Here is a 144,179-nt window from a genome sequence, read left to right as displayed (position 1 = left end):
TGACTCATACTTGATAATGTACAGTTTACGTATAAAAAATATTTATCATGTGAATACATGAGAAAGGACCCTGCCTGCCAGATGTGTTGACATTGCTAAATTGGTTACACATGGATCCCCCCCTTCTAACTCTGATTTACTTAATGGCTGTGTTTTGCTTACTTTTCTCTCTCATCTTGCTTCTATTTTCTCTTTAATCTATGGAAAAAATGCCCCTAGGATTTTGTCATGACACTCTCTAAATGGACTTGGGTTAATGTATCTATGATAGCATAGGGAACTCCAAAAGTGTATTTATGCTTATATGTTTACATGAGTACACAGCAAAAGATTTACTGTATTAAGTTTCCAATAATAAATGAGAGCAATTAGCTCTCTGTGAGTTCAGCTCACTGGTGGGGGAAAAAAAAGTTAAAAGAGGGTGTATGTTAAAAAGGTACCATCTTTCTTAAAATAAAAAAGTGCCATTTCTAAGCTGAGTTACCTTAAATTCTTGCAAAAGGTTCCCTGAGTATTTAATACTTTCTCTTTGAAAATAGAAACCAATATATATATATATATCAAGTTAAGGGACGTAGGGATGAACCTATCTCAATTTTGGCTTCTCTCAGTTTCTCATTTCCCCACTCTTAAGTTCAGTTAACATTTCCACATCAGTCTGTGATTTTTAAAATATAAAAATCCTCTTGAAAAATTCACCGGCATTAGAGTACAAACTCTTCTTAATATACACATTTCTGTATGAAATTTTGCATAACAGAAACATTTTTGCAAAGGCAATTTCCCCAAATACAATGCACACTTGTATGTTAGGTAAGTTCATATTTAAATGAGAGTTGAATCAATTTTCTTCCCCATCTCTAGCTGTCAATCATATGCTGTAAAATGAGGAAAGATTTAGACTCCCCCATACAACCAAACAGGTGATATGCACTGTCAAAAGAACTGATGTATTAATGCAGCTGGTACCATGTTCACATGGCATCATGGACCATATTAGACTACAGGAACCATCTGATTCAGCATCCTGTTCTCACAATGGCCAATCAGATACCTGTGGGAAGCTCACATGTACCCATCCCTTCTGAAGTCCCCAACAACTGGTATTCAGAAGCACACTGCCCTCAACAGTGGAGGTAGGGCATTACTGTCAGGGTTAATAGTTATTGACAGCCTTACCCTTGGGACCTAGGGACCCAGGTGGCGCTGTGGTTAAACCACTGAGCCTAGGGGTTGCTGATCAGAAGGTTGGCGGTTCGAATCCCTGTGACGGGGTGAGCTCCCATTGCTTGGTCCCAGCTCCTGCCAACCTAGCAGTTCGAAAGCACGTCAAAATGCAAGTAGATAAATAGGAACCGTTACAGCGGGAAGGTAAACAGCGTTTCCATGTGCTGCTCTGGTTTGCCAGAAGCGGCTTTGTCATGCTGGCCACATGACCTGGAAGCTATATGCCGGCTCCCTCGGCCAATAATGCGAGATGAGCGCGCAACCCCAGAGTCGGTCACGACTGGACCTAATGGTCAGGGGTCCCTTTACCTTTACCTTTACCCTCCCATGAATTTTTGTCTAATCCTCATTTAAGGTCATCCATGTTGGTGACCATTATTGTCTCTTATGGGAGTGCATTCTACAGCTTAGCTTTGTGCTACCAGTGGAAGCACTCCTTTTTGTCCAATCTGAATCTTCCAACATTCAGCTTCATTGAATGTCTGAGGGTAGTAACGTCTTAAGGGTATCCAGCGACGTGGTGCAAGAATCCTCCGGCGCCCCCCCCCCCACGGCAGCAGTAGCGCACAGCTGAGGGGCGGAGATGGAGGATGGCGGAGCCTTGATGGTGCGCACCACCTTGCAAGGGGCTGGCCTGGGCACAGAGCCCACCTCCCACAGCCTTGGCCTCCCGCCCTGGACCGGCCCCTCCTTGGTGCTTCCCTCCAGTGGCCACTCCGGGATGCGGTGGTGGCTCGCGGCCATTGAGCTTCCTCCATGAAGCAGAATCAGCGAGACTCCTGCCTAGAGTGGCAGCAGGCGTGTGGTGCCACTCTAGGCAGGAGTCTCGCTGATTCTGCTTCATGGAGGAAGCTCAATGGCCGCGCGCTACTGTCGCCGTGGGGGGGGGGCACCGGCAGCAGCAGCTCCCAGACACCAGCTGTTCGGCGTCCCTTCCGTGCCCCTGGTGGCCAGGCGCCCTGGCGCCTTGCGCCACCCAGCCCGGGCCTAGAGACGGCCCTGTCTGAGGGAGAAAGTTCTCTCTGTCCATCTTCTCCGCTCTGTGCATGCTTTCATCCACCTCTCATCATGTGCCCTCTTTCCTTTTCTCAACCCTAAAAAAGCCCCAGTTGTCGCCTTTCCTCAGAGGGCAGCTGCTCCATCCTCTGGGTCATTTTGGTTGTCCTTTTTGAACCTTTGCCAGATCCACAATATCCTTTTTGAGGTGAGCTGACCAGAACTGTATACAGTATTCAAAGTGTGGGCACAGCATAAATTTGTATGACAGCATTATGCTATCAGCAGTTTTATTTTCAATTCCTTTCCTAATGATTCCTCTCATGAAGTTCACCTTTCTCACACCTGTCATGCACTGAGTCGACATGTTCATCAAGTTATCCACTTCAACCCCAAGGTCTCATTCCTGCTCAGTCACCGCCAGTTCAGACCCCATCAGCAGTTTTAATTTCAATTCCTTTCCTAATGATTTCTCTCATAACACGGATCCAATTGACACACAACCATCAAGGGCTTTGTAAATTAATACAAGGACATTAGATCTAAATTGGTAGTAGATGGGCAGCCATAATTGTTATCTACACTGGAGTTGTGTAGCTTTTACTCAGTTACAGATCAGGTTTGCTAAACCAACTTTGAAAGGGACTTAGGAGCCCAGGCCACGAGCTCTGCAGATATTATTGCTTCATGAGAAGAACTCTGGATGAGAAATGAAGTGCTCTGTACTTTGATAGTTTCAAGATGTCTCCCTGAGGTTAAAATGTTGCTCAGTCGCACGGTATCGATGGGGTTAATTGGTGCTCTTGCCCTGTTCAACTGAGCGATTGGCCATGACTTTTGTCAAATTGCTGGTTGGTTCTTTCTGGGTTTAAATCACACTCAATCATTTAATGCCACAGACTGGGTTAAATTAAAAACTTTGTATCAGTAAATGGCTTTAACGGGTCATCAGCTTGCCCAGAAAAATCTAACATTAAAGCCAGAAATTATTTTCAAGTTTCCAAGACACAAATATCTGGTATTTAAGGTTTAATTTAATAAGAAACTATTAGCATACATGAAAGCCGAAACTCATCACATCTATGGTCCCACTCCAGCCTTTGTGGGAGATTGGGGGGTTTTTTTGCACCAAAAAACATCATTAGTTATAATCTCTAATTAAGGATTTGCCTCTATTACTGTGCTTCCTATCTCCCAGAAAACAGTGAACCACAGACAGAAAATGGGGAACCAATTTGAAAAATGCCAAAAAAAAGACATCTAACTTTGCCCACAGGAATGATGGAAACATTGTGGAGGGTAAACAAAGTAAGGTAACCATTATTCCATCTAGAGGCAGGCGCTATTCAGTGACCACTGAAAAGTCCTAATGTTTGAGAAAAGTCTTCATGGTGAAGGCAAATATTTAGCACAGTTTGCTGAAACTTTACAAAACTATGATGGTTTCAGTTGGATGGATGCTGGAATAAGGGTGGGGCAGACACAACAAACAAACTGAAACTGAGCTAGCCTTCAAAGTTCACACTTTTTTGAATTTTGCAATACAGTTTTCCAACCAAAAATAAAGTCCATAAAGATGCCCATAAAAACATCATTTGAAACAATAACAAAACTGATTGGATTTCTTTTTCTAAATTCATATGACAAATGAATTTTCATATGACAAAGGCCTGTCTTAAACAAAAAAAAGTTTTCAAAAGGTGTCTGAAAGAGAGAAGCATAACAAAATTGAAGATGTATATTATTCTAGTTACAGGTAGGTAGCAGTGTTGGTCTGACGTAGTCGAAACAAAATAAAAAAAAATTCCTTCCAGCAGCACCTTAAAGACCAACTAAGTTTTTTATTTTGTATGAGCTTTTGTGTGCATGCACACTTCTTCAGATACACTGAACTAGAAGTCTCCAGATGCTTATATGTAGAGAAAGGGTGGGCATAGCTGCCAAGTTTTCCCTTTTCTCGCGAGGAAGCCTATTCAGCATAAGGGAATTTCCCTTTAAAAAAGGGAGAACTTGGCAGCTATGAGGGTGGGGAGGGGTATGGGTGATTGACTGACTGATAGCTGTTGATAGTCATTTACAGTCATCAACAGCTATCAGTCAGTCAATCACCCATACCCCTCCCCACCCTTTCTCTACATATAAGCGTCTGGGGACTTCTATTTCAGTGTATATTATCCTGTTTATTTTCATATTTCTCTTTTCCTCTCTCTGTTGCCTTCACTGTGCAGAAGGTACTAGATTGTAAGATCCTTCTGTCTGCAAAGTACCACATATAATAAAGACACTATATTCATCATCACCACCATCATCAAAAATTGTCCCTGACTCCAGTCTGTGTAGAATGCCATGTACAGTGGTACCTCTGGTTAAGAACTCAATTCGTTCCGGAGGTCCGTTCTTAACTTGAAACTGTTCTTAACCTGAGGCACCACTTTAGCTAATGGGGCCTCCCGCTGCCGCCACGCCACTGCCGCACGATTTCTGTTCTTATCCTGAAGCAAAGTTCTTAACCTGAGGTACAATTTCTGGGTTAGAAGAGTCTGTAACCTGAAGCGTCTGTAACCCGAGGTACCACTGTAACTGAAAAATTTACAGGAATGAATTCCACAGTCCCAAATATTCCGAAGGAAATTAGTGAAATGTGTTACGAAATGAAGTTTCAACTAAACTCTAGTGAATTCTAGGTACTCAGTGTCTCTGGTTAGTCATGAACACACTTACTGGATTCAAAATCCCATAGAAATCAGGAGAATTTATTCCCGAGTAAGGATTTTGTTGCATGGCCTCAAGGTGCTAATGTGCAGTAGTTATACTGAAGCCTGCTGGGTTACTTTGGAATAAATCATTTGAGTATCAGAGCCACGCTCTCTGGTAGCATAACTGAAACCAAAATGGAAGCCAATCCCATAATGGCTGCAGTCTAAGCTTTCAGTGGGGGGGGGGAAACATCCACAAAAAGTGACTTGTTGACTTGTTTGTGGATATACACTAACCTAGACAGCATCTTAAAAAGCAGAGACACCACCTTGCCGACAAAGGTCCGTATAGTTAAAGCAATGGTTTTCCCAGTAGTGATGTATGGAAGTGAGAGCTGGACCATAAAGAAGGCTGATCGCCGAAGAATTGATGCTTTTGAATTATGGTGCTGGAGGAGACTCTTGAGAGTCCCATGGACTGCAAGAAGATCAAACCTATCCATTCTTAAGGAAATCAGCCCTGAGTGCTCCCTGGAAGGACAGATCATGAAGCTGAGGCTCCAATACTTTGGCCACCTCATGAGAAGAGAAGAATCCTTGGAAAAGACCCTGATGTTGGGAAAGATTGAGGGCACTAGATGAAGGGGACGTCAGAGGACAAGATGGTTGGACAGTGTTCTCGAAGCTACGAACATGAGTTTGACCAAACTGCGGGAGGCAGTGCAAGACAGGAGTGCCTGGCGTGCTCTGGTCCATGGGGTCACGAAGAGTCGGACACGACTAAACGACTAAACAACAACAACAACATACACTAACAATAAAATCACGCTTTAATGTATTTTGGAACATGTTGTAAAAAGGTGGTTTTTCTATGATGGAGTAGAGAGTGATCCTTCTGCAATTACAGTGGAACCTCGGTTTATGAACACCTCGGTTTATGAATTTTCAGTTTATGAACACCGCGGACCCATCTGGAACGGATTAATTCTCTTTCCATTACTTTTAATGGGAAAGTTCACTTCAGTTTATGAACGCTTCAGTTTATGAACAGACTTCCGGAACCAATTACACCCATGTTTCAGTTTATGAACGCTTCAGTTTAAGTACTTCGCGGACCCGTCTGGAACGGATTAATCCACTTTCCATTACTTTCAATGGAAAAGTTCGCTTCAGTTTATGAACGGTTACTCCGCGGACCGTCTGGAACGGATTAATCCACTTTCCATTAATTTCAATGGGAAAGTTCGCTTCAGTTTATGAACGCTTCAGTTTATGAACAGACTTCCGGAACCAATTGTGTTCATAAACCGAGGTACCACTGTATACAAAATTGTGTGCCAAAAGAAAAAGATGCTGTTGGGTGAGATGGTATGAAAGTATTTCTTCCTGTTTCACCAGACCTAGATATATTTAGTCTGGACCTTTAAAGTTAGATCTCCCTTGACATGTTTTCCCTTAAGCTGAATCCTCCCTCATATGCCTTCCTTTGCCATATCTGACCCAAGGCTCTTATTTGGGTTACCTATGCATCAAGAATAAAATGTGTTCCTTATTTTTGGAGCTGGACTAGCCAGTACGGAATTGTTGTTGCTACAACAACTGTCGACTCGTGGGGAGTGAACTGGATGACGCACTTGTAAAAATGCAGTCAAGAGGCTGACGTTATGAACAGAAGCATTTACCCCGACAGTATATTTATTTTCATAAAAGTTTGAGAAGAGGAACCCATTTCGTCAAATGTGTGTGTCTATTTTTAAATTATAGGCGTGTAAGAAAGCAAACAAAATTGATAGGGGGTGGGGGGTAGAGGAAGTTACTACTTGCAGATGTCCCTCCACACTTCCATAACTCAAACATTGCTTTGTTTGCTCACGCTGAAATCTTGCAGACACCCTTTTTCATAACATGGAACTTGTAGACTGGTACTTTTGAGAAATAAACATCTACCATAGCTGAGCATATTTGTGGGGAACAGCCATGAAGTGACCCGTTTTTGCACTTGGTTGCTTTGCTGATGATCAGTGGATGTTTCTTCCCTAGGCATCTGGAAGATGGTTATTTAGATGGCCCATTAAAGTTGGAGGTTACTCCCAACAAGGGCAGACTTCCCAGCCCGGGTAGGATGGAGAATGATCAATGTTCTGAAGGTTTGTATGCGTGTGTGCAAAGAATGAAAAATAAAAAGATTGGTTTTGGAGATGCAATTTCACCAAAAAGACACACAGATTTGAGATTTGCAGCTGGCTAGAAGACACAGTCTTGGGTGAAGCAACAGGGGTGATATCAGGTGGATGCTGTTTGCAATTGAGGGAAGGGAGGTTTTTGTTTTTTAACAGACTAGTGTATCCTGTCTGCTCCCCCTTGCTCAACTGGTGTATTGTACACACACACCTCATAAAAAGGAGACAGATTTTGGGACTAAAATAGCTACACATTTTTTTACACTTAAAAGATCTGCCAGCAGGTAACAACTTCTATGTGAACTGAATCCAAACATATCTGAAGAAGTGTGCATGCACACGAAAGCTCATACCAATGACAAACTTAGTTGGTCTCTAAGGTGCTACTGGAAGGAATTTTTTTATTTTGTTTCGACTACGGCAGACCAACACGGCTACCTACCTGTAACTGAATCCAAACAGTGCTGGATCTTATAAATCCGAAACATGCAAACATTTTACCCATGCTTCAAGTTTTTGGGTGAACACCCTTGGCTCAGAGTGCCCAGGTAATTTCTGCTCCCTACTTTCCCCTGAAAGAGGCCTAACTGACTGACTGAAACATTGGACCAGAGCACTCCATGCTGCAAATTTTTGTTGCTACTCCCATTTTTGTCTATTGGATTAAACCATTATTTTAAACCAGAAACCAGCAGAGTTGAATTGATGTCAGAAAGTAGTAAATTGATGTGGTTAGAAAAAAATAGCCACGGCAGTCAAAATGGTATCAAAGTGATACATGTCTGTAGTATAGGAATGTTCTAAGGGCTGTGTTATTCTTCCGAATGTAAGGGCATCACTTAAGAAAGGAATGTAATTTGTATTATCAATATAGTTTAATATAATAAAATACATAGCCACTATGTCCATGACTCAGAAGGTACAATTCCATGCTCTGTTCTAATGAAAGGCCCACATAAGAAGATCTATTATTTCTTGGATATATAAAGCTCTTGTTAATTGCTTTCAATTTCCCCTCTTTGTTGAAAAGTTTTATTCTGCTGAGAAAGTATTAGTCTCTCTAGAAAAAGCTGGAAAATATGTATGCCTTTAAAATTCTTTTAAAAACCCACAGAGCCAAGTAATGGAAGATTCGTCTCAACCACAAATTATAGTTAGATTCCTTACTCAGCATATTCTGATTGTTTCATGGGGTCAGTGAATATTTGGAGACTGCGATTCATTGTTAGAACACGTGCATACACAAACAGATCTTAGGCCACTTGGCCTGAGGGAATAATTGTACAACCGCTTTAGGATGTATTGGTCTAGACACACTCTGAGTACAGCGGCATCTCAGTTTATGAACTTAATCCATTCCGGAAGTCCGTTCTTAAACCAAATCCATTCTTAAACTGAGGTGCGCATTCCCTAATGAGGCCTCCTGCCGCCAGTGCCCTTCCACCGTTCATTTTCCATTCGTAGACTGAGGTAAAGTTCACAAACCGGAGCACTACTTCCAGTTTTGCGGAGTTCGTAAACTGAATAGTTTGTAAGCAGGACTGTTCGTAAACCGGGGTACCACTGTATAGGCGGTCATGTAATTGTGCTGAAATCCAATACTGTATCACATTCTATTGATCGGAGAAGCAATACAGTGTTGTGTAGTGGTTAGAATGTTGGACTAGGACCTGGGAGACCAGGGTTCAAATCCTGTGACCTTGGGCCTGTTGCTGCGTCTCAGACTAACTCGTCTCACAGGGTTGCTGTGGGGATTAAACGAGGGGGGAGGTAACCATCGCATTGGACTCCTCGAAAAGAAGGTAAGGTAGAAAAATAATGTAGGTTATGTAAATGCATATGAAGTGTTGAAAATATAAGGGGGCAAGGTTTCCTAATACCACAGAAGCAGCTGAACAGATAATTTCAGTTTAGTCCCCAAAATGGGACCTGGAACAAAAAAAGTTGCAGTGCATCCTCCCTCCAGCAGGAGTGCTGTTCTAGTTTGCCATTCCATCCATCCCCACCCACCCCAACTGATGCTCAACATTCTATGGCTACTTAGCATGCTCCGTGCTCATTGGGTTGTTTGCCTTCAGTTCCATCAGAACTCGCCACCTGAGTTTGCTCTTGGAAGGAGTGACTAATGGTCAAACAACCTGTTACATTAAAATATACCGCCATGCTTCACCCACCATCACTCTGCAGACCCACTGCCACCAGTCACATGAATGAAGCTCACGAAGCACTGATTTTTAGCATTTCTAGCCTTGCTCTTCAGCTGAAAAGGCTACCGATAACAGGTTAAATGGTGGCACTTCTTTGCAAGTTTGTTTGCATTTCAGTTGGCTAAATATATTTTTGTTAAAGCTCAAAGTACTTTAAAATTTAAACCAGGGTTGCCAGAGGTAAGTCCCACTCAGTTCAATGGTGCTTACTTCCAGGAAACTATGAAAAGAGTTTTTCAGTCATGCTGACACCAGTAAAATAGATGTTGTGCTATGTACTTGCTGCTCTTTGATGTGAGATGGATCAACACAGTAGTTTGCATGTTGGGTTTCTACTTATGGGTGTGGCCACGGGGACTCTCATGAGCTCCGGCCGCACTAGGGAGTGGAGGAACCAAGAACAGCTAATCTCCCAACATGGCAGATGGATTTCCCTTCTTCCAATCTCTCCTTCTTCTGCAGCCGGATGGAATGGCTCCTTCCCTCCCCTTTAAATCATACTTACCAGGCCCTACTCCACCTCCTGTGATCATAACCGCTCACAGTATTGCTCCATAAATCACCTTAAAGCCAACTATCTGAACTCAGCTGGCTTGTGGATTGAAGTGGCAGTTTATATTGGCAATGAATCTGGGTTATTTCCCCCAGTTCCATTTATATAGCTGTTCAAAATAAAGCAGAGTTATTGTAAGAGATTGCATTGTATTGAGAAAATAAACTAGCTAAAAATGTCAGGAGTTGTGGTCTTTCAACACTGCAAATTTTGAACTATTTTTTAACCTTGGGGGCAAACCCAAATCACTGTCAACTGAATAATGTTCACTGAAACTTTGTTGTAAGGATCTGAAAAGTGTCTGGTAATTATGATGATGATGTCCAATGCTTCATCTTATCCCCCCAAGCCTAAATGCTGAATGGAATAATATTGTTATCCACAAATGCTGTTAAGTGTGTCAGTTTGTTATACAGTATATGGTTCCAGAATAATATCAATATTTCAGCACTGTATTTTACAGATTAATAAATTAATGTGTCTGCGTCATTGTCCATTCCCAATAGTCCCTTTGTCACCTTGACTAAGGCTGTTGTCCTACATGCAGTTACTGGATGCAAGCCCCAATGAACTCAGTAGGGCTTACCTCTGAGTAGAAATGCATAGGATTATGGTGTTGGGCTACACAACCATGGGAGTAAGCCTCACTGAATTCAATGGGACTTATTTTTGTGCAAATGTTGATAGGATTTGCCTGTACAAAGTAGAATCCCGACAGGTCTCTGAAGGTAGGCGTGACCTTGGTTGTTTGTTGCCTCTTATGGAGTTCTACGGTATATGACAAAATAAGCTGAGCGCAATTGGCAACATAGTTGGGGGAGGGCCTAAATGTTCCCTCCTCAAATTGGGGGCGATAGGGACAGGAAGTTGGTAACATCAGGAGGGATGGATGAATCGTGTCAACTGCAGTTTCTGTCTCTATTCTTTCATTTTTAATAAGTTCAGTTCTCCACGTTTCGACACCAGTTTGCAATACTGATCTGGCCCACTGAACCACCCCCCCCCCTCAAGCAAATGTTTCTGCTCATCCTTCAAGACTCCAACAATTTAGACAGGGATGGCAAAAAGAAAATAAAGAAGACACAGTGCTGGGGTGAGCACTTCTCTATTCAACCCAGCACCCTGACTGGGGGAAGCAAATTGCCGCATCTCTGATAATCAGATCAATGATTCAATGAGCTGTGAGGAGACAATAATATTAGCATGGATCAGCTGAGGGTGGAGGGAGGTGTGTGGGGGACTTAAGAGTGAGCTTTCATGGGAAGGTGGGCTTCCATGCCCACTCCTGGCACACACACACCCCAAGGATTATCCAAGCAATTATCCCGAAGGCTAATAAAATTAACCACTCCTGGTTCTGGATAGTATGATAGTTCTGCAGTATTCTCAGCGATGTTTCACTCAAGCCATTCTGCCACTAGATGAAACGCCGTCTTGTCAACATCCCTGCCATTTCACTTCCACACTTCCATGGCTCCTTCCCAGCCCTGTTTTGGTTTTCAGATCTAGATGTTCTGCTGTCCAGCAGGAAATTCTCCAACTATGGTGTTGTTTAAAACTCACAAGCCCAAAATCAACATGGTAAATAAACTGGAATTACATCTGTCTGGAATTATAGTTCTTTTTTTTTCCTTTTTCCTTTTGTAATGTGTCTCACATGAAACTACTTTTCAATCCAATTAATAATTGAGAAGGATTTAACATAAACGGAGAAGATAAACAAAGACGGATAATTCTATTAGTGATCGCAAAATACAAACCTGATAGGAGAACTTGGGATCTTCTTGGGGAAGAGGGAGGTAGCTTGTCCCCTGATTCCAGAACTAGCATGACCCTGGTCCCAGCCCTAGTAAGACGTTGCCCAGAACACATCAGCCGTTATGGCTGTGATGGAGAACTTGTAACACTCCAGATGTTTTTGGGCTCCAACTTTGATCAGTCCCAGCCAACCTGGCCAAACATCAGGGATAATGGTAGTTGTAGTCCAACAACATCTGGGGAGGAGTGCAAGTTTCCCTCCCCATCTCTACTGTAAATGGCAAGGAGAGTATACTGTAAGCGGCATGTTTTGCATGCAGAAGATTCCAGGTTCAGTCCTCAGCATTTCCAGGAAGGAATCGGAAATACTTCTGTCTGAAAGCTTGGGTACTTGCTACCAGTCAGAGTAGACCAGGCATGTCCAAAGTCTGTTTCGGGGGCCTAATCCGGTCGGTTTATTTCCTGGAGTAAAATCCTTAAAAAACCCTCAACCAATCCTAAAAAAAGCTCAACAACTTCAGATCTGGCCCTCTTTGAAAAAAGTTTGGACACCACTGGAGTAGACAACAGCAGTGGCCTGGCTTCTATATGGCAGCTTCATCTGTTCACAGCGAATCTGCATATTTGTGGAAGCTGCCTAATGCTACATTATACCAATGGTCCCATCCAGCTTAGTATTGTCTAAGCCAGGGTTTCCCAAACTTGGGTCTCCAGCTGTTTTTGGAATATAACTCCCACCATCCCTATCTAGCAGGACCAGTGGTTGGGGATGATGGGAATTGTAGTCCAAAAACGGCTGGAGATCCAAGTTTGGGAAACCCCGGTCTAAGCTGGTCTTTCTGGGGAAAGTTTGCTTCTCTTTAAAAAAAGGGGCACACTCTCCCTGAAAATCAGCTTGAGAGTGGAGTACCTCCACTTGTGTTCTGTCACCAGCTATCCACAGATCACATCTTCCAGAGACACACTTACATAACAGAGAATATATATATATCACTGCATCCAGACTTAACAGAGCACCATCTACTTGAGTCATTGGATAAAAAGGGGAACATTGGTCCTTTACATTTAGTAATTGTGTCAAAGAAGTCATTTCAACAGCTGCAGTTTTCCATGTGCCTCTTTGCCAAATTTGTGCACGCCAAATACTCCTCCATTACAGAAGCCTCTGTCTAAGGAGGATGAATTTGTCCATCACAGTTTTTCCTTAGTTTCTCATTTCCCCCCATTCTGAAGCTGAATTCTCCACATTTCCATATGAGTTAGTGATTTTTTTTAAAAAAAATGCGGCAGTTTACCAGCATTTTATTGTCTATTTCTTCTAATATATACATTTTTGAAAAGCATTCCCCCCTTATATAATGAATTTCTACACCATTTTCATCCACACTTTACACCAGTATATACATTTTTGCACCCACTACTTGGCTGGGGAACCGTATTGAAAAATTCAGAGAAGTGCGAATTTTGAAACAGGACTGTGTTTCAGTTCATATATTGTAGAGCCTGCCTGCCCATGAAGCTGGGTGAGGGAGCTGCCGCAAGTGGCATCCCCCCCCCACAAGGGATGTCACCTTTGTCCCACTGGGCATTTCACCTCAGGTGCCAAAATGCCTCAGACTGCTCTTAACGTATTGCTTCAGAAAATTTGAATGGGATAAAGGTAAAGGTAAAGGGACCCCTATCCATTAGGTCCAGTCGCAGGTGACTCTGGGGTTGTGGCACTCATCTGGCGTTATTGGCCGAGGGAGCCGACGTACAGCTTGCAGGTCATGTGGCCAGCATGACAAAGCCGCTTCTGGCAAACCAGAGCAGCACACGGAAACGCTGTTTACCTTCCCGCTGTAGCGGTACCTATTTATCTACTTGCACTTTGACATGCTTTCGAACTCCTAGGTTGGCAGGAGCTGGGACCGAGCAACGGGAGTTCACCCCGCCGCGGGGATTCGAACCGCTGACCTTCTGATCAGCAAGCCCTAGGCTCAGTGGTTTAACCCACAGCGCCACCCACATTCCGCATCGTGAACTGGATAGAGTCTCCTTTAAATGCAAACTACCGAATTCCTCTCCCGGTCCTACCCCTGTGCTCTTTACACCATCTTCCACAGGTTCCCTTTGCAGCTAGTGTGCAGTTCTTTCCTCACATCCCCTGCCTTTGTGCTGCTCCTCAGGGATTGGTGCTCTTCCAGAAGGGTGTTTAATATGGAATCAGTGTGCCTTGCGTTTCTGATAGGGTCCATGCAACATCATTGCTGTCAATTTTTCCCTTTTTAAAAGGGGAATTCTCTTAATCCAAATAGGGTTCCATGCGAGAAAAGGGAAAAGTTGACAGCTATGTGCAACATTGTTGACATCAAAATGCCAGTAGATACCCCCAGGGCCGGATTTAGGTTTGGTGAGGCCCTAAGCTACTGAAGGTAATGGGGCCCTTTATATGTCCAGCTGTCCTTTGTCAACAACAAATTGTTGCTGTTTTTTGTGTTGAATATATGTTATATGGTAATTGATGGACTTAATAGGTATCTAAAGCCATTTGCACATAACAAAGTATGTATTTTATCAAAGTAATTGTTACAACCAGTCCATGCAGAATGTAGGCACCCTATATATAGAAACGAGGAAACCAGTGATATTTTAGGGAGCAGGCTAGCAGACGGGGCCCATTACTTACATCATAGGAGCCTACACAACACAAAACACTGTTGCTGTGTGTAGGTTTTATCTTATTTGTTTTTTATCTTATATTTTGGAAATATACATCAAGTTGTTGCTTTTTCCTTTAATTTTTTTGGGGCCCCCCAAGAGAGTGGGGCCATAGGCTTATATGTAAATCCGGCACTGGCTATCTCCTTTGTTCCAAATGTAATTAAGATCTACCCTTTTGGATAAGTTAAAAACACACACACACAAAAACACCCATTTATGATAGTGTCCTGTTTGCAAATTAAGCTCTTTCCATCTTGAAGCAACCAGGACTGATCAGCTTTGAGCAAAGCTGAGCCGAGAAGCAATGCCTTGAAACTTTGACATCCCGCTTCTAAAAGAACCTCAAGAAATAAGCCATGACTCAATTTGTCTTCTTGAAAATGTGGTTGAAAAACCAAGGGTGCCATAATTAAGTGCTACTTGCCAATGTTTTCCAGTTTGGGGTAGTTAAATGCACATATAAAACATATTGTCCCCTGTTGTTGGCTTTTTACTTTTTATGATCCTCCATCTATAGTAAACCCTAGACTTCAGGATGTAATTTTGTTCAGGAAACCACAATAAGGTCTTGGAATAATTGAAACGAAACACAAAGATTGAAAGTTAGATTTTGGGGTGGGTGAAGGATGAAAATTCTATGTAAAAATAACTTGTTAAGGGCAGTCATCGTAATGACCCATTTCTTTATGAAGACAAATTCTAGCAAGCAAATGGGCATTTATGGTACACACACACACACACACACACACACACACACACACACACACACACGACTGCATACAATTTGACTTAGGCATGGATTCTCCCCACAGCAGGCTTAATTCTCAACCAGAAAAAGAAAACATTTTGCTATGATAGTTTACAATCTCTTGCAGCGGCAAACAGTCCAACTTGAAAAGAAGATTGAGTTTAGTTCCCTCTTCCACCTCCTATGTTAAAGCACCCCCTAAACAAAACAGCCAGCTCAAAGACAATATTGGACACTGCTGAAAATATTAAATACTAAATATATTAAGTATATTAAATACTTAGAATTAGAGTTGATTTTGTTCTGATACATAAAGGCAAGGGAATGCTGGAGGAGAACAGAGGCAGTTTGCTCAGTGGGCTTTATGGCTAGGATTTGGAATGTTATGCAGAATCTTGTACTTTGGTGCTTTCCATGATATTTCATTATAAAGACCTCCCTTAATTTGAGTGTTTATTTTTGCTGGACTGTTCCAGATGACCTGTTTACTGAACATGTGTCCTGATTTGCTTGCACAAATCTCACACAGAGGTTAAATCATGTCTGGTCTTCATTGAGCATTTGTTCCAATTTGTTTTCAGGGAGGTTACACAGCAATGAAGATTTGTGCTAATTTGCTCGTGGGGTGTTTACACATCTTCTCATTAGTCATTCACCCCACATCTTTAAATGCCAATTTAAAACCCTGTCACTTTCAAAACCTCAAAATATCTGGGCTTTTTAAAAAGTGGATTTGTTGGACAAGTGTGACACAGAGCAGGAGAGGCTGTGCATGATGTGGACTGTTGTCTGGGTGCAATGGTGGAGTAGATAAAGGCCAAGAACCTGAGCTGTAACCCTGGAGGAACTGTGGGTTGGTGATCCTCATATCAGGAAGGAAGGTTGGTTAGTTGCCTGTTCAGGATGGGGTTGCCCTGCCTCTGAAGGAACAGGTTCAGAGTTTGGGGGTGCTCCTGGATCCATCTTGTTGCTATAGGCTCAGGTGACCTCAATGGCTATGCATCTTGGGTAAACTGGTCAAAGTTTTCTACAGTCAATATTGAGATAGAAGAAGAAGAAGAAGAAGAAGAAGAAGAAGAAGAAGAAGAAGAAGAAGAAGAAGAAGAAGAAGAGACTTCTGTTGTTTCAGTGTATCTGAAGAAGTGGGCATGCACACGAAAGCTCATACCAATGAAAAACTTAGTTGGTCTCTAAGGTGCTACTCTGGGGACCCAGGTGACACTGTGGGTTAAACCACAGAGTCTAGGGCTTGCTGATCAGAAGGTCGGCCGTTCGAATCCCTGCAACGGGGTGAGCTCCTGTTGCTCGGTCCCAGCTCCTGCCCACCTAGCAGTTCGAAAGCATATCAAAGTGCAAGTAGATAAATAGGGACCGCTCCAGCGGGAAGGTAAACGGCGTTTCTGTGCGCTGCTCTGGTTTGCCAGAAGCAGCTTTGTCATGCTGGCCACATGACCTGGAAGCTGTCTGCGGACAAACACTGGCTGCCTCGGCCTATAGAGCGAGATGAGCGCTGCAACCCCAGAGTCGGACACGACTGGACCTGATGGTCAGGGGCCCCTTTACCTTTACCTTTAAGGTGCTACTGGAAGGAATTCCCCCCCCCCGACTACGTCAGACCAACACGGCTACCTATCTGTAAGAAGAGGAAGAGTTTGGATTTGATATCCTGCTTTATCACTACCCAAAGGTGTCTCAAAGCTGCTAACATTCTCCTTTCCCTCAAACCATGGCACCTATTAGCTCTTTTATTTTGATTTAGTGCAATACACACCTATCTGTCACTCCTTAAGTTGGGGAAGGGCCATATCACACCTGCTTTGCATGCAGAAGGTCCCTGGTCCAATCCCTGGCATGTCAAGGTAGGGCTGAAAGAGAACTTGTGCTGGAGAACTGCTGCCAGTCAGTGTAGACAGCACTGTGCTAGATGGACCAAGGATCTGACTGCATATAAACCAGCTTCCTGTGTTACACCCCATTCACCACCCCTTCTGGCCACACTGAGTTTGTTTTCGCAGACCAGGTTAGGGTTCAACTAAGGTTGGAAAACTCTTGGGTGCCATTTCCCCCTCTAGAAACATAGCTGAGTTCAAAGCAGCAGCAGCTTAGCAGTACAAACATTATGACAGATTATGCAAAATATGTCAATTATTGGAAAAATAATTGACTTGATGATAATAATCCCGGTTTGGGAATGGAGCAAACCGAATACTCTGAGGTTGTCCTTTCCAGTTAGAAGAGGTTTCTATGACTGAGCTAGATCCAATGGATGCTAAAATATTCTCTGTGCTTGAATGTTGAAAGAAGGAATCTTCTATATTGTGGGGAGCTTTTCAGATCCTATTTGTTCATGATAGTAACATGGTGAGGTGTAAGAGCTGCCTAGGGCTGAAAACTATGAGCCTTGCAGTATCTGGTTCAAATCTCACCTGACTAAGCCACCATTTCCCTTGCCTCAGTCTGCCATCTGTAGTATGGGCTTAATAAAGCTAGCTTCCCCTACAGGGATCTTACTAAGGCCTGATTTGAATATAAGTTTTATCATACCACAGGGGTGTGGAGCCTTTTTCTGTATGAACCCCATAACACCCTGTGGGCAAATGTCTGGGGGCTGTTATGCCATTTGGTGGGCAGGGCCAAACCAAATATTTCTGCAGTCAAATAATAATAATGATAAGAATTTTATTATTTGTATCATGCCCATTTGACTTGGTTGTCCCAGACACTCTGGATGGCTTCCAACAAATATAAAAACAAGACAATGCATCAAACATTTTAAACTTCCCTATACAGAGTTGCCTTCAGATGTCTTCTAAATGCTGTTGTTTAGTCGTTTAGTCATGTCCGACTCTTCGTGACCCCATGGACCAGAGCACGCCAGGCACTCCTGTCTTCCACTGCCTCCCGCAGCTTGGTCAAACTCATGTTGGTAGCTTCGAGAACACTGTCCAACCATCTCGTCCTCTGTCATCCCCTTCTCCTTGTGCCCTCAATCTTTCCCAACATCAGGTGCTATATGGTCCTGGCTGCTGTTCCCAGTCACCAGTGTAGCTGCTGCATTCTGGATTAGTTGTAGTTTCCGAGTCACCTTCAAAGGTAGCCCCATGTAGAGCACATTGCAGTAGTCCAAGATTTCTACATGCTATAGTTTTGCAAGGAAGGCAATTCAGTCCTATGAATCCCCACCTAAAGTCTAAAATGGTACAGATGAGACATATGTTTAGCACCTCATTGAGGGCTAGGCCTGATAACACCATGTAGAGAGGCAACTGCTCCTGGAAAACAAAAGTAAGGATGGCTTACAAAGTGCTACAAAGCCATGTCCCAAGAGCCTCTAACATTATGCAACGTGTGAGCGCTGGTTCTGAGTCTATGGGAACAATGAGATACAGAAGCATCCAAGAAATGATGTCATTGATGGTGACCTTTCAACAGACACAAGGCATTTCATAAGTGTTGATACATGCCATATGCACCAGTACACAGAGAGTGAGTGTTTGGAGGGGGGGCTCCTATTATTGTTTTCCTAATTGGAATTAAGCCTGAAATCCCAAGCACAGTTACAAGAGAGAAAGTCCCACTGAACTATGTAGGGCTTACATCTGAGTAAACACGCTTTGGACCATTCTCTAAACTAAATACACAGCCGTTCTAGAGTTTCCCATGCAGCTTCAATTCCTACAAGTAAAACAAGGCCTCCTTTTGAAATCTTTTGTTTAATTAAGAAAACAACTAAGGCATCACGGAGCAGTGGAAATGCAATGACTTCACCGAGTTAAAAAAAGAGGAAGAAGCAACCGTTGCTAATATATTATAACTTCTTGGGGCTGCCCCTGCCCTGTTCGGTTCCCATAAAACATGTACCAATACGTGTAACTACAAAGGGTTTTGCTCAAAGTACAGATGTGATCCATCCGGCACAGCACAGGTGCAGGGAACTACTGGGAAGCAAAACAGAGAACTTGATCCTCCACTCATGGAGGAGGCTGGGGAGGGGGATGAGACGACCCAACAACAAACTGCTGTTCAGCCACCGACTTTCTCATAATTACTCAGACAAAGGCAGAACAAAGGAAGAGAACGCATTTGTAGTGGGTAAGACTCATCTGTGGCTGTTCAGAAATTGATGGCCGAGCTGCCAGAGTTAGTGTCCACAAAGAGGGGTTTTTCAGTTTCTTCTGTGTTTGGGAGCATAGCAACCCATTTTGCCCCTCCGCAGGACCCGTGCAAATAAAAATCTAGATATGAAGATCATCCTGCATAATCTAAAAACTGATAGACTCTACAGCCCAACAATTAGGGGTGGGGGAGAAATTTGATTCAGTTCGGATCTAAAGATGAACCTACTTAATTCACACTTTTTAATATATATATATATAAAACAATATCCAATTCCAAACACAACTATTCTTCAAAATTTGTACTTTTCTGAATTTTTCAGTGCATTCATCCAGCCAAGTTATGGGTAGCACATTTTAAAGGCAAATCATCACTTTTCGGTGAAGTGTAAGGACAATTTTGCACTCATACTGCAGCCAATGAGGCCCACTTGAAACGGCTCAACCAACAAATCATAAGACAATTTGTATCTTTGGCCATTTTTTTTCTTCGTTGGCCAAATATGTTGTGTTCATGGGCTATGTCTCTCCAAACCCCAACATAGCTACTTATCCAGATAGTGTGAGAAGAAATAAATAAAACAAACATTTGGGCTACCACTATTCTGGAAGTACTACCACAGCCACTGTAAGATTAAACATTGCATTAAAGAAATGGAGAGTGTTGTAGTTTCTTTACTAGCACACCTGCTTCAAAAGCCAACACGGGACAGGTTATTGCAGGGTAAATGAATGCAGGCGGTAGAGGGGGGCATTTAGCATTGTGGAGAGAGATTAGGCAGTGGTTCTTGGTGTGAGGCTTGAGGTATTACAAATACACCATCCTGTCACATTGTTCACATGTAAAACATTGGACAATGGTGGTGGATTGTATTATTGCCTCATATATGAGAAGAAGGCAGAGTGCTAGAATGTACGGAGGTACCATTGATCAACGGTAGAGCCCATACTTTGAACTGATGAGGTCTCCAGTTCAGACCTCTTTATCTCCAGTTAAAGGGTCCCATATGTGATATGAATGGCACATGTAGGATTGCTCACCTCCTCTCTGCCGACCATAGCTGAATTAAATTTCAAAATAATTTTGAAAGACACTTTATGTTTGGATTCCACATAATGGGGGTCGAAAATATGCTAATGATCCTTAGTGATGCCACCAGGGCAGGACTTGGGGGGGGGGCTGAAGTCCAGGGCCTCATCTAGCAGAATGAACAAGAGGACACCCCCAAAAAACACACACACCAAGGTTGGCTCACCATATTTTAAAGTAAGTGTGGTAATGCACATGAACTATTTAAATAGCCCCTCCCCACTTATGACCATTAAGTCCTCCCTGCACCTCTGATGACCCTGCTGTTTTGTGACATCCTGCAGAGGTTGCTTAGTAGAGCTGGGCATTTACATTTTGCTACATAAAAGCACAAGTGACAATAGTGTCCAATACATGGAAATTCCAGCAGGATGGAATTATTTGCGGCCCTTGATCTGAATTTATCACCCGCCATCTTTATTAGATGAAAGTGATTTCCTGGGAGCTCCTGCATATCAAGCAACACTTCTGTATAAAATGTGAGAACAGCTGCATTTAAGTTATCCTTTTCCTAAGGCACTGGGGGTGGGGGTGGGGGTGGGGAGAACAATAATTTACAAGCTCTCCTGGTTCTGAATTATGTTAACCAGCTGCATAACTTTTATGGACGTTACAGCCTCCCCCTACTTCAGCTCATGTAATATTTGTGGGTAATTATCAGGAAAAAGGCCATTACTGAAGACATCTAAGGCAGTTATTTCCAGCCCCAAACAATATAACTTTTGGTTCATGGGATCCTACTTAATTGCTAGAGCAATAGGGAGCTGCTTGTTTGGATTGTTGCAATGCTTTGTGTGTGTGTGATTGCCTTAGAAAATGGCCTGGGAACTTTGGTTGGTCCTGAATAGACTTAAGTGCAGAACTGTTAGATTGGAGCAGGCAGTTCAACCATATTATGCCAGGACTTCGCTGGATGTCTTTAAAAGAGCATTAGACACATCAATGGCCATCAATGGCTACTAGCCACAATGGCTTTATGCCCCCTCCAGTACTGGCTTCAAGTCTGTTTCCAGAGCTGTGTGGTTCATTTGGCTTCCCATGTGCTCCCTAAGCTATCCTGCCACCCTTTGGTGCAGGATGCTGTCCCATTGCCAGTGTTGAAGTAAGACTCAACTGCCAACCTGGTTGACTTCTGGATGGGGGGTACCATCTTTTCCTTTGCCTCTTAGAAGCCTTTGAAGAGGGATTGTGCAAATTCATGGAGGACAGAGCCATGAATGGATTTGAGCCATGGAGCTCACATCTCAAGAGGCTATATATACCCTTGAATACCGAACGCTGGGGGCAAAGGAGGAGTGTTTGTGGACCTTCTAGAAACATCTCCTGGCCTCTGTAGAAAACAGAATGCTGGATTAGATTGGGACCCCCCCCCCCCGCAACCTTCCCTTGATCCAGTATGGCTCATCTTCATAGTCTTAAACGCATTGTAGTTTGCAAATCTACATCTTCAGCATGTGATTTTTTGGAATTACAGTAGCTTTCCCTGGTGTCATATCTTTCCCTGGTGACACATCTCAGAGGCAAGACATAATCTGCTTTTCTTCTCTTTCGTCTTGCCTCTGAGATGTGTCACTAAGGAAAGAGATGACACCAGGGAAAGCTACTGTAATACAAAAATCACATGCAGAAGATGTCTCTGCAGTTAGTTTCATGGGGAAGCTTCTGAGAAATGTGTCAGACTGACCTATCATCCTGGGACAAAAGACACCAATTGTTTAGTCAGAATTTAAATCATTTGTGGAGTCTGCAACCACGAGTGTATCAAAATCTGGCACCCGTGTTCATCCAGCAAAGCAGGAAAAAAAAATGAAGAGTGAAATAAATCTTGAAAGCTCACTCTGAAGGGACACCTATGTTACACATCTTAAAACTTTTGAGACATAGCATATGGTAGACAGTATTCCCTTGCTTCTCCCATCATTGTTGCTGCACCATGAATGAGCTAACTGTTCAGTGGAACATCCATGATGTCACAGCCATGGAAAGCAGCATAAGAAGCTGCCTTACACTGACAGAACATTGGTCCTTCTGGTTCAGTTTTGTCTACACTGCCTAGGTTTCGGAAAGGTAATCTCTCCTATCCCCACCTGGAGATGCCAGGGATTCAGTCTGAGTAGTTTAGTCATCAGTTGCTCTTCACAGGGAACTCTGAGAACTGTAGCTCTGTGAGGGGATTAGTGGCCTCCTAATACCTCTGAGCACCTTTCACATACTGCAATTCCCATAATTCTTTGGGCAAAGCCATAGAATCATAGAATCATAGAGTGAAGAGACCACAAGGGCCATCCAGTCCAACCCCCTGCCAAGCAGGAAACACCATCAAAGCATTCCTGACATATGCCTGTCAAGCCTCTGCTTAAAGACCTCCAAAGAAGGAGACTCCACCACACTCCTTGGTAGCAAATTCCACTGCCGAACAGCTCTTACTGTCAGGAAGTTCTTCCTAATGTTTAGGTGGAATCTTCTTTCTTGTAGTTTGAATCCGTTGCTCCGTGTCCGCTTCTCTGGAGCAGCAGAAAACAACCTTTCTCCCTCCTTTATATGACATCCTTTTATATATTTGAACATGGTTATCATATCACCCCTTAACCTTCTCTTCTCCAGGCTAAACATACCCAGCTCCCTAAGCCGTTCCTCATAAGGCATCGTTTCCAGGCCTTTGACCATTTTGGTTGCCCTCTTCTGGACACGTTCCAGCTTATCAGTATCCTTCTTGAACTGTGGTGCCCAGAACTGGACACAATACTCCAGGTGAGGTCTGACCAGAGCAGAATACAGTGGTACTATTACTTCCCTTGATCTAGATGCTATACTCCTATTGATGCAGCCCAGAATTGCATTGGCTTTTTTAGCTGCTGCATCACACTGCTGACTCATGTCAAGTTTGTGGTCAACCAAAACTCCTAGATCCTTTTCACATGTACTGCTCTCAAGCCAGGTGTCTCCCATCCTGTATTTGTGCCTTTCATTTTTTTTGCCCAAGTGTAGTACTTTACATTTCTCCTTGTTAAAATTCATCTTGTTTGCTTTGGCCCAGTTGTCTAATCTGTTAAGGTCATTCTGAAGTGTGATCCTGTCCTCTGGGGTGTTAGCCACCCCTCCCAATTTGGTGTCATCTGCAAACTTGCTCAGGATTCCCTCAAGCCATGGCTCTTTAAAATGGTGACCATAGCACTTTAAGTGTATGGTGTGAATGTGGCCCTCTACTTAAAAGCAGGCCTCCACAACCGCTCTAGAGCAGCTTCTCTCTTCCCGTGCCAGCCTAGATTGCTGGAAAGTTAATAAAATATTGATTCGTTGAGGAATCTGACAACACTTACTAGCAAAAAATAAATATTTCACCACCATATTGACTTCACTATTAAGACCCCATATTAACTCCATCAGAAAATACCCTTAACCACTCCTAAAACAATTAACTTCCTTTTGTTGTCTTAAAAAGGACCTCTAGTTGATGCTTTGATCTCAGGTAAAGGTAAAGGGAACCCTGACCATTAGGCCCAGTCGTGACCGACTCTGGGGTTGTGGTTCTCATCTCGCGTTATTGGTCGAGGGAGCCAGCGTGCAGCTTCCAGGTCATGTGTCCAGCATGACAAAGCTGCTTCTGGCGAACCAGAGCAGCACACGGAAACGTGTTGATCTCAGGACATACCTGCAACAGTGGACATATAAATTAGCAAAATTCCCAACACCCGAACAGCTGCTTCTCTTTTTTGGGGTCAGCCTGGATTTCTGGAATCTTCTCAATGTAGTCAATCACTTCTCCAAATGCTACTTACTGAGCATGTTCAAACAGGTCTAGTAAGAGAAGTGGGGTGGGGAGGACAATTCTGCTATACTGCATGTATGGATTCCTTGTGAAGGGGCCCCAATGGGCATTGTTTCCAAAGAGTGGAGGAGATGCTCTGTCTTACAACCTTTGCCCCGCCTAATACCTTGATTTTTCTATTTCTTTGCTCACTGCTCTCAAAGAACTTGGACTTTTCAAGTGTTTGCTCCAAAAGCCTTGAAAGCGCAATTTTTAAATTTATTTTTGCTCAGCGGGTTTCCAAAAGACTCTACAAACGTGAAAGGGAAGAAGGAAGTTGTATCTCGTTCAATTCTACCTAGGTGGCAAGAAATCTGTTATGTATTTCATGCTCAATAAAAAAAGAGCAAACCTCACAAGATTTCTGTGTATTATATGAGGACCGCCATCTGTCCTCTATTTAATTAGGGCTGCACTAGTTATACGGTGAAGTATTAAAGGCGATCTGGCTCGACTTAAGAAAATTCTTTGTATTTACATGAGGCACAGCAATGTTACTGGAGAAATGTTAACAACACAGAGAAACTGGGAAGGCCTCAAACAAACAAAGACAACATCAATAATTAAAACCAAAAAGTGGCTGCATGTTGCAGACAGGAGAAGCCGTTGGGATAAAATGTAGTTTGGGTCCATTCTGAAACTTTGCTGAACCTTAAAAAGGTATGGCATGGGATATTTAAGCAACGAGAAAGTTTACTCTTAAACACTCCCCCAGTACTGAGTCTCAGCCAAGAGTTTGGGGAGGGGGAGGAAGGAAGCAACCTACTACTTGTGATGGTCTGTAAACTCCAATTATCACTATTTACTCCAGGCCATTTTTTATTTTTATTTTGTCAAAGTCCCTGGTAAATCGCTGTCCCTAATTTGTCTCCACTTTTGCCTTTCGAGAATGCCTTGTTAAAGTTTTATTAGTTGCGAGTTATAACTTGGTCAGACTTTCCTCCAAAGATTCTCTAGAATAAAATCTCAGAATGAGGAGTGATCTTGTCTCCTGTGTAAACAGCATGCTTTCCCCTACCTTTGGGGCAAATTGAATCCTTCCCAAACACAGAATATAAGGGTTCATCTTGACAGCCTGTCAGAATGGAGAAGAGGACCCCAGTTAATGCTGCCATATGAACTTAGGAGCAAATGGATCTTCTGTTGCTCCAGAACAGGCTCTCTTAACTTAGTGCCCTCCAGATGTTTTAAGACCATAACACCCATCAGCTTAGCATGGCCAATGGTCAGCAGTGTTTCAAAATATCTGGAAGGAACCAAGTTGGGGAAGGCAGCTCCAGAGGGCAAAAGTCATAACACCAGGTTCAAATGCGAGGAAAGTGGATTTTGAAGAAACGTTAGGAAGAACCTAAATGTTGTGTGACAGTGGAACAGACTGCCTTGGAAGGTAATAAACTCTCCTTCATCAGAGTTTTGTTTTGTTTTCTTTTGTTTTGTTTCTTTAAAGCAGAGGCTGGATAGTCACCTTGCAGGCTGGCAGGCTGCATGGACAAGGGTTGGACATGATGGCCTTTGAGGGACCTTTCAACTCCATGATTCTATGGAGGCAGGTCCCAAACACTGCAAAGCACTCCCATTCTTGCTTGAATTGTCCCACCCTTTCACATGCACAGCCCTATCTTAGGTTCTGTTTCTTGGGCACACTTCCTATTTTCATGTTTCATGTCCAATAACATCTGGGTGGCACTACATTGGCCACCCCAATTCAGGAACTATGGAGTCCTCTCTGTGACCCCTCTCACTTCTAGGCTTCCTGTTCCTTGATCAGCCATCTCATGGACAAGTCATCTCATGATTGTCAGCAATAATCAAGAGAGATCTGGACAAAAAGCACTGGTGGGCCAGATATAGCTGCCTTGCATACTTTACCTACCATAACGTGGTTGGTCTTGTTGTTCTCAAATTGTACCAGACATACATTTCACCACTTAGTCAGCAAAACAAAGAAACAAACACAAAACTGCCCCCAGAGTTGGGTTGGCTTCCATATCTTTTAAGTTGCTAAGGCTTTAGCTGCTTAGGTTTCCCAGTCTGTTCAACACTCTAAGCACACTTGTTCACTTAATTCTGGGAGACTGGATGGCTCAGGGGATTTGTAATAGGATATGGCGCACTTCCTTTCTAAGTTGCTGCCTTGCATTTGACCTCAGGTTGTTAATGATGGAAAACTATTACCAGTAATGGCTGTGTAGTGTTTTTACATAGGAGCACATGCCTGGTGGTCTAAGTCTTGTTCCCTGTGGACAGGTAAATGCACATTACATCACATAACAGCCACAACCACTGAAATTAACTAGCAGTCTTAACAGGCACTGAAGGCTAAATGAGAATTTGAAACACCTGCTCATCTATCCATCTGATGGCCAACTATGTCCCCAAAACTTGTATAGATCAAGGAGCAAAAAAGAAATGCAGACAACTTCACAAATGATAAAGCCACAAATACCTCCGGAATACTGGTTTGCCCTCCATTTGCATGTATAATAAGCTTCTGGAAGCAGTGGTCACAACAGAGTCTCAATGTAATGTAATGTAATGTAAATTAATGTAGATAACAACTCTCCAGAGGGCTGCAAGGTACACGGTATAGAAAATATATTGCTATCTCCATAGGTAAATATGGAAACCCATATTTTCCTGCATTCGGGTAAGCCCTTGGACCACCTTATTAAAAAGGTAAAGGTAAAGGACCCCTGACAGTTAAGTCCAGCCGCAGACGACTCTGGGGTTGCAGCGCTCATCTCCCTTTACAAGCCGAGGGAGCCGGCGTTTGTCTGCAGACAGTTTTTCCAGAACATGTGGCCAGCATGACTAAGCCACTTCTGGCGAAGCCAGAGCAGCGCACGGAAACTCCATTTACCTTCCCGCCGCAGCGGTACCTTATTTATCTACTTGCACTTCGTGCTTTCGAACTGCTAGGTTGGCAGGAGCAGGGACCGAGCAACGGGAGCTCACCCCGTCGCGGGGATTCGAACCGCCGACCTTCTGATCGGCAAGCCCAAGAGGCTCAGTGGTTTAGACCACAGCACCACCCACACCCTGGACCATCTCATTAACAACTTCTAAAAAGTGTTTTGAAAGTGTGCAGTTTTTTTTAATGTATTGGGATGGAATGAAGTTGCTGATCTACTAATGTATAAAGGACATATGCCAGATCAATACTGTTTTGTTCACTGCTATGTGCCATACTCCTGAAAATAGGTGCAACCATCCTGTCACTTTCATAGTAATAGTCAAACAGGAAGAAGTACATATGCTCACTCCATACCCTAGGAACCAATAGCAAAAACAGCAACCAATGCCGCTCCGATGGAACTGGACAGCCCTCTGCCTCCATAGAATTAACACATCACTTACCATCCCTCTACTGGAGAGGGGGCCTGAAATTGGCACTACCCTTCATATGTGGTGGACCTGTACAAAGATGACCAGCCTCTGGAGGGATATATTTGCCACCCAGTTCTCCATCTCTGGACACGATACACCGCTCAGCCCAGTCACAGCCCTCCTGTCAAGAAGAGTAGTAGAAGAAGAGTTTGGATTTGATATCCCGCTTTATCACTACCCAAAGGAGTCTCAAAGTGGCTATCCCACACAACAGACACCCTGTGAGGTAGGTGGGGCTGAGAGACTTCAGAGAAGTGTGACTAGCCCAAGGTCACCCAGCAGCTGCATGTGGAGGAGCGGAGACGCGAACCCGGTTCCCCAGATTAGGAGTCTACCGCTCTTAACCACTACACCACACTGGCTCTCAATCACTGAAATAGACAATATACCCACCCATATTAAAATGCTCCTCTCTGAGCAATTGGTGGCAGCCAGATCAGAATGAGCATCACATTGAAAGGATGCAGCAGGCCTCCCATATGGCAAGTAGCTAAATAGAGTCTGGCAGGCAGCCCTGATAGAAAAACTAACTCACTATGCCTGGCTTGGAAGGGGCACCACAAAAAAAAAACCTTGGTCCCATGCTGTATGCAGGGCTGTAGCTAGGGGGTGGTGAGGTGGGCCCCCGCCAGGGGCGCAGGTGATGAAGGGGCATAAAATCAGCTAAAAATATATCCATAAATATAAATATTGATTATTGCGTCATAAGAAATGTTTTTAAATAGAGGGCGGATTGAATGGGTGGAAGGGCGGGGGGTTGGAGGAGATGCAGAAAGAAGAGCTAATTTGTTTGTGGCTAGGGGGCGCAATCTGGATGGTTCTGCCAGGGGCGCAAGATCACCTAGCTCTGGCTATATGGCAGCCATTTATTGATTTTATCAATCACCAACAGGACTTAGGCCCCACCCCCACCCCATGCAACTTTTTGGCGAGGTCTCATCCTCGGAAGAGGGCTGAAAAAGGCTACATGACAAGCTCACTGCAAATGTTATGTAACTATTTTTATGCTAAAAGTTTATTAACAATATTTTAACCCACCCACAACAAGAGCAACCAATTACAATAAAGATTGCAATGCACTTTGCAGATTAAAAAGCTTTGTCTAAAAAATGGCCAGTACCTTTATTTTTTTTTGCAAGTCTGAAGGCTGTGGCATGTGGTGTAAAGTAAAACAAGAAAGGGTGATGAGATTCATTTTGGAAGTGGCAGGGAAGCCAGCAAAGAGAACTGAGAGACTGTAATGGCAAAGACTCTGTACTTTTATTTTCAATCCAATATGCTGATCTCAAGGCAAAGGATGCCAAAGGAGTCCTAAGAGCCTGGGAGGAAGAAAAAAAAAAAGCCAAATCAGCAAGAAGAGCTGAAAGAAATGTATGACAAAAATCACAGAAAATTGGCAGCGTTCAGAAACAATAAATTGGTTTGTGTGTTAGTGATTGTATTTGCCTTGAGTCTTTAAAAGGAGCTGTCAGATATGAGTCATACTCCGTAGGCATGCCAAAGTCCTCCTCTCAGTCGGGAGACAGCTGAGCAAATGATTTAACAGCCTATCTTCCACTGCATTAGTTCCTCTCCCCCCCCCTGCTAACATCTGGTTGCATTAATAGGTCGTAGCATCCAACCCCATTGCATGACATTTTCACATGCAACAATGGGCTCCTTTACTACCTGTGGGATTCAAAGTTAAGAGATTCAACAAGAGTCCATTTCCAATGCAATAATAAAGGTATGAGCTAGATAATGGCATCTGACTGAACGTAAAGCCAAGATACTCTTGGAAATAGGTTTGCAAAGGAGAAGGGGTAACCTATGAAAAAGGCATCCCTGTTTCCTCATGAGTAACATCAACTTGTACATGGAACAAAGTACAATATCAAAAGACATCAAAAATAAAATACATGTAGACACCACATAAAGTGTACAATTTATATATCCATATACAAGTATACAATCCATATATCAGTATACAATTTTGCATTTGCTTTTGCTAAATCAACTAGAATTTAAAACATTAAAAGTGAAATAGGGGAGGTGCATGCCCAATAGAATCTATATCCTTAGAACAAGATTCTCTCTCACAATGGTCTAAAATGGATTCCAACTGGTTTTTCCTATAACTGGAGATCCTTTACCACAAAAGATAGCACCTTTGGGCTAAGATCAAGGGTACCAGCAGCCTTTACATGCATGCATGGGTACATAAGGCGATCTATAGGGTGCTTGTACGTTTGCCACCCTGGGCTCCTTCAGGAAGATATAAATTCTATAAATAGTAAAAAATAAGAAGTTGTCGCAGCAGTATGGGACAAGGTCACCTAGAAGAACACCCCTCTCTGCTTGTCCTGAACACCTGGCCTACTTGGCAGCAAGGCAGTATGCCCAGTCCAAAGTCCAAAGTCCAGGGGTCAATCCACACAAGCAAAGTCCAAAGGTCAAGAGACGCAGTACAGCAGGCACCCCCAAATTTGGCCCTCCAGATGTTTTGGGACTAGAATTCCCATCCTCCCTGACCACTGGTCCTGCTAGCTAGTAGGGTTGCCAGACTCAATAGAGGACAGGACTTCTGTGCCTTCAATTGCCCTGCTCTCTTTTGAGTCTGGAAACCTTAAAGAGAAACCAGCAGAGCCTTTGTTTAATTTCCAAGCAAAGGGTCTGCTGGTTTCTCTTTAAGGTTTCCAGACTCAAAAGAGAGCAGGGCAATTGAAGGCACAGAAGTCCTGTCCTCTATTGAGTCTGGCAACCCTACTAGCTAGGGATGATAGGAGTTGTAGTCCCCAAACATCTGGAGGGCCGAGTTTGGGGATGTCTGCAGTACAGGGTCAACCCAAGAAGCCAAGTTTGAAGTCCAGCAGTCAGGATACAGTCCAGAGTCAAACACAAAGCACAATCCCATAGAGGTCCAGGAGCATCCAAGCCAAGATCCATCAACGTGGGCAGTTGAGCAGAAACAGCATCTCATCGCTGCTTCCCTTTTTCTACTTTGCATGCTGATTGCAGCTTCTGGACTTGATGAGGCATGCGTGCCCCACCTGTCGTGAGCCTACACCAGCTGAGGAATCACACACCTCCTCCCAGAGCTAGCAAGCCTCACCTGGCCAGCTAGGGAGCTGGGCTGTGGGTCCTTACTTGCCTCAGCCTCCTTGCTCCCTCAGAGTCTGCTGTGTTTGTGGAAACAGCGACCCCTCTGGCTCTGGTGATGGGTCCTGCTGCTCTGGTTCTTGTGCAGTGACCCCGCATCCCCTTGCCATCCTCCGTCACCCTGTGAGTACTTCCTTCCCCATCCCCTGCTTGCCCCAGTGTGTCCCAGTCCCGTCTATACCCTTCGCCGGGATCCTCTTCCTCCTTCCCGCTATCCTGCCAGTTCACAACATCACTCCAGTAATGTACAAAATGGGCTTCTATCTGTTGGCTTTCCCACATCCTAAAAACCCATGGAAGGATGTTCCTTCTTTGCTTTGGTGCAGCACTGGTGCAAATTCTGGCAAAGCGGAACTGACTTTGATCCTGCTTCAAACCATCTCTTTGTGGGACTGGTGGGGACACTTTAGCAGAGAGAGAGAAATAAGTTGGTTCGTGCTCCAGGATGAGAGTCTGCTGTTGTGGATATTGTTCCTCCCACCCCCTGGCTTGTAGGATTTCCTCCCTCTTTTTTACCTCCAGGCTCTGGTTATTACAATGTGGGGTTAATTGAGCGTGTTGTTTTCTGGCTGGTAGGTTGTGGTGGGAGAGAGGAGGAGTTTCTGCCGCAGGGAGAGAACCTGTTGGTGGAACAGAAGGGCAGTTTGTACCTGCTGGCTTGTTGGGTGGTTTCTCTGTTTCTTGCCAGAGGGTTAAGTGGCATTCCTAAGGTATATTCAGTGTGCTTGATGGGTTGTTTGGGGCTTTGCTATTGTTTCGATTGGTTGGTTGTGCTTTTATTGCATATTTTTCTTGCATTAATATGCTGTTGACCATGGGGGTGAGACTTTGGTATATAAATAAACCCTTGAAGTTGATGGTTCTTGCACATTTGGGATCGTATTACTAGTGTTACCTGGAGGAGCACTCTTGTGCTATAGTACAGCAAAAGTGGACACCCCAACCACGCCAGGAACATTAGTGGTATAAAAAGTTACAGGAATTCAGCGGGTAGTTGTGGGACATGTGGTAGATGGAAATGAAGCCAAATGTCCACCCCGGAACTTTTGCAGGCACTACGGTAGCAATAAACCCTGATACTGCCATGAACAAAAATCATACTGATTACATAATAAAAAGGACCCTTGGAGGACCCCTACTGCAGTTCATCTTCCATGAAAAGTGATGTTTTTCATCCCACCGTCCACTGTGGTGAAATTACAGCATTACATTGTTAAAGGTAAAGGTAAAGGGACCCCTGACCATTAGGTCCAGTCGTGACCGACTCTGGGGTTGCACGCTCACCTCGCATTATTGGCCGAGGGAGCAGGCGTACAGCTTCCAGGTCATGTGGCCAGCATGATAAAGCCGCTTCTGGCGAACCAGAGCAGCGCACGGAAACGCCGTTTACCTTCCCGCTGTAGCGGTACCTATTTATCTACTTGCACTTTGACGTGCTTTCGAACTGCTAGGTGGGCAGGAGCTGGGACCGAGCAACGGGCGCTCACCTTGTCGCAGGGATTCGAACCGCCGACCTTCTGATCAGCAAGCCCTAGGCTCTGTGGTTTAACCCACAGCGCCACCTGCGTTACCACCCCATTAATTTCAATGGAAAGAAAACACAATGCAAAAGGGGGAGAAACGTAATCAGTTACAGTGGTGCCTCGACTTACAAATTTAATCCGTTCCGAAGGCACCTTCGTAAGTTGAAAAATTCACAAGTCGAAAAACGCCGTTGGAAACGCGATTTTCCATAGGAATGCATTGGAAACGGAAAAATTTGTAAGTCGAAGCAACCCTATCTAAAAATTCGTAAGTCAAAAAATCCCTATCTAAAACCGCTGTGGTTTTTCCCCAGTTGTCGAGACATTCGTAAGCGCGCGGCCATTATCCCCATTCGCAAGTCGAAAAATTCGGTTGTCGAGTCGTTCGTAAGTCGAGGTACCACTGTACCTATCATCTATGGACTGAAAGCAGCAACAGCAAATACCGACTGTATTCCTTGGTAATTTCTACTCCCGTTTCAATTTTTATCAAAATTCTCTGTACCCATCAGTGGCCATGGACTATGGCACTTCTTCCATGAAATCCAGCTACTTATTATTATTATTTTGAGTGTAAAGAAATCAGTCAAGGTGACTGTTCCAACCTGTATTAAATGAGTATGTTTTTTATTTGATTTTCCCCTTACCCAGTGTTCGTATGGAGGCTCTCAGACCCCACCCTTCATTGCACAATGCCCCTTTCTTCCTTTGCATTTATCGGTTACAGTTCATGCTGCTTCAAAGCAGTAAAACAAAAACACACACAAACAAAAACATCCTCTATTCCCAGAATTTTATTAATTTTTTTATTATTTAAATATACTATACATGTTCAATCTTTTTTTTAATAAAAAAACACCATACAATAACCTTCTTTTCATCTTGTCTCATATTTATGACGGAGACAGAAAAATACTTAGAGCACGTCTACCTGGGAACTTTTCCGGCACAAGCCTCTTTGAAATGAATGAGAATCCCACCGGTGCTCAGATTCATTTCAATGAGGTTTGTGCACAAGAAGTTCCTTTGCGGATCATGCCGGTGTTCTGGTGGAATGGTATTACTCTGGGAAACCCAGCTGCAGCAGAGTCCTGCAACAGAGGGCACCAAAGCACGTCAGCTGAACAAAGGCTTTCGGCAGCTTTGGGGGCGGGGGAGAAAAAATTCCCCAGGAACCAGCAAAAGTGGTTAAAAGCTTCCACTGAAAGAGGTATTCCCAAAATTTTGCTTAAAGCAAAATGCGAAGTGCATTTGGTGGGTCTTCCTCAAGTGAACGCTACCCGGAGGATTTCAAAGAAAACCCCAGAGGAATTTCAATAAGAATAAGCAGAATTTATCAGGGAGTGAATTTTACTTTCAGCGCACCCCAGGATTCTCTGAAAGCAAACTAAAAATCAAATATGGATGTTTGCTCCTCAGGTGAAACACCAGCGGGATTTCGAGGTGGGAGGGGTAGAACAAATAAATTTCTATAAGGCTATGAAAACAACAACAACAACCAGCTACTCCCACCCCAAATAATACACATATCCATACTCTTGTCTTTCTGCGTGGTGGGGTGGGGACTATTGCTCCCAAGCTTCTGCAAGCAGCAGTATATCTTTTTTCTTTCCGAAATGCTATAATTATGAATGTTTACACATACCCCTCCCCCCCAGACCCCAAAGCAACGTTAATGGTTCTGTGACATGAGAACCTTGTTTGTACCCTAGATGCTGTTCAGAAGAGTGGTCATTCAATCCTTTATTTGCCAAACAAACATTTAATTTTTGTTGTGGGTGGTCCACGGTGCCTTGTCAGATGCAATTATCACTTTGAAAACAAAACAAAAGCAAATGTAACGCAAGGGAAGTGCTCTCCTGATATGACAGCGAGCATTTCGTTATTCACTCTGAGGTTACCAGATATTTACCTCCAGCATCTCAAAAACCCCACTGCCGGTAGCTTCACATATTTTTAAATTTTCCATCCACAAACGAAATTAAGGGTGTGCATTAGCCCCCAGGGTAGTCAATGTGGTGCCCTGCATAAGTTGGTGGACCTCAGCATCAGCAAGGCCCAGTGGCGATGTGAGCTGTAGTCCAGCAAGATATGGAGCACACCATGTTAGCCGCATGTCCAAAGGCTGCATCGTTGGCTCAGGCCACATCAGACTGGGATTGCCATGTGTTTCACTGGGGGGGGGGGTTGTGTAGAAGAACTCCCTAGTGCAGGCATCCCCAAACTGCGGCCCTACAGATGTTTTGGCCTACAGCTCCCATGATCCCTAGCTAACAGGACCGGTGTTTGGGGAAGATGGGAATTGTAGTCCAAAACACCTGGAGGGCCGAAGTTTGGGGATGCCTGCCCTAGTGTATCCCATGTATAAGGGAAGTGCTTTTTAAAAGGGGGACTTCAGGAAATACAGCCTGAACATTTCATACTTCGAGGAGAACGCTGTAGGCACATTCCATGCTAGCACACGTCTACGGTCCAAAAAGGAAGGAACTGGCATTGGGCTCAATTGAATGTTCTGGGCCTTTTGGCCAAAGGATTCTGAGTAACTCGCAACCAGGTGCAAGGGAAAGCCGGATGAGGATACGTTTGATGCACTCTCCTTCCATGGCCCATATTGCATGGCTCAAGTGACGCATTGCACATATGCCAAAAATGGGGTGAAGGGCAGCCAGGCAGTGTTTTCCCTATACCAATCCCTTCCACACTATAATGGATTGTGCATATAGGTTTCCCCCTCATGGCGGTTTAACAGGGACTCGGGTAAGTAGCTAATAGATAACAACAGATTGCAAAATCATCAGCCTTTGTAGAGGTTATACATTAGTTTGTTTGTTTTTTTAAAAGGGACACAATTAACAAATCTCTGTATCAAAATCTATTTCCAAACAAAATGAGAAACCAAACTGACTTCTTTCGTGACAAGAAATATCAAAGTCACAGCATCGACATAGTCCCTTAAAGCATTTTGAACAAAATCAAAGTATTAACAAAACTACTTCTGTTTCCCGCTACAGACACTGCAAAGAAGACATACGCATTTATTCATTTATTTAGTGGAATACAATGTGAAGAGAGTGGTACATGTTGGCTTGATGTACAGTATTCTACTTAACTTGCTCTAACAAAATGAATCTCTTTATGGTTATAGTGATGAACTATCCACAGCTTTCTAACGTTAAAGGAAAAAAAAAAGTAAAACAAAAAAAATCATATAGGTGTTTTTTCCCCAGATTGAACAAAGTTGATAATTATGTTTAACTGAAGATCGCATTTACTCAGTGTAAGCTGTGAAAATAGGAGCACTTCATTTTAAAAATGTGCCCAATATTGCATTTCAGAGCCATTGTATATAATGCGATAAATGAAGAACATTTAAGATGTTGCTTTTAGACTGGCTCTTCAGAAGTTATATACACATATGAATAATAGTGGCTGCAATCCTCAAGTCACTTACTTCAGAGTAGATCTGTTCACTTTAGTGTAATTATTCTAGTCAGTGTTAAAGTGGGCGAGAATGGCAGTGAGGGGTTATGAAACGTCTACCACAAGAGGGCAAACAGCTTTATTCAGAATCATAGAGTTGGAAGGGAACTTGTAGGCCACACAGCCCATTCCCTGCTAAATGCAGGAAATCCTGGGCTCTAGAGTTAGAATCATAGAGTTGGAGGGGACCTTGTATGCCATGTTGCCCAATCCGGAGCTGAAGCATCCCCAACAGCTTAAAGACCTCCAGTCTCACGTCTAGTCTACACAAACAGCAGATCACATGGTCAAACTGTTTCCAGGCTATACTGCCTCAGCCCACTCTTTGAATGGAAAAGTCCCTACACATTTAAACAAAAAAACCATCGGGAAGAATGCTAGAAAGGAATCTGGTATCTCCCTGGTATCTTCATTTCTCTACACTGAGTATATACAGTATATGTTGATGCCCTCCCTAAGGGCAAAGTCCAGGAATAGTTTTATCACATGGTCTGCTCTTTGTATAAGCTATCAGTGAGTCAGAGGCACTTTGCAGGGAGGGGGTTCCAGATATCACTATTTCTCCAAGTTGGTTTGAGAAAGGACTATGCAGTTCTTCTGTGTTAGGTTCCAGTCAGATAAAAGACACAAGGGCCTGTCACCGGCTCTCGGCACATTGCCATGTGCATGGTGAGCAAAGCAAAGCTGGCTTGGGGTGCCTTATATGTTATTGGTTCTTTTCAGTGAAACAAAGAAAGGGATAAAATTAAAATGGCATAAAGCTGACAGAATGCTCTCGCCCGCTCCTATCTCAGAGGTACAGCTAACTCTCCAAACTATCACAGTGTTGACACGAGAGAGGCAAGGGGCAACTACTCGGTCTTGCTGATCAGTCCCTGGTGTTTCTAGGGCCCGCTGCTGCCCGTTTTGCACAAAAAGTTGACCGCCCCACTTACATGTTCCGTCATTTTGCACTCAGCCATTGTTCCTCAGGTTTTCAAAAGCAAGGGGATGAGATCACAAGAGTTGATGCACAATGCTCTCATCAGATAGCAAATGAACATCCAACCCAACCCCATATATCTCCAGCTAAGGACATATTCCCTGTTGTTTCCAAATGACTGTAATAGGGGCTACCACTAACTTTTGCTATTTCACACCAGTGGTATGTATGCTGTATCCAAAGCCAGTATGAGGATGAAGAGCTGTAGGCCAGCTTCCAAATGTTACATAGGAGCAGTATGGGCCCACTCCTTGTTGGAATGTTAGTATCTTTCCCACAGAGAGAGATATGAAGCACCTGCATCTCTCCAGAGGACCACAGGCAAGTTTTCATTACACTAGCAGAGCCATTCACTCTTACATCATCTCCCTCAGGTCCTATGTAACATCTGAAGCTGCCCTATGTTAAAAAAGGGAAGATTATTCAGATTGAGGCTGCATTTTTTTCAACACCACTTCCACCCGGGCTTTTCTGAAATGGTTTGACTGCAGTCAAAAGATTTGGCTCTTTTCTGTCTTACTTTTTTTTCCAGGGGGAGGAGGAGAAGGCAAATTTGTTCTGTCAGATGTTAGCAGCTCCATAGACTTAATTCAGCTTTAGTCTGAAAACATATGATCACACCAATATATGATGCAGTTGGATGCATTTACGGTCTGTTCCGCAAAACCTGCTGAAGAGCTCTGCTTAAATTTCAGCATCTTTGGGAGCAGGCATTTAACTGAAATAAGTTGGAGAGAAATGCACACCTGGGTACCAGTTCAACTCAGCCCATTTCAAAACAGCAGCAAGACACATCAGATGATGCAGGATGAGAACCTTTGTTCCTGTGGCAGGGAAAGACTCAGTGATGCTGACAAAAACCACACACACAAACACACAGGTCACGTTGCAGTTCCTATGCATATCTGATCCTATTGATTTTAAGTGCAAAATTAAAAAAAGAAAAAAAGAAACCCAGTTTCAAGAGGAAAAACAAACAAACAAACAAACAAACAAACAAGATCAAACAAAAACCACAGCCCTAGCCTTATCTATTCTCTGCTATTGGACACTTGTGTGAGCTTTTTGACATCTGACTTGGTCAATCTTGTACAAAACACAGGGAAGGAAAAAGGACAACGCAACTGAGAAAATCCTTCAAACGAACAAACAAAAAAGAGAGAAGAAAGATATTTAACATCCTATTAAATAAATAACTTAGGGAGAAGTACAAAAGCATGGCATAAGCATACAAGGCGGGGGAACCATACTATTTATTTTGTTAGAACAGTTTTACTCTAATGTGCTTATATTTCTTAATCCTATTCATTTCTTTCACAAGACCATTCCAGAATCTTCTTTATCACTGCATATGAGGATCCACGAATTTCCAGTAAATGCTTCTGTGCCTAACTGTCCATGGGATCATTAGGCCTGAATGAGCAATGAAGGTCTTTGATATGAGTTAGTATTCCATAAATAACTTTCCCCCAACATCATTCCATACATTGTCTCATGTCCTTCAAGTTCTATCGCGGAGAAAAATAATAATATTAATAATAATAATAATTTTGTTCACACTGGAAAGAGCTCCCATCCCATTTGATTCAGCTTGTGTCTTGATTATAAGATATGACACAGAACTAATTAGAAGTACTTCACGTGCCAGCAGAGAGCACAAAACCTTCAAAGGCTTCCCCCCTCTTTTCAATCAAGCAGACGTCTGCACTGTTTCTGCCTTTCCTCTTCAAGAGGATTACCAAGTATTCCTGACAAATGATCTTTGGTTCAACTGCTATCAATAGAACAGGCCCTTCATCTGTTGCTCGACAACCATGGGGAGAAAATGAGCGGTTGTATTTTTCCTCCTGGTTCTCTGTCCTTTCCTCGTGGCTCCCTTTCCGTTCAAGGCCACAAACATTTGCCTTCCGTTGTTTCTCCAAAACAGAGATGCGTACGTATTGTATCCGTTTTCTTCTATTCTCTCCTTTAGTTTGCAGTCATTGTTAAACTCCCTCTGTTTCACACGGAAGAAAGAAACACATGTACAGAGAGAAGGTTAGAATGCAAAGTGATGCAAGAAAGAAAGAATTGGTAAACTTTGGGCACATCTGCACTGTACATTCAAAGCACTATTATACCACTTTAACAATCATAGAAAATCATGTAAACTGTAGATTGTGCAGGGCAGGCTTCCTCAACCTCGGCTCTCCAGATGTTTTTGGCCTACAACTCCCATGATCCCTAGCTAGCAGGACCAGTGGTCAGGGATGATGGGAATTGTAGTCTCAAAACGTCTGGAGGGCCGAGGTTGAGGAAGCCTGGTGTAGGGTCAAAGAGCTGCAGTTCCTAGCACTCTTGCCAAACTGCAATTCCCAGGTTTCTCCATAACTGTTAATGCTTTAAATGCTTGATGTGGATATGAACTTGCATATACTTTTTGGGGTGTGTGTGTGTGTGTTAATTTTTACACGACTTCTTTCACAGGGTTGTGCCCCACACTGCAGCATTCATGCCTAGAAGGGAAAAAACTTCAGATTGCAGCTGGGCTCATGTGGGAAGCAATTGCACCATTCATTCACCCAGCCACCTACCCAGTTGATTTCTTCCCATGTCAAATATTAGAGGAGTGTGGCATGGGATCTGATCACGCTGAAGCAGTACCCAACCCATCAAAGAGAGTGTGATGAGCACAAACTCTTAGGATAGTAGAGAAGATTCAGGCCACATTTGCATTGGGCACATTCAGGCATCTATCAGAACAGCCAAATTCCACAAGCCACACCACACTTGGTGTCTAGCTCGACTCACACGTTCTTAGCTCCACTGCTGTTCTTAAAGGAGAGGGGCTGTAGCTCTGGGGTATAGCACTGGCTTTGCTTACAGGTCCCAGGTCCAATCCCAGCATTTCCAGGTAGGGCTGAGGGAGCCTCCTCTCTGAAATCCCGGAAAGCCACAGCCAGTCAGAGCAGACAATACTGAGCTAATGATCTGAATACGGACCAATGATATGACTCTGTATAAGGCAGTCAGTATGAGGTAGTTTCCTGTGTGGTGGGTATTTCTTTCTTTCTTTTTTTGAAAAAGAAAGAAGCATAGGAAAGTAAATTTAATCTAATTCATTTAAAATGCCTTCCTCCTGCTTTCCAAGGAAACTAAAATAATAATAATAATAATAATAATAATAATAATTGTAATGGTGCTGTTGCGCCTTGAGTAAAGACGCCTGAGTCTGCTCTGTCTTTAAGAGTTTTACAGTGCAGAGATAGCAGAAAATATGACCTCTCAGTCACTCGCAGAATCCGGGAGTGGACGTTTCCTGTTGCGTGCCTTGCATAAGAGTTTGGGCACCCCGAAACGCCTCCTCCCGACCTTATGTTTGGTGGCATGCCTTAATTCGGGCGCCGGAAGGGGCGGCCTGTTCCCCTCCACCTGTGGGTCAGGGCGTTGCAATGGCTCTCTAGCATAGCTGGGCCCCGATGCCTCCAACTCACTAACTTCCTGATTTCCCCCACCTGACCCGCTGCTGCTGCTCTCACTGGGCGAAGTGCTAGTCAACAGGAGAGGCGGAGGCTCCCTGTACAGAGCTCCCCTGATGATGATGATGATAATAATAATAATAATAATAATAATAATAATAATAATAATAATAATAATATATTATTATTATTATTATTATTATTATTATTATTATTATTATTATTTATACCCCACCCATCTGACTGGGTTTCCCCAGCCACTCTGGGTGGCTTCCAACAGAAAAATAAAATAAAATAATCGATTAAACATTAAAAGCCTCCCTAAACAGGGCTGCCTTCAGATGTCTTCTAAAAATCTGCTAGCTGTTTTTCTCTCTGACCTCTGATGGGAGGGCATTCCACAGGGCGGGCGCCACTACCGAGAAGGCCCTCTGCCTGGTTCCCTGTAACTTGGCTTCTCACATGAGGGAACCACCAGAAGGCCCTCGGTATTGGACCTCAGTGTCCGGGCAGAATGATGGGGGTGGAGACGCTCTTTCAGGTGTACTGGACCGAGGCTGTTTAGGGCTTTTAGGGCCTAATCAGTGATACATACTGTGGTACCTCAGTTTACGAACTTAATCCATTCCTGAAGTCCGTTCTTAAACCAAATCCGTTCTTAAACTGAGGTGTGCTTTCCCTCCCGCCACCAGTGCCCTTCCACCATTCGGATTTCATTCGTAGACAGAGGTAAAGTTCGCAAACCGGAACACTACTTCTAGTTTTGCGGAGTTTGTACACACCAAACTTTGTAAACAGGACTTCGTAAGCAGGACTGTTCGTAAACCGAGGTAACACTGTATGTGACTCAAACAAGAGGATAGGGATTGGCAAATTAGAGAATTTTGGTTTCTCTTTGTTTTCATTTTCCCACTCTTAAATTCTCCACATCAGTTTGTGATTTTGTTTTTTAAAAAGTTCTCGTAACAGTTCATCAGATTTATAGTGTGAATTTCTCCTAATATGCACACATTTGTATGCATTTTTTGCCTAATACACATTTTTTGAATATTATTTCCCCCTTATAGAATGCATTTTTGCATGCTATTTGCACTAATATGTGCACTTTTATGCAAGCTTTACCCAAGTGTGTGTATATTTTCATAGATGCTACTTGCCAAGAGAACTGCATTGCAAAATTCAGGGAAATGCAAATTTCAAAGTGTGGCTGTATATGTGTGAAGTGAATAGTCTCTCTTCCCCATCCCTGCATGAGCATAGCTCCATGGAGTTTCTGTTGAGCATCAAGTCTATGAACTGATTTCGCCTTTGCTCTGCACTAGCACATGTTCTGCACATGCCTCATATCTTATTGGAAAAACTAGGCTGGAAATTTTTGAGAGCTTTTAGGAAAAATTTATTGAGGCTATTTTTCATATCCATCTGCTTATAAAAGCAAAACTTCTATGCCAGTCTGAATCCAGGCATAGGAGGTCTTGTTGGGAATAAAAGTTCTAACTAGAACGTTTTGGAAAAGTTATAAAATAACCTGTTAATCATGGGTTTGGTGCAAAGGTACAAAACGTTCTGCGTACCAGAGCCAATAGGGAACTTTCACTCTCTACCCACTGGTATTTTGATCTCAATTCCAGACAACCAAATCTGGATCATGAGCATGTGGGTCCCATTGTTCTGATTATATGGCGGCCTCTGGAAAAATATGCAATTTTAAAATACCTATTTTGCAGGCAGGCATTCCTTCTTTGACTTAACGGGAGGAGGAAAGATCAATCTCGAACAACTTAATTTTAAAAAAATTAACATTGAATATTTTGTGAATTTTAGATGTTTGGAGTTGAGACTGCAATCCTAATCACATTTACCTGGGAGTAAGCCTCCATGAACTGAGTAAGATTTACTTCTGATGAGACATTGTCAGGATTGCGCTGTGACATAGGAAGTCAACAGGTGGGCATGAATATGTTATGGATCAACGTCTAGCTTGGAGAACTGCGGCTTGATTAAACCAATCCATTAAATCATTTTTAACAAGCCGAAAAGGCACACCTGATTTGTTGGGCAACAATAGAAATTATTTTTAAAATAGAAGTATTTTTAGAAATTGCAAGCAGCAGGCATTGTCTCCCCCCCCTTTTTTTTGCAAACTGAGCGAGCTGATCTCAAATCCCACTTCTCTAATTAACTGCTGCAGTTCTGCTTTCACATTACGCGATGTTACAACACTGTTGCGAGAGACATATCATGGCAAGTTTGTTTGGCAAAAATGGTGAAAAGAAAACGGAACACACACCTGAAAATTACTTAAAAGCTTTTGATTTTTTTATTTAAAAAAATAATGCAGCTGGGCTTCAGTTTTATTCAAGATTTCATAACATGGCTTTCAAACTGTGTAGCTACTGAATGGCAGGTGTTTATTTTCATAGGCAGCAATGAAGTTTAAATAGCATGATATTTCAGGGGCTATTTAATCCAGGAAGCAAATATAAGCATTTCTTGAAATAATTAACACCCAGCTTCCTAGGCGAAACGAGCTGATGAGAGAATTCTCTAGCTGCTTGTTTGAGTCATGAGTGGAGCATTGCCGACCCAAGACTGAAGAGGTAGTTTTACCTTGAAAGGAGGGACAATAGCTCAGTGGTAGAACACATGATTGGCAGGCAGACGTTTCCAGGTTCTATCCCTGGCATCACCAGTTAAAGGGATCAAATAATAATAATAATAATAATAATAATAATAATAATAATAATAATAATAATTTATACCCCACTCATATGGCTGGGTTGCCCCAGCCACCATGGGTGGCTTCCGACATACATAATAACATAACAAAACTTCCTGACACAGGGCTGCCTTCAGATGTCTTCTAAAAGGTATATAGTTATTTATCTCCTTGACATCTGATGGGGGGATATTCCACAGGGAGGGCGCCACTGCTGAGAAGAAAAATAGTTTGACCTGGTAGGAGGTGGCTTCATAATTAGGGAAAGAGCCATAGCTCAGTAGAAGGGCCCATGTTTTGGATGCCAAAGGGCCCCTTTCCACTCCCTGCCATCAACAAAGACTTAATGCATTTTCCATTAGTTCCCTGGGAAGAAGGATTGACGGTTAAGCCCTTAGCTGCCAAGTATCCCGTTTTTCGCGGGAAACCCCCGGATTTTAATCCGTTTCCCGCTGTTCTCCCAAATGGAGAAAAATCCCAGAAATCCCCCGGATTTCCTACCTGCCAGGGAGCCTCCATTTTGGGTGCCGCTCTTCCCATGTGTGGGCACCGGAAATTGGGCAGAGCGGCACCGGAAGTTGCTTCTACACATACCCTGCTCAATTTCTGGTGCCCACACATGGGAAGAGCGGCCCCAGAAGTTGCTTCTACGCAACTTCCGGTGCTGCACCACTGCTGATCTGGGAGGGGAGCAGGATTCTCCTATCAACTCTCAGCACCCTTAACAAATCACAGCTTCCATAAGTCTTTTGGGTAAGCCATGATGGTTTAAAGCGGTTTCAAAGAGCTTTAGAATGTATGGTGTGAAGTGATAAAGCAGCTTCCTATAGTTCAGGAATTAGGCAGAGTGAATATGGAATATCAAAAACTGCCTTAAACCATTGCTCTATGTAGCTCAGTAATGTCTACACTGACTGGCAGTGGCCCTCTAGGGTTTCAGGCAGGGGAAATCTCCCGGTCTTACATTGAGATTGAACCTGGGACCTTCTTCATGCAAAGCAGTTGCTCTACCATTGAGCTATGGTCCTGTATCATTTAGCATCTGGCACAACCTAGCAATGTTCGTTGCATTAAAGCATTAAAGAGGCAATATGGTTAAAACAGTTGGGCATGAGAGAAAAGTGGAAGAAACCAGATGGGGATTCCAACAAATTATGGGGCTTGGCCAGAAAGCCACAAATATCTATTTATGACATCTTCTTGGGCTGAGTTGTAGATCATCAGAAAATGATAGATCTAATGATCCTGGAAAAGGGGAGGAACTCTCAAACCACTCACTATGTTTGAAACTATTTCAATGGTGGCTAAAAATAGAGCAAAAGGGTTGCTTTCAAAACTATACAGAGGATTAATAGATGGGGGGAATTTAATAGGACTGCAAAAGGTTTGGGAAGAAGATTGAGGTGAGATGCTAAGAGGATCAAGGCTGGATATTTATATTTTTTTAAACCAATATTCTTCAACCTTGAGTGTCCAGATGTTTTGTGACCACAACTTCCAACTTCCCTGACCATTGGTACATTGGCTTAGGTTGATGGGAATTGTAGTCCAATAATATCTGGAGACCAAAGGTTGAAGAACAGTGCTCTAAACCTTCAGTTAACATGGCCTCGAATCAAATGCCATAATCTATGCTAAAACTTGTTCATAGATGATATATTACTCCTGTATATATATATATATCTAGAAGTAAAAATCAACTGCTTCTGAGAACTAGTTAGCAGACTCTCTTTCAGCCCAATTCCAAAAACATGCGTGTTCAACAGTCCTGCTCAGCACAATGGGACCAGCGTAGGAACAGTATACAACAGATTAAATAAATAAAGGCAGAGAAAACATACTTACCGAACCATAGACTTTTCCATTCTTGTTCATGGCTAGATAATAGTTGCTGCTAATGGATTTAACTGCTACAACTCCAATTTCTACTGATGTTATCTCCAATATGCCTACAATCCAAGGAGAAAAGGAAAACGAGAATGGTTCAGGTCTAGGATTTGGAATCTCATCATTAAAGCAGGGAGAGAGAGGTTGGGGGGGGAGGGCGGATGTTTTGGATAACTATGATAAAGAGCTAGAATTAAAATGGATCTTTTCAAACCTCACTCAAATCCTGTTAATATCCAGAGCGACTGACAAACCCGCTTCAGAAACTTTCACGGCAAGAATATACACAAATGTTGTTTCAATTACCGTGTTTCCTTTCCTATTCCTCTATTTGAAACTCCATAAATATTGAAATAGCTCAACCCTTCTTAGTGTAGATTTTCACTGAAATTTATCAAAAGAGACATAGGAACCACAGCATTAAATTAAATCTATAGCATATGGCAATAGAACGGCAGAGTCATCCCAAAACACAGAAACAGTGGTAAGCACTTTATTCCTTTTAGGACATTAAGATAAAACTAAATCTCCCAGCCATATAAAGCTGATCCATCCACTCTTGGCAAGCGTGTTTGACATTCTGGGGTATAGTTAGGCTAACTCTGATGCCACACATTGTCTTGCTCAGTCAGATAACAGAAAAACCACTCCAGTCTGTTCATAATAAAATATGTTTAGCTTCCCTCACTCGCCCCAAACCACTATGGGCAGAGCTTCACAGGGATGGGCTGTATGTACATGTCCAGCGCTTCCAAATACACACTTTAAAAAGCAGATTAGCTTTATTGGCCATATACACACATACACAAAACATATCAACACTAATCTACATACCTCTTTGGTCTTATAGTAGCTGTCTGAAATCTTGCATATTCATTTATTTTTAAAACGTTTATACTACTTGATATAACCAAAATCTCTAAATGCTGGCGGCATTTTTAAAAAGAGATGCATGGGTACAGATTTCAGAGACCTTTGTGCTGTCCTAGACACTGTGTGTGAATTAGGACAAGCACAGTGGCATGTCATATACGAGACCCTTCCTAAATCAGATTGTGCCCTTGCATCAATTTCAAAGCCAAGTTCCCTATATAGTCAAGTCTTTTGTTAAGGGTGGAGGAAGGGCGGAGTGCGAATGCGAGGGTGAAAATAAATCCGATCAGTGCTGACTTCTCCAGTTAGAATCAAATGGAACTCAATCTTCAGACATGGACTCCAGAGCCACCATTTGTTGGAAACGCTACAGTTATGTGGTTCAATGGTCATGGGGTGTGGAGCCCATCACATGTTAAACGCCGTACAGACAGACTGGTGCCGCCTGGTAGCTGACTCATGGAGATCACAGATGGCATGGCAGTCTCAAAAAGAAAGGGGCAAAAAAATTTCTGTCCATCTTAATCTATTTTTGTTAAATAGGAAGGAGAAAATGGTCAGCCTGATTATGTGCACTCTGCTGCAATCCGCCGTTGGCAAATGGTAGGGACGGCCTAGCTGTTTCCCACTGTCGCTTCAGCTGGCATCTTTTCCCTGTCGTGATTGATATGCTTTTGGTCCTTCGCTTGTTAGACAGAAATGGGGAAGAACACAAGCTATTATTTCATAAGGACATATTTGTTTGTTGTGGGTTCTGTTGCAATGCTAGGTTGGATTAATTCCTCACAGCATTAGCATTTTCAAGGAATTTTATTAGTTTATGCTCAAATGGTTTCAAATTGAATTATATATTTTTATCATATTATAGTTGTAAGGATTGCAACACATTAAAACAAACTGCAGTTGGATCGACTAATAAAGTATCATTTTTCAAATGTTTGTGAAACTTCTGGGTGCCGTAGAGTGGGAAAGCAGATTGTTTAAATCTGAAACTGGCAAGTGTTGAGGATTGGAATGGTCCAGCCATGTATTTTGCTTTGATACAGCCGCTTGGCCCATGCAGTGCATTTTAGTACAATATATCATAATGCAACACTTTTCTAGAAACACTTGGTCACATCTTCACATTTATCCTTTCTACCCATATTTAGGTAACCTAGAAGAATCTCATCAGAAGTGAAGTTATCACATTTACACTGTAAGCCACAGGAATGGAATTTGAATGTGTTCCACTATGCTTGTTTAAAGCAAACCAGTAATGATGCTGTCATAGTCTTGGTGCACCAGCAACACTGCAAACCCTTTATGGCCTGAGTTCACAATTCCCCAGAGTAAACAAAACAAAACAAAAGGTAAAGGGACCCCTGACCATTCGGTCCAGTCGCGGACGACCCTGGGGTTGCGGTGCTCATCTCGCTTTACTGGCCGAGGGAGCCAGCGTACAGCTTCCAGGTCATGTATGCCGAACCAGAGCAGCGCACGGAAACGCCGTTTACCTTCCCACCAAAGCGGTACCTATTTATCTACTTGCACTTCGTGCTTTCGAACTGCTAGGTTGGCAGGAGTAGGGACTGAGCAACGGGAGCTCACCCCATCGCGGGGATTCGAACTGCCGACCTTCTGATCGGCAAGCCCTAGGCTCTGTGGTTTAACCCACAGCGCCACCCGCGTCCCTTTAGAGTAAATAAAAGGCAGAGTTTTAATGAGCTATGAAAACAAATCCACAGTAAACTGAAATCTTGGGTGAATGCAATTAGGACTAGCAATCTACTAAACCAGGAATGGAGAACCTGAAGGCCAGCGGGTGTTGTTGGACTACAACTCAAACCATTGACCAGGTTGACTGGGGCTAATAGGAGCTGAAATCCAACAACACCCAGAAGACCACAGGTCTAAACTCACCTGCACCCAGCTAGTCCCCTCTACCTGCCACTGTCTTCCTTTTCCAACTGTCCATTGACAAACTCCCTCCACACTCCCTTCAAATTTCTCCTCCTGCTTACCTTAACACTCCAAGTTATCTCCACCCTGTTCTACTCCAAACACAAGCCCCGACCTTGGGGGTTTCATTGCATTAACTGTGTTGGTTTGTGGTCTAGACCTGCAAGGTGCACACTATTTACTGTTCAGCTACACTGCATTTCTAGCTTAATTGGCAAAAAGTGAGATGGATCAGGATTGTGGGCACTGTGGCTTCTGAGGCCAACTCTCAAGGAGTGGTAAAATTCAAAGGTTAGGTATTAGCATGGGAGAGCTGGACTCAAATCCCTGCCTATAACCCCGTAGGTTGCATTAGCCCGGTCAATATTCTTGGGAGTAACTGGAAAAGGTTGTTGCGAAGGTAGCAGAGATAAAAGTAGAGTGAACAGAAGCGTGGCTCCATTTCCCTTTTGTAATGCCATACCTTCAACAAACAGGCATAACAAAGGCTTACAGAATGTGGCAAACACTTTCTAACTGAAGAGCCATGCTTCGAAGCTCTTCACTTACCGTGGTACCTCGACTTACGAATGACTCGACGTACGAATGTTTCGAGTTACGAACAAAGTTCCGTCCGCCATTTTGGATGCAGTTTGGATGCATTTTGGATGCAGATTTTTTTCGACTTACGATTTTTTTAAATTCTCCCCCCCCCATTGGCTTCGACTTACGAATTTTTCGACTTACGAAGGTCCGTTTGGAACGGATTAAATTAGTAAGTCGAGGTACCACTGTACTCTCCTGAAGAGTGCGCACTCTCAGTCTTACAGTCTTCACTGGTTCTTAGAACCTTCACTAGAATTTCTGGGCTTACGTGAGTGACATCTATATGGCTCAACCTGACAACCGTTGATATTTTCTGTTCAGTTTTACAATACCGCAACATACATGAAATCCTAAAGCCTCTAGAATCTGTTAGTCAAATCACTCTTCCCGGAGAACTTGTAATTCTTCGCTAAGGCAGACCATACCTTAAACAGAACATCAATATTCTTTCAAGAGGTTATAAAACTTGCTTTCCTATTTAGGATGCTAGTTGGATCTGTAAAGGAACCATCAGTCTATCTAGCATAATGCAGATACGACTCAAGAAAGAAAGAAAGATTCCAAGCAACAGTTGCCCTGGGACTGCAAAACCAAAGAAAGGAAAGCTGTATTCATCAGCCAGAGATGTAAGGCCTGCTGCCCTGTGTATGTATGTGCAAATCTTGGCTGTTGATTTTTTGTACTATTGCAACTTGTTGCAAGCCACCATAAAAAGGCATTAGAATGAAAGACAGGATATAAATCATGAAAAGCAGCAAACAACTACATGCCTGTCATGCCTGAGTGTTTGAGCCATTTGCCTGCATGTTAAAGGAAAGTCAGGATCTGGGCCTTATCTTGTCAGTTTCCAAGCCTGGAGGGCTGGGTTGAAGAAGCATGTCTAAAAAAAGCACAAACTATAACAGAAAGCATGTGAGGACACTGTTCTGTAAAAATGGAACATAAAAGCACATCATTAGACTGCAACAATGTTGTATAAGCTGTGGGCTTGGAAGACAGCTCTTAAATAGTTTCACAATTTCCCACAAAGTTCCTTATTGATTTTTTAAGTTGCCAGATTACTATTTCTCTAATAGCGCTGGAGATATTGATGCCTGAAGTAACGATATCCACTTAAAACTTTCTCTCTCTTAGTAATAAGGCTGCAAAAGCAGGTGTGGGGAACTTCAGGGCTCCCAAATGATGTTGAACTACAACATCTATCAGCCTCAGCAATCACAGCCAATGGGTAGGGATTATGGGAGTTGTAGTTCAGCAACATCTAGTTTCCCCAAACCCACAATAAAAGCTCCTAAGTCCAAACTACAAATGACATTTGTCCTTCAGTTTTTCTTTCACAAGATCAGAACCCTGATGTGGGTGATAGGGGGCATTAACCCTTTGTAGCCTCCTCCCGACCCCGTCAATTCAAATGGCAGATGCAGGAGTGAACCTACCTCCTAAGTCATGGCCCTGATCCAGATTGCCATTTTCCGAAGGAAAAAGCTTGCACTCAAGAGAAAACCACGCAATTAATGTCACATATAGTTTGGTCCCAAATAGCTCTCTGAAAATAGCACAAAATATCAGATGTACAAGGCATTTCTGCTTCTTGCCTCTCGGCAGATCCAGAGCTCAGCTGTTCTACATATTGTGCAGAATAAAGTACTTGCCAGAGGTGATGAAATTCTGGGATCTACCATTTTAGGTTGCATGTGTGTCTGTCTGTCTTATTCTTTTCATAAAAACACACTTCCTGCACACAATAAACTCGCAGATTGGGCAGAGCGCTATGCTGTCAGTCTGGTTTGTTAGCTGGCTACATATGGATAATTTTGTTGTTGGAGAATAATAATTAGGGTCATAATTGAAAAGTGTGTGATGTAGTGGTATACCCAAACATTCTCCTACCATAGGATCTCCCATCTCATTCTGTGTAATTTATAAACTGGCTCTCAATGGGAATAATAGGACCCAATGCAAAATATTAAAAATACTGGCTGGAATTCAATGTAGCACAAAGTGTGGTATGCACACAGGGAACAAGGTCTCCGTGTGCAACAAGGCTGCCTCCTTGCATGCACCCTGTGACCCCCTAAACCTTTTCTGTTCTGCCTTTAAGGGGGTTGGAAGTGCCGCTGTGTGAATGGACCTCGTTCTGCACATGCAACAACTGAGTTGAATCCCATGCATAGTTGTTCAAAACAACACTGTGCTTGCTTAACCCAAACAACAAAACATTTGAAAAGTTTCACTTCTGGAAAATATTCAAGCCAAGTGAAAGTAACAGTGCAGAGTACAAATCCAGGGGCACTTGGGTTCAAACCCCCTTTCAGCCATGAATCTTAGTCACTAGATCTCTGTCCAGCTATTTGCCAGAATTCTTGCTTGCTGGGAGGTTTCTCAGAGCATTCCATTGGACTTGCCTTAAAAAAACAACACCTTTGTGAAAGGGCCTTCCCGCACTTATCATTTATAGTGGTATAGCTGCTGGGCTTTTAAAAAGAGCCTCATGATTTTCTGGCATGCTGCCGCACGACGTCACCATTATTCAACTAATATTTAGGAATGACATACCGTATATTCCGGCGTACAAGACGACTGGGCGTATAAGACGACCCCCAACTTTTCCAGTTAAAATATAGAGTTTGGGATATACTCACTGTATAAGAAATACGACCCAGCGTATAAGATGACCCCCGACTTTTGAGAAGATTTTCCTGGGTTAAAAAGTAGTCTTATACACAGGAATATACTGTACTACTCCCACCTCCACTTTTTCTTTATTTGTAAAAATTTTTTACAGCTTTTGTGAAAGATCAGTAAGGTCTGCCTAATATTTTCATTCGTGTGGCATGTGTGCAAGCATCATCCCAGCTTCTGAGTGAAGGGGCTGAGGCTGGTGGGTGTGTCATGGGAGACACCATTTCCCTCTGACCGGTGCAAGCTGACACTTTGTGAGCTCAGTTCAGAGGAGAGATTTGGTAGATAAGAGACAGTGGTACTGGGCCAAAGTGCTTCCCCGTGACAGCAGTCATTAGCTACAGACAAAATGTCATCACAATAAGGTAGTTCACCATAGCTGAGGTGTACACAGAGTTTCCCTTCTAATCTACAGGATTAGAATTTGAGAATGCTAGGCATCATTCACACACACACACACACACACACACACACACACACACACACACCACAAATGCCCTCTTGCATGTTCTCATTCTCTGACATTTGCTGGCTGGAGGAATACGAGGGTAAATTGGCTCCCAGTACGTTTCCGAGCACAATTCAAAGTGTTGGTGCGGAGCTTTAAAGCCCTAAACGGCCTCGGTCCAGTATACCTGAAGGAGCATCTCCTCCCCCATCGTGCTGCTCGGACACTGAGGTCCAGCGCTGAGGGCCTTCTGACGGTTCCCTCGCTACGAGAAGCCAAGTTACAGGGAACCAGGCAGAGGGCCTTCTCGGTAGTGGCACCCACCCTGTGGAATGCCCTCCCACCAGAGGTCAAAGAGAACAACAATTACCAGACCTTTAGAAGGTATCTCAAGGCAGCCCTGTTTAGGGAAGCTTTTAATGTTTGATGGATTTCTGTATTTTAATATTTTGTTTGAAGCTGCCCAGAGTGGCTGGGGGAACCCGGCCAGATGGGCGGGGTATAAATAAATTATTATTATTATTATTATTATTATTATTATTATTATTAAATAAGGGGTGTGACTACAGCCTATTCACTTTCCTCGGTTTAGGAACAACTTGCTTCTAGTATGGAAATGAAAGCCCTTTACTCACTCTGTAATCACAGTGACATGTGACCAAAGGAACAGACCATCAGCTACAATCCGGGTTCAACAGCAACTGTATATGGTAAGTGCAGAAAGGTCCCTAGTTGCGTGAAGATCTGATACACAACCCAGCGTCAGATTTGGGGCCTTGCATGTGTACCCCTGCCCTGAATTTAACCTTTCAACTCTTACCTTAACATATCATCATAATTATTATTATTATCATTATTTACTGGGGTGTATGGGGTGTTAGGGGAGGGGTAGTGGGGGCCGCATCATGCTCCTTCTGAGGTGGTTTGCTTAACTTTGGTCCTACCCTGCGCTCAGTTTTCACCCGTGGTTCCTAGAAACTGCCAGCATGCAACAGCGGCCACATCCTGGGAAATGGCTTCGACTGGCTGCCTAAATGAAGCAAGAGTCGCCAATTGTTCTCAAATCCTCAGTGACTTAGCAACTTCCCCTGTAGGCTCTGGTGGATTGAGCAGGCTAATAGGGGTTGCTCCACCTTCTTAGTTTTCCTACATCTGTGAAGCTGCAACCAAGGAAGAAGGAGGGGGGTTATCTTGCCATTTGACCCGTGCAAGTGTGGTTGCATTAAGCTGGTGTTCCTGATTGATTTTAGTGATTGTGAAGGCTCACAGTCTCTAAGGCTCTGAGGTTCCCCAGGAAGGTTCAGATAATGAAAGCTGGAAACAACCGTTTTAATGATAAAAAGCATTTACCTCTGCTAGATGTGTAAAACAGAAGACGACATCGGCAACAAGCAAAAAAGCCATAAAACAATGTTACCGATTCTCGTCAGTAGTTGCTCAATTCGTGTTTGCTCCCTCTGGAATTTTGGGAACACACACTTGTGGTCTCTCTATAATTGTTTTAAGACAGATAGCACACTGATGGTTTTTCTTTTGCAGTCGGAACTCTGTAAACTGCAACAATTATGGTAAATCTCACTTGACCACATCCACTGTAAAAGCATGGTTCTCAGTGCCCGAATCATTCCCAACTCATTATAATTAGAAACATTCCAAATATCAACATGAGATATGCCCTGTGGACATTGCATGTGCTCGCTTTATAGGTCCCTGAAGTCTGGAGCATGTTCCCCAGAGGAGCCAAATATACTTACCTTAAAATCAACTGCCCTTTTATAGTTAAAGCAAGTACTCATTACACAAAATGACAAGGGAGAAAAAGAATGGCTGGTCATCTTGCCCCACAAGGGGGGATCATTAGCAAGAGCCCTATGTGGTTGTGAACATTGTTTCCTAACTTCTTTGCACTCACATTCTTTTAAAAAATAGTGACAAGCAAACTGAATGCATTCAAAGAAAATCACAGGCAACTGTGGAAAGAGTCAAAGGTTGGTGATGAAACAGCAATTTGCTATAACAGGAAATTACTACATAGGCTAGGACTACTGGTCTATCAACTGAATGTTCAGGAAATCTACATATTATAGCATTCAAGGAAGATCAGTTCCCAGATCCAGGAACAATTTGTTCATGGGTGGTACCAGGACCCTGGGAGCCCTTTGGTAAGAGTCCCTCAACTGGGAGTGGGGGGTTCAAAAAGAGCTTTACAGGTCCTTGGTGGGTCCACATACCCCGGTCTACCTAGGTCCTTCTCCTAATACATCCTCTTCTTAAAGGGTAAAGGGACCCCTGACCATTAGGTCCAGTCGTGACCGACTCTGGGATTGCGGCACTCATCTCGCGTTATTGGCCAAGGGAACCAGCGTACAGCTTCCAGGTCATGTGGCCAGCATGACAAAGCCGCTTTTGATGAACCAGAGCAGCACAAGGAAACACCGTTTACCTTCCCGCTGTTTATCCACTTGCATTTTGACGTGCTTTTGAACTGCTAGGTTGGCAGGAGCTGGGACCGAACAACGGGAGCTCACCCCGTCACGGGGATTCGAACCGCTGACCTTCTGAGTGACATTAAAAAAGAACCACAGTTCCAGAACCTCTCCAGTCCTGCTTAGAATCCAGGTTCTTAATCCCAGACTGATTATGTGATTGGCCATGCTATCTGGGGCTTCAACTTCTGGAAAGTACCCCGTTGATGAATCCTGATCTCTATAAAACAATGTGTCACACTGCATTTTAATAATTTTGTCTGACAGGCAGAAGTAATTAAAATACATTTGCTATTTTTCTCCTTACTAATACCGGTTGGACAGGATGCCCTTCCAAAATCACGAGTGCTTGGAGGATGTTATTCAGCAGATCCTAGATTTATCCATGACAAGAACGGGAACCAAGTTCACATAAAAAAATCCAGTTTTGTGTGGTGACATATTCCCCCCCCCCGCTAAACAGATTTTCCTATAAAAAAAGAAAACAAACAACTATCAAACAACTATCGATTGTGGATAGAATAAATGTTCTCTTGGAATATTTTGAAAGCATGAACAATTTCTCAACTTTTTAGTAGATCACATTATTAACAGTTTGTTTTCATAGGTGATCCCACTTCCTAATTTAAACCAATATTTGAAAATGTTACAGAGCCCAAGGGAAAATGGTTATGCATTCATAATTCGAATACTGGTGAAACTTGCAAATAACTGGTTTCATTTTTAGCTCAGTTCCCATTTCAGATATTTGCAAAATTGGGAATGCATTAGATATTATGGAACAGGCTTTCTACTCTGCAGCATCAATTGAATACCATCAGGTTATGAAATGAGCTTGGAAACTTGTCCTAAAATGAACCAAGAATTGTCCTTTGTGCCCCACTTTGGCACTGCTAACACAGCAGTTCAACTTCACCCCTGAAGGAACACTCCATTGTCTCTTGAGACAGATGGATGCAAACAACATTAAAGGAAATTCAGAACTTACCCAAAGAAGAGAGGATGATTGATCAGAGTGCTTGTTTAGGTTTATATTGGAAAGAAAACACAGTGTTGTCTGGCATGTAGCAAAAGATACACTTGTTTCCAACAGGATCGTGCACAGTAGTTATGCCAGTAAGTGACTTTTGACTTCTAAAGAGTCATAATTACGCCCACTAGTCTGCCCACTGAGGATTGCAAGAGTGTGGAGAAATTTATCCACAGCTATCCTTAATGCTCTGCTAGATCAGGGATAGTAGCCCTCCAGAAGTTGTTAGACTCCAAATCCCATCAGCCATAGTCAGCAAAGCCAATGGTCAGGGATGATGTGAGCTGCAGTCTAGGAACATCTGGAGGACCAGAGGTTAGAGGCCGCCCATCCTTGCTCTAGAGACTTCAGACCAAAGTTTGCATGTCAGGATAGCCTGAAAGCACTGTGTTCTTCTGTTTGTTGGCTTTTGGTAGCTGAGGTTAAGCTAGTATTCAATATATGTGTTAAGTATTACTCTCTCCCTTGCAAGTGGCTTGCTTTGTAGTTTTTAAATGCATCGTTAGCTTTTGGGTATGAAGCAAAAGGGAGCTTCAAAAGCAAATAAGAAACAGAACCAAAGATACTTGACGGATATATTTGTTTTGTTCGCCTTCACAGCAGGAAAGTAGCAGGAGCATATTCTGGGCCCAAAATTAGATGCACCCTTTTCTCAATAGTGTTGCTGCATACTCTTCACAGTCACTCTCATGGGTGGGCTCGTTTGAGTAAGCAAGTGAATATTTCTTAAGTGACTCGGTCCAGTAGCGTTAGTCATTCCAGCATGGAATGACTGTCGGATGAAGAAGAATGAGCACTGCTTCCAGCTGAAACAAATCGACAAATCTGCATCGGTTTACTTTTCAACTAATTCTCCATGCCATGTTTGGTACTTCTTGTTTGCTTTCTTCAGCAATAAATACTAAGACCTGCCACTGCACTTTAGGGCAAGTAAGATCAGACCATGTTAAATTAGGCAGCCAGTAGCTTTGCCACCTCATGAGTTTATGGGTCATGAATACACAACGGCACATCTGCACTACAACTGGTATATATTGTCATAGCCTCCCCACGGTGCAATAAGCTTAGGAATTATAGTCTGACGAGGATGCGGGGAATTCTCTCTTGAAGGTCCCCAACTCCTTCACAGAACTACTTTCCTTGGTTTAGCAGTAGACAGCCCTTTTTTGGTGTATGCTGGGAGGTGTCCCATTAAGTCTAGTCAAAAGCACAAGAATGTGCCATCTAGTCTGACCTGCTGGGAGCCCGAGGGCCCCGTTCCTGCCTCTCTCCACCTGGCTCAGGGTGGGGCCTGACAGGCTTCATAAGAATTGCTACTGCTGCTGCTGTCACCGAGCAAGGACTGGGGTATTTTGGGGGGAAATTTGTCGGGAGTTTTTGCCGTTATTGAAATTACTTTTTCCTATCTTTATTTTTATGTGGAAATTGTTCAGTTTGGTTATGTAGTTTTTTATGTGTTTTATTTATTTTTATGAGTACTTTGCTATGTTTATAACTAGGTAAATCTTTTCATATTGTAAGCCGCCTTGAGCATTGTTTTAACTGTGGAAAGGTGGCATACAAATAAAATGATGATGATGATGATGATGATGATGATGATCTAGTGTACAGGACTGCATGTATGCAGTCCCAAATTGCCTGGGTATGCTCCAAGTCTTCTGAGCCAGGAATCAGCACAGAATGGGACAGCCAGTTCCCAGGTGTGTGGTTCTTATCCAGATGTGACGCATACTCCTGCCATGTATGCTGCACTCATACTACATGTATGCTGCTTTGTTCCTTATCGGCAGCTCTGAGTTTGAGAGTTCAATAAGATGGAAAGTGATTTACATCTATAGACATGTCCCCCGCAATCTACTTATGGATTTTTGAATTTTTCCCTATGGAGCAACATTCACAAATTGTTCCAACTTTCAATGGTTCTCCTTCCTTTTTTATCAGCTCACTTAAAACCCCTAGGGATTGCAAACATAAACATGCCTAACCCCAATGTATATTTTATTTGCATCACTGGCTGTAAAATTCCTGAAGCCCCTTCTATGAACCATTTGGTCGGTGAGCTAGGCCAACTTAATGGTAATCCAAATAGGAGTCTGACTAGAAACCCACTTCCCCTCCCTTCCCTTTGGAGCAACTGGGTGACAAGCACCACTGATAAAGCAGCTGTTGTGTTAAGAAGTCAAAAGACAGGCACAGGTTTGAGAGGGTGCAGGTTCCCTGTAGCAGAGCTAATTCAGGGAGGGCTTCTTATCAGTTCTCTTAGATCGCTACATACTTAGTCAAAACTATGTTATCTTACCAGATGGTCACCTACCAGTTAAATATTTCAGGAGCTCAAGGCAACGCTAAAAACTGAGGTCTTTGGGTTATTGGAACTTGCATTATTAATCCTCCGGCTGCGCCCCACTTAAAAGTTAACGATGCAAAATCATTCCAGTCCTCTGAATCACTTTTAGTGTATCCTTTGTCTATTGCTGCCTGTTGCTGCAAGACAGCCCTCTTTGCTGCCTTCTTTCCCTTGACCCACACAAGGCGCAGATCTCTCCCACCACTTATATTAGATTGTGTTCTAGCATTTACAAGGCCTGGATTATCACTCAGTATTGCCCAATTTGCTATCACTTTCTCAAAATGATGCCAAGTGTCCGGTTATGAAGTCAGTCCACTACTCTCTTTTGCCTCTCTCTGTCCAAATTCATCTGCTTGACTGACTGGTCATCCAAAAAATGGTGATCAGACATGAAACCATTTAGAAATGACTGAACTGAAACACTCCATTTTTGTTGAGATGGGGTTTCATCCCCTGGTGCACTATTGATACCTTCTTGAAACTGCTAGGAAGTGTGGCTGTATGAGAATGACTTTAGCTCAGAGGTACAGCACCTGCTTTTCACACAAAAGGCCCCATATTCAATCCTTAGGATCTCCAGCTAGAGCTGGAAATGCTTTCTGTCTGAAACCCTGGCAAACCACTGTCAGTTAGTGAGATAATACGAAGCAAGATGGAGTGTAAGGCAGGTAGCTTCCTAGGGTCTTATGTCTTGGGGGAAGGGCTGCAGTTCAATGGCTGTCAGGCTTCAGGAAATCAGCTCCCCCCCCCCCCCGGCAGTAGATAAGCAGAACAAAGGGAAAGGAGTATTCTTACCAGTTAGAAACTTTAATGATCACAGCAAGAGAACAAAGAATCTATTCATAGGAATGAAGGTGCTCCCAGTTAAGGGTTTCACACACTTCCTCCCTAGTCACCCAGGTCACTACTGCGTCTTGTAACCTGATCTCATAACCACTCTGCTTTCTGTGCTGCGACCTTATCTGCTCTTTTACCTTGGGCTGAGCAGATGAACACTTTCCAGAGACAGTGAGCCTGTTAACCCTCTCTCTTCTAGTGTTTCTTCTCCTAGCTGTTCCCCATCCAGTACTTCCCAGCTTCTGCCTTCTGAACTATGTCCCTCTGCAAACCACTGTTCCAAATCTATACTGTCCTCCTCCTCCTGGGAAGATTCAGGATCCCTCAACACGGTCCCCGATAGTGGCAGAGCATCTGCTTTGCTGGTCCAACGTCCCAGTATCTCCAGGTAGGCCTGCAAGAGAACCATTTCTGAAATCCTGGAAAGTCTCTGCCTGTCACTGCAGACAACACTAAATTAGATGCACCAAGGCTGTGGCTCAGTAGAAGGCAGCTTCCTTTATTTGGATAGGACACACCTTCCAATAAAGTAAATATCCTTTATCTCAGTCAGAATAAGAGCGTAATGATTTTCTACATGTCATGGAGACATAGTGGACTTGGTTGTAGTTTTTATTGACTTCCTCTTCACCTTTGATGAGAACTCTGCACCCCAATGGCAACTTGCTGTGGTTCAAAAAAAAAAACTGCTCGTTGCTACGCTTTGGTTAACAAGGTGCCTTTCCGAGCTCCCTATGCAATTGTAATAAAAACAACCCAAGACCGCTGACTCTTGGACACATATGTAAACAATTGTGCACTATACTGCATGCACCTGACATATGTCTTTCTCAGTATTTTCATCTTTTATACCCGACCGCTTGCCTGGATCATGTGGCTTGTCTCCCCGGAGCAAATGCTTTAACATTCACTCTGATGTAATAACAATAAGTACCATTCCCCTAAACATTCTTTCAACACATTATTAAAAAAAAAAACACACCAAAAAAACCAGAACCGAAAACAGGACGGCAAAGTTTCAAGTCTTGTTGGGAAATCTGGAAGGCCTGTCTGAAGAGCACAATTGTTTTGTGCCCCCTTCAGATCTTATTATGCACTAGTCTACTTTACCAGCTTGCTTTCCAATAGCCTCATATGATAGGCAGTCATTGCGTTCTCATGATCTGATTGCGCAAGCCTGTTGCCGCATGTCTTTTATTATTATTATTATTAAATTTTTATTCAATTTTCTTTTTCTATCATTACATACATCTCATATCCATAACATTTATATTACATTCCCTCTCCCCTCCCCTCCTGGGCTTCCCCCAACTTCCACTTCTGATTTGTTTTCCCCTTATTACACACTGCTGTTTCTTAAAAGATGCACTATATTATTTCACTATATAGTAAAATGCGGGCTAGACAATGCTACCATTCAGTGGATTTGTAACTGGCTTACTGACCGAACCCAAAGGGTGTTCATCAATGGCTCCTCTTCATCCTGGAGAGAAGTGACTAGTGGGGTGCCACAGGGTTCTGTCTTGGGCCCAGTCTTATTCAACATCTTTATAATCGACTTGGATGATGGGCTTGAGGGCATCCGGAGCAAGTTTGCAGATGACACCAAATTGGGAGGGGTGGCTAATACCCCAGAGGACAGGATCACACTTCAAAATGACCTTAAACAGATTGGAGAACTGGGCCAAGTCAAACAAGATGAATTTTAACAAAAAAAAATGAAAGGCACAAATACAGGATGGGTGACACCTGGCTTGAGAGCAGTACATGTGAAAAGGATCTAGGAGTCTTGGTAGACCACAAACTTGACATGAGTCAGCAGTGTGATGCAGCAGCTAAAAAAGCCAATGCAATTCTGGGCTGCATCAATAGGAGTATAGCATCTAGATCAAGGGAAGTAATAGTACCACTGTATTCTGCTCTGGTCAGACCTCACCTGGAGTACTGTGTCCAGTTCTGGGCACCACAGTTCAAGAGGGAAACTGACAAGCTGGAATGTGTCCAGAAGAGGGCAACCAAAATGGTCAAAGGCCTGGAAACGATGCCTTATGAGGAATGGCTTAGGGAGCTGGGCATGTTTAGCCTGGAGAAGAGAAGGTTAAGGGGTGATATGATAGCCATGTTCAAATATATAAAAGTAATGTCATATAGAGGAGGGAGAAATGTTGTTTTCTGCTGCTCCAGAGAAGCGGACACGGAGCAATGGATTCAAACTACAAGAAAGAAGATTTCACCTAAACATTAGGAAGAACTTCCTGACAGTAAGAGCTGTTTGACAGTGGAATTTGCTGCCAAGGAGTGTGGTGGAGTCTCCTTCTTTGGACGTCTTTAAGCAGAGGCTTGATGGCCATATGTAAGGAATGCTTTGATGGTGTTTCCTGCTTGGCAGGGGGTTGGACTGGATGGCCCTTGTGGTCTCTTCCAACTCTATGATTTTGTGATTCTGTGATTCTTTATCTTCTACATATTTTTTGTTAGTAAAGGTTTGAACGTTTATTTAAATCCTGCCATCAAGTCAATAGTCTTCCTTTGTTTCTGCAAGCATACTATAAATGGTTCCCATTCTCTTTCCAAGTCACTGCTGTCTTTTTGCCAATTCTGCACAGTTCATCAGTATTTCTTGCCATTGCTCTTTAGTTGGCATTTCTCCAGTCTTCCAATTTTGTGTTATCAAAATTTTCGCCGCTGTAGTAGCTTACAGGAATAGGGTCCTCTTCTCTTTCGGTAGATCTTGGCCTAAAATACCTAGCAAGAAAGCTTCTGGTTGTTTAGCAAATGTTATTTTCTTCAATTTTCTTCAATTCATTATATATCATTTCCCAGTACATTTTTACCTTTTTGCAATCCCACCACATATGATAAAACGTACCTTCTGCCTCACATCTCCAACACTCTTTCTTTTCATTTTCATACATTTTTGCCAATTTAACCAGTGATATATACCATCTATACATCATTTTCATATAATTCTCTCTCAGTAATATACAATCCGTGAATTTCAAATTTACTTTCCACAGTTTTATCCAATCTTCAAATTGTATATTGTGACCTATGTCTTATGCCCATTTGATCATTACCGATTTTACTTCTTCATCTTTAGATTCCCGTTCCAAAAGGATATGATATGCCTTTTTTAATAGTTTCAGATTTTCTTCTATCACTTACCATAGAATATTGTGATTGTAATAATTTTATCGCCTGTTTTGCTGTTTCTTTATTTGGTGCTCTTATTAATTCTTTTTCCTTTTCTGCCATTTTATTTAAGATTTCTTTCTTTTTCTTCTCTCTTATCTTCTTTTTAATTGAATTTATTTGGTGAATAGGCCTCTCATCACCGCCTTGCTTGCGTCCCAGACTATTTGGAGTTTCATTATTTGGTTTCATTATTCACATTTTGTTCAAAATATTCTCTTATTGTCTTTTTTTATGTCTTTTCCAGAAAAAAACTTTGTCATCCAATATTTCTTTCAGTGGAGACTGAATGAAGAAATGTTGCCGCATGTCTTGGCTATCCACAATAATTCTACTTCCTCCTTTCATAAATAAGGTGAAGATCTTCTTCCTAATATGGAACCTTTTCACACAGATGTAAAGCATTTACATGGAAAACAGAGCCCAGTTCTATCCATGCTTACTTTGAGTAGCATAGAACTTAACTATGAACTTAATTTAGCTTAGTTGTATAGACTCAGTGAAAAAATGTAATCCAACGTGCTTTACCAAATGTAGCTCTCCCCAAATTCTGCTTTTCTTTCAGCAGTCGGTAGCAGTAATGCTTCTGAATACTAGTTGCTGGAAACTGCAGTAGAAGACTATTGACTCTTGTGTTTGGGTCCTGCCTTGAGGGTTTCCCACAGGCATCTGGCTGGCTATGGAGAGAACAGGATGCTGGACCAGATGGGCTTGGAGCCTGATACAGAAGAGTTTTTCTTCTGTTCATTATCAGCTATGATGGGACACTGCCATACTGGAATCTCTGAGTCAAAATATCTCCATTGAATACTTCAGAGTAAACATTATCTTCTTGGATACAGAAGTGAGTGGTTTCACCCCAAGTCACTTTAAATCTATTTCAGCGCAAGATCCCTATTATGTCAACACTATGATTTGGAGAATATGATTTGTACGGAACGGATTTGGCTCTCCAGCAAATTTAGGGTGAACAATACATTTTGTGCTGAAAGTCCCTGGCTAATGCCACGGGGACATTTTCAGTTCCAAACTCAAGTTCTGTTTACTTATTTAGGTTTTTAGCCTGCTGTATGCTAGCAGGCTTTACAGAAGTGTTTGGAACAGAACAGAAAAAGTCCAACTGCACACAATGAACCAGGCTTCTAATTTCAAACTTTAAAAACATTTCTATATGTGTGGTTTCATAGTGTTTCTGCCATTCTGGTGAAAGGTGGTAAAAAAGTGATTTTAAATAAATATGAATGGTGGGTGGGTGCCTGGTTGGCACTGACCCGTGACAGGTCCTTTTCAGTGATGGCCCCCCATTCATGGAACTTTCTTTTTGGTGAAGTGTGTCTGTCTCCCACATTACTGACTTTCAGGAGGAAAATCAAAACATTCCTGTTTACTGAGGCAATTGATGGCCGAAAAATACAGTTCCTGGCAACCCTGGAAACATCAGTTGAGAAAATATTTGAAATGGTTTTTATAATGCTTTTTTTTAAAAAAAATTGCACTGATGTATTTGCTGCCCTGGGCTCCTTCAGGAGCAAGAGCAGGATATAAATTGAATAAATAATACAACCTATTTACTGCAAACAAAATTGTCCTCATTCATAAATCTTTGCCATGCAGTTGAAAACAAGCCTTTTGTTTGTCCTCTGCTATATACCTTAAATTTTTAGTTACTTTCTCCAGAAATAGCTATTGTTCAGAACTGACTGGGTTTTGGCCGGCCCTCTGAGTTCAGTGGGATTTACTTCTAGGTAAGCTTGCTTAGGACTGGGTAATTTGGACATTTATTGAAAGATACTGAGCTGAGTATATTCCAGAATCACACAAGATCACGGAAGTTAATAGGTTCTTTGCAAGCCACTTTAGTGAGAGGAAGGAAAGGCCCTAAATCCAATAATATATGTGCATAGTTTAGCTCTCCCAAGACAACTTAGCTTGGACAAGAGACTGGTTAAGGGGGCGCTATAAACCATGCAGACTGTGACAGCTGGTTCCTACATGTGGATTATGTTACCATGCACACAATCTTGAACCTTTCATCTCAAGCCATTGCAAAAGGTGAAAGCTTGTCGGGGCTCATTCTTTAATTAAGCCTGACTTAAAATTCACCTAAGTTAGACTAACATAGATAGGAAGTCAGGTTCTGTTAGGTGTGCCACCTTTCACTTTACCACACATCTGGGAAATATTCAGTTCAAGATCATAACCTTGAAGTTTGGCATTAACTGCCTAAAACGAACAAAACATTAAGATATCACCAACAACTTGCCTTTGACTGGGAAAATTAGAAGCATATTTAGGATGTAAACACTGGTGTGCCACTAATATTGCTGGTAATGATTAAAGGCTGTGAACTTTTATTATAGGAGAATAGAGCAAAGCTGACATTCTTAGTTTCTTTCTTTTTGTTAAAGCAAGATAAGGAAATCCTAAAAGTGTGGGGGGCGGGGGCTTAATAATGAAATGCTCATGGGGGGGGATGCAGTTATGAGGAGTTACGAGGAGTTCTTGAACAGAAGGGCATTAAAAAAGAAAAACATATATTCCAGTTATAAAAAATGAGTGAAAGTGGAGTGGCGTAACCAATCTGTGGTGGAAAAAAAAAGAAATGGAAGAAAAAACGACTTAGGTTTATAGAATTACGAAAGTTGATAAAATTATACTTGACCTGGTTCACATATTATGCTAAGCCAAACCTTGGCTTAGTTTTAATAAGGAACATGCAGGTTTCTGGAGCATAAGATTGTGATTCTGGCTAATATCTTTTTGGTCCTGCTGCTGCTGTACCACCTGTGCATAGCTGCCAAGTCTCCTGTTTTTCGTGGGTAACCCCCGTATTTAAACCCATTCCCCGCTGTTATCCCGAATAGAAAAAAATCCCGTAAATCTCCCGGATTTCCTACCTGCCAGGGAGGCTCCTTCTGCGCATGTCTGGACATGCGTAGAAGCGACTTCCGGTGCCGCGCCGCTGCTGATCACGGATTTTTCTTACCTGTGGCTGAGTCACGAGTTGGCTTTGTGTCACATCTGAACCCAGGCTCGTGGTTTGTCTTGCTCCAGAAAAAACCCACAAGCTGTAGCCAAGGTTTGCTGTTGGTTTACTGCTCCTGGTTTGTCTGTGGGAGGCAAACCACGAGGCTAGGCTCTGACATAATGCTAAGCCAAAACCATGGAACAGCTTTGGGTACTGCGGCAGCAGCATGGCCATGGGAGGAGTGCAGCACTTGTGATCTTCACTCTGCATAACCGCCATGTTTGCTCATTCCTGTTAACCCATGGTGTGTGAACTGAGAGAAAAGATATTTTGAAATCTTCTTTTCACATTCCTAGAGGGCATACCTGCCAAGTTGCTGTCAGAGAAATAAGGGACCGGGCCAGAAATAGCAGACCGGAAGTAGCACTGCTGCCATTTTGGAACTGGGCGGAGCATGCTCAGAAGTGACTTTTGATGCTGCTTTGCCCAGTTCCAAAATGGCTGCCGCGCCAGAAGTCGCACTGCAGCCATTTTGGAACTGGGCAGAGCAGCATCAAAAGTCGCTTCTGAGCATGCTCCGCCCAGTTCCAAAATGGCCGCCGCGCCAGAATAAACAGGGAAAAAACAAAACAATCAGTTTTTCCAGCTAGGAACAGGGGAGTTTGCACAGGTTGAAAATATGTGTGAGAGGGATACACGGATCGTCCCCAACCCTGCCAGTGCTGCCTATGCTGACTGTGGCTGCTTCTGGCCATCCATTTGGCAACAACATGAAAGGGCCCTATGCTCTTAGGGGTAGTGTGCACATGAAGCTTTGTACAGTAGGCCAGTTTCTACGTGCACTCACACACCGCTTTCTGTCCTTACCACTGGGACTAGCAAGAAGCGTGATCAGAGTGCAAGGAATGAGTCAACTAAGGCATCGTCAAAGGGGTGTGGTCTGGCGAGAGCCCCAAAGGGCCAGAAGGAGAGCCTCCAATTCCCAGAGTGGTTTGATAACCAATCCTTCTTCACAGAGATGTCTGGGCATGCCACTCTGTGAGGGGGATAGGATCCTTTGTGGGGAATCGCAACTGTTTAGAGCAGTATGATACGTACGGCTTTAAATGTATGGTGCAGATGGGACCTTAGCTAGGTCCATTAATTTCAGTGAGTCTGCTTTGAGTAAAACCTAGCTGAATACCACCCTTTGTTTTAATTTAAACCCAGTGCTCTCCATACAGCTGACCCAATGGTGACATTTCAAAGTAGTCATCAAGCAGCAGTTCTTTTCAGAGACTGGATGCCCTTACGTACCCTGGTCTCGAAAAGTTTACGATTCAGAAGGGAGAGACTCTTGAGTTTTTAACTGCCTGGATTTGACAGCGCTGTGTTCATCCCCCAGTACATATGCATTTTATATTTGTTTCCACATAAAAAGAACCTCATGGACCTCCTGGCTTCTCTCCTCTGGAAGAGGGCAATCGAGGCCCTGCTTGCGGAAAATAAGAGGTATTTGGGATGGTACTTTTAAAAGTTATTTATGAACTGCCCGTGTGTGGAAGTTTGGCAACAGGGAGAAGACAGTATTATATTCTACAGATGAGCAATTCCAAAAGAAAGTAATTTTTCAGTCTCCTCGTTGTTCCCACAGACATGCCTCAGACAGATACTTTCAGTGCAAATGGTCTATTTCAGTGGAGCCTCTTGGTGAATAAAAGCAAGGATTTCTACTTTTGAATAGGGATGTGCCATACAGTCCTGTTCTTTAAATCAAGGCCGGATCCACACGGAAGACTCTCCAGCCTGCAAGTCAGCACCGTACTGGTATATCTTGCAAATACAATTACCACAACTGGTTCCCATTCATACTGCAGAACGCAACAATGCACCTCCCGTATTTAGAATGTGATTCCATGTTATGAGGCAACTGGAAGTGCAATAAAAAGTGGGAGGGTGTTCATTCGTACTTTTTTTAAAGCCAGCTCGTGCTAATAAAAGAGTTGCACACACTTACACACATGGTTTTATGTGTCTGCTTATGTACAGTGGTACCTCAGTTTATGAGGGACCCAGGTGGCGCTGTGGGTTAAACCACAGAGTCTAGGGCTTGCTGATCAGAAGGTTGGCGGTTTGAATCCTTGCAACGGGGTGAGCTCCCATTGTCGGTCCCAGCTCCTGCCCACCTAGCAGTTCGAAAGCACATCAAAGTGCAAGTAGATAAATAGGGACCACTCCAGTGGGAAGGTAAATGGCGTTTCCGTGAGCTTTTCTGGTTCGCCAGAAGCAGCTTTGTCATGCTGGCCACATGTCCCGGAAGCTTTCTGTGGACAAACAGCGGCTCCCTCGGCCTATAGAGCGAGATGAGCTCCGCAACCCCAGAGTCGGACATGACTGGACCTGATGTTCAGGGGCCCCTTTACCTTTTTACCTCAGTTTAAGTACACAATTGGTTCCAGAAGTCTGTACTTAACCTGAAGCGTACTTAACCTGAAGCGTACTTAACCTTAAGCGAACTTTCCCATTGAAAGTAATGGAAAGTGGATTAATCCATTCCAGACGGGTCCACGGAATACTCAACCTGAAGCGTACTTAACCCGAAGTATGAGTTTATTTGGTTCTGGAAGTCCGTACTTAACCTGAAGTGAACTTTCCTATTGAAAGTAATGGAAAGTGGATTAATCCATTCCAGATGGGTCTGCGGATCCAGCACCAGAGTTAAATATATGCATATAATATTGTATGTGTAATGATGAAGATAAAATGTGAGAACTGTTCCAAAAAAATTAGCACAATCAGGGGTTGGGGGTGGTAAGTTTGCTTAGGACTGCAGTCAGAAATTAGAAAATATATATGTGGAAGCCTGACATGAGTCTTTCAGAAAATTCTATCCCTGGTAAATGCTCAGCACCACATATAAAGCGTTTTAATAATAATAATAATAATAATAATAATAATAATAATAATTTATACCCCGCCCATCTGGCTGGGTTTCCCCAGCCACTCTGGGCGGCTTCCAACAGAAGTATTAAAATACAATAATCTATTAAACATTAAAAGCTTCCCTAAACAGGGCTGCCTTCAGATGTAAAAATGAATTTACACAATCAAATGAGGAAAACCAATTTTCCTGTGAGATCAAACTTAAAAACACACAATTAGAACTCTGCTGGAGGAAACGAAAGACCTATTTGGTCCAGCGTCTCGCTCCTCACATAGATCAATGAGGTGCTCATTGGAAGCCCACAGTATTCAGAGGCACGATGCCTTTGATCCTGAATGTAGCATACAGCCATTCCTGGGAGCATCAGAGCAAGAAGCACCAGCAAGCATGTACCCCTTTATCATCATGCCTGAAGACAGTTCCATCAGAAAGCTCCCCATCCTGCTAGCTACCAGCTGCCTTTACTGAGGCTGCCAGAGGGAGAATAAGAAGCAGCCCTTCTTCCACTGCATTTGGATCCAGTTCCATGACCTGCTCAATTTCTGCCTGTCACGCGGATGTGAAGGGCTTTGGAGATGAAGCCAAGATGGTCTAAACCGTGCCTGACGGTCTAACCATGCTGTTCAAATTCCAAAATCTTCCCAGCGTTAGAACAACAACAACAACAACAAAATCCACAGACTGGGGCACTGGTCCATCTGAGGTGGGGACGGGAGCCAAAATGGGAAGGTATAATAAGGGTTTGGAACAACTTTGGTGGATGGACACAGAAGCGTGCATCACAAGTGGATGTAGGAAAGGAAGATACGTAACTGAGGGGTCTGGACCAGAAGCATTGCAAGTGAAATGTAAGGGGAATCATTTGGAAACACAATGTTTCTGCTATTAATTTGAAGCATATTTATCCTACTATGAAAATTGTTTTCTTTTGTTAGCTGTCTTGGGGGGGGGGGTTGTTGTCCTGAAAACTCTACAATTTTATGATTCCATAGTTAAGTATTTAAGTACTTACAGTATGTACATTAATATAATGGCTGATGACCAGCGATAGCTTTACCCTCTGAGAGTTTGTCTGATCCTTTTTTTAAAGCCATCTAAATTGATGGCATTCGCCACATCTTGCATAGTTTAACTATGCATTGTGTGGATAGTCTAACACTCAGCTTCATCGGATGAGCTAATTCTAGCATCCTGAAAAAGAGAAACTTCTTTCTACCCACTTTCACCACACCCTGCATAAGTTTACGCACCCATTTCATGTTCCCATTTGCTCACCATTTTTTTTTAATGAAAAAGCCCCAAACTTAATCTTGGATGTTATTAGTAAAAAGACAATGTATTTCATCATGGCTATCAAAAGGTTTAACTATGCAGCCATTCATGTTAGCTCCCAAATAGTTTCGCCAAGACAACTCACAAGCATCAGAAACTAGATATACTTCTTTGGCTGGTGCCCTGTTCCACGGCAAAATATACAAGCTATGCATCCTCTTAACTTGGAAGTGTGCCAATAATGTGATGTCATTGCGCTGTTCCAAGTTCATTTCTCCTATGAGATCATTGGATGCACCCACACAATCCATTGGAGAATGCCTGTTTTGTCAGAGTTTTGTCAAAAGGTCCTTGCAGGGACAACGCAGGGCTTAGCATGAGAAACAAACAAAGCAATGCTATATATAAGCTCTCCCTCTGCCCATGTTAAATCCTGCATTGGGCTCAATGCCTACATACAGAAACTGCCAAATCACAAGCAGAATGTTTTTTTTTTGGGGTGGTGGTGGTGGTGGTTGAGGACCACTTTATACATTGCTCATCAGATGAGTTGCCACGTGAAAAATAAAATAAAAGCAGAAGTATCCATGTTTCGGTAGTCTAAGGAAATGGCCAAGGTTTACCGGACACAGAACAACTGATACACCTGTTCCTTGAAATGAGGTGAGCCAAAGCCTCGTTTCCCAGAAATAACAAATTCCCAGCCCGCCCACCCTCCAGCTTTGGCCAGAAGCTTAAAACACATTCCATATGCCTCTCTGATCATGTTGTTTTGCTCTAGGGCTGCAGAGACAGGAAAGGAGAGTGCAAGATGTTGAAGCTGTGGAACAGAGGGCCAGCACTGTCGCATGGAGGTAAAGTTCAGCCACAACCTCCTCTTCTCACCCTTGTTTCAGCAGTTTCTGTGGGGTATCATCACTTGAACTGCCAGATGCCACGATGGATATTGACTGAGGCCCTGTATTATTATCCTGCTGTTACGCTAGCACTCCCCTTTCTTATTGGTAGGAAACGGGAACGATTGTGCTGTGGAAGATGGGAAGAGGAGATATTTGCCAGGTCGACAAAAGCATCTGTCCAACGTGTTTAGTTTCTTAAGCCTTTGATGTGCTTAGAATTTCAGGAAAACCCTTTCCCCCTCGTTGAGGTACAAGTTCAAAGAACTACAAGGAGGTTAAATGTAACCAAAGCTTCCTAGTCGCTTTGAACTGCTGCAACACCAAAGAAGCGTCAGTATAACTTTATTTATCAGAAATGCCTCCACATCTGAGTCAAAGCCATGTAGCCTATTAATTTTAGTGAGTGGTGTAATGATTAGTATATTCCGTTTCATCTAGGACACTCTGAAAGAGCTGCTTAGACCTCCTTTCCCTCCCTCAGGTGCGGAGACAGAGATAATATAAAAAAGTTTGATGGGCATGTGGGAGGTGTTTGAACCCAGGATATGCCCCCCATTCACTTTTTAAGTCCAATAAGACGTTTCCAAAGTTTATAGCTGGAATGTTGTGAATAAAGGGAATCCAGTGATTCCCCCCTAGTGATTATTAAAACTGAAATTTAAAATATGAGGGAGGGGGGAAAGCAAGTTGTAAGATAGGGTAGGAATTCTCTATAGCCTTCCAATCCCTGTGGCCTATCTGGCCCTCAGGAGTCCCTCTAAAGGCCACCCTTACTCTCTAGACACACACCTGCCCAGCTTCACACCCTCCCAGAGGGTTTTCACCTGGCTGCAAAGTGTCAAATCCTGATAGTGAAGTTATTACAGTCTTACTCAAAGCAGGGGACAAAGTTCCCATGGAAAATATTAGAGGGTCATGGTTAGTTAACCAACCATACTTGCACTGGGCACTCACACCTTTCCCAGCCAAGCAAATACTACAGCCAATTCCACTTAAGTCCAAGGAAACCTTTTAAGTCCAACAGTGGGATATAAATGCTTTGTTTATAACAACAACAACAACAACAACAACAACAACAACAACAACAACAACAACAACAACAACAACAACTGGGATATAAATGGTAGTTCCCAGCTCCATCAACTTTTGCATACAGAAGCCGGCTGTAGAACTGAATGCCAAGACTCACTCTTGAGACTGGGTACACGATTACTTCTGGTGGTCCCACCCCTGGACACCTATACATTGCAGTCTGCATGAAGAAGGACTATGCATGAGACACAACACGTCAGTTGCATGTTTGTAGCTGAAGGACAACTTAGGAATTCAAGAGTTGGTCAATAAAGGCCATCGTTTAACTTGTGCTGAACTCTGTCAATAGCAATGTAATTTTAAGAACTAAATGTAAGTCAGAGATGAAGCTCAGCTACGGTCCAAACACATTGGGCCAGATCAAACTAAATAAATGCGCTAGTGGGAGCCACTAGCGCAATGAGACATTCTCCCCTCCCCTCCCCACACTTGCACCCCCCAACAGCTTGGTAGGGGCAGGAGAACTCCCAGAATAGTGCATGGGGTGGGGAGGAGGGGGGTATTGTTCTGTCTGGCAAGCAGGAATGTTTCCACTGATGGAACAATAAGTTTCATCCAAGCAATGTTGAATTCCTCCCAGCTTCTCATTTGCAATTAATGGGAGGTATTCAACCAAGCTTTGCTCAGAGTAGACCTACTGAAATTAATGAACATGACTGAATTAGGGCCATTAATTTACTCGGAGTAAAACTTGGTTGACTCTATCAATAATTTTGGGGGGAAGATTTTTCAGTATGGGTACCCAAGGACAAAAACCTCTGCTTTGGATCTTGAACTTGAGTCACAGGTTCTGCTTGTTGCAAAACAATATTCTGAGCTCCCTGCACAAATTATAAATGGCTGTCCACAGGCCAGACAACTAACTCTAAGGCAAGAGCTGTGATCACAAGTATGTCACACACCATAAGCATAATGATCACCCGCTGACAGATTAAAGTGCCTCTGCTCTCAAGTGCTTTTGAGCATTTGACACCTTCTCTATCTGTCAGAGTTATGTGAGCTGCCAGGTACTACATCAACTGAAAAGGTTAACTCTAATGCAATAGATTTTTGTGTGTGTCTAAGCGGGGAAGGGGAAGGGGAAGGAGAAATTTATGATGATAGGAGTCACGGTGTGTGGGGCCACACTACCCAGCACAGGATTATGACAAGCTCTCCTGGCAACTTCCTCTTCAGCAGCGGGGGGGGGGGGGGGAGGAGGGGGGGAGCTGGGAAAAATAACTTCTACAGTTTCATGGAATTCAGTAGGGAAGTGGGTGATGGGACATCTTTCTTCACAAAACCCCCCTGCTCTAAAAGACAGCTGTTTCTTGAGCTCCAACTGATTAATGTGTTCCTAAATATTTTCCTAGAGTGTGGCAAAAGCAAGGCAAGATCATATATTTTTTTTTTAAAAAAATTAAAAGTACTGCAAGAAATAGGATAACATGAATTTTTCGCAATCCTTGCATGCCGCAGCACCACTTTTACACCTCGTAGAAGACAGTGTTGCAAAGTCATGTTATAAATGCAAAGAAAGATTTGAAGGATTGTATCCAGTGTTAGTCTGACTCAGAGTGGACTCACTGAATTTAATGGATGTGGCCAATTTCAGTGGGTCTACTCAGAGTGCAACTTAAAGGTAAAGGTAAAGGGACCCCTGACCATTAGGTCCAGTCGTGACCAACTCTGGGGTTGCATGCTCATCTCGCATTATTGCCCGAGGGAGCCGGCGTACAGCTTCCAGGTCATGTGGCCAGCATGACAAAGCCGCTTCTGGCAAACCAGAGCAGCACATGGAAATGCTGTTTACCTTCCCGCTGTAGCGGTTCCTATTTATCTACTTGCATTTTGACATGCTTTCGAACTGCTAGGTTGGCAGGAGCTGGGACCGAGCAACAGGAGCTCACCCCGTCACAGGGATTCGAACCGCCGACCTTCTGATCAGCAAGCCCTAGGCTCAGTGGTTTAACCACAGCGCCACCTGGGTCCTGTGCAACTTAGTTTGATACAAAAGGCAAGAGGCACACCAGTTGCTTCACCCACTCTTGCCCCTGGCCCTGCCCCACTACTAGCATGTGGGGCGCAGAAGGTTGCCCACAAAGGAATGTGGCCCTTTGGCTGGAAAAAGTTCCTCACCTTTGTATGCAACGAATAAGCTGCTTGCAGCAGAGAAACACAGTAAATCGCCTTGTACTGAGCTGGATTTGCTGGAGCTAGAATTATTTGCTCCAACTGGCAGAGGCACACCACAACTCAACTCAAGGCAGAGGTATTTTCTAGTCGCTGTATCTGAGATCCATTCAACTGGAGATACAAGGGATTGGATCTGGGACTTCCTGCAATAAGGAAACCTGCTGCATATCTGTGGCCTTCATGGTAATTAAAACAAACTCTCTTTTTACTAACCTTTTGGAACTTGGTCCTTTTGGAACAAATGTGCTGGGAGCTAATTGTACGTGATAAAACCTGGTCAATAGTGTGTGTTCTGCAGAATATGCACTCTGCTGGCACTCCGGCTGCATTCAGATGGCACTTTATTCCATCTTCATGGAATACCTGTTCATTTTCACATTTTATGTGATTTTTCACATTGTGTAAAAGCCACTTCTGGAAACCTAGTGAAATCTAGTCGAAACTTAGCTCTCATTTTCCTGTTGTTTCCAGGAAAAAAAATGTTTGCAACTCATCTTAACTTAGAAAAGCAGTATTCTTTTCTGTCATTTAAAATGTAGCACGGTCTGACAATATATAGGTGGAAAAGCCACAGGTCATAGCTGCCAAGTTCTCCCTTTTTTAAAGGGAAATTCCCTTATGCTGAATAGGCTTCCTCGCGAGAAAAGGGAAAACTTGGCAGCTATGCCACAGGTCCATAATGCAAACAGCTACTGTGGTGTAAAATGAAGCTTGGAAACCAAGACAGATGCCCTATTGTTATAACCAGCAAAACCAATGCAATAAACCCATGTCTGAATGCAGTCTCAGTCGGAACTCTGTTGGGCATGGAGAATGTGTGTAAGCAAAGTTGACTCATCCCCCAAGCCCTGGAAAATTCCAGCCTAGAGGAATTATTGCAACTTTAGATTGCTATCAATAACTCAGGTGAGATAGTATAATACTTGGGGAGGGACCACATCTTAGTGCCTAAGCACTAAGATTCCATGTTCAGCCCTCTTACTCTTCTAACTAAAAGCATAATGCAGCAGCACATGAGACTCTGGAGAGCAACCACAGGACTTGCCACACATACAGGTGAAACTCGGAAAATTAGAATATCGTCGAAAAGTGCATTTATTTCAGTAATGCAACTTCTTATTTTTTTATTTTTATTTTTATTTTTACAAATGCTTCCTTTTGGAAATTCCACAGTAATAAAACAAATAGTTACAATAATACAAAAACAAAAACAAACATCACTATTACATTTAATTAATTACATTCCATTTATAATTGACCCGCCTAACAACAAATAATTACAATTACAACAAATAAAGGCTTGACATATCTTGCTTTGCATGTCATGCATCTATCTCATATATTGGTTTCACCTTTTAAATTGTGCTACTGAAATAAATGCACTTTTCAATGATATTCTAATTTTCCAAGTTTCACCTGTAGTCTGACCTAGCAGCAGACAGCTTCCTATGTTCTTACACTCTTTGAATGGATTCGACAATTACTTTTTAATCCCAACAGGATTTCTGGGATGATTGAGACTGTGCTCAGGTGCAAACTATGTCGTTGATTACTGAGACAGGGTCATGTGAAGTCTTTGAATGTTCAAATGCAGAACACTCATGCTGCAATGAAGGTGGCAATGAATAAGACTTCAGTAGTCATTTTTGGTGAGCATTGCTACACACTTTTTGAAGGTCAAAAGGAAGAACCTCTCCACTTTGTCACTCCCATCCAAAATTCTTTGATTTCATATTCCAACCCCCCCACCAATTAATCCAATTTTTGCCCCCCTCCCCCATGCTGATAAAAGTCTGGTCTGCATACTTTGGCCCAGCACTAATTATCTTAGTGATGGATCAATATAAGATAAGCACTTAAATTGTTGACAGATTTGCTCTAATGACCTGAATGATTCCAGTATTTATCGTGTGGAGTTGAGTTAAATAATAGGTGGATTATGACCAAGAAATTCTGTGTCAAGGTTGATCCTGCTTTATCTATCCATCTATCACTTTGAGATACAATTCATTATAGAGATTGGAGTGAGAAAGACCCAAGAAATGTGTGATATATGAGTAAAAAAGGGGTTTTTCTAGTGACCAGGTCTCAATATATCAGCAAAACCTACATAATCCAAGTGGGGTCCAAGAGGAAAGTAACAGCTTTTGCTGAGATAAGGAAACAAACATTTCTGATTTGTCAAGGGCAAGTTGAGGGTCATGTTGAAAATACTACCCAAAATGGAATGCTTTGAGTCTTACACGTTATCTGCACTATACATTTTAAGCAGTATCATCCCACTTTAAACCATCATGGCTTCTCCCAAAGAATCACAGCTAAGGGCTCCCCCAGGTGACATGTTTATTGAGCATTCATCTTGCTTGCAGAAGGCTTACATGGTGGTTAAACTAAGACCCCATCTGCACCATACATTTAAATCAGTTATCATGCCACATTAAACAATCATGGCTCCCCCATATTGCCAACAGTCAGCCGCTCTTCCCAGGGAACTCGGGGAATTGTAGGTCTCTGGGAGGAATATGAGTCTCCTAACAACGATCAGCACCCTTTACAAACTACAGTTCCCAAGATTCTTTGTGGGACTATGGTATTTAAAGTGATATGATGCTGCTTTAAATGTATAGTGCAGATGGGTATAGTGCAGATGGGTATAGTGCAAATGTATAGTGCAGATGGGTCCTGATACAGTGGACCCTCTAGTTATGTACTGCTCTGGATACATAACTTTTGGGTTACGAACGCGGCAAACCCGGAAGTGTATACTTCCGGTTTTCACGGCACGCGCATGCGCAGAAGCGCTCCACATGCCGCGTGTGTGCGCAGAAGCGGTGCCTCTGACTAAGGACCTTTCAGGTTGTGGACGGACAAATTTAATTTGTATCCGGAGGGTCAACTGTATTTGTATTTTGTGGGTCTGGACTACTTGTGATCAGCTAAGGTCTACTCACCAATCATGGGCTCGAGGACTGTGTTTTTCATACCTGCTTGGGACTGCCCTCTAGTTTTGGTTGGACTACAACTCCCATAATCCCTGGCCAATAATTATGCTGGGTGAGGCTGAAGGAGTTGGAAGTCTACCAGCATTTGGAAGGCTGCAGGTTCACAATCCCAGATCTAAATCAACAAGCAGCAACTGCAGGTTGTCAGGCAGTAGTTGCGTAAGTGCAAAGCTAAAAATGTAAAACATGAATGTGAGAAACGTGTATTATACTTTTGGGGAAACTGGATCGGGTGATGCTCCCTGTTGAATGTGTACGCAGTGGCAAATTTGGCTTGCCTTGCGTAATGTGTGAAACAGCTCTTTTGAAGTTATTGAGTGTAGCAAATATATTTTTCAGCATTCAACAGCAGGATTAGAATTAGCAGCAGATCCCAACCACGGAGCCCTGTTAAAAAAAACAAACCCTGAATCCTTAGCTGAAAAAATTCCCATCTGCTGAAACATTTGTTTTTTATTTGGGCACCTCCCTATTTTGAATTGCACTTGGCACAATAATTTATCAGCAACTGTCTCACTCAGCAGCTCTCACTCATTCTTTTGGGACCTAAATACTTACGAAGAGAGCAGGGGAACGTTTAGCAAGCAGTGAAGTTGGCAAAAGCTGACTGACAAGTACATACCACCTACTTTGAAACACTCCAAATCTAGCAATGGAATGCCCTCCTGCAACTAGCTCTTGCAGACCTCTGCTTCACCACATGATGCATTTAAAACACATTTAAAATGACAGTTCCTCAGTTTCTTGGGGAAGAGGTGTCATGCACTTTGATTGTTTGGTGTGGATGTGACCCAGGATTAGTATTTCTGTAAAATGCATGTGCTGTATGTGAGATTCTCAGTTGAAACGAGAACACATCGCCAGGGGCATAGCAGGGGGGCTATGGGGGTGGTCTGCCCCGGGTGCCACCCTGGAGGGGGGTGACACTCGGGGTGACACTCGTGCGGCAGCCTATATGCCCGCCGTGCGTGAGCGGCAGCCCGTAAGGCCACTGTGCGCCAGCGCCAGCCCATACGTACAGTGCATGTGCCGGCAGCCCGTACACACGGCAGCTGTAAGTTTCCTCCACCCCTGCACATCGCCAGGCCAGGCCAAAGTTACTAAGTCTACATGAAAACAAATAATATCTGCTTGACGGATGGAACCATCTCCCCTTTCCCTCCTCTGTTCTGGGATGACGTGGTGGTGGAAACGGGGTTCTTCTAACCTCCCTGAACCAATGGGGTGGGGTGCATAAAAAGGTAAGTGGGGAAAGTCCCATTGCACAAGCTTCTGGTAGCGGTACTTGTTAGTGGATTACAGACTCATATGTCCAATAAGCAATAAGGTAGAAATAAAGTTTATTTGCCCCTATGAGGAAATTCTTTCGTAAAATGAAGAGCTGTCATTGACTAGAAGATATATTTAGCTGGCACATAAAACATTCCTCTAATGAGGGGTGTGTGTGATGGAAATCATACAAATTTGAAAAAAGTTAAAAACTTTCTGGAAACAGTAGAGAAGATACTTGAAATGCTTAAAACAAATCAATTCATGTTCCATAAACAAACGTTCCGGCATATAGCTGTTTGTCAACCTTCTTCAGCACGGGTGTACTTGTCAAATCCAAAGTATGAAACAGTGGCATCCTAGTGTTCAGTACACAGAGTACACTTACAGTCACCTTCGCCCTGAATTGAGTCCAGGCAAACAGCTTCTTTCAAGCTGCCATGATTTCAGAAATTGTGCCAGTCACATGCCCAACTTGTAAGTTCCATGCAAACTGCTCCTCTACACATGCAATGAGAGCCAACAAGCAGCCACCCTTGCTCCCAACTTGTGGGGGGCTGCCAAGTTTATAAACCCATTTGCTTAAACTGGCTGTGCTCCCTCACCCCCACAAATGTGATCCCAATTTATATGCCTTTTTCCTTAATAAATAAGTATGTTCTTATATTGGGATGCGGGTGGCGCTGTGATCTAAACCACTGGGCCTCTTGGGCTTGCTGATCAGAAGGTCGGCGGTTCGAATCCCCGTGATGGGGTGAGCTCCTGTTGCTCGGTCCCAGCTCCTGCCAACCTAGCAGTTCGAAAGCACGCCAAAAAAAGAAAAGAAAAAGAAAAAAGGGTGCAAGTAGATAAATAGGTACCACTCTGGTAGGAAGGTAAATGGTGTTTCCATGCAATACTCTGGTTTCAGTGTTCCGTTGTGCCAGAAGCGGCTTAGTCATGCTGGCCACATGACCCGGAAAAACTGTCTGCGGACAAATGCCGGCTCCCTTGGCCTGTAAAGCGAGATGAGCGCTGCAACCCCAGAGTCGTCTGCGACTGGACGTAACTGTCAGGGGTCCTTTACCTTTTTATGTTCTTATATAATAAAGTGAAGTAGTAAGCTTGTGGTTTTGAGTGTTGCTATTCTTTACCTATTTATCTGGGAATTGGAACACATGAAGCTGCCATAATAGTCAAGTTATTGGTGCATCTAGCTCAATATTGTCTACACTGACTGGCAACAGTGGGTCTTACCCAGTCTTACTCAGAGACACCAGGGATAACTCAATGGGACTTCAATTCCTAGTAGATTTGTATAGGACTGAGACACTGCTCTGTGAATATATTACTTTGTGGACGTCCTAAGGCTAAACATGTCGATTGGACACCTGAAAAAGCCAGGGCATATTTCTGGGGGAAAGAAGAACCCATAAAGGACTGGTGCACATAGCCAAGACTTCCAATTAGTTTTTGCTTCGGACACTGAGCTCCAACTAGCCCAATACCAGGGTGTTCAGCTGAGCCAATTTCCCGCTTAGTCCAACAGACTGATTGAAGCTGCCCTGCTCCATTCCATGCTAAGCCCTACTAAAACTTTATTGCTTCCTGTGCTTCTGGAACATTAATTAGTTTACATTTTCAAAGCTTTTTGCAAATGTAAAGTGCACATGTTTGATATAATTAGCCTGTTGAATGGATGTGCCTTGCCAGAAAGTCACACATTCTTAAGCACTTGACAGTGAGATCTTCCAAAGAAGGTTATAAATTGAGAGACGTTAGAAAAAAAATATTACAGTGCAAGGGAAAGGTGTTGTTTTTTTTTTGCACAGATGAGCAAATGATGACAAGGTCCCCTCCTTTAACGTGCATATTTTGAGTCATTATAAAGTTTGCATATCCATTCCCCCATACCACTGCTGAACTATCAACGCACAACTTTGAAATAACAATCTGAATCTTTTAAAAAAGCATTAGAAATGTATGGAGAAACATTGGGAAAGATCTTTCACTGATTCCAAATCCTCACAGGTTGTACAGAGGCTAATTCCCCAAATTGCGCATCATGAAAAGAGTCACTAGGGGCATATGGTCTATTCAGAGCAGGAACTGCCCTAGGCGCAAAGAGAGAAATGCTTCAATTTCCTGAGATTTGCAGTTTAGATAACGCTCTTATGATTTGTTTAAAAAATCAGTTTGGCTCCAAAAGTTCAGCCCTTTGAGAATATGATGCGCTGTGCGCCAAGGAGTGTACAGAGAAGGACCCTGAATTTTCTGGAAGTGTAGTAAGAAGACCTTCCACTTTTGACTGTCTTTCAGTGGCTGTATGAAGCATATATGCTTATATATGTTTTCTGAGTTGAGTTTTTATTCAGTGTTTTGAATTGTTTTCTGAGTTTTTATCTAGTGGCTTGCATGAATCATAAATCAAAATGCTGAAAATTAAATTTAATATGTCACATAAAACGTATTAGTTTTTAACTCGTTATAGGCATTGTTTATTCTCAAAAGTGATAAGATTGAAAAAAGAACAAGGTTTGAGGGAGCCAGGAAAAAGAAATATGGCGTAAGGAGAAGAAGAAATAAGATAAGGCGGTGTAGCTCAATTGTTGCTTTCAAATGTGTACCTCCTTTGACACTGTTTTACACCTGGTTCTTTCCTTTAAAAAAAAATGCCCTGGTATAAGCATGGCCAAGGACTGCAGAAGCCTTTGTGTGGGTGTTGGTATTCAGCAGCTTACATGTTGTTTATTAGCAGAATCAGCTCTTAAAATGCTGATCTGGAGTATTTTAAACTGCAGCAATCGCCAAGCCTATTTCAATTACTTCGGAAGAAATGCTTTTTCCAGGAATAGCCTGAGATGTACACTCGGTTTAAATCCATGCAAGCCCAGGACAGTAAGATTAATTATTCAATCAGCTTAACTACCTAGTTCTTTTCTTACACAACACATTAAAATGTTATAAACATCACTTTTGGCACAGAGGATTTCAGAATGAGAACCAAGTTGGACAGCACAGCACAACATTTGGCGACTGACCATCTTGGATTTTGCATGCAGTATTAATGTATAAACAAATGCAGACATTTACTGGCACCTGACATCAGCAAAACGTGTAGCTTTCCCCCCCTCCCCAACCCCCTGCAACATCCTGCTGGCCTCTGCTATACATTTCTAAGCACATTTTGACAGCAAGAAATGTCTTGCTTTGTATCTTCACACTTTAACATGCATTTTCGTTTCTAACTTTAAAATGAAATCCATTATTATTATTATTATTATTATTATTATTATTATTATTATTATTATTATTATTATTTTGTCAAGAAATGCTTTGGGGGAAAGATTTTAATTGCATGTGCCTTGGCACTCTTGGCCCACAAGCTATTTCAGGAAATCTACTAGGGCACCCTCTGTACTATAAATGTAAAGCAGTCTCAAACCATAGCCAGGGCCTTCCTCAAGGAACCCTGGGAACTGTAGTTTGGCAAAGGTGCTGAGAGTTATTAGGAAAATGCTGTTCACCTCACAGAGCTACAATTCCCAGAAGGTTCTGGGAAGAGGGACTGATGGTTAAAACACTGTAGCTTTGTGAGGAGAATTATAATTACCGGGATTCTTTGGGGAAAGGCATGGTGGTTTAAAGTGGTATGATACTGCTTTAAATGTAGAGTGAAGATGGGACCGATGCAAAATTGCATATTAACTATATCCGCTGTTTCCAGGCAGTAACAACTGCACAGTGGCAGCCATGGCAGGTATCTTTAGGAGATGAGAGTTTATCCTATGGGGAAATGTGGCAACAGGACACACACACACACCCGCCAAGGTAGGTGACCTCTGAGGCTTGGGATTCCTTTAGTAATTAGTTAAATTTATTTAAGAACATATAATATAGGCAGAGTTGGGCTGAGTGGAAGAAAAGAACTTGCAGGTACACAGGCAACTCCAAGCTAAGGATGTAAGGACTTAGGCATAAGGATGGGGGAAGCATTTGCTGCAGTTTGCATTTATAGGTGAACCTTCTTAACTGGCATGTTCCAAAGCAACATGTGAACCGAAACACGGCCATCCTTTGAAATGGACACTTTTCTGAATTTTGCAATGCGAAATAACATAGAAAAACGCATGCGGAAAAAGGCATACGAAAAAACATAATGTAAGATAAAATTGCTTCGCAGAAATGTTTAGATTGAACAAAACTGCATACAAAGATGCGTCTATTGGGAGAAATTCACACTAAAGAGTTGTTGAATTTTCACGAGGCCTTAAAAATATCACAAGCTGATGTGGAAATGTAGAGAACTGTATTTAAGATTGGGGGGGAAATGAAAAACCAAGGGAAACCAGAATGAACAGATTCACCCGCCCCTACATAGGATGTTGTCTTACAGTAGGTTACACTATTTGACTGTCTAGTCTAGAGCTATCTGCTGTGACTTACAATGAACCCTAGGCCTTAGGCCAGTGATGGGCAACCTTTTGAGCTTGGTGTGTCAAAATTCGCCAAAGAACCGAGCATAACTCAGGTGGTGTGTCACTTCAAGGAAAAAACCATAATTTCACGATATTTATAGTTTAAATAACAGAAATGTATAATTGTAATATATAACTGTATTTAATAAACCAAAAACTAATTATGTAACCAAACCAAACCAAAAACCCCTTAGTTATCACAAAGTGCCCAGAGTTGTTGAGCTTTTTGGGGGGAGCTGCTGACCAAAGTTTTGGAGGTTTTTTGGGTGTGTGTGTGTGCAAAAGTTGCTTTGCTTTTTTTTGGGGGGGGTGCCCCAAAGCTGCTTTGCTTTTTGGGGGGGAAGAGAACAGAAATAAATGACGAATAATACATTCGCTGGAACTAACACACAGCACCGACATAGTCTGCCAAAGCGCCAAAAAAACCAGCACAGAACGGGTTAAAGAATGAACGCTGTTACACCCAATCATAGTCTGCCAAAGCGCAAAAAAAAACCCAGCACAGAAAGGGTTAAAAACCAATCTCTGGCTACCAGCACCAACAACAAAAAAGGATCCTGGTTTTAACAGTGGAGACAAGCTGTAGTCTGGCCCCCCACATGGTCTGAGGGATGGTGGACTGGCCCACGGCTGGAAAAGGTTGCTGACCCCTGATCTAAACCAATAGCTAAAGGGGGCATTACAAAGGGGAGGAAGGGCACCCCCACCCTGTAATTTGCACACTGCCCATCACCCATATTGCTTTGTTGAAGATGGCATGGAGGTTTGTTCTTATTCATGCCCAAAGCGATGTAAAGAGTAATCCATATTCCTAGAGGTACCATGTAATCATCCTGAGCAGTAGCTCACTTCCCGTAAGAGTCCTTAGTTTACTTTAATTGTTGGTACATGTGCAAAGCAGAGTAACTTTCTTTCCAGTGTTGTCAAATCAGTGGATTCTGATCCTGTAGCTAAGCTATTTAAACATGTAAAGAGTATTGGCACAATGCACTCATTGGGCTAGTGTTAAGACAGAAAGAAAAGCAGAAGGGTGCCTTTCCCAACCTGGGGTTGGACCACAACCTCATTCAGCATGGCCAATGGTCAGGGATGATGGCAGTTGCAGTGCAAAATATCTGGAGGGCATCAGGTTTAGGAAGCCTGCATTACATCAATAAGAAAGGGAAAGGGAATCCTTCAGTGTCTGAACGTTTCAGAAGAGCTCTAATTTTTCAAGCATCTGCCAAAGTGGTTTGAAACAGCTGCACTAATACGCTCAGCTCGTCGATGTATATATACTAGTCTAGGGAACCTTTTTCCATCCATTCCTCATAGCAGGCTGAAAAATGAATGTTTCAAATTCCTAAGGGCTATCCCTCAAGTTTGAAGAGATAGCAACACTTTCCCACCCCCACCCCCTCTCCCCACTAAAAATGTTCGTTCTCCCAAGTATCAGCATCAAGTGGCTGGGTTAGAGTTTTCAGTTTTCTTCCTTCATACCCATCTTTCCTGGCTGAATGCAAATGGAGGAGAAAGTATAGGCCAGCCATAGGCAACCTTGGCTCTCCAGATGTTTTGGAACTACAACTCCCATGATTCCTGACCACTGGCCCTATTAGCTAGGGATCATGGGAGTTGTAGTTCCAAAACATCTGGAGAGCCAAGGTTGCCTATGCCTGGTATAGGCCAAAGAGGAAAGCAACAGAATAATGGGATGAATGATAAGGTGGAGTGGGCAGGAATACATAGAAAAAATGCCAAAGGGTAGAGATGAAAGTGGTGGTTTGGGTTTAGATATTTTATAGCATTTCTTATATAATTAATCCCATACTTTGCTGATAGAGAGGACCTGAGTATATCTACTGTACATGACATGACTTTATCCTTGCCTCCCTCAAAGAGACCAGTAGGGTTTCCCTTCATTTTTTTAATGGAGTTGTACATGGAGTGTTGAAGCTGAGCTGGTGAAACTTGGTTTCAAATCCCCATCTCTCCATGAGGCTCACAGGGAGGCCTTGGATTTTTATCCTAACCAACTTCACATGGCTGTTGTGAAGGCAAAATAGGGTGGGTTATCTATGTTGTTTTCAGTTCCTAGGCTGAAGGGTCTATGTTCCTCTTAAAATCACAAGTATCTGTCCTTAACTTCCTTAAACACGATTTACCATTTGACAGGGAGGAAAGACTGATAAACTTTTTAAATTACCAATCTCAGCAAGTGAGATTGCAGAGGATCTCTGCCAAACCTCTCTCCAAGGAATCTGAAGTGGTAGTCAGCATATCGTTTTGGTTTACATACGCCTTAGTCATTCACCTGTGATCAGTTCAGATGCAGCCTAAGAAAATTCTCAATCCTGCCTCTTTCAGGCTAGGTTCCCCAACAAGGGCGGGGTGGGGGTGGGGAGACATTGCTGAGGAAATATGTAGCGAATTATTTGTTAAAGTCTTTAAGTTTACATTTACTGTTTCACACTACACAATTAATTTATGTTTACTATTGTGTCGACAGCCTTCTATGACAGTTATCATGAAGACCTCCCACTGTAATAAAGTCCGCTAAGGAAACAGCATACCCTTCAACAAGACATGGCCCAAATCTGAAACATCATCTTCCAGGTAAATGTGGACTGGGAAAAGTGCTTTTTCAGGGTGAGAGCTTGGCCCCCAATCACATGAGAGCAAGGTGCCCAAAATGGCAGCCATGTTCCCACAGGAAAAAAACAATATGTCCCTTATTTTTGCAGGGCAGTTGATGTGTATGAAGCACATCATGATGACATTAGCATGATGCCACATTATTTCCTCTCTAGATGATGCACAAAGAGGATGAAGGAGATGCACGCCTGCCATTGATGGTACCTTAAATCAGGCATAGGCAACCTTGGCTCTCCAGATGTTTTGGAACTACAACCCCCAAGATCCCCGACCACTGGCCCTGTTAGCTAGGGATCATGGGAGTTGTAGTTCCAAAACATCTGGAAAGCCAAGGTTGCCTATGCCTGCCTTAAATTGACCTTTATGCTTGAGTTTCTTAACAAGTGTGAATTGGCCAGAAAAGAAGGCTGACATCTTCTCTTCTTTCAAATCCTAATAGCTTCAGCAGTAAAGGAAGGTACATGGCTCAGGGATAGAGTCAATGTTTTGCATACAGAAGGTCCCAGGTTCAGCCTCCAGTACTTCCTATTGGGGATGGGAAAGACCCCTCTCAGAAACCCTGAAGAACTGCAGCCCGTTTGTAGAAAATCTCAGGCCTGGAGGCCAGATGTGGTCCTCCAGACCTCTCCACCTGGTATTTGGAACACTCCCTGGTCCACACCCCTCATTTTCCCTGCTTTGAAACCTGATAATTACAATTGTTCATCCAGGTGGAGGACACAGAGTGGAGTACTTGAGTATGCTGAAACTAGCTAACTGTACAAAGGTAAAAAATTACAATGGTTGCTCAGTCCACATTTGTCTCTGGCATGTGGCTCCATCCCCTATTCTAGGCAATACTAAGCTAGGTGGACCAGTGGTCTAATTCCTCTTCCTTATATTCCTAGCTGTAGTTTATTTATTTTTTCACATATAGAAATTTACATTTTCTACAGTTTGGCCTGACGACCTGGCCCCTGAGAATACTCCTTCCAAGAAAGGAAAGGGAGAGAGAGAGAAAGGAGGAAGACAGAGGGAGAAAAGGGGAAGGGGCTGTCGAAAGGGACATAGTGAAAGAAACGGTGCCCAGCATTCCCCTTGCCAGGAAAAATGAGAAAAGCAGCAGCTCAGCGAGTCTCCCTTGTGGTCTCAGAGCCCCTGGAAAGCAACTGGCAAAGGGGATAACCAGGGGGATGGAAGACCTGTATGCCAGGAGGTGCAAAAGTCAGTGGGGGAGGGCTTTGTACAGTCAGAGGCAGAACTTCAGCAGCTCCCCCCCCCCCCACCGCCAAAGATATTGCTGCAGGTTAAGGAAAAGGCTGGCTGATTTCTCCTTCCACTAATGACACCTCCCCAATTGTTTATATAGCTTTCCGAGAGTGTCAGCTGATGCAGATAGCACTGGAAACCTTCAGGCATAATTAACTCCTGTAGTCTCTTAATGCAGCTTCACCTATAATCCACAGTTATATTCTACAGAAGAGTGTAACGGCTCTTCCAATCCAAGATTGCAACATTTCATGGATTAGTCAATGATTAAAGCCAGACGCGAAGATGGATTCTTAAAGGGAAAAAACAAAAAGCCCAACCAGCCATGTGGTGTACATTATCTGCATACATCAGTTGTAATGGCGAACACTCTAGCCATGACATATTTTTAAAAGTCAGTTTGCTGAGAATATCCCCTGTTGATACATCTGTCAGGAAAAGTGATGAACAGATAAAACGGCACACACTGGCCCCAGGAAATATTATATTAGAAAGATCTGTCACAATAGGAAAACACATCTATCAAGGTTTCTATTCATTTGCCTATTTTAAACGCTCCTGAAACAGAGGTATTGATGGATCATAGGTAGAAGGTGTTTATAGAAAGAATGCTTTTATTAAATTTTGCTAAAATGTGTTCTTTGTGCTTTACATACTCAAAGAGCCACATCACATACTAAAACAAAGATACGTTTTGATATTGAATAAGATTCTGGATCATTCATATCTCCCCTTTCAAAAAAAGGGAGAAAGAAATGGCACTCTTTAATGGATACGTTGCTATCGGTGATTAAAAGTTAATTCATGCAAGTGCCAGATATTAAATGCATTATGCTACTGTTTTTGAGTGGAGTAACAGTATAGAGCATGGAATATACTTGCACAACAAAATTAGTACAATATTACCGTATATCTGTCCTCTCCTGGAATAAAAATCTGTCTGTTGCTCATTTCCATACATTTAAGTAGTGCAGATAATTGTAAATACTGTTATTTGCTTAAAATGTGGTTGTTGCTTTTTAAGAGTGATGGTGGTTTGTAAATTCCAGGAGCTTTATCATGACCTAAGGTGGATTTGTGTGGTACAAACAAGTTGTGCTTGGTGATTGCCCCAAACCCATGAGCATCTGGCTAAGGATCCACAGTAGCAATATTTGGGTTCCGATAGGTTAAATGCTTAGATTAGGGTTTCAGAACACCAGATTTAATATTTTGGTCTGACATCCTATTTCTGTTGCATAGTCCTGGATGGAAGACTTCTAAAGGTTTCTGAGAACTTCTAGAGGTAAAACAATGAATGAAATACGTATACAATAATGCAAACTTTGTGATCAGAACACTGTGTAGCTCAGAGCTTCTGTCCATGTTTCACGAACTTCTAGATCTGTTTCTTTAAGATGTATTACACAGAGTTGGATCTCATGAGCATGCGTGAGGCTTGCATGTGAATATTATCCAATGTTTAAGATTTCAAATCCCTAAAACATTATAAAATACAAAGAACTGCTCACAAAATATCAACAATCATAAAAGTAATACCGGTAGCAGACCCCAAACTTCTCTCCCTCCCTCCCTCCCTCCCACCATCATCTTAACAGCTCTTGAGTGATTAGCAAGCTAGGGATTTCTTGTACTGTGTATCCATTATTTTATATCTGTCTATCATCTATCTAGGGGACGCGGGTGGCACTGTGGTCTAAACCACTGAGCCTCTTGGGCTTGCCGATCAGAAGGTCATCGTTTCGAACCCCCGCGACGGGGTGAGCTCCCGTTGCTTGGTCCCAGCTCCTGCCAACCTAGCAATTCGAAGGCACGCCAAAAAATGCAAGTAGATAAATAGGTACCACTTTGGCAGGAAGGTAAACTGCATTTCCGTGTGCTGCTCTGGTTCCGCCAGAAGCAGCTTAGTCATGCTGGCCACATGACCCAGAAAAACTGTCTGCGGACGAATGCCGGCTCCTTCGGCCTGTAAAGAGAGATGAGCGGCACAACCCCAGAGTCGTTTGCGACTGGACTTAACTGTCAGGGGTCCTTTACCTTTACCATCTATCTACTGGTGTTGCAGATAGGGGTCCCAAATATGAAGCAAAGTTACAAAAACATTTGAAGTTGTTGCAACCCTATACCAACTTTCTTGGCAGTGATTCCTACTGAACTCAGTGAGGCCTGCTTTTAAATCAGGCATAGGCAACCTTGGCTCTCCAGATGTTTTGGAAATACAACTCCCATGATCCCTGACCACTGGGCCCTGTTAGCTAGGGATCATGGGAGTTGTAGTCCCAAAACATCTGGAGAGCCAAGGATGCCTATGCCTGTTTTAAATCATCTGCTTGGTAAGCTGTTCCAAAATTGCATATCATTCCTGGAGCATTAAATGGTGAACTGTATGATTGTACAGTGGTACCTCTGGTTAAGAACTTAATTGGTTCCGGAGGTCCGTTCTTAACCTAAAACTGTTCTTAACCTGAGGTACCACTCCCGCTGCTGCCGCGCTGCCACCATGTGATTTCTGTTCTCATCCTGAAGCAAAGTTCTTAACCCGAGGTACTATTTCTGGGTTAGCGGAGTCTGTAACCTGAAGCGTCTGTAACCTGAAGCGTCTTTAACCCGAGGTACCACTGTAACTGAAAATTTACAGGAATGAATTCCACAGTCCCAAATATTCCAAAGGAAACTAGTGGAATGTGTTACGAAATGAAGTTTCAACTAAACCTGAGGTTTCAACTAACCTGAGGTACTATTTCTGGGTTAGCGGCGTTTGTAACCCGAGGTACCACTGTATGTTTGAAGAAGCTATCACTGATGGTATGATTACCCCACATCAACTCATCCAGTTTATTGTGAATGACACTAGTTCACACATTCAGCTGTAAATCAAGAGAGAGGCAATGAAGATGCAGGTCAGTGCTGTGAAAATGCAGCAGCCAAGCTAATATGGTACCTCCTGCTGGTTTGTTTGCACAGTGCCAATGTGCTCACTGCCTCACCCCCCCCCATCGTCCTCCTCCTGCCCCGGTAAGCAGAAGTGACTCAGCTGTTGGGACATCACTCCATCTGCCACTGCCACCAATTGCCCTCTGAGGAAAATCACAGCGGCTTGTTATGATTTGATATAGCTTACCATGATTTGATTAAACCGCCTCGACAAGATTTGGCCCTGAAACTTGGGATATAATAAATAACTAAAATAAATGAGTAATAAATAAATAAATCAAAAAGCATTGAACAATGAGGTGTGAGAGCCAGCCATCTCACAGACTGTCTCATAAATGACAACAGTCTAGGGTACATCTGCACCTCATAGAATCTAGGGACAAGTGAAAACCGCCTCCCAAAATTCTCCATGCTCTTTGTGGTCAGCAAGAGCGGGAAGAGGAATCTGCCAACTGTTTTTTCTCAGAAAATTGTCATTTGAAAGATTTTGGCTCACTCAATATACGAAGGAGGTTTCGGTGCTGATGTTTGCTTTAGGGTGTTAGGATATTTCTATAGTTCGGTTTTTCTCTTCATTGGTATCATGGAAATGGGGCTCATCCACCTGGGAAGGTAACACATCTAGGAGAAGGAAAACTTTGACACTAAACCTCTGCTGCCTTGCGGGATATCCTCAGGAGAAGAAAAGGAAGGAAACCCGACACAAATCTGGAGTCGAGTCCCCAAGACAGTTGGATGGTGCTTTGTATGCGTCGTTTTGGCAACTTCTGCAACCAAGCTGTGCCAAACATACTGCTGTGATTTCCTTTGCCCCACATAAGTGAGGCCAAGAGTGGGGGGGGGGTCTTGTGTCTAGGCAGCCCAGGACCTCCATATATACTGCCCAGGCTTATGCCCCAGAGAGATCACTTCAATGCTGCTAACTTCACCCCCGAGGTGCACTCCACTGTCTTTCGAGACAGACAGATGCCAAAAAGAAACCATTCTTGAGTTAGACTAGTTCATTCTAGTGAATGAAGGATGCAATGAACAAGGAGAGGAGGGCGGGTCGGATTTGGGGGCAAGACCATTGCTTCCTTCAATACTATTAAAGTAACATTAATCAATATTACACCTGAATACAAAATTAATGGATGGTGAAATTGGGGAGGCGCTGAATATTGTCCAGGAAGGACTGAAGTTCCGAAGGAGTTTGAAAAAAGAAAAACCGAGGAAAGTTTAATTTTTTTTGCTAAGAACCAAACGTTAAGAGCAGCTAAAAGGAATGACATATCTTACACTTCTGCACGTATCATTTTAGGTTATTTGTGTAGATCTTCTGATCTTATCGCTTGCCATTTCCTCCTTTCACTCTGCCCAAACCCTTTCTTTTGCTGGACTCAAAAGCTTAAGAAAAATATATATCCATAATTGGGTTTCAGGTTTGATTTTAGAACAGAAGAATGTTTCCAAACTCAGCGTCAGATGCTTGGAGGGGGTGTAGAAGAGACGAGGCAGAGAGGGAAGGGATGATTTTACGATGCCTGAGAAACTGCTTGAACATATATTAGCAATCAATCTTTCTACAGAATATGTGCAGAGGCACAATATGTGGAGATGTTCCATTAAATCAATGATTTCCTGCCATGGATTCCATGCAGATCTCAGGAGATCTGTTATATTTGGGAAGAGATAATAAATTCCATCCTGTACCACCACTGCCACCAGTATGGGGTGTGCCAGAAAGTATTCCTTGTTCCTTGTTGATGCATTGCACATTTCAGATATAATATGTTCAGCAGACTGTCAAAGCAATTGCAGATGGAGGCAACGAGGCAAAAGGCATGGAACAACAAAGAAATGTATTCAATGGGCGCTCCATAGAGTTTGCTGCTTTTAATGCTGGACTTTAAAACTTTATGCAAACAATGTGTGTGTGGCTGCAGAAACACTGAATGTTCTGTCCAGGCATTCCCAAAAAACACCTTAAGAAGATAAGAAGATAAGAAGAACCTACTGATCAGGACAAAGGCTCATCTAGTCCAGCACTTTGTTCTCACAGTGGCCAACCAGGTGCCCATAGGGTCAAGCACACCGACTCCATGGGGACACGGTGCCCCCTGAATGTTGGACTTCCTGACAATTTCAAAGAGAAATGCCAGGGCGAGGCACCTTCACCCTGCAGGTCCCTTTGAAGATTGGGAAGGTGTGCTGATGATCTCAAAGGGATGCACCAGGGCAGGTGCATCCTTGGGGCCTTTTCACATCAGGAAGTACAGGCAGCCAGGGAGGCTGCAGAGTGCAGGAAAAACATTTAATGGAAACATGAAGTGGTGGTGGTGAGCAACCCACCCAATGCACCAAAATTCTAAAGAAATTCTAAGGTGCCCTGTGAATGACATAGAAAACCGAAAGCATAAGGAAACTTTATGGAAATTGCAAAACCGGTTTGGGCACAGCACTAATTAGTAATAACCACTGCAGGATAAAAGTTTATATACATCATTAATAAATCACTGGGATGCGGGTGGCGCTGTGATCTAATCCACTGAGCCTAGGGCTTGCCGATCAGAAGGTCGGCGGTTTGAATCCCTGCAACGGGGTGAGCTCCCATTGCTCTATCCCAGCTCTTGCCAACCTAGGAGTTCAAAAGTACATCAAAGTGCAAGTAGATAAATAGGTACCGCTCTGGCAGGAAGGTAAACGGTGTTTCCATGCGCTGCTCTGGTTCACCTGAAGCAGCTTAGTCATGCTGGCCACATGACCCAGAAGCTGTCTGTGGACAAACACCAGCTCCCTCGGCCTATAGAGCGAGATAAGCGCCGCAACCCCAGAGTGGTCCGCGACTGGACCTAATGGTCAGGGGTACCTTTACCTTTACCTTTAATAAATCACCAAAGACTCTTTGGAAAACACAACAAGCTTAAAATTCAAACATACAGCATAGCTTTCAGTAGTGTTTAAACCTACACATTCATTTTCTAGTGCATTGCCTGGTACCCTCTTGATGTTCTTGGTTACAGCTCCAACCAGCCCTAGCCAGTAGAGTGAAGGCTTTTCTAGAAATGATCATTGTTAAAACTTCAGCCCTTTCCCAGACAGGATTATACATGGCATATGTTAAGTATTTTTGGAGTGTTTTGCTTTTCTCTCATGGCCTGCCGCAACTCATAGAATCATAGAATCATAGAATCATAGAATCATAGAATCATAGAATCATAGAATCATAGAATCATAGAATCATAGAATCATAGAGTTGGAAGAGACCACAAGGGCCATCCAGTCCAACCCCCTGCCAAGCAGGAAACACCATCAAAGCATTCCTGACAGATGGCTGTCAAGCCTCTGCTTAAAGACCTCCAAAGAAGGAGACTCCACCACACTCCTTGGCAGCAAATTCCACTGCCGAACAGCTCTTACTGTCAGGAAGTTCTTCCTAATGTTTAGGTGGAATTTTCTTTCTTGTAGTTTGAATCCATTGCTCCGTGTCCGCTTCTCTGGAGCAGCAGAAAACAACCTTTCTCCCTCCTCTATATGACATCCTTTTATATATTTGAACATGGTTATCATATCACCCCTTAACCTTCTCTTCTCCAGGCTAAACATACCCAGCTCCCTAAGCCGTTCCTCATAAGGCATCGTTTCCAGGCCTTTGACCATTTTGGTTGCCCTCTTCTGGACACGTTCCAGCTTATCAGTATCCTTCTTGAACTGTGGTGCCCAGAACTGGACACAGTACTCCAGGTGAGGTCTGACCAGAGCAGAATACAGTGGTACTATTACTTCCCTTGATCTAGATGCTATACTCCTATTGATGCAGCCCAGAATTGCATTGGCTTTTTTAGCTGCTGCATCACACTGCTGACTCATGTCAAGTTTGTGGTCTACCAAGACTCCTAGATCCTTTTCACATGTACTGCTCTCAAGCCAGGTGTCTCCCATCCTGTATTTGTGCCTTTCCTTTTTTTTGCCCAAGTGTAGTACTTTACATTTCTCCTTGTTAAAATTCATCTTGTTTGCTTTGGCCCAGTTGTCTAATCTGTTAAGGTCATTCTGAAGTGTGATCCTGTCCTCTGGGGTGTTAGCCACCCCTCCCAATTTGGTGTCATCTGCAAACTTGCTCAGGATGCCCTCAAGCCCATCATCCAAGTCATTGATAAAGACGTTGAACAAGACTGGGCCCAAGACAGAACCCTGTGGCACCCCAACTCATCATCATCATCACCACAATATTTATACCCCACCTAACTTGGATATCTTCTATGAAACCATGCACACTGTTGTACGTATGAGTTCAATTCACGACCAGAAGATTAGCAGCACCATGCAGCACCACTAACATAATGTCCCTGAACTCTGAAAAGCGGCCTGGAATCCCTCCACCTGGAAAACTTAATTTGCTTTTTTTAGGAAAGGAAGCAGCTGAAGTGATTTGGCTGAGCAGCTAGCAAAGCCTGTGCCAGGGAAGCCATTTTCAGAGATCTCTGGAAGGGTCTTCCAATAGCATTGGTACAAACTGCAAGAGATCTCCAAGTGGGTGATTAGCTTTGCATCTCTCACAAGATTTCCGCCATTTTCTGGCTCTGTCCTTTGCCCAAGTTTTTCTGCCTTGGCTAGATCCCTTTGATCTGGGAGGAGGGCAAGGGGGAAGAGGATGACCGTGTTGCAGTTGTCAGGCAACCACCAAGCAACGGTGTCACCTCCATTCTCCTGGCCCTGGCAGAGTAACTATCCTGGAATTGATGGTGCTGGTGCTTGAATAGGCAGAGGGCACTGCTATTATTATAGCCAACTTCATGCCGGTATGAAGACTATTCATGGAATCAGGGGTTGAGGAGAAGAAGGAAGAAAATCAGGCTGTCTATCAAGGAAGATCATTTGCGGCCTCTAGGTTATGCACACACTCCAACGTATCTCCGATAGAAATAGGGATGCCCTGTTCCGTAACAACAACAGCAACAGCAACAACAACAGCAACAGCAACAGCAACAGCAGCAGCAGCAGCAACAACAACAACAACAACAACTTTATTATTTATACCCCACAATATAAATAACCAGCCATTCTGGGTAACTTCCAACATATATAAAAACAAAATAAATCATTAAACACTTAAACTTCCCTATACAAGGCTGCCTTCTAGAAGACAAAGATGTCTTCTAAAAGCTGTATAGTTACTTATCTCCTTGGCTCAGGGGCTGCATAACTCCATAACCTCCAACATTTCTCTCACGAAAATAGGGACATCCTACCATAACCTCCAAGATTTCTCTCATGGAAATAGAGATGTCCTAAGGAAAAGCAGGGCATTCTTGAATCAAATCAGAAACTGGGGCAGCTTCTGTAAATCTTGGACTTTCCCCTGGAAAATAGGGACACTTGGATGGTCTGGATTAGCTATGAAGTACCCAGTTCTCTACTTCCTCTTTCTTGAATGTAATTCCATGCCAACATGAAACTGGCTCAAACATTATAGAAATTATGGCTATACAACAAAGAGCGGGGGAGCACAGGGACACAGAGGAGGACATTTTTAAAGGCCACAATTGGCTTGGAGCTGCCAGATGTTGACCACGCCTGGACATTTTTGGGAAATACACATAAATATGATAGGCTGCTCCAAAGTACAGAACATTCCAGGGGCAGATAATTTGCAATACGGCATATCCCTTCTGGTCTTCCTTCCTTTCCCCTATGTTGCCACATTGCAACATGCCGTGCCGTTACCCTTATTGCTGGCCACTCTGTTCTGTTACTCTTGGGATTTCAGAATGTTTTCCCCACCCATGTGTCAAATAGGGCCAAAGTATATTAACTTTCTTCCTAGAGCTTTATGAAAATATGTTGGGTAGATGCTAGACTCACAGCATGAGCACTTTAGTTCCCTGGGTTTGCCAAGTGTAAAGTACAAAGGAATGATTTTTATTTATTTATTTGTTTTTTTCTTTTTCATTTCTTGAAAAAAGAAAGAAAGATTGAGATTTTGGCTTGCAACACTGAAATTTAGGGCCAAGCCCACCCTCTCAGTTCAAAGCTGGAGGAATATTTAAGATTTTTTTTTTTAACCTGAACATACCACACAGCCCAGTTTTTGTTTTCTACCCCTGGGGTCCTTTTATACCTGTTTTAATCCATCACTGGCGAAAACAGGAAATGCCATAAAGAATCATCAAACTAATACAGCATCTACGTTGTCAGTGTAACAGCCTAAGGTTTTGGAGTTCAGCATCCATAACCAAAAAAGATGTTAAGTAGAGAGAGATGGAATGCCCTGTATGCATGGAAAATTCCCCCTCTCCCTGACTTCTAATTTAGGAGCCATTTTGGAGTCTAAACATGAAGGAATTAATTCCTTCCAAATGTTTGATTTTGAAAAACGAGCACTAGCATATTATTCTATTTCTGAAAGTGTACTAGGCATGTGCCTTCTTTATTCCTTCACACAATTCACTGAAACAAGATGAGGCGATGGTTACTAGCCAACAAAGCATCTCAACCTCCCTTTATGGCAGGCTCATGGGGCTGGGATGGGTGGAAATGCCCCTGTCTCCTGCCCTGCCAGCCTTCGTTGGCATTCCATTGGCTGTTGCCTATGGAGTGACACAAGATCATTCTGCCCACTGGACTTGTGGGCAGCCAGAACTGCAGTTGGTAGGATCCAAGTCAATGACAGCTAGCCATTGGATCCCTTGCTGGCTTAGCTGCTGTCATGTGACAGAATTTAGCCCAATCACTGTGGTAGCTCCAAGCTGGCACAGCAATCTGCTTGCCTGCCCCCGCTCCCCCCCACCCTGGTGGGATTTAATCACATACCAACAAATCAGGTTGCCCAATTAAAACTGTTTGGAGAAAAACTGCTTCCCTGAAAAAAAAAATCAAACTTTTTGCAATAAGGAAAGTGACAGGGAAATGTGCTGGAGAGTGTAGGATGACAACCTGCCTTGACATCATATAGCAAACAAATCAGAATGAATGCTCATTAAATAGCCAATATTGTCGAATCTACATGCAAACAAATCAGGCTGAATGCTTGGTAAACACATCACCTGGAGGCACCCATAGATAGAGAAAGAGATAGGCAAACAGAAGTGATTCTATTGCAAAGGAATATAGCTCTGTAGAAGCAAGACCTGCCCAATTCTCTTAACTGTATATATGGAACATTCCCCACACTGAAAGAGATGTGCATAGAGCCACATGGAGCTCAGGATCTCAGCCAATGGGTCTGTAGCACTGGCCACATAAATTAGAATCAGTAATTCCCAAGGCATACCTAGGAAATTCTGAATAATGATCAAAGATAATTGCTTTGCAACATATGCCATCTATGGAACAGGGTAATAAATGACAAAATAGCTTAAATATTTAAAACAGATCAAACTGATTAGCCATCCGAAACTGAAAGCAGAGTGTAAGGAACCTGTTGACTGACGGATGACAGACGCCTTAAAGATTTCAAGTTTGATGTCTACACCTTTGCAGCACAGTGGTGTCAGAATGAGCTACTGTAAAACAGAAGTTAAGTAACTGATCTGAAGTGATGTCAGGGACAGGCAGGAGTCCGAAGGGTGGGCAGAGGAGGCGGCAGAGGTGGCAGGAGGAGGATACAGGGGAAGGGGCCAGTGATTTGGGGTTTGTGTGCCACCCATGAGGCAGGGGGGAAAGGAATTGGTCGGGCAATCAGAGAAGGGAGAAGAGGAGGGAGGTGCAGAGGTGGAAGATACAGTCCCAGAGAGAGTCGGACCATTAAAATCTTCCCCCTCCCACACTGTCCCCAAGGACATGGATGGGTTTGAAGTGGCAGGGGCACCTGGAGCTGATGCATGGGAGAAGTTGCTGGTTGCTTGTGGGGTTTTTAACTGTGGTTGTTGTGCTGTTTCTCCAACTGTCTGGGTTGGGGCACAGGTCTGAAGAAGGTGATGCCTAACTAGCTATTTAGCAGGAGCGGTGCCTGCGGTTTTTGCACCTTGGAGGAGCTGATGTGCTTTGCCAATAAAGAACTAAACTTCCAATTGTATTGTCATCATTGGGTGTGTGTGTGAATAGATTTGGGATGGGTCCCCAGTTCAAATCTCCTCTTTACCATGAATATACTGGGTGGCCTTAGGTAAATATTTTCCTATTGGATTTTCCTTTTTGGGTTTTCCTAACTGCCCAGACTGCATTTAGGATTATTCTTTTTACATGCTGCAGATAATAGTTTAGAAGATAGCAGGAGGGTGAGGGTGGAAGGAAACCAGTTACAGAATGCCTATCTTTTTTTTGTATATGAACCACACCCTCTTCCAATAACTACAGGTTCAATTTTTCCGCATGTGTGACATCTAAGAGACCACAGGCAGAAAAACATCATAGTTCATGTTGAAATGGTTGAAGCCAGAAAAGGAGGAGGTGAAAAAAGAAGGCAGGACTTGTAAACGTTGACGCTCTTTAGAGGTTTCACCATTGAGGGCATGGCTTTCATTATATTTAAGTGAATTAGGCTGTTTCCTTGAAAGGAGAAGATATTAACAAGCCACCAAAAGCCTGCTGTGGGATTCTGACACTTTTAGTGGCTTCTGACATACGATTTGTGAGTACCAGCCGCCGCCCCCCTCCCATCCGCCCACTCAACACACGCCAGAAAAAACAAATCTACCATTTGTACACAGAATGCTAACATTCAGTTGCAAATTACTGAAAACTGATATAAAGAGGGACGGTCATTAACAAGGCGTTTGCTGAAACAGGAAAAGACTTTATCTGAATGAAATTTGGGGCTAGTTTTAGACATCCTGTGAATCTGGGGAATATCTGTCAAACATGAAGCAATTCTACCAAGAGGGAGGGGAAACTCTACGTCAAAAGGGTGAACAAAGCTTCTCTCACCACAGAAGACATTTAGCCTCAAGGTGCAGCCATTTTTCAACCTTCTCCCAGTTGGTCCTGGTCAGGAGTGGTTTTACTTCATGCCAGACCAGTTTTGCAAATGTGAGGTCCGATTTGGGATAGTAAGGCTGGGATTACATTCAGTGTATGGCTGATATGTGCAAAGTATTTGTTTTGTGGGGAACCTTCTGCCAATTTACAATTGTCCCAGAGAAAGAGATTTGTGAATTGGTGATGAAACTTAGGAGTCCGGTACTTAGGGAATTCAGATGCAAACAGAAGTGGGAGCAGAAATTGCCAGTGTTCATTTATTTGTCCCATGTCTGGAACGGAAATCAATCCAGCAAATACAACCGCTATTGCTTTCAGTCTGCAAACAATATGCAACTGATTATGGCTTTTCCACATTTGCATTGCGTTTTTTCTGCATTGAAATCAAAGGGGTGGAATAACATAATGACAACGTAATTTACACAAATTACTTAAATTGTGTATTTTCACCAACGGCAGACAGCAAGAACCAATCATGTACCTTTTGGCAGAAGATGGATTGCAGCGGAACAGAAACAGAGCTGCATGGGACAAACACAGGATGGAATAAAAAACAATGCATACTTACATCCTTATATGTAGGAAAAGCTGTCAGACTTATAGGAGTAGTTGCTACAGACAAGGCTGTGTCTTGGTTGCGCACACAGCTCTGTGAACTGAATACAACACACACACACACACACGAATTTTCCTCCTTCATGAACTCTTTTTGAATTGTTGGAAAACTTCAGTCCTTGTCTGGAGAATTATTATTTTTTGCAAAACAGCCTTCTGACTTTCGCCACCCATGAATTTTGGGTGTAACTGTAGGTCCAGTTTTAATATTGTTTATTTTAATATTATTGAAGGAAGCAATATGATTGTCTCCTAATCCTCCCAGTCCTCCACCAATTAATTCCATTATTCATCAATATGAATTAGCAACAGAGTTTTAAACAGCATTAACTGAGCCAAAATCTCTCAGAGATTATTTCTTTCTTTGGGGGAAAAAAGTCTTAGAAAATTCACCCCACAAATGCTTGTTCCACGTTTAGCACTCACAAATAGCATTTTTATTTATTTATTGCTGTTTACCCTTTGCATCACTCTCTGTACATGTACAGAGTGTGGTCAATAAGGGGTTCCATGAACAAAAGAGACTGCTTCCAAATGCAGCTTGCTGTTGCTGGATTGTGCCAAACTGTGGTGGAAAAAAAAAATCTCCTGCTTTTTGTCAATTTTATGAATTGGCTGCTAGGAAGTAACCCAAAATGGCATCATAGAGAGGCACTGTGCCAATTATAGCATTAGATGTAACTTCACAGGATATAACAAATTGTCTTCCCAAGCTCCATAACAAAAAACAAAAACACACACCAAAGAAAACTTTTAACATTCATGTGCCCAGCCACATTTAGTTTATTAGATTGATCACCCCACCACATCCCTTAATACTCTGCAGATTGCAGTTAATAGCAAGTGCTGTAAACAGCCAAAGGCCCTTAAGCATATCTGATTAATTTTATTGCGTAACTGGAGCTGTACAAAACAATATTTGCAAAAGAAAATTTCAACCTGCCTTCAAAGGGGTAATAATATTGCACAGCAAACAGGAATTATATATTAACATTCTTATGGCTCACCTTTTGCATTAAAAGCATAACATGAACAATTTTTTCGTGCACAATCAATCCGGTCTTGAAGAATTTTGGAGAGGATCACCTGCACCTGCTCAACAACACCTTCTGTCTAACCCCAGATTATTTGACCACTGTTAGTCCAACACAAATTTAAGTTCCCAGGTGGCCTCTTCACAAGTGGCCCTGCAGCTGCTCAAAATCATTGGCCAACTCAAGTTCCTGGATAGCCACTTTGCTGAGATCAACTGAACCAGGATTGCAAAACTCTCCTTCAAGCAAGACATCCTTCAGGCAACAGTAAGGATCTGGCTGGCTGTGAGGCAAGCATGTCTGGTTTTCTTATATCCAATGTAGTCTTACAAAGTGAGCATGATTACTTGGCAGGAATATTTTGATACAAGCAAGGGGGAAAACACATTAGGGCTGGTAGTGACCATGTTTCGGGCAGTTTCACAAGCAGTGTATTTTCTGGTGTTGTGGTTTAAGTCAGGGTTGTGGCCCTCGGATTTTGTAGGGTGCCAACTCCCATCAACCCCCCCCCCCAGCATAGCCATTGGTCAGAGATTATGGGAACTGAAAGCCAGAAACATCTGAAAGGCCACAAGTTCCCAACTCTGGTCAACATGATATTATATTTCAAATTCATTCCATGCACATGCATTTTGCTTCCCCTATAAACATACACACATTTGCTCCTACTTGCTGCCAATTCTAGATCATATACCCATTTAAAGGCTGAACAGGCATGCCTTGTTCTTTCTCTGGTGTATCCCTGCCCTCATTCATGTTGTGTTTTTAGTACGAAGGTTTGCTCAGAAGACAACTGCCATCAATACTGGATTATTGCAAGAAATGTGGTGAGAGGTCATTTATGTCACCATCATGGTGTGGGGGTGGGGGTCCTGGAGACTGACTTCTATAAAGTATGCCTGGATATGTCTAGCCTGAATAAGGCTCAATTACAGCTTGATATGATGGCCATGTTCAAATATCTGAAGATCTGTCATAAAAAAAGATGCAGCAAATTTGTCTTCTGTGCTGAGCAAAGGTTGAAATTGTGAGAGATTAGGAGGAATGTCCTGACAATAGAACAGATTGCCTTGGAAGATGATGCGCTATCCTCCTTTGGAGGCTGTTAAGCAGAGCCCAGGTGGCCACCAATCAGATATGCTGTAGCAGTAGATACACTATATCAGCAGGACGGTTGGACTAGATGAGCTCTGAGGTTGCTTCCAGCTCCAGGATTCACCATTGTGTATTGCTGTAATGCAGTGAACGAATGATGAATATGCTGAATTCTCATGTCAACAGCACGGCCTATGGCTTAGTATGATTCTTAAGGTGCACTGGAAATAGTTTGGAAACACATTCATCTTCAAACCCCTTTGCCACATCAGAGTATCTTTTTATTATTATTACCCCAAGCACAGGCCATCCTGTCTGAGCCTTATTCACTGCCATAACACATGCATAGAACCAGTGGCGAAGGGAACATTGCCTTTTTCAAAATATTCTCTTTGTAGAAGCCCTCGTTCTCTTTCCCACTCCTCCTCCCTTTGTGAACCTTTTGCCATTGCAAAACACTTTCTGTTCCATAAGCAGAATCAGCTGTGAGCTCTGTCTGCAAGTGTATATGTGGCAAAATGCGGGAAGCAAAGCCAATACGGTAAATTTTGAGCAAAAATCTGGATGCTTCTTTCTGGGTGTGTGGTCTGAGGCGCAAAGCCACAGAATACCGTTTGCTAACTGAAATGAATTTCACATATTCCCTTAAGTCAGGTCATGGAGAAGTGACCATACAGATAGGAGGGGCTCGTTACATATCTAATACCAGACTAGATCAATTCCTTTCTGAATTTTTGAACACTTCCAGATGCTGTTTTATTATATAATCAGGACTTCAGGATGGTGCCGTTGGTAATGGAATAAGCCAGTGTTTCCCAACCAGTGTGCCTCCAGATGTTTTGGGACTACAACTCCCATCATCCCTAGCTAGCAAGACCAGTGGTCAGGAGTGATGGGAGTTGTAGTCCCAAAACATCTGGAGGCACACTGGTTGGGAAACACTGGAATAAGCAACCTGGTCCCCTCCATTGGCCATGCTGACTGGGGCCGAAGAGAGAAGTAATCTGGAATATTTGTAGGTCATCCCAATGTCTATCCTTTGAATAACCCAACTTCTCTCCAGGTTGGGAGAGGGAGGGGAAAACCTGTCCCCCATAGGAGGGGTGATGGGAAAGTTGCCGAAAAAGCACTGAAGCTGTGTTATTTATTCCTTCAGGCATTATCAGGCAAAACTGTTTAGTAAGCAATAGTTCTGTTATAAGGAGAGACCACTTTGGTAGATAGTTTCAAACTCATGGCTGGCTAGATTACAAAATCAACCTAAAAAAATCAACCTAAGCCAGCCTTCCTCAACCCGGTGCCCTCCAGCGATGCTGGGCTACAACTACCATTCTACCTGACCACTGGCTGTGTTGGTTGATGCAAACTTGGGGGTGGCTAATCAAAGTTGTTGCTTGATGCAGAAATCTTTTTAGGGGTGCCAACGAAGGCATCACATGATCTTAGATGTATGCCTCCCTCAGGATCCCCTGTAAAAGCTTCAGCTTAAAGCTGCACCCCCAGAATCCAAAGCTACATCGGAGAGCAAGCTATCCTGGGCTGCACCTGTCCAAATTGGCAGATCCCTTGCGAAGGTATGCTGTGGAGGTTAATCCAGTTTGCAGCTTGACTGCTAACTAGCCTGTGGGATGACGAATGAGAACCTGCAAGGGAACATAGCACCATCCTCCTGCTTACATTCTTTATTCTACCCTAGTGTTGATTTGATTTTGCTTTACTTTCTCTGATTTATGTGGGCACACGATAAAAAAAAAATGCTGGTCCTGGTATATGTCCGTTCGGCATATAAATGACCTTCAAGAAGTTTTACGCAGTTCCATTCTCAAACTAATGAGGTTCTTTGGCTTGCAGCGCTGTTCTACGCAAACGATTCAGCTTTTATTTGATCTCCAAGTTAGATTTATTAATGAACCTTATATAACCTTACCATAGGGGCCTCACTGGTGAGTGAAATTTCTCCACTATGTTCTGTTGTATTCCTTGAGGTAATTATCCAATATAGATTACATCTCCACCCTTCACTCTCAGAGGTCTTTCGTTTTTCCTTTCCCCTCGTTGAACACACTTTTTTTTTTTTACATTCTTGAAATGCTTGTGCAGAAAAACAAATTGTAGCATTAAAAAAAATCAAAACCAGAACTATTATTCTTCTGATCAGTAAAGTGGGCCAAGTGTGAGTTAGCATTTATAGGAGGGATAGGGGACCTGTGGTGGTCCAGATGTCGATGGACTCCTCCAACTCCTATCAGTCCTGATCACTGGCCATGTTGGCTGAGGCTGATGTGATTTGGAGTTCAACAACATCTGGAGAGGCACAGGCTCTTCCCATCCCTGAATCATAGTGTCAGACTCGAACTGGGGAGTCCCAGATTCAAATCCCCACTCAGCCATGAAGGTTTTGGGCACAGTCACTATCTCTCAGCTTAACCTAGTTTACAAGGCTGTTTATGAGGAGGCAATGATCGTAACTATGTATGCTACCTTGAGCTGCTTGCAGGCAGGGCAGGGCAAAAGTGAAATTTAATAAATAAAAGTGCAGTATCGATGGGTGCCAAAACAGGCCTCGAGTGAAGGGGAATTGGAAGAAGAAAGACAGAAAACCGAAGGACAGGAATGTGTGCTCAAAAATAATAAAAAGTAACTCCAAGTACAACATGGACTCAAGCTGGACCTCAGCTATTGAACTATGCCATCTTCGAACCCCTTAAATACATTTAAAACCCCACAAGTGCAAAAAATACATGCAATTGTGTTGCTGCAGGTGAAAAAGGCAACTGAGTGTGTAGTCCCCCCCTTTCCAAATCTATTACACGAGGTAGTGTACACACATTCTGCTGTCTTCTCCAGAAAGGAGATGGGGTGAAAACAAGAAATAAAAGAAGAATAAAAAAAACATGTTTTTGAGAGGATGCATGGGAAAGGAGGAAAATCAGGGACAGAGTTCTCCATGGGACAAGTGGTGAAAACCTATATTCAGATGTTAAATGCAGATGTTATTTGATATGTTTCCCTCCTTCCTGCCAGAGAGAGAGACAGAGAGACAGGGCTTTTAGGGCCAAGATAGGCTTTCCAAAGTACCACAATCAACTGCTGTTTATCTTGCAATTGCTGGTTTTGTGTGAAACCATATTCACAGAGGATTGCATCTGCAGGAGAGAGAAACAATTATGATAATTTTCAAGGTTACAAATAGTGCCAAATATCAAACCACATTAACTCAAATCATACTGGAAATCTACCACTAGAAGCACCCGGTTTCCAACTGGTGCTTTTACTATGAAATGATTGATTTTCCTGTATTGTGCCAGAGTATATTGGGATCTTTTAATTTTGTGCGACAGGTATTGATTTGTGTATGATACAGATACTAACTAAGATGCTTTAAGCAGGGAGGTGAATTTCTTTCAGTCCATGTTTTTAAGGAAGTAACCTAATTCACAAGTCCCAGTCTAATGCATAGATGAAGATGCTATTATCCTTCAGATTTCACACTTATCTGAACTTTGCAACACAGTTTTCAGCTCAAAGAAATGCATACATTGAGATGATATACTTATTTCAACATTATTGAGGTGTGTATCTAAATATTACTTTTCATGGTTTTGTTTGGGTTTTTTTTTAAATGCAGGTTTATGCAGAAATGGGACAGAGTGGATTTATGAATGAACGTATGGTAAAATTGACATGGAGCACAAAGAGACAAATCCACCCATCCATAAGAGGCATAGATTCTCAGTGCTTCAAGGGCTGCCTAATTCTGACAATGAAATGTTGCCTAAAGAGAGCCAGCGTGGTGTAGCTCCACAGGCAGCTGCTGGGTGACCTTGGGCTAGTCACACTTCTCTGAAGTCTCTCAGCCTCACTCACCTCACAGAGTGTTTGTTGTGGGTGAGGAAGGGAAAGGAGATTGTTAGTCACTTTGAGACTCCTTAAGGGGAGTGAAAGGCGGGATATCAAATCCAAACTACTCCTCCTCCTCCTCCTTCTGACTTAGTACCCAGTGCCTTGATGGTGGCATACAGGGGTGCAGGTGGGTCGCACATTACTCCCAATAAGATAAGGCACTGCATGATCAGATTGGTGCACTGCTACAGTCCACTCCCAGTCCTTTAACTATGGTTAACAGGGAGCCTACACTACTTGGCAGCTGGTCCAATACGTTGCATCTGGCTGCAGGGCGAAACAATTTCTACCACATACACACCATACACACATACACACTCTCATACTGCATTACGGTGTGGTATGCTGGTTTGACAGCCATGGATAGAGAGTCCCTGTGGAGGGTGGTGAAGACAGCATGCGATATTGTGGGCTGTTCCCTGAGTCCGCTAGATGTTATCGCGGGAGACAGTTGCCTCAGAAGAGCGAGAAACATTCTCAGGGATGACTCACACCCTGGCCAGTACCTTTTTAATCTCCTGCCCTCGGGCATAAGATATAGAAACATGATAAGCCACACCAACAGGTTAAAAAACAGTTTCTACCCATGGGCCGTGAGGCTGCTGAATGGAAGACAGCAACATTGCAGCTGACGTTCGGGGTTGGTGGTCATGCGACAGCACACAGAGTGTAACAAGGACTGAGAGATTGTGGGGGTGGGTGGGTGGGGCTCGTTTAATCTCACTGTAAACAAGTGGTACAGTAACAATAAAGTATTTCTATTTCTATTTCTTTTTCTATTCTGATCAGAACCCGATCAGAAAAGGTTGTGATAGGATCAAGTCCACCATACCATATGGCCACAGATGACTGGCTCTCCAGATAAATGCATGTATGCAGTGACTGCCAAACCTCCAAAAACATTTGGCTAAATGCATGCGTACATGCCTAGAAAGATGCTTCCACATCACAACCAAAAAAATATACTGGGCAGAACTGAATTTTATTTTATATCTTTCTGATGACACAACATGACTTTGCAATATTCTCTCTGGAAAGCATAAAGAGAAAACAACAGCTGCCCAAGGGAAGGTAACTGACCAGGAAGATGTTATTAATTCATTCCTTTTCTTGCATACCACACATTTTTGAACTGAAAACTCATGTGGAATAGGTACCTTAAAGGGCAGCACTTCACTTCTACAAGCATTTGGAAAGGGGGGCGGATTGTAAAGTTATCCAGGCACGTTTGTCAGATTGTTCAGCCCAGTAGTTGAGGATAAGTCTATATGACAGTTCTTCACGGAAGGGGCACAGAAATTGCTGGTCGTTGGAGCAGATGACCCTTGGGGTCCCTTCCAACCCTATACTTGAATCTCATCTCAATACTTTTCAACTGAGACAATTCACACATTAACCGAGAGTCATTGGGCACTGAAGAATCAAGTAAAGGAAGAGATGCATTTGTACACTAGCATTCTCTCTCTCTCTCTCTCTCTCTCTCTCTCTCTCTCTCTCTCTCTCTCTCTGTGTGTGTGTGTGTGTTAAAAGTTGTAACTTAAGGCATTCCTGATATCTTCAGTTGTGTCTTTATGTTTTACTTTGATTTTTGTAAGCTGTATTGAGAGCCAATGAAATAAGTAAGCCAACAGATTTTAAGCCTGTGCAACTTCCCCTAGCATGCTGCCTAAGAAAGGATTTAGCTAGGGGCTGAACTGTGCCTGCCTTCCCCCTCAGCCCAGTTTCCAAACCAATCCCAACCTACGCCATGCTGAAATATCATCACTTAGTGCCAGAACTGGACAAGGCTATGTCAAACATTGTTATTTTGGCATCTCACAGGCTTCTGTGTTTGGCAGGATACACTGAGGTTTCTCTCTCTCAACTTGCCAATTTCTATGCACAACACAAAAGTTGTGAATACTACTTTTGAATGAGTGTATATATCTTAATATTAACTAAAAGGCATAAGGTAATATTTCACCTCAGTATTTGAAATGTCTGAGTTTAATTGCAGGGTAGCTCAGGGAAGCATATAACATGCTGAATTATCATAACATTTCTTTCGTTTGCTTTACTTAATTCGTTTCTATAAAGCAAAGGTAGTGAGCCTTAGAGTTCCAGATGTTCTTCGACTCCAACTCCAAGCATGGCCAATTGTCAGGGATGAAGAAAGCCATAGTCTAGCAACTTCAGAAGGGTCACAGGTTCCCCAGCCCCGTTACAAAGTCTCACCATTTTTTAAAAGGTAGCTTAACACATACACAAAGTATATATTTCAAGGCCAATTTGGACAATTTAACCAGAAGTAGCAACACATTCTGATGTTCTTCTCAGCCATTTAAAACGGCTATGAATTGTAGGGCTTCTTCACTAGCAATGGTTAGATCTGACAATTTCGATTTCTCTCAGTTTTTCATTTTTCTAACCTTAAATTCATTTATGTGGTATTTTTTAGTCCTCATGAAAATTAATCAGCATTTTACTGTACATTTCTCCTTACAGACACATTTTTGCCTAACATAGATAGGTTTGTAAAGCCGTTTTCCTGAATATAGTGCATTTTTTATATGTTAGTTTCACTAATATATGCCTTTATGTGATCACTTTAACCTATTACATGCATTTCAGTACATATTACTTGGCTGGAGAAACTCTGCCCTGCAAAATTTGGAGAAGTGTGAAGTTTGCATATTGTTGTGAAGAGTGTGACTTACATTAGGTTCACCTTTAAATGTGAACTGAATCAAAATTCTTCTTCCTTCCCACTCTTCACACATGTTTTCGAAGCATACACCTAAAAATGTAGCATTTGAATGTGAAAAATGCAAGTCATAACATAAATTCATTAGAGCACTGGTTTTCAACTTGTGGGTCAGGATCCACTAGTGGGTTGTGGTCTGATCCAATGTGGGTCACAAGAGGAGCATGAGCACCATGCAAATATATAGTAAATGATTAAGAAATGGATCACCAAGTGCATATTTGGGTAAAAAGTGGGTCCTGGATCTGAAAAGGTTGAAGATGCCTGCATCAGTGAGGTGGTGATGTTTGATGGCAACAGTCAATTATTCAGAATGGTTAAAAAAAAGGATTGTGAATAGCTCTAAAATGATTTCTTGAAACTGAGCATTTATCTATATCCAAAGTGTGCATAGGCTTCTGTTACTTAAACTGTCATGGCCCAAGGATCCTGGGAAATATAGTTTGAAGAGGTGCTGAAAATTCCCGTCCCCAATCCCTACAGAAACTTCTATTGAGATAAGTAAGTTGACTGTTAACAGTTTAATTATGTGATCCCCTGAAAAGGATGAAATAACGACTGCGCCAACCATCAGCCAAGGGTAAATGCCAGGAAACCTCAGAAAGAGAATTCAGGATAGGCTGAAGAAGAGAAGATAGATTAGAAAGTGAAGCGAAGAGGAAACAATATTTCCACCAGAAACCAGATGCATCTAAGATCTCAGCATGTGAACAGAACTCCTCTTTCCTATAACAAAAATTAAGTCCAAAAAGAAGCTCTCCTATACCCACTGTAGATTAAGTAAATATCCACAGCAACTCCGAAGGAATTCACAGGTTTATACGGAGACAATGTTCTGCCATCACTTATCATTAGAACACCTGGGAGGCGGGGATGTGAAAATAGGCTTCTTAACACCAACACCATGGCTACAACATGTAGTTTACTCAGGCATCGATAAGAGTCTTCTTGGCCTATAGCTACTCAATGAACCTATCCTAATCCATTGTCCCATGCTTTTGTTTCTGATTTACCACCCAACAGAGTGGTAAACAGAAAACGTTTCTGTTTGCTGCTGCATGAACAGGGCTGGCTTGGAAAGTCACTCAAGGCTATTGCAGCAAACATGTATCAATTTTACACCAGGGTACACACATATTTATTCATTACCTATTAAATGCATTTATAAACTGCTTCATAGCATAAAAACATCAAGGCAGTGTACAATATAGAAAATAAAAAAAACACAAGCCCTAAAATCAATGATATCAATCCAACACTAAAAAGAATAAACCCAGCCACACAAGCAACAAAAACATCTCACCAGCTTTAAAATTCATCTTCCATGAATGACTGGCTTACACCTTAGAGAAAGCCTTCCTAAGAAGAAATGTCTTCAGTAGGCACCTAAACAGCAACATGCTAGGTGTCTGCCTGATTTTGTCAGGTAACTAATTCCAGGGAGCTGCACCTCCGACATTGAAAGTCCGTTTTCTTTTATAGGCTAAGTCCACCTCTGGGTCTTGCACCGCAACATCTGGAATGTGAGGACAAATCTGCTCACATTTCAAAAGCCATTTGAGCAGCCTGATCTAAACGTGTATGCAGTCCTGTTACTTGATCAAATCTAATTTTCTAACCAAGCTATGTACGCTAGCTCCAGTAGTTGTATAGGGAGAAGAACCATCAAGTCCAACTAAGGTGTGCAGCTACCAATAATAATTGCCCATATTTAACAAGCTTTCAACTCTTGATTATGGAAAATACAGCTTTCCCAGGTGCAATCTGGAGCTGTTTCTACTTGGGGTGGGAGACAGAAGAAATACTCATTTATCTGTCCAGATGTGTACAGTCAAATCCAATGCAGAATTCAGTAACTCAAGTTGACTTTGATGTAACCTACTCCTAAATAGATGCACAGTAGATTAAGAGGACTTGAATAATCTCATGGATTGATGCAATAAAAGGGTAGGAATCAACACTACAAACTGAAAATAAATGGTCTTGAATAACATAGATTCAAATGGCTAAAAGTGGAAGCAGAACAATCAAAGGCTACTACTTTCCACCAGTGTGATTTGCCTATAAAGCAAACCCAGTTGATGAATGCACTCTGCCTCGGCCTGAATGCAAAACTCTGAGGTATGAACATGTTAGATATAGCTAGCTTCTGCACCGTTTACATACATCATGTTCGTATATTAGAGTAAGAACCAGAAGGATGTGAAGAATCTGGCTGTATTACAAATCTGCAATTCGCTTAGCTGAACCCCCCCCCCCCCCCCGGCCGGGCTGGAAGAACTGAAAAGCTGGATAAAATTGAGATAGGATTAATAAACTACATTTAACAATGTAGTCCTATACATGCCTGCTCATTCATAAGCCCCACTGAGTTCAGTGAGAATTCTTCCCAGGTAAATAAGCATAGGACTGTGGTATAACAAAAGGAAATACATTTTCTGAATGAGGAACCCACAATGATACAGTGATCAATCAATGGAAGCGGAATAAAGAGAATCCTTTGCATGTATGTATGTATGGGATGGGTAAGTTATGACCTATGCAAAGGGATAAGAGAAAAATCTATTTGCTACTGGGCTTTGTTTTTTTGTTTTTTGTTTTGCTTTCGCAAATATCTAAGCTTTAGAACATAAATGCTTATCTGCAAGTGCGATATCTCTTGTGTCATCTATGACCCTGATTTAACATATCTTAAGCTATTCTGCCAGCAAAAGGCATGTAGAAGGTATGCCTCAATTCATTAATTAACGTCAAGTAAACGCAGGAGGAGATTGGCTTTAGCTGAACAATGAAACAAGGCAATGCTTTCATACTGACACCATGTCTCTTAACAGGCAATAACAGAATGCACTGCACATGTTAGGAGCAGTAATAAGGCACAGTCCAGTTGTCCACCTTAGAAGGGAATCTATTCTGCATATCGTCAATGATTTATTGTTCCAATTAGAACAGAGTGTTCAAAGAAAGAACACCAGTGACCTAATTTAAAAGCAAAGAATGCCTGTAAAGCTGTTATTTAAATGTGTGACCCAAGTCACATTTTAAAGGTCCTCATATCTCCCAGATCACATTTGAGTAAAAATAAAAATAAAAATCTGGATCAAATATAATTAACCTTGCTTTAATAACCCACCCACTGGAGAAGGAGAATACAGAATTCTGAGAAATGGTTTATACTTTCTTTTTTCGTGTGTGCTTTCGAATGTATCCTGATTTATTCCAAAGCAGACTGGAGCATGATAAGTTTTTAAAAAAGGGGGGGGGTAAGTACAAAAAGGTTTAAGATTTTGTAGTAAAAGTTATCCCTAAACAAATTAGACCCCAAAACTGAGTAATCCAAGGCTCCCCTATCTATTTCACCATAGAGTGAGAAGCAGGGGTGGGTAGATGTCCAGTTCGTGTACATGTGTGCATTCACACACATTTTGGGGGGTTAATAATTATGTTATTCATATTACAGTGGGGTATGTGTACAAGCTCTCACCACCCAGCTCTACTGTAGATTGTTGTGCCTTAATGATAATAAATAATAATAATAATAATAATAATAATAATAATAATAATAATAAACATAGGGCTTTAAAGTACAAGAGTGAAGGTAGGCTATGGTCCCCACCAAACTTTTCACTGAAGCCAATGGAAAACTACACAGTATTTGTAGGGCTTGTAAAACTTGTTTCAAAGGTTTAAAAAACTGAATGCAGTCCCCTAACGTATTAACCCCGAGAATTCCCAAAGGCTTAAACAAGTCTCTAGTGCAAGTACTTTAGATGTGAGTGCTTTGCATACAAAAATATTTATTTCTAAGCTAAAGGTGCTATGTAAGACCGATACACACACAGAGAGAGAGAGACACGTGTACACTTGGCTTCTCAACCCATTCACCCATTCTCAACCCATTCACACAGCGGCTGAATGGGTGACTTGAAGTTCAGTGGCTGAATATGAAAGTTTTACCTGATGGCATTTTAATATCTGATGACTCAGATATGCAGGTCTTCATGAAATGTTGAAGATGTATTAACCACCCCTGATAATCGCAGTATCACTGAGAGTCCACCGAAACCACCTTTATCACTGAGCAGGTGGCACCATTTTTAAACCTTGTCAGAGCTCTTAGACCAGCTGTCAGTTTGTAGTTCTCCACTTTTTATAATCAATTTTCTTGAGGTTGAGAACTTGTTCCAACACGGTGACGATGAGATTAAGGGGGGGGGGAGCTGACAGGTAGTGTCACCCACCCAACTGGTTGTAAGTACGAAGGAGCAAAGCTGCGGTAAATCGCACCAAGCAAGTGGAGTTAGCAAAAAACAGGATCTGCACAGGAGTGTCAGGCCTAATGAGTACAGCAACTCATCTTTGGTAAGTCTTTCCCCTATGAAGCAGTTGCTAAGACTGAAGGTTCCTGCCTCCCCACAGCTGCTCTCCAAGGTTTCCCCCAAGCAATCTGAGACTGTGGCCACATGAAACTACCTTCTCCTCTCACTAAGCCCTGTTACCTCTTCAGCCTCTGATACCCCCTCCTGCTCCCAGTCTTCTCCCTCTGACTGCTCATCGTCATCCCACCACCTCTCCCTGGGCTCTGAGCCTTCTTCCCTTGGGGGTTCCCCAGCTGGTTCCTCCTACCATTCCTCTGCGTCCAACCAGTTCCTGACAGCAGGTAAGGGGTCGTACTGGTGCTGGCTGAGGACAGATTAAGGTTGGTGGGGCCATGACCCAATTCTCCTACTTTATGGTCCTATGCCATGCTCCATCTCCCTGTGCAAAATCCCTACCAGAGCATGTGTTTTTTGCTTATGTAAGGGCCGTAAGATTAGCCCCGTTGAAATAGCGTGGGACACTCAAGCTCCTTTGGCCTTTGTGTTGTTCTCCTCTCAGGTTGTCAGGGTGATTCTTACCAAATGTTTTCACAGTCATCTTTAGCAGGTGGCTATAAATCAGATTTATGAAGACAAAGGCTCCTTACAACTGTATATTTTTAATAGATTTATGATAAAGCTTTGGTGATGTGTGTGGAGGGTCTACCCTATGGGAATGTGGTAAAGGTAACAGGAGAGTGTCATGTAGACACTAAAGAATACAATCCCTTCCGCATTCATAAATCCTAAATGCCCACCGTTGTAAGTCACTGGTTATAAATTATGTAACCAGGGTCCAGGCTTAAATGAGAAAGCAGTTGGTATAATAAAAAGCAACAACTTCCCTACCCAGGAAACAGCAGTATTTATTAGAAGGCTGTATATAATTTTCTATTTTCCTGATGTCATTTTTTTTAAAAAAAAATCTATCAGCATCATGAACTAACCTATATTAAAAAGTGAAAAACAGGAATATTGTGAAGACTTATTTCTAAGAAAAACCAATTTACTTGTTTAACATGCAAAATGATACTTTGAAGGAACATTTAATGTGATTTTACAGAAGCATTTTCATTCAGTATAAAGGTTTTAGCTCTAAATTTACCATGCCATTATCTCACTTATTTTATAAAATTGTTGAAATGATTTAATTACTCTTGACAATGGGTAAGATTTGTCTCTTAATGTGAAAGGTACTGAAAGAAAATAGCCAAATAGCAGTTTTGCCACATACATTTTTCAAAACATATGTATGTATGTATGTATGTATGTATGTATGTATGTATGTAGTCCTCCCTCCCCCAAAATGAAAGAAACTAAGCAGTTCCCCATTAAATTTCAAAACAATCAGAGCAAGACTGGAAACTGATACCCAAGATTGCCGACATGGACAAATTTACAGATTAGACCCAATCTCGAAATAAGACGAGCAGTGTTGATGGCAGAGAAATTTATCCCATTTGTATTTTTAGGACATATTTGAAAAAAGAGAGCAGCATACTTATGCAATGCTTTTAGTACAATGAAAACCAATTACTGCATTTCCATTCAAAGTCTCATGTGACTACAACAAAGGCTTATCCCAGGCACAGGCAAACTTGGCCCTCCAGATGTTTCGGGACTACAACTCCCATCATCCTGGCCCACTGGTCCTGTTATCTAGGGATGATGGGAGTTGTAGTCCCAAAACATCTGGAGGACCCAGTTTGCCTATGCCTGCCTTATCCCAAGCTGGGCACAATCTACAGCAATCAGTGATTTCTAAGTGACATGGTTAGAGTGAGACATATAACTGCATCACTTATAATGCTGTAGTCAGGGGAACATCCAAACACCAGTTATAGATAATAAAGGAGTCCTAATTGGAAGGAAGACTCAAGTAACAGTTATTTATTTAATAATTTTATCCCTCTCTTCATCCAAAGAAGGCTCCCGGAGCAGCTTAAAGATCAATGCAGGAAAAGATGGTCCCTGGCCTCAGGATTACAATCTAAAGATGCAACGCAAAGGGAAAGTGGACTGGAAGGCAGAAGGATATTGAATTGGACATGCGTACTTTTAAAAAACAAATAAATGCCTAATTTATTGCATCCAGGCTGCATTTAACATTTATTGCTAAGAGAATGTTAACTCGGGTCAACCCTAAATGATGCATCCCTGCGTCAGTGGTGTGTAATAACCTTCACAACGAATCCGGGAACAGAATGCTACTCTGATATAGGAAGCGCCGTAACAGTATTTCAGCAAGCGGATTGACCTGTCCACTTATCCTTCTCCCATAAAGCATCCAAGAACTGCTGTCTAATCTAAAAGATTCATTCCTTCTCATGGTCACCTGTTCTTCGTCACATTCCTATTTCCATTGTAACCTTTCCAACAGTCCTTCATGTTAATATAATGGCCAGCAAAGACTCAAGAGGAACCAACATTTTTATGTAACCAGGCACTGCAAAGCCTGTTCAGCAAGTGCAAACCAGCCATACTATTGTTTGATGGTTTAAAAACTGAGGCGCTGGACTCAGGCTACGTTGGGAATAAACCCCCTGTGACATGAATTAGGCTACATAGCAGTAGCTTTCAAACTAAATGCTAGGGATCTTCAGGAACCCATCGGAGTTTGTCAATGACAATAGCAATGGCAGACAAACTTCCCAGAAAGACAGCTTGTGAAGCCATTTGGAGAACAATGAGTGTGTTCTAGGGCGTAGGTGCAACAGAAGCCAACTTTGTTCAAAGCAGAAGAACAGGGATGAGGGACCGGTGGCCCTCCAGATGAGGTGGTACTTCCAATTCCCATCAGTCCCAACCAGCATGGCCAATAGTGAGGGATGATGGGAAGCGCAGTACCGCAGCACCTGGAGGGCCCAAGGTTTCTTAGCCCTAGCCTACAATATGTCCCAGAATCCTCCGCAAGTACACAGAGGGGTTCTACGGCAGGCAGGAAGCATCTCTTCAGTAAACAAGTTGAAGTTGAAAGTGGTTCTTTAAGGAGAAGTTTGGAAACCACTGTTCAATAGCCCATACCCCTGTGAATATGCAACCCCCTCTTTGTGAAATTATTTATTATTTATATTGTGTTTATAGGGGACCCAGGTGGCGCTGTGGGTTAAACCACTGAGCCTAGGGCTTGCTGATCAGAAGGTCAGCGGTTCGAATCCCTGTGACGGGGTGAGCTCCCGTTGCTTGGTCCCAGCTCCTGCCAACCTAGCAGTTCGAAAGCATGTCAAAATGCAAGTAGATAAATAGGAACCGCTACAGCGGGAAGGTAAACGGCGTTTCCATGTGCTGCTCTGGGTTGCCAGAAGCGGCTTTGTCATGCTGGCCACATGACCTGGAAGCTATACGCCGGCTCCCTCGGCCAATAATGCGAGATGAGCGCGCAACCCCAGAGTCGGTCACGACTGGACCTAATGGTCAGGGTCGCTTTACCTATTGTGTTTATATTCCACATTTCCCCATGAGATGCATGGCTGAGTGAGGATTTGGATCCTGGTCTTAAAGAACCTTGTTAACAGTTGCCACTGGTGAAGCCATAGTGTGTGCATGTGTGTGTTTAACCTTTTAGGTGGCTGTCATTTCTCCCACTGCAGCTCCCTCTCCCCTTGGTGCTTTTCTTCCTAGGGGTTACAATTTAACTGGAATTCACAAGGCTGGGTGCGTGTATCAGCTTGGGGAGGGATAGCTGCAGTACAAAAGTGGCAAGAGGAGAAATCACTGAAGAAGAGCGGCAGGAGAATGGGTTAGGCACCCATCCCCTGCACTTCTCTGCTTGAAACTGTCCCCTACCAAAATGGCCTTTCCCTAGGAAAAAAGCAGCTGTCAAGGTTTATGTGTAATGCATCCTTAGGCTATTGACTCGCTTTGCTCCCCAGTTTCAAATTACTTTGGACAACTTTTATTATTCAGTGCCTGAAGCCCCAAAAACTATTGCTTGAAAGATCAGCAGAACATATTCCTAATGCAACCCTAAGATTGCAACTACAAAAACAAGCACCTATCCCCCCCCCCCGCATCATTAGCTTATCACTGTGAAATTCACATGGGTCTACATTTTCCATCTTTAGACCAATACTGGGGTTGCAATCCTATATGAGCTTATCCAGAATGGAAGTAAGACAGATTAAACTCTTTAGGGCTTAATTCTGAGTAATCATGTTTAGGACAGAATTGCAAACATCCCAAAATTTGGTCCTCTATTTTGCAATCTACTACAGATGAGACAGAGGGGGGGGGAGGAGGAGAGACAAACCCAATCCTCAAACTTTTCATGGGCCGCCTCTGGGGTGAAGCTGGAGTGCTTACTCCTAACTATTATTTCACACATGTTATAAGTCATCATCATCAGAGAGAGACTTACAGCTGCTTTATTCACTCCTGGAAATCAGCTTCTCAAGAGCAGCTTTTCAGGGGGACCTTTGCAGCTGCAACGTTGAGGTAAGAAGGAGTGCTGAGTGGTCAAGTTTCAGGGCAAAGCTCTAACTGCAAAGAAAATAAAACAAAAACCCAAGCCATCCTACGCGTATCTAGTGACAGATATACTCCAGCAATGCTAAATTATGCAAGCTGTCCCAGACTTTTGACAGAACCACCATAATTCACCCCCAATTCCCATTATCCTAAAGGTATAGAAAAGGCTGAGGTAATAGCTCTGTGTAATCAAGTTGGAAAACATCTGCCAAAGTAAACCTTTATTTAGTGCTTAATACACAGTATTTATAGAGCAAACCTGCTATGGAAATGAATCTTGTTGAAGCTACTTTAATCAGCGGGTGCTGGTTACTCTCCCCAACTTTCTGTTTATTCTCCCCTCTGAAATCCTAAGCATAACCTAGGGAATTAGGCCCAGTGAAGTCAGGACCCATTTCAATGCATGACTCCAGAATTGGCACGAAGAATTAGCCCAGGTTGCACGGCACATGCCCTATGCCTTGTCAAAACAGATACTTAGCCGCTATGTGCGCAAAAGCAGCAACTGACATAGTAAGCCTGCCCTGAACTCTGCTGTGCTAGTGCTGCATGCACAGGCAAGGAAAATCAGTTTAAATAAGGCTCCAAGTTATGTCCTCCACCCGGCGTCACTCTGAATTTTGCTCCCAAGCACCCATCTATGTTCATCCTCAGCATCTGCCCAAGATAATGGCACTTGCGGTAGAAAGCTCAGGTTGCAAACAAACGGACAGCTGGCAATTTGCTGCCATTAGGTGCAGCCATTACCTGCCACCTGAAGTGCTCTGCACCCCAGCTTACCCAGGCGGCAAACGTTCCATGTGAACGCTACTTGCAACAGGCCCCATGGGGCAAGAAATGCGGAAAAACAAACAAACTGAAGAGCACCCAAAATGAACCCCAAAACAAAAGAGAATGTGTCCCAAAGGGCTGAAAATAAAATGTGGGTTTTATTTTTGTGAATATCTGTTCAAAGGTCTTCTTCTGTGGTCACACTGATAAACCACCTGCAGGGTTCTCTGTTAGATACGTCTCCTGTTAACATAAAGTCACAAGTTAATTTTAGTTACAGGAAGGTAGCCGTGTTGGTCTGACGCAGTCGAAACAAAAAATAAATAAAAAATTCCTTCCAGTAGCACCTTCGAGACCAACTAAGTTTGTCATAGGTATGAGCTTTCGTGTGCATGTACACTTCTTCAGATACCAAGTATCGGAAGGTATCTGAATCAGTGTGCATGAACACGAAAGCTCATACCTATGACAAACTTAGTTGGTCTCGAAGGTGCTACTGGAAGGAAGTTAATTTTAATGGGAGATGTATCTAACAGATATCTTCCTGTGGGAAGCATAGACTGATGGTGCATTCAGACCATTTGCATCCACTTCTCTAGCACATTGGTCATCAACTCGTGAGTGGGGACCCACTCCTTCATCACAGCCTGATCTAAAGTGGGTTGCAATGGCAGCACTACCACCCTACACAACTGTGTGTCAAGTTGTGGGCCATGTTAAAAAGCTACAGAGGCAGAGAGGCAGAGAGCCAGGTGGCAACCCATGTCACTATGTTATTTTCCAAGGACAGAATTATGACCAAACAAAGTTCTATTTCCAACAGCAAAATGCATAGGAAGACAGAATGCACTGTGGCTGAGAGGGCAGCAGGTTCGGAATGGGAAAGAATGAGAACTGCCCTGTTGGATCTGACCCAAACACTATCCAGATGGCTCTGGGAAGCGAACAGGCAGGGCATGGAATCAATAGCCTTCTCTAGCATGTTTGTCCAGCACCTGGTACTAAGGGGTATACTCCACTTGTTTGTGGAGGTTCCATTAAGCTATCATGGCTAATAGCTGTTGACAGACCTCCATGAGTCTAATAATCCTTTTCAAAGCAGTTTAAGCTGTCATCCATCACTATATCTTGCAGCGGTTGAATTCTGCAAGTTACGCAAAGAAGCCTGCCTTGGAAAGGGCTGCCTGTCAGCTTCGTTTGGTAAATCTTAATTCTAGGGTTGTGAGACGGAGAAGGAGCAGAGGGGAACTTCCGATCAGAATACATGCAGCCTACTTCTAACATAAGGTGATGACAGATGGCAACATCTCTAGGATAAAACTAATATACCCTAGAGAAAATCCTGCAAAGGCAAAAAAAGAAAAGAAAAGCACAAGCCCTAAGAGCTGCACTTTCCGTAAACACAATGAGCCAGCTCTGTAAGAGGAGATGCCTACATGAATAAAGATAACAGCCAGTCGAAAACAAAGGTCTGCTTCATATGTCAACGCCGGCTCGACACAAGTACACAGTAAATATTTAGCATGCAGAATTTAATACTACCACCACATAAAAATGGGGCAACTGTATGTGCTCAGTTCCTCAAATGGCATACCCAGCACACACCTGGGGAGCAATTCTGGCACCCTGCAATGTGCTTTCATGAACACAGCAGGAAGGACGAATATGCAGAGCTAAGGCTGTCTTTAGAGAATAGAGACTCATGGCCTCAACCATATTGCATTCTCTCTGTGCACAAAGCTCTCAAGAAGGTTTGGCTGGCTGTTCATACAGATCTGTGAAAGGGGTTCATGCCACCAGCCACATTGCCCCTAAACACCAGCACTGGCCAGCCACCTGACAGTCCATGTTTGTTTGGCATGAGTGTATATGCAAGGCTCTGAGCAGGAACCCTGGCCAATCCCATTCTAACATTTGCACATTCACTGAGCACATGAAAACGGTTTGTTGTCTGGACAGCTCTGGTCAGAGGCAGTATAGGAAAACTCTGAGTTTGCTTGCTGCACATTTATCACAAGCATAACGCTTTGAGCGTGTTTGATATTATTATTATTATATATTTGAAAAATATATATATTAATAGTATCATTTCCATGGATCTCAAGGTGGATGTCCAATTTCTGTGTCACAACAGCCCTGCAAAGTAGGTGAAGCTTAGTGAAGATGACTGCTCTAGTCATTTGAACCCAGGTCTTCATGGTCTCAACTCCCAGTTCATCACTGCACCAATACAATATGCTGCACTGTACAATATTTAATATGTACCTGCTTCTCCTGGAACCCATGAAGCAGTCCTCAGACATCCCAGAATACTCTGTGTCATATGATTGCTTTCTGGCACTACTGCTTCACAAAGCCTGAACTTAACAATGTCTCTGGCATATACCGTGGCTCTTCAACGGAGCAAGCATTTCCCGCTGCACACATTGACACATGTGATAATAAATAACACAAGCCTGTGAAAGAAGACAGAGTGTCAAGTGTAGCCAGCCGGCAGGGGCCACAGCAGAGGAATGCAAGAGTTGTTAAAAGCACAGCTGCCTTAACCAACTAAGCACAAATAAATGGGTTGGTGAGAGTTATACGGTGGTTATCTTCTGCAAGATGCAACATTGTCCACACTTCTCAAACTTGCACATTGCCTTCTGTTTAAAGAAGCCTCCCCATTAGCTATGCTTCTTGTTTGGATAAAATTGGCACTGCTCTGTTCATCTATAACTGTGAGGCACAGAGTTAATTACACACTACACACTATTTATAGGTCATGTGTGTGTGTGTGTGTGTGTGTGTGTGTGTGTAGAGCAGTGTACTTAAAAAGAAAAGAAGTGTACCTGTTTCTCTCTTGACTGTCTCCTGAGGCTAGTGTGGTAGACTGATTTGGCCAGGAAAGATCAGTATTCACACCTTCACACACTCCCTGAAACAAACCGGATCAACCTGCTCACATTCACCATGTCATCATTAGGTCTAATCTACTTTGCAGGGTTGTTGTGAGGATAAACATGAGATGAGTGAGTGAGAAAGGGCCACGCGTGAACAAAACAATGAATAAAAGGAATTCGAGGATTCCCAACCAACATCAAGAGGCAATTTTTTTTAAAAAATCAGCTTATCTAGAGACATTTGTCTTGGCAGTTATTTATTTATTTATCCACCCACCAGGACAGAATCGCTTAAAACTATCATGAAACAGGCTGTGAGAAACAACTAAAGAAAGAGCTACTTTTATCCACTTCTATCTGGAAAGAGAGCTATACACATGACTTTCGAGATATATATGTGAGAATGACTTCTTTTTTAAAAAGGAAAAAAAATGACAGCGAAATGTGTGTGAGGTCTGGATGACTTGATGCAGCCCCAGATGTTTACAAGGCGCTCTCAGGGATGCAACATGAGACCGTTTAAAGCAGGGCGAGGGGGAGAAAGAAAGGACTGACAGGACGCCACCAAGCCACACATAGAGTTTGACAACACAACACACACACACACACACACACACACACAAAACCCGTGAGTGTCACGGTACAAACTCCATAGGGTACCAGCTTTTCCAGCTAATGAAATTTAGGGGGGGAATTGAGAAGAGAAGGGGAACCCTCAAGCACCCACTGGCCATAATATAAAAGAGATCTTGCGCGTTTTATCTGCCAGTTACCCTCCCCTCCCTTTGAAGAGATCACCCCTCAATTTAAAAAGCACCGTCAAAAGGGAGCATTTGCTTCGGGGTCAGGATATTGCCAGAGCTCCCTCAGTCCCAGCCCCTTCCTTCACTTCGCCGAGCCTTTTGATCTGCAAGGTCTGAGTGTGAGCAGACACACTCGCGCACACCGGTTTTATTAATTCATTTTTGACACTCGTGCTCGGAACTCTCCTGGCTCTTCCCGCCTTTCCCGACGACCTCACACTTTCCTGCCCCGGCTAAGGCGCAGCAAAGGGCCGGTTGGTTATCCTAGTGACGAGGGAGAGACAGCGCTGACCTGAAGGGATGCTGAGAGAGGCAGGGGAGAGAGAGAGAGAAAGCTTCACGACGAAAGCTTCTGTCTTTCTTTTCCACAGTGATTCCACCTCTGCGAGAGATGGAAAGGACGGTAATAGTAACGCTCCAAGCCATTTCAACACTGCCTTGGGAAGGAGTTTGTGAAGAGAACTTCGCTCGAAGGAAGGCTTGGCTCTCCCTCTCTTCTCACACACACACATAAAACCAGGGCGCAATTACGCAATTCCTCTCGCGCGCTCGGTTCCAAAGGGCGAGGGCGCCTCTGAGCGCGCGCAGAGCGCCAACCTTCCTTGCGCGACGCCACCATCCCCGCGTTTAGAGGGAAAGGCGAGGGGGGGGGGAGAAAAAAGAGAGAGAGAGACTTACTATAAGGGCAGTTCTCCCTCTTGGTGCCGCTGACGTTGCCGTTCTTCTCAATCCGGAGGAAGAACTTGTTGTAAGAGTAGAGCTTCCTCCAGCGCACGTCTCCTCGGAGGTGGTTGTAGCTCCGCACGTGTCTCCCCGCGCTGGCAGGCGAGGAGGAGGAAGAGGAGGAGGAGGATGGCGACGACGACGACGACGAAGAGTTGGTGGCCTTGAGGAGCAGCATGCCTTGGCCGTGCTCATGGCAGGGGGCAGCCAGGGACGACGACATCCAGAGCAGCAGCAGGAAGACGAAGCTGCGGCGGCGGCGGCGGGAGGAGGAGGAGGAGGAAGAGGAGGAGGAGGAAGGCAGGTGGGCGAAGGCTGAGGCACCCTGTATCAGTCTCCATTTGCACATTGTACTGAAGCTCTGGGCGCGGGGAGATGCCTCATGAAAAGAAACATACTGGAAGGGGGAACCCCGGGGAGAGGCGAGGGGACAGCTGATGGGGGGCCCTCCTGCTCACAGACCTCGGCGCGCTGATCTGGCCTGGAGGGAGGGCGCCGACTTCCATGCCTCAGGGGGCCAAGCGCTCCGCAGGAAACGGTGCCTTCGCTCCACTTTGGATTCGCCCCACTTCCACTCGCTCTCCTTGGTTCGGTTTCTTTCGCCCTCCTTTTATTAATCCTTCGAGTCCTTTCCAAAAAAACGCACGCACACTCGAAGTTGCCTTACAGTTTTCTGGGCGAGCTCAGGCGGTTGGTTGGCTTGCAGATTTCCTTGGCGCTCTTTATCTTTCTTTCTCCCTCTTTCTCTTCCCCCAGGCCTTTCAACCCCCCATCACCAGGCTCCTGGGGGTTGGTTTGCCGCTTTGCTGCCGCTGCGAGCGCGCGAGGCTATTTCGCCCTGCGCACCATCTCCCAGAGAGGCAAAGGAGGAAAGTCTGCAAAGAGAGAGAGAGAGATGACAAGGCGGGCGAGCGACGACACTTGCAGCGGTGGTGGTGGTGGTGGTGGACAAGGGGGGGAAAAATCCGAGAGAAAGCAAAAGCGAAACGGGAGGGGGGTCAGCGCCCCCGCACCCTGAACAACTTCTGCACCTTCCTCTCACCGAAGCCCAGAAATGCAGTCCTTCTCAGAAGCAGAAAACAGGGGCTTGCACCCCCCTCTCTTGAATCTTCCAGAAATAGATATCTGTATTTCAAATATATACTGTATATATATATATTTCCTGGAGAAAAAGAAAAGAAAAAAGATTGCAAAACAAGTCCTTTCCCCCTCTCTCTCCGCAGGGTTGCCAACAGGTTGGAAGCTGTATCCTAAATGCTAGAGATTAGGAAGGAGAGAGGTGGGATGTGCCTCTGGTGGTCAAGTTTTATTTGCAGGGGGTCAAGCAGCGGTGCTAGGACATCTGAAACCCTTTTGCAAGTTGCAATGAGCAAGCGCCTACTGGGAGCGGGAGAGAGAGAGAGAGAGAGACTCCAACAGAATCTGCCTCTTTTCCTTTTCCTTCCTTTCTTTTTTTTCCCTTTTTGCTTCTTCTCCTATAGCAGCAGCAGCAGCAGCAGCAAGCAGCAGCCTTCAGCTAATTGCTCCTCAAGCAGTCCTTCTGGCCACCAGCATGGCTTGAGAGACTCATGCTTTACTAATTTTCCTGTCTTCCACTCTCAGCCAATCCCCTCTAGGGAGCCCTCCTCCTTCTCCCCCTCTTTTTAAAACTTGTTTTCTAGAGAAGGATTTTTATTTTATTTTTTTGGCAGTGTGTAGTTGAGAGCCACCTGGTGCTTGTTGCTTTGCTGACGGACTCTCTCACTCCTCCCGCCCCCCCCCAGCGCCCCTTCTATAAAGAAAGGAGGCCGTGGGCAAGATTTGGAAGAAAGAATATGAGTGCAGACAGATTCTAAGAAAGCAGTTTATAAACTGGTCAGAGGGAAATACAGATATCTATATCTATCTATCTATATAGGCGAGTATAAAAGGGAAGCATAATTAGATGCCGTTGCTTCCCCTCCTGCTAACTTCCCTGGAGGTCTCCAGCTCTCTCTCTCTCTCTCCTTCTCTCGTTTTCTTTCTTTCTTTCTCTCTTACTCCCTCTCCCATTTATTTTAACGAATCAGTGATTTCTGGCTTCCGTTGCTGAAACAAAAAAAAGAGGGGGGGGAACTGCACTTTTAAAGCTTACTCTTCCTTTTGAGCGTCTCAAGATTTATCACCCCCCAACTCACCGTGAAATAAGCCCCCCTTAAATGAGCCAATTTCTAATTGCTAACATGACTCAACTTACCAAATCACGCCTTGGACTTCAAAAGAAAATAAGAGGGGGAAATGGGGGGGGACTTTTATTGGCATTGCAAAGGTTTGCCCATAAAATCTGTCTGTTTTTTTATTATTATTAATGCAATTTCCTTTACCAGAAAGAAGCACATTTTCCATTTTGAAAACTTTTTTTTTGTAACCATCTATTGTTTATGAAGGGCAAGTAGTGATTTATTTCCCACAGAAGGTGCTGTTATTATCCACCCCTCCCAGGGAATTTGTCATGTTCCACAAGGGCTATCATGACAGATATAGTAGGCTTTTCCTGTGGTGAACTCTGTTGTTGCCAACACTTAACAGGCTTCCAGTGGGATGTGCCAAATTTGTATACCTTCCTCTATGTTAAGGAATCAGAGACACTCTCTCTCTCTCTCTCTCTCTCTCTCTCTCTCTCTCTCTCTCTCTCTCTCTCTCTCTCTCTCTCTCTCTCTCTCTCTCTCTCTCTCCCCTCTCTCGTTCCTAAGGACCTGTGAGATTACTCTGCTGTTAGAGAGTTACATGGCATGACAGTGTTGTGCTGGCATACGCCAGCATAAAGTAATTATTGCAACATTAGCCTTCCAAATTAAAAGACAGAAAGAAAGAAATTATCTCATATGTAAACATACGGCTTACTTGGAAGAAAGCATGATCTGAATAAAATGCTGATCCATGGAATGCAATGGGAAAATAGCCAGGGCATTTGTATTATATGCATTTGGAATCAATTTTTCCTTGACTAGCAGAACATATGTACAGAACAAATAGTTCTCAGATTGGATTGATTCATTAGCTTGGGCTTTAGAGTGTACGATATTGGTAATGCTGCAGCAGAAAAATTAGGAATTATTTTCTTTAATTATGATGTGTACTTTGTTACCAAAGACTCATTCCTGAAATTTATGGGCTTTGATTCTGGGGGAAACATTTAAACAGCCTTCAAAATGAAAAAGAAAAAGAAAAGAAGTCTAGTTCTGGAATTCATGTGTTTTATTACGTTGTTTGTGCCATTCTGAAATAGCTGTTCTTAATGTTTGATCCACGCGCTAAATGCTTCGGAAAGTTGTGGGGTGGCATTGGATTTAGGGAATGGTTGAGGTCTTTATTTACAGAGAAAAGGGGGGAAGCTATTGGGAACATACAGAAGCATAGCCATGTCTGTCTGTAAAAACAACAAAGAATTATGTGGCAGCTTTTCAATTTTATTATGGCATAAGTTTTCATGGACTACTTCATCAGTTGCATAGTTCACAATTGGCAAGTTTATATAATAAAGGAGGGGGAATGTGAACATTGGACAATTACATAAAGGCCCCAGAAATTATGGGTATCTACTGCCATCCAGTTCACTCAATGATATAACTAGCTGCTTATTAGGGTTATGAATGAAACGTTTGATGATCAGGCCAATGGCCCATCTAGTTCAGCAGCATCCCGTTCTCACAGTGACCAGTGCCAGATTTACGTATAAGCTAAACAAGCTATAGCTTAGGGCCCCACTCTCTTGGGGGCCCTCAAAAAATTTAAAGGAAAAAATACCTGGATGTACATTTGCAAAATATAAGATAAAAAAACAAATAAAATAAAAATCATACAGCAACAGGGTTGTGTGTTGTGTAGGCTCCTATGATGTAGAAGAGTTTGGATCTGATATCCCACTTTATCACTACCCAAAGGAGTCTCAAAGCAGCTGACATTCTCCTTTCCCTTCCTCCCCCACAACAAACACTCTGTGAGGTGAGTGGGGCTGAGAGACTTCAGAGAAGGGTGACTAGCCCAAGGCCATCCAGCAGCTGCATGTGGAGGAGCGGAAACGCGAACCCGGTTCCCCAGATTACGAGTCTACCACTCTTAACCACTACACCACACTGTAGTAATGGGCCCCGCCTGCTAGCCTGCTCCCTAAAATATCACTGGTTTGCTCATTTCTATAAATTGGGTGCCTACATTCTGCATGGAATGGACTGGTTGCATGGCAACATGTGCAAATGGCTTTAGATACCTATTAGGTCCATAAATACCATATAGCATATATTCAACAAACAAAAACAGTGACAATTTGTTGTTGACAAAGGACAGCTGAACATATAAAGGGCACCATTACCTTTAGTAGCTTAGGGCCTCATCAAACCTAAATGTGGCCCTGACAGCGGCTAACCAGATATACCTGCTTGTGATACATTTTGCCCTTGTAGAGGTAAATTTCAGCTCAATGGATAGGTTGACCCCCTTTATAAAGATATAAATCCCTAATCTAGAAAGAGAGCCACGCAAGGGACGCATGCTTCGGTTTATGTGCATGTACATGGCATTTATCTAGGGATGCGGGTGACGCTGTGGGTTAAACCACAGAGCCTAGGGCTTGCCGATCAGAAGGTCGGCAGTTCGAATCCCTGCGACGGGGTGAGCTCCCGTTGTTTGGTCCCTGCTCCTGCCCACCTAGCAGTTTGAAAGCACGTCAAGTGCAAGTAGATAGATAGGTACCACTACAGCGGGAAGGTAAACAGCGTTTCCGTGCGCTGCTCTGGTTCGCCAGAAGTGGCCTTTGTCATGCTGGCCACATGACCTGGAAGCTGTACGCTGGCTCCTTCGGCCAATAATGCGAGATGAGCGCCACAACCCCAGAGTCATCCGTGACTGGACCTAATGGTCAGGGGTCCCTTTACCTTGTGGCATTCATCTATGCCCATCAAACTGCTTAAATGTGATCTTTGATACGGACAATTACATAAGACAAGTCCTGTTGGATAAGGCCAATGGGCCCATCTAGTCCAGTATCTTGTTCTTACAGTGGCCAACCAGGTGTCTATGGGAAGCCCACGAGAAGGACCTAAGTGCAACCGTACACTCCCCAGTTGTGATTTCAGCAAATGGTATTCAGAGGCATGCTGCCTCTGACTGTGGTGGTAGAACACACACATCAGAGTTAGTAGCTGCTGATAGATTCATCCCTCGTGATTTTGTCTAATCCAGGCTTCCTCAACCTCGGCCCTCCAGATGTTTTTGGCCTACAACTCCCATGATCCCTAGCTAGCACTGGCCCAGGGATGGTGGGAATTGTAGTCTCAAAACATCTGGAGGGCTGAGGTTGAGGAAGCCTGGTCTGATCCCTCTTAAAGCCATCTCATTTGAATGCTTATCCTGATTCAGGCAACTAGAGATGGTGTGTGTGACTAGTTGCCCATCAGTAGAGCTGGTCAGTGGCCTTTATCTAAACAAGATCTGTGATACAATAGTACTGAAAATTGCAAGCAGTGTTCCATTTTTCAGTAGTGCTAATTCATTAACTATTACTTCAGTGATTTTACAGACAAATCCTATTAATCTTTTTTTTATTAAAACAACAACAACTATGAAGCCCCATTGAGTTCAGTGAGGCTTACTCCCAATAAGTGCACATATAGGACTGCAGCCTTAATGTGCAACGTGCTTTCAGATTTTGTTTTTGTTTTTTTTGAGGGAGGGAGGGGAGTTATATTTTAAAGATATGTACTGTGTTCTTACATTTTTTAAAATAAAAAATATAGGCTTTATTATATGCAGCAGTTGGGGGCATTTCTAGGTACTCTAAGGGTCTGGGACACATGCCCATGGTGCAAGTATTTCATTGTGTTGCATTGTATATAAATACCCTAATTTATCTGTATAGCTCCGTCTGGGAAATTAAGATGGGTGGCAGCAGCTGGCAACTCATGCACCCCCTTGGTTATTACATTGCCCAATCCCATTCCACCTGGTCTGGAAGCTACAGCTAGTGCAAAATGCTGTGATCGGACCATTGATGAGGTCAGACCAGGGTATTTGGGGCCATCGGCTTGCTGATGGTGTTCAGGTCTCTTCCTCCATAACATCTGAAGCAGGAGAGTCCCTGCAGGTCCTGGACTGGTGTCTAGATGAAGGAAAATAAACTGAGCTTGTATCCCAGCAAGATAAAGGCTCTGTGGGTGAGTGGATTTTGTGTGTGTCAGGCTTCAGCTGGTTAGACAACTGCGGTTGTTCCTGAACCGGGGCAGCTTGTCCACAGTGATTCCGGAACCAGTAACTTCACAACTGGACTACTGTACTCCAATGCATTCTGCATGGGGCTTCCCTTTTGCTTGATCAGGAAACTGCAGTTAGTGCAAAATTCTGCAGCATGATTGCTTACAGAAGCGAGAGTCTGTAAACGTGTTGCACCTGTGCTCAAACATCTGCTCTGGCTGCCAGTTCAATACCAGGTTGGGTTAGAAGTGTTACTACTGGTATATACACCCCTGAATGGCTTGGGACCAGTTTACTTGAGGGATTGTCTTACCCTATATGTGCTGCCTCAGTCTGCAGAACCTGACTTCTACAAGTGTGATGCAATGTGCATTCTGCAGTCATGGCCTTACTCTGGCAGCACTTGCAGTTTGGGCAGGTGCCATCTTTGTGTTCTTCTAAATGTCTGTTGAAAACATTTCTGGTTTGGGGGGTATTCGGACCCATGGTTAGTTACCTGTTTCATTGTTTTTAGATGTTTTAAAACAGTTATATATATATTAATTTTAATTGCATTTTTTATTACAGATATGTTTCCTGCCCTGGGCTGCTTTTTGGGTTGGGTTGGGTTGGGTTGGGTTGGGTTGGGATAGTGGGGTATTTCTTTAATAAGGAACACCTGACCACTTACAGATCACAGAGAACTTTTGGGGGCTTTCTGTTGGTAGTCCCCCATGGTTTGGATGCATGGCTCATAACTCCTAGAAGCTGTGCTTTCAGTGTTGTGGGTCCAAGCCTGTGGAACCCACTTGCAGCTGAGATTAAACAGGCACCCTCCATGTTGAACTTCCAGTTGCATGACAAATGGTTTCTTCTTCCAGCAGGCATTTTCAGGTAGTGGTTCGGGTTTCTGTTCAGTTTTAGGATGACTCTTATTGTTCTATTATGTATGGTTATTTTTGGTTCAGCTCTTAGAAATGCTAGTGGGCAAGTGGTATACAGTGGAACCTCGGTTTACGAACACCTCGGTTTACGAGTTTTTGGTTTACGAACGCCGCGGACCCATCTGGAACAGATTAATTCACTTTCCATTACTTTCAATGGGAAAGTTCGCTTCAGTTTATGAACGCTTCAGTTTATGAACAGAATTCCGGAACCAATTACACCCATGCTTCGGGTTAAGTACGCTTCAGGTTGAGTACTCTGCGGACCTGTCTGGAATGGATTAATCCACTTTCCATTACTTTCAATGGGAAAGTTCGCTTCAGGTTAAGTACGCTTCAGGTTAAGTACGGACTTCCAGAACCAATTACACTCATACTTTGGGTTAAGTATGCTTCAGGTTGAGTACTCTGCGGACCTGTCTGGAATGGATTAATCCACTTTCCATTACTTTCAATGGGAAAGTTCGCTTCAGTTTAGGAACGCTTCAGTTTATGAACAGAATTCCGGAACCAATTACACCCATGCTTCGGGTTAAGTACGCTTCAGGTTGAGTACTCTGCGGACCTGTCTGGAATGGATTAATCCACTTTCCATTACTTTCAATGGGAAAGTTCGCTTCAGGTTAAGTACGCTTCAGGTTAAGTACGGACTTCCAGAACCAATTACACTCATACTTTGGGTTAAGTATGCTTCAGGTTGAGTACTCTGCGGACCTGTCTGGAATGGATTAATCCACTTTCCATTACTTTCAATGGGAAAGTTCGCTTCAGTTTAGGAACGCTTCAGTTTATGAACAGACTTCCGGAACCAATTGTGTTCATAAACCGAGGTACCACTGTATAAATGCTTTAAATAAATAAAGCGACAAATTTATAAAGTTTTTAAAAAGAGCAAAGGAAAGAGTAGGAGATCTAGGACCATTTGCAAAAGACCTGGGTGGAAAGCCCCTTGGGCCACCCCCACCCCCCAATAATGTTCCTCCTGTGGCTTGATTTGTGAACAAAATGTTTTATTTAAAATAATCTTAGAAACTATCCTATTAAATCCAGTTACAGCAGGTGCAATATTTGGTGAAGAAACACTCATGAGCTTCTTTTTTCTGTATACTGTGTGATGACAGGATGGGCACTTACAAAACAGAGGCCCAATGAAAAGCTGACATAGCTTTTTAGATTATATCTCACTCCTTTTTTCCTACTTTCTGTATAGCCTTTCTTTTATAGCACAGTGGAATCCCTAAGTACCCTACTACTTTGTATTGTTAGGCCCCCTCTTAGGTTAGCCTGAAAAAGCCTGAGAAAAGTTCCAGAGGAAAGATGCACTATTTAACGGAATTCAATCTGTCCCAATAGATCTGAATCACTAACATAAATGTATGAATGTAGATTATATCTCTGTAATGAGGCCTGAATCATTCTCAGTTACTTCAAAGGAGTGAAATTCAACCTTCCTTTTTAGCAGCAACAATCAGACCTTAATGGGTTCCTTTATTAATTGTTCCCCCTGCTAGGTTTGAAAGGGAGCTATCTTCAGTGCAGGTCCTAGGTTAGAAGAGGTACCTACTACCTCTAAAATTGTGTTTCATTCTGTTTGTCTCTCTCTCTCTCTCTCCCCTCCAAGACCTTTGCAAATTTGCAAATTATTCATCTTGATGTAGTCCTACAAACATTTGTGAACTCTGACACATCCGTGCTGCAACGGGCTCATAATACAATTCAGAAAACAGAAAAGAGGTGTCACAATTTCACTTTATCAACTCAGTGTTTTGTTTTGTTTTTCAGGGTGAAGAATAAACCCTGAGCTTTTCACATTGAAGCGATAGGCTACCCCAGCAGAGGATATATGCTCAATCCATTTTAAATGATTTTGTAACATGATGAAACATGATGAAACTGTATTCCTATTGTCTACTTTGTTTTTCACTTGGAAGTATTACCTTTACCCAAAGTTTATAACAAAGCAGTAGCTAGCCCTTGCCATGTTATTTTAGCTATCAGACATAGGAAACTGCCTTATACAACACACACACACACACACACACACACAGAGAGAGAGAGAGAGAGAGAGAGAGAGAGAGAGAGATATGTATAAACAGAGTCATGGCACCAATTTTTGCATCACAGCAGGAATGAGGAAACTTTGGTCAGAGATTATGGGAGTTTTAGTCCCACAACTTCTGCAGGGCCACAGGTTTTCCATCCCTGCATTAGAGAGATCATTTGGTTTCTCTTATGTAAACCATTACACATAAGGGCTATCATTTAAAGACTAAGGGTTGTATATGACCCTAAGGTCACACACCTATGTCATGACATACCCATTAAAACCAATGGGCCAGATTCAGCTTCATAGTTCCATCAGCAAGGGCCCCTGCAAGGACTTCCAAAAGTGCAATGGGGCATTTCCTGCCTCTCCTCTCCCTGCAAAACCCCCTGTGCAAAATTGTCTTGGTGGAGTCAGGAGAGCCCCTGGAAAAGCATACAGGGTGCAGATTGCTTAGGGGTGGGCTTGGGTAATAAAGCACCCTGAGCAATGACAAAAATCGGTGCTCCCCCCCCACCTAAATATTTATTATTTTCACAATAATTCATTTTGGTACAGTTGCTTGTTTATGGATCTTCTCAGTAGGTACCCGTATAAATATAAGTTTTACTATTGCTATTCTTTTCTGACTGACGGTCAGAATAATGATGGTGACTATTGCTATTACTATTATGCACCCCCTTGGTTCAGCATTCTGTGTGGGAGAACAGCCCACACCATGCTAAATCTGGCACTGGATCGTTCCATCAGGGAAGCACAAATGTTAGCACTGATGGAGTGATCTGCTTAGTGTTGTCATAGCAAGGTAAAAAATGTGGTGCACTAGGAAGGAAGGAAGGAAAGTTAGCATACAGAAAACTACAGTACAAAGGGAGGGCAGGTGGTGGTTCTTTAACAAACCACAGTCCCAAGATCAGGTACAGCTGGCCTTTATAGGCAGGGGGAAAACTCCACTTCAGTCCCCTCCCAGGCCACACCCACCCAGTCTGCCTGGATTGGTCAGTTTGGAATTCTGGATGGTGGGAAAACCCAACATTCCAAGCGGCCAGCCAGGGGAATTCCCAATTGCTGGCTGACCAGCATGGCACAGTGGTACCTCGCAAGACGAATGCCCTGCAAGACGAATTTTTCACAAGACGAATGCGTCTTGCGATTCTATGGGTGACTCGCAAGACGAATTCATTTTGCGAAGAATTTGTCTTGCGAATCGCGGTTTCCCAAAGGAATGCATTGAAATTTAATTAATGCGTTCCTATGGGCAAAAAAAGAAATTTCAACGCATTCCTATGGGAAACCGCGATTCGCAGGATGAATTTTTCACAAAACGAATTGACTCGCAGAACGAATTAAATTTGTCTTGCGAGGCACCACTGTATTGCTCTCCTGGGCAAGGGGCTTGCCACAAAGGGCTGCAACCGCCACCTACCCCAGGACTGGGTAAGTGGTTAAATCCCTCCCAATGGAATTAAATTAGACTACCTTAAATCTAGTATTTAAAGGAGTTGCTATGAATATTACTAAGTTGACTATAACCCATATTTATACAGCGAATGGAAAGCCTTTTCATTCTCTTTTTAATTTTTTTAAAAATATATATATTAAATCTTTATTAATTATTTTCTAATGTAAACAAAAATCAAACAGAAATCATAAAGAAGCAAATAAAACAAATAATTTTTCTCAAAATACAAAATAATCGCATTTAGAAACAAAATGCAAATGGAAAAAAGAGGAAACACACATACAAAAAAATAAAATAAACACTTCCACCCAACCCCCACCCCCACCTCCATCTCCAGTGACTTCCAGCCTTCCCTATATTTCGGTTTATATATCTTTGTTACAATGCATACTCTTTAGTATGCTTTTCTTTTCCTTTGGAATTTTTTTGGGCCCTTCACACATCTGCTATGAGATTGGCTTTTTCTACCTGTTTCATTAAATATTGTTTAAACATTTTCCAATCTTTGTCCTCTCTCTCATCATTTAACCCCTTCATTTCTCCAGCTTTTGTTGCTAAATTTTGGTATGTTATCAATTTGAGTAGCCAATCCTCCTTGCTGGGTATTTTGTCGCTCTTCCAATTTTTCGCGATAAGAAGTCTACCAGTACCAGCTTTGCATACATAATCAAGCATCTATCTCTGGCCTTAATTTCTTCGCCTAACATTTCCTAATAGAAAATATTTCTGGTTCGTTCTTGAAAGAGTATTTCACTATTTTTTCAATTCTTTATAAACTTCTTCCAAAAGCTCTTGATTTTTTTTACAATGCCACCATACATGCAGATAGGTACCAACTTCTTCCTGACATCTCCAACATATACCCTGTTTCTCCGAAAATAAGACGTAGCCATAAAATAAGCCGTAGCAGGATTTTTAAGCATTCAAGGAATATAAGCCATACCCCAAAAATAAGACATAGTGATAGGCGCAGCAGCAAAGCCGGCTGCGGCCCGGCCGGAGGAGGAGGAGAAAAATAAGACATCCCCTGAAAATAAGCCATAGTGTGTGTTTTTTGAGGAAAAAATAAATATAAGATGGTGTCTTATTTTTGGAGAAACACGGTATTGCTACTACCTTTGTACATTTTCACCAATTTTCCCGGTGTTAGATGCCACCTATATTGCATTTTGAGCATGTTTTCTTTCCATTCATAATTTGAAATAAAATTTAAATCCCGTTTCTATAATTTCCCCCATTTTTCAAACATAATTGCTTTCCCCAAATCTTGTGCCCATTTAATCATAACTTCCTTTGTCTGTTCATCCTTTGTTTCCCACTCTAATAACAGCTCATATAAATTTTTTATATATTTATCTTTCCTCTAATAATATTTTATCTAATTTGGTGATTTCTTTTTCAAAGCCAATTTTATTATCCTTTCAAAATCTTTGATTAATTTGAAAATATTGTAACCAAACATTAAAATATTATTTGATTTCATTATATTCTTTTAATTTTAATTTCCCTTCTACCTTCTCTAATAATTCTTTATACATCGGCCAATTTCCTCCCATATTTACTCTCTTCACTGCTACTACTTCCATGAAAATCTTTTCATTCTCATGCCATTGTCTAAGGTTGAATTGAATGAAGTCCAGTTGCCTAGACTGTGTGACAAGTTGGACAGAATCCAGTACCCAAACTTACGAAATTTCATGGACTAAACACAGCAAAGTATGAGCTAAAATATTTTTCCCCTCCATGTGAAACACAGGGGCGGTGTTTATATCAGTTCTCTTAATTATCTTGGAAAGTAACACTTAAAGCACACATCAGATTTGGATATTCTCAGCATGTGCATGCCAAGGGTGAGCATAGCTACCATATTTTCTTAGCTAATGATGCGAAGAAGAAGAAGACGAAGAAGAGGAGGAGGAGGAGGAAGAGTTTGGATTTGATATCCCGCTTTATCACTACCTGAAGGAGTCTCAAAGCGGCTAACAATCTCCTTTCCCCTCCTCCCCCACAACAGACACCCTGTGAGGTGAGTGGGGCTGAGAGACTTCAAAGAAGTGTGACTAGCCCAAGGTCACCCAGCAGCTGCATGTGGAGGAGCGGAGACGCGAACCCGGTTCCCCAGATTATGAGTCTACCGCTCTTAACCACTACACCACACTGGCTAAGAGCTGCTTTCCCCCCTTGGGAATGAGGAAAGAAAGTAGAAAGCAAATGCCATCACACAATAATTTGGCCAGCATGACAAAGCCACTTCTGGTGAAACCAAAGCAGCACACGGAAACGCCAGGTACCTTCCTGCGGTACCTGTTTATCTATTTGCACTTTGACGTGCTTTCGAACTGCTAGGTTGGCAGGAGCTGGGACCCAACAACAGGAGCTCACCCTGTCGTGGGAATTCTAACTACCGACCTTCTGATCGGCAAACCCAAGGCTCAGTGGTTTAGACCACAGCGCCACCCGCGTATTAGCCAGCAGCATATTTGGCTTTTGTGCCTTAGGTAAAAGGCATATCCTTCAGACATTTTACACTAGGTTATCTATGAGAAGGAAACAATCGGGATTGTTTGCTTAAAAACTCATGTCTTTACCCAGGGGTGGACTTCAGTATTTCAAATTTAAGTAGTGCCCTGTGGGAAGCCAAAATTTGGCCCCCTCCCACCTCTCACCTTCTGCATGTGCACAATGACATAGTTGTGATGCCCTACAGTGCCCCTCCCCCCAACTTGGCACCCAGAGCGGGGAAACCAATCACGCTGTGGGCACCATAGATAGCCATCTAATTCTGATTTGATTAAAATAAACCAAAGGTGGAAAACAAAATGCTAATCTAGAATAGCCACATAACCAACTGAAAGATGCTAGACCCATTCACAGTTTTGGGCAACAATGTTATTCAGTAGCCATACTTCAGTTTATGAGTTTTTAATAACTTAATTTATTCTTCACAGTGTGTCTCAGTGTAATCTCAGATTCTGAGTTAAGAGTCGTTTTAGCTTCCTTTGAACCTTTAAATCTCAATGTTAAATTTTACCCACGGTTCATGTTGACTGTCCACCAGATCACTGTTACCCAACAATAGCACATAATCAACCCAGTAGCATTTGATTTCATTATTTGAAACTTATTTGAAGATTGATGTTGACAGGGTAGTTGACATGTAGTTGTGTTTCATATTTGACAGCTGTCAGCTTATGATATTTTATATTCGATGCCAAAAATCTGGAGAATTTCAACATACAAATGTTGGAAATTGGACTAATATCGAATAACTGCAATAACTAATTTCACTTTTACTATGTAGGCCAGCTTTATATGTCGGGGTATTCCCTCAGAGCTATCCCAATGGATGAGAGAGATCAGGAGGTTTTTTTTGGAGGGGCTGTAAGTTTTGGTATCTGTTCTATATCATTCATAGAGGAAGATTAGACCATGCCACAATGAGGAAAGGGAAAGAGAGAAAAACAGGTACTGGTATCTGTGCATAAGACACTCAGTCTGATGTTCCTCAGTTCTGCACATGTATTGCAAGGTCATAGGTAGATTGGCAATTGCATTCAGCAGTATTGAGACCATGCTGTTGCAGAATTGTGACCCATCTTGCTTCCTCAACAAGTGACCTCTGGAAATTGGCAACAGGTACCTGGTTGCTGGTTTGAGAAAAAATGTTGAAATATGGTGCCTCATTTCCTAAAAAAACTGCTGGAGGGCAACTGGTCAGTCGGGTTCAGTCTTTGTTTTATGGACTCCCAAGCCAGCTTCAATTTGAAGGGGAGAGCTAAGGTGTATATAAAGGCCATTGCTCATTCCCAGCATTGCTATTGTCATTATTTTATTTTATTTTATTTTATTGTATCTTTGTGAAGCTTAATTACCTGCCATTGCTGTAGGCCACATGGCTTGGGATGGACCGTACTTTTACAAGTTTGCTCTGGTTAGAATAATCTAATTAAATTGTGGGAAATGTCAGATTAAATCAGAACCTCTAAATACTGAAATGAATCAGGATTTAGAGCTATAAGCAAATTGCTTAGGCTTTCACAAACATCAGAGTGCATGAGCAAAAGCTTAATGATACGGTATCTTCTTTCGAGCATTATTTCAAATTCATCCAGCATGTTAGTTAGATTTAGTAAGCTGTCTGAAGTTTAGTCATTCTATCTTACAACCCTTTGAGAAATTGGCCACACAGAACCAAATCACCGCAGCCTCATGCTAAGCTCCCCCTAAACACGCCACTAGATTTGATGTGCACCTCATCCCATTGCAAACAATGGGATTTGCATTGCTTATGTTTCTATATTTGCATGTGAAAAATGGCATTTTCTTCTGAAAAATTGCAGCATATTAGAAAAGCCCAACGGGCGCTTTTCCAAAATCCAAAGAGCAGCTAGCCACAGACTGTCGTAGCAAACCTACTTTGCCCCCAGACATGGCATTTCTCCCATGTTTGTGAGCGTTGGAGCCACTTCTTACAAAAGTGGTCTCACTCTGGTCATTTCCCAGAAGCGAAGGGGTCGAACACATGACACCAAAACACATTGGGAAAAATAAAGAAAGGAAATATCTGTGTTTCCTTGTCTTTGCTAGAACACGCACTGCCCCTCCCTGCTCTGCTCTTTACTATTTGCACGCCACCCTTTTATTATTGAGATTGTTTTTATGAAAGATGATTCACCCAATGTATTACTTCAGTGTCCCATGTTTGATTGAGCTCCTGGTGTGTCTCTAAGAAGCCAGCATCCCTTCCCACCCAATCTCTGCCTCAGAAACTCTGAGGCTTCAATAGGGTGGCCATGTGGTACTGAGGACATTATTTGTGTTCTATAGACTGTCAGTGGGCATTCTTATATTTGGCGGTGTGTGTGTGTGTGGGGGGGAATCCCTGTTTGAAGAGCTGTCTATTCCAAGTGCAATTTAAAGACAAAATAATCATAAGAAAGGATAGCAGGGGTCTTCAGTTGCACACCCTGGATGAAAGTCTGAGCAGGCACACTCACCTGATCACCGTCTTGGGAATATAGGAAGCGTTTACTTTTATTTAAATTATAGTACTTGAAATTTGCATATATACATATAAATTAGTATTTGCAAATTTTATGCAAACCACAAATAATACATATGTGGCTACTTAGGTTTGAATTAGGAAACAGGCCATCATCTGTGTGCTGGCTAGAACTGAGGTATAGGGCTGGACAATGTATCAATATATTATCCAAAATCGGTTTGAAGTCCACACCATGATAACGGTTTCATCATATTTGCGAATCACAATGAGTGTGTGTGCTATGTAAAAAATTGTGATATGGGGAAAACAGTGAAACCGGTCATCACTTTTCTTGTGATTCTTGCTGCCCCTGTTCCTCTGTACTATGAAATAACAGTTGCAACAATATGTTAAAGGTAAGTAAAAATGTATTGCTTTTAGACCCCTAAGTAGTAGCCGTTGCCAGAACATTACTTCATTCTTCTCTACATAGTTCCATCCTTATTTCAGACATCATGATATATCGGTGTGTCGCAATGTTTAGCTGGTGATATAGTGTTTTAAATCTTTCCCTTTGCACGGCAGCGCCACCCCCAGACCCAAATTTCTTATCACAAACTGATGTTGAACCTCCCTTCCATTTCGAAAACAACTGGCTCCGTGGCACAGGGGCAATTGTTTGTGATAAGGGCCACACCAAATGTCAAGACCTCTTGGGCTCACAGAATTAGTTCGACAGCTCTTTGGAGTTGCGCCAGCATCAGGCGGCACTGTGCTGTGAGAGGCAGTGCCTTCCTGATCACAGGGGAAACCAGGGCCCTCCTGACCTCTGTAGTCTTGTTATGCAGAACACCTTCACATTTAGCCTGCCAAGATATCCTGGCCAGAACGAATATCTTCTCCACCTATATTTATGTTCCCTTTATTGTTCTTCCTTTGACTGGGCAGGTATTGGCCTCAGGGCCTTGTTCAAAGATGACTGGGAAAGAAGGCTGGCAGTAAGATTGTGCACATGTTTTGACTGTGCGCACCGAATGCACAGTGGTGGGAAGAAGAGAAGAAGAAGAAGAGAAGAGTTTGGATTTGATATCCCGCTTTATCACTACCCGAAGGAGTCTCAAAGCGGCTAACAATCTCCTTTTCCCTCCTCCCCCATAACAGACACCCTGTGAGGTGGGTGGGGCTGAGAGACTTCAGAGAAGTGTGACTGGCCCAAGGTCACCCAGCAGCTGCATGTGGAGGAGCAGAGACGCGAACCCGGTTCCCCAGATTACGAGTCTACCACTCTTAACCACTACACCACACTGGCTCTCCACTGGGAAGGTGGAGTCATGCCTGCCTGCTCTTGTTGCATGGTCAGCGCAACTTCTGAATGGGTCTACACTCATGCCAAAGCTGTGGGATCTTTCCAGAGTTATTCTAGAGACACATGGGGTGGGCCACGACAGGGGAACAATTCAGTTTTCACAATGACGACATGTACACAGTCCGGTTTTATTACAGCGACGCCACACATATACGCAGTCCAGGTTTCGTAATGTAAACAGCACATATATACAACAAAGTGTATGTATATCATGTATTAATACTTTTAAAATTATGCTGCAGAAATATAACATTATATCCAACTTAATCATTACATGCATGGGACAACTGCAGCAATTTGTTAATTCTGTAATTCATGAAAATTCTTTTGAATTTTAGTGCAAATTTCTACTAATAAACACCTCTGAGTATGCAGTTCTGATGAATGTATGCATTTTTGCAAGCATTTTCCCCTAATGTAATGCATTTTGATATGTTATTTTGGCTAATAGATGCATTTTTGTAAATGTTGGTTGGACAATTCCATTACAAAATTCAGGTAAGTTTGGATTTCAACAAATGGCTGTGTTTCAGTTCTTGTGCTGTTTTTGAAAAGTGCAGATTTGATAGATTTGCCTTCAAATACAAACTGAATCACCCCCCCCAGTTCCTAGATAGGACACATTCTGTTGCCTCCCCCCCCCCAAAAAAAACACAAAAACTTGAAATGCACCAGACTGCAGCAAACAACACTGAAATGAATCTACAATTATACTTTCATGAATCTTAATTTCATGAATCCAAAATCCTACTTTCCAAACATTTTAGATATACCGGTATCTGGATCAATAAACAAAGCTTTTCTGTGTATCCACACAATCGTTTCAATCAAGCAACCTGATTCTTTTGACATTTCATATTGCCAGACTAAAGGGAAATGTGTTACATTTTGTGCTACCAATAAGCCCACAGAAATCCATCCATTTCATTGTGGCTAAAGGGCTCACCACAATTATCTCCTCGCCGGAGCCCAGCCCAAACCCCATCCGCTATGCTCTGGATAATTTTAGAGCTGGAGAAGGAAACCAGACAGTTTTGCACCACAAATCCATATCTTCTTTAAGTGGCTTAAACTCTTCTTTCATTTGAGGTTAGTAAAAAAAAAATGAGTTTGTGGGATTTTGTGGTTGAGGCATTTGCCTTTATATGAAAACTTGAGGTTGATTTGGCTGCACATTAGCAGTGATGGGTAAATGAACCCTCTGTCTTCTAAGGCAGCATACTTCTGAATACTACAACAAGGGAGGGCTATTGTGCCTGTGTCGTCTTTATCAGCCAGCCCTACCATTGGGCAGAATGAGGAAGCCACATTAAGAAGCTGGTTTTGAGTCTCCTGAAAGTGAAGCAAATTGTTGATGTATTATTGTTGTATTCTTTCTGCCAGGGAAGGGAAGGTGTGCTTTGGGGGTTTTCTGCCGTAGGTGCTTAAAAACCTTGATCAGCCTTGGATACTATGGACCTTGACTTGAGTGGGGAGAGTTTGATACTCTGACTTAGGCAGCAAAATGCCAGACCAATGTGCCTCACCCAGTGGTGGAGCAAGCCGATTGGGTGCCTGGGGCGGCGCGCGTGCCCTGTGCCCAGGGGCGGGGCCAGCTGGGCAGGACGCTCCGTGGGGCCTCTGAGGAGTCTGCCTGCCTCCTCCCACTCAGCTGCCCTACAGTTGAGGGGGAGGCGGCGGGCAGACCGTTTGGGGCAGCGAGCCTGCAGGCGCCCAAGCTACCATGTCTCTCCCAGGAGAGATGTGTTGCTCAGGCGCACTGCAGGCCCTGCAGTGAGTACCACCCAGCATTTTGTCACCCCTCCACAGAGGTGACACCCGGGAGTCCTGTCCCCACTGCACCCCTTTTCCTCCGCCCCTGGTCTCATCATCACCACCATCTCTGCCTTTTTGCTGTTGCTTCAGTAGAAAAACTGCAGTCTCTCACCCCACAATGCCTCACTCTGAGGAAGGACCCTATGTCCAGGCAGCTCTTCCTCAGACTGAATCATTGGGGTGACCAGGGCGAAATGGCCTCAGGCGGCCCCATAAGAGCAGCACCAGCCAGATTGCTGCAACAGATTGTAAGATTGTAACAGTGTGAGCAGTGTGGGGCCATCTTGTCCCACAATACCTCAATCTAAAAATAACCCTTCCTAAAATTAAGGCATTGAGGTGGCAGGGAAGTGGAGATGAGCCATGGGTGTAGGCCATGGGGGCGCCACTCTGCCACCCCACCTGGTCCACCACCTGAGACAAATGTCTTAGGTTGCCTCAAGTTGCTTAATGGGAGGGCCGCTCTGATCATTGAGGAAAAAGTTCTTGACTAGATGGCACAGCAGTATTTTTCTTATGAGTAATAGGTGGTAGGATTGCAGCCTCTGTAATTCCGCAACTTTTCCTGCAATAGGAAAACACTTTTCATCAGTTTCACTGGCAGTGACAGCAAATTGATGCATCCCCAAATGACAAAGTTATTAGCTCAGTCTTCCTGCTCCATTGGCCTTAGAGTAACATAGCTTCCAGCTAAGAAAAGAAGGAAACACCTTTTGTTTATTCTATGGCACGTGAAAAAGACTTCTTCCTTTACAGCTCCAGTGGAAATACTGATTGCTTCATAAACTAAATTTTGGGTTATTAGAGTTGCAAAAAAAAAAAAAAAAAAAAATGTCAGAGGTTGCCCAGACGAAGAGTGAAATTTCCCTGTAACAGGCATTCAGTTAGTCAGCACATATTTTTGCTTCCTTGTGCTGGGAGGGGAAAAAAAATTAAGAAACTTTAGAGTAAAAGTGGTATTGTGGTGCCACGTTCTTTCTGAAGGGATTGGGTTTCCGACAGTTGATTTTAACTATAAAAAGAAAGAAGAGATGCCTCAACGCCTTGTATGTTTTGGAGTCCAAAGCCTAAAAGCTTAATATAACATATTACTTTTGGAAGATGTAATTTTCTCCCACAAAGAACACACAAAAAAGCAAGGCCAAAAACATGTCTTAAGTGCTCATGGCCTATTAGGCAAAAGGGACAGAACCAAGTGCAAAAAGCCCAGGGCTTTGAAACACTAACCAGCTGGAATTTTACTGGTTTGAGCAGTAAACCTGCATTCTGCTTGTTTGCTAGTATTCAGGAGTGAAAACTCACACAGTCCAGGTTTTACCAGGTTGTAGGGCACCATATTCTTCCATGCCCTACCACGTTCTTCCATGCTTTGCCCATAAAACATCAAGTTCCCCCCTCTCTTAGCCTCCTAGCTCCACCTAGAGGTCCAGTATCTTTTAAAACTTAGAACTGGCAAGCTGGTTTCTACTAGTGCAACTTGGGTGAGTTGTGCTGCAGATGTATTTTGTACTGTGGCACAGTGCTTTGAAGTGTTGGATCGGGCCAGACAGTCACAAAAGTCCACAGTTTTCAGGCTTTGCTCATTGTAATTGTGTTTTCAGGGCTTCAGGCATCTAATCAGTTCCACAAGAGAGAATTTGTTGTGTGGAGGTGCCCCTCTTCCCTCCAGGGTTGCATACTTTAATTTTTTTTTAAAAAAGGTTTGCTTTCCACTGCTTATAAAAACACACAGAGAGACACACAGTTAAATGGCTTTTGGCAAATGCACCTTCCTATCATGCTGTACACTGTGTCCACCGTATGTGCTTGCTGATCTGTTCCTCTGATACGGTGAAGGCTGATAAAACTTCCCTCGGGACATCTACGCTTTGGGTTTCTTTTGGAGGGGTGGGATCTGCTCTGGATGCATTCCCAACACAGACCTGACTGCTGTGGTCCAATAAGAAGCATCCTTCTGAGCAGGGCACCCTTTTCCCTTCAGTATTGCCCAAACAACCACCACTGGTGATAAGTAGGATGGTGGGCACTCACTGCAGACTGGCAACAGGGGCAACATGCTTGCGGGCTTCTCCTGTGCCATATAGGGCAGGGGTGGCCAACTCCCAAGAGACTGCGCTCTACTCACAGAATTAAAAACTGGCAGTGATCTATCCCCATTTTGGGGGGGTTCAGGTCAAAATTGTTGAGCTTTTTTAAGGATGAGGGAAGCCCCGTTTTGGGGGAGCTCAAGGCTAAGCTGTTGGCCATTTTTAGGGAGAAAGGAAAGGGGAGCAGCCACTCACCAGCAGATCACTGGGGAAACAAACAACCTCACTGAGTAAACTCCATCTTCCATTCTACAAATCGTGCAACAATGGAGGGCGCGGCAAGGGGGCCGGATTCTACTTTGCTAATGCTAAGAAAAGGGACCCAGCAATCAACTGTGATCTACCAAAACCTCCCAGGGATCTACCAGTAGATCGCGATCAACCTGTTGGACATCCCTCATATAGGGACATAGGAAGCTGCATTCTACTGAGTCAGACCATTGGGTCCATCCGCCTGCAATAGCTGGCCGTGGTTCACCATGACTTCAGGCAGGGGTCTATTGCAACCCTGCCAGGAATGCTAGCGATTGAGCCTGTGACCTTCTCCTTCTGCTCTAACATTGAGCTACGGCCCTTCCTCTATGACCTGCCTCTATGTCAGGAACAGCTAGATCTGTATATTGTTTCCCTCATTTACTGAGCCTTTCAACAGCTTCACGGTGAAGCATTTTCAGGTCCTGAACGAACTCCGTCCATTCAGACACCTGTTGGACTGTGCCACTTATGGTTGAAAACAGGGGACTGTTTGAGTCTTCACCTTGTAAGAGCAAGTGCTTGGTTGCTGAGGAAGGAGCAATGGGAATAGGGGTAGAATTCTACTCTGGGCTCCACTGCTTATAAATTTGCAATCACTTCCCTCCAAAGTGGACCTAAGTTCAGGATCTGGTCTACAACATAAAAAAACAGTGCCTAATATGTACACAGATCATTTTTTATTTTATAATAAGAGTAAATTATGAGAAGTTAAATTGTGCAGCCATGGAAGGCTGATGTTTATTATTAATATGTTGGCATATTTTGGTGCTGCACTCCCCTGTGTCCATTTCACATTGGTTTGGGCCCTTTAAAACAAACCTGGGGGGGGGGGGACACCCTAAACACCTGGCTTCCCTACATTGCAATACAACCTGAAGCTGTTGAATGCAACCCTTTTCTTCTTTCCTATTTCTCTGCTCTCTTAAAGGATACATCAAACTCCAAGCTTTCTGACATATTAATTGTCGGTATGGTTTGTGTGTACAGATTTTGCACTGGGTAATTCACAGATTGTGAAAACAAGTCCTATTATGTATTCGAGGATGACAAATAACTCCATAAATGCATCCATTATACCAAATGGCCGGTTTCATAAATACTGAACCCACCCAATCTGAACACTGCAGCATTTTGTAAAATGCTAGATGGCACTGCTAGTCAGGGATTTCTTTGAAACAGCTGGATTTCATAAAGCTAATTCTGCAAGATACAAAAGGGCATGTAAGGCATTATTTCAGCCTGACAGCTAGTGCTACAATGCACTTGTGGAAATGTTTCTGCTATAGCATTAACAAATTTGGAATCCAGGACTTAGCAGTGCTCAGCAGAATTTGTCCGTATTGATTCTATCCCTTTTTTTGGAGGATAACCTGGTCCTGGTCCTCTCTCACTTGGTGTAGCATTGTAGTGGCTGTGACTCTGATACCTGTTTTATAAATATTGGGATGCAGCCAATACTAGTCCTACTCAGAGTAGACCCATTTATGTTAATAGGCATGACTAACTTGGATTCGTTAATATCAAAAGGTCTACTCTGAGTAGAATTTATTTGGCTACAACCTATTATGACTAAACTGAAAACCACAAAAAAAATCCCACAATGTTCAGGGGCAAATTTGGGTTCCTGAAACTAAGGGACCATTCTTTTTGTGGGGGTGGGGAAATATTTCAGTTGCAGGCAATAGGATAACTTATATGGCAACACAGGTAAGGGGTAGAGCAGGCATCCCCAAACTTTGGCCCTCCAGATGTTTTGGACTACAATTCCCATCATCCCTGACCACTGGTCCTGTTAGCTAGGGATCATGGGAGTTGTAGGCCAAAACATCTGGAGGGCCGCAGTTTGGGGATGCCTGGGGTAGAGGATTAGCTCTTGGCTCAATAATATCACCAAACACATTCTTTTCATTGTTGTGTGTTTAAATTTGATTCTACACAAATTAATGCTCTTCACTACTATAGGAATTGTCAAGCGCTGCCCCTTTGAACTGTGATTTGGTAGACGTGATTGTCATTTTGCGGGTGTTAATAAATGATGTAGTGAATTTGATGCTGAATTCTGATTTCCTGTTCAGTGGTTGTTTATCTGTAGCCAATGAACAAATAAGCACAGCTTTTCAGAAATTATATTTGTACATTGGTGTTTTGTGGACCTTTATTTTGAAGGCCTGTGCTTATTCTAAATGCAATAGATGCCTCTTGTTTCAGGACATGATCACTCAACATTGTCACTGATTTGCAGTTAATTTAAGGCAACCTGAGAGCAACTTTGCATGCTCACTACTGCAAATCATTATTATTTCAAATCATAAGGATGTGCTCAGCTGTCCATCCAAAGCTATATTTCATGAGCATGAGACATTAACTCAATGTCTGTTCTTTAAATCCATGAAGTTATATAAGTGTGGCTGTAATCAGTATATTTTGTGGATAATCATGAGCAAACAAATGTAATAATCTCAGACTGAATCGGTGTGACTCCATTAATTCATTTGTCTGTTGTCCTTTAATTCTGCATAATTTAGTTGCTATAAACTGGAGAGGTGCTCATTAATCATAAATAATGTAGTTGTGGATTAGTTTCATAGAAGAGCAAGCTGAGTACACAGAAATACTCAAAAGCATCCGCTCTATTATTAATTAGTGCAACAAAATAACTTATAAGGGACACACATCATCATAAAGTTCCAAAAGCTTAAGTTCTAGGACAAATGAATCTAATATTTAAACTCTCCTAATGTTGATAATGACATTTTCCTAACAGAAGACAATCCCCTATGAAGTTACAATTA

At 42.9% G+C, this 144,179-nt stretch overlaps 1 protein-coding gene across 1 annotated transcript; it reads right to left on the bottom strand.

Moving 5' to 3' along the window:
* Positions 1–32,322: 32,322 nt before the first annotated feature.
* On the bottom strand, positions 32,323–121,800 carry FGF10 (fibroblast growth factor 10). Its single transcript, XM_035100430.2, has 3 exons — positions 120,200–121,800; positions 44,614–44,717; positions 32,323–38,587 (listed from the first exon to the last, which is right to left on the bottom strand). The coding sequence occupies exons 1-3, from the start codon at positions 120,591–120,593 to the stop codon at positions 38,369–38,371; spliced, it is 717 nt and encodes a 238-aa protein (XP_034956321.1). The 5' UTR covers positions 120,594–121,800; the 3' UTR covers positions 32,323–38,368.
* Positions 121,801–144,179: the final 22,379 nt, after the last annotated feature.

Source organism: Zootoca vivipara, chromosome 11, assembly GCF_963506605.1.
Source record: "Zootoca vivipara chromosome 11, rZooViv1.1, whole genome shotgun sequence".
Taxonomy (NCBI): domain Eukaryota; kingdom Metazoa; phylum Chordata; class Lepidosauria; order Squamata; family Lacertidae; genus Zootoca; species Zootoca vivipara.
This window is presented reverse-complemented; position numbering and strand designations above follow the sequence as displayed.

Excerpts from the sequence above, each read along its gene's own strand:
- FGF10 (XM_035100430.2), bottom strand. The coding sequence starts at position 120,593 with ATGTGCAAATGGAGACTGATACAGGGTGCCTCAGCCTTCGCCCACCTG. Across the intron at positions 44,718-120,199 it reads GAGGGAGAACTGCCCTTATA|GCATATTGGAGATAACATCA; the intron begins GTAAGTCTCTCT and ends CTTGGATTGTAG. Across the intron at positions 38,588-44,613 it reads ATGGAAAAGTCTATGGTTCG|AGGGAGTTTAACAATGACTG; the intron begins GTAAGTATGTTT and ends CGTGTGAAACAG.